The sequence below is a fragment of the Anastrepha obliqua genome, chromosome 1 (genome assembly GCF_027943255.1).
Source record: "Anastrepha obliqua isolate idAnaObli1 chromosome 1, idAnaObli1_1.0, whole genome shotgun sequence".
NCBI classification, from domain to species: Eukaryota; Metazoa; Arthropoda; class Insecta; order Diptera; family Tephritidae; genus Anastrepha; species Anastrepha obliqua.
The window spans coordinates 19194867-19339045 of NC_072892.1; the positions used below are offsets into that span (position 1 = coordinate 19194867).

Sequence of the window (144179 nt, forward strand, 5' to 3'; positions counted from 1 at the left end):
TCGATAGATTAAGAGTAATAAATAGAGCAGTTTGGGACCTCGCGCCATAGGCAGCCGACAAGAAATTATCCTGAGCCGCCATTTTGAAAAAAATAATGAAAAAAAAATTTTTTTGAACTCTCGAAAGGTTAAAAAAAAAATTATATATATATATTTTTTATATATAATATATTTTATCACCTTTAAAAATATGTTTAAAAAATTGCCGATTTTGAGGCTTCTACATGGACTTCCCCACCTTTCTACACTTTCTTTTCATTTTTCTATGCAATTCTTTTCTTTGATAATAAACGAATCAGTTCTTGATGGAATATGAATATTAATTTTTACGAAAGCCTTTGCTGCTAGCGCTGAATTTGCTTGAGTTTATTAATAATTTTATTATCAAGTAAAAATAAAATTAAATAAAATAAATTTAAATAAAATAAAATAAAATAAAATAAAATAAAATAAAATTAAATTAAATTAAATTAAATTAAATTAAATTAAATTAAATTAAATTAAATTAAATTAAATTAAATTAAATTAAATTAAATTAAATTAAATTAAATTAAATTAAATTAAATTAAATTAAATTAAATTAAATTAAATTAAATTAAATTAAATTAAATAAAATTAAATTAAATTAAATTAAATTAAATAAATTTAACTAAAATAAAAAAAAAAATAAAATAAAATAAAGTTAAATTAAATAAACTTAAATAAAATAAAATAATATAAAAAAAATAAAATAAAACAAAAGAATAAAATAAATAAATAATTTTACTTGTATTTGTTTATTGAAACCCTGTGTAAATACCCAGCAGCGGTAGAAAGTTATTCGCTAATACCCGGAATGTCAAAGTCGAAATTAGAGTACCAGATGCGCTAATCAAGATGCGATTCAGTCATTACATGAATATAATTGTGTGCACCAGGACTTCAAAGACACATACAGCATAGATTTATAGAGAGCGACAAGTATTCGAGTTATTGATAGTTTCTGGCAAATATTCGTCGTAAGTATGAGTGGGCAACGTTGTGCATTAAGGCTTATGATTATTTATTTTGTTTTTTCTGCTTGTGGCTTAAAGCTTCTGGTGAGAATAAATCATCAAATGCGTGGATTTAGTGTCAGGCTACAATTCTCTCATACAATTCCAGGGTAAGCTGGAAGTTTCTATGGCGAGTTGTGCCGATACACATTTTACATTGCCAAGGGTTTCCGCTTTCAATTTCGAATTCGTTTAACGAATTCTTTCACAGTTGCCTTCTGTCCTTTTTCAGTGACGTTTTCACTACAATAACGACCTCTACATACATTAAGATATCCCGGTGGTCTAGAACTTTCAAAAAATCGGTTTATTTTTGTTCTATTCTTCGGACGTATAGGCTTTTAAGAATATACTGTAAAGTTTTTAGAAGGATATTCCCAGTATTTTTGATTCTACAGCCGTTTTAGCAGGTAGAGTCAGATACGTCCCGCGGCGGCATCAATGGAAAATATCCACTCTCAAAACATTAAACCTACTTTTTTCAGCCTGGTGTTGTAAAAAAACAACTATTCAACCAAATCGTCTAAAATTTTAATATCTTGTTCACAACATCAATGGCTATCGCCCATACTATAATCATATAAATATTTCAATTATTTCGTATTTTTTAATTAAAAAACTGAAAACAACCCGATTCTTAGAATGTCAAATTCAAAACCGCGCCATTCTGTCGAAATTTTTTTTTTTTATTCTGAAGGATTTCCCAATAAGGTGTTATTCCCGGAAAAGATCAATAGTTTCGTTCCTTGTGTGGCACATAGCGCCGTCTTGTTGAAAATAAACGTTGTTCAGATCAATACCATCTAATTCCGGCCATAAAAAATCGTTAATCATCTCTCGATAGCGCAATCCATTGACCGTAACTGTTGCTCCAAATTCATTTTCGAAAAAGTAAGGTCCAATGACTCCGCTGGAGCATAAACCGCACCAAACAGTCACATGTTGAGGATAGAGAGGCTTTTCCACAATAACTCTTGGATTTTCTGAGCCCCAGATCCGACAATTTTGCTTGTTTACGAAGCCACGGGGTGAAAATGGGCCTCATCACTCAAGATGACTTTTCGATGGAACTCCGAATAATTTTCATGCATTTCAACGACCCAATCAGCAAAGACACGACGTTATTGATGATCGGCCAGCTTGAGTTCTTGTGTTCAAGTCTTTATGGAAAATACGGTGTAATGACGCCTAATTCCAAAGAACGACGAAGAATGGACAAATTTGTGTTTTCTTCAACACTTTCGGCTACAACAGCAATATTTTCGGCTGTTCTTGAGCGACGTGCACGGGTTTTATTCTTCACATCACTAACTTGTCCCAACAGCTCGAATTTTTTCACTAATTTCTGTATTGCGTCCGACAAGGTGCTTCACGATGACCCAAAAATGTTCGAGTTTTACGAACCGTCTCCGCCAAATTTTCACCATTTTTATAGGGAATTTTAATAATTTCAATGCGTTGTTTACGCGTGTATAATTCCATTTTTATTAATGGCGTAATTTCTACTTGTGAAATATCAAAAAATGCCAGTTTCAAAAGTGACATCCACCGAAATAGCGGGCTATTCAAAATAACACCTGTTATTGGAAAACCCTTTAGTAAGAGACATATGGTAGCTACAATCATACTGAGTAATAATTTTTCTGGTTTTTGTGTTTCAGATAAATAGAAGAGCCAAAATGGAGAAGAGCGTCCAGGTAAAATTTTCCGAGAGGGTCAACTTCAGCGCCATTTTTAAAATTATTAAAATTAAATTTTTTTTTCCATTTTGTATGTAAGGATGTTAAATAAAAAACCTAAAAAAACTAAATATCGTTTTTCATTTTTTAATGCAAAAAAAAATCCTGAAAATACCCTAAATTTTCGACCTCTACATCACCGGTATACCCCTTAATAATTTAATTTTCAATCTGAACAACGTTTACGATAACTCTGGGCTTTCTCAGAGCAGGTGATTCTTCAAATGTGGAAAGTACCAATTTATATGAAAGCTTTTTTAACTCACTGTACACGCACACATACTTAAGTGGGCATTTGACATTTAAATATTCAATGCAAATATGCAAATAATATAAATAATAATATAACAAATCTGCTAAGTCATTTGTGATGAAATTACGAATGTCACCTGCTTCTCTTTACAAACATTTATGTCTGTATATACGAGCATCTATTTTTGCACATATAAATGTATAAATATAAATTTTATCTGCATCTATGCATAAGAACGCTCGACCTCACAGCTTATGGTGAAATAGGATTTGGGCGATAAGGGGCTGGAGAATGTTGATTATGTATTCTTTATCTCAGCGTGACGACTTAATAATTTTTGTTTTTTTTGCAGAAGAAAAATTTTGAAAACTGCATTAAACACAAAAATTATGTTTTGACCAATTACAGAGAACTTTAACTAAGCTTGAGCTTCACCTCCAATTTTTGCTTGACGGATTGACTTTGTTTATAAAGCCAGGAACCTACTGCCCAGCCTCCGAACGGCTGATGCCTTTTCATGAGAAGGCAGAAATGTACCTACTCGGAGATTTGGCATTTAACCCGGCCAGATGTCATCTAACGGGTGATTTTTTAGCTATTATCTTTTTAAGCAGTTGGTTTAAACAGCTGACGCACATTTCGTGTTTTTTTTTCACTGTCAGACATCTTCAGTTTGGTCCATAATTTAACCATGAATCGTCTTACAAACGAACAACGCTTGCAAAGCATTGAGTTTTGTTATAAAAATGCGTGTTCTGTTAAGAAAGTTTATCGCGCGCTTCTTCCATTTTATGGTCAGTTTAATCGACCCACTGAAGCGGCTATTCGAGCTATTGTGACTAAATTTAGAACCAAATTTACATTATTGGACATCAAACCAACACGCTTATGTAGAGTGCGAACTGAAGAAAATATCGCAGCTGTATCGGCCAGTGTTAATGATGACCATCAATTATCGATTCGTCGCCGCTCCCAGTAATTGGAAAATTTTGTAAAAGGATTTAGATGTGAAGCCTTTCAAAATACAGCTGATGCAAAAATTGAAGCCGAACGACCTACCGCAACGCAGAATTTTTGGTGAATGGGCTCTTGGAAAGTTGGCCGGAGATCCACTTTTTTATCGAAAAATTGTGTTCAACGACGAAGCTCATTTTTGGATCAATGGGTACGTAAATAAGCAGAATTGTCGATTTTGGAGTGAAGATCAGCCAGAAGAATCGCAAGAGCTTCCAATGTATCCAGAAAAGGTCACCTTTTGGTGCGGTTTATGGGCTGCAGGTATAATTGGACCGTACTTCTTCAAAGATGCTGCGAATCGTAAGGTAACTGTGAATGGTGGGCGCTACCGTGAAATGACATCCAACTTTTTTTTGCCCAAAATGCAAGAGCTTGACTTGCATGACATGTGGTTTCAGCGAGGCGGTGCCACATGCCACACAGCATGCGTAACAATGGACTTGTTGAGAGGCGAGTTCGGTGAACATTTTATTTCACGTTCGGGACCTGTCAATTGGCCACCCAGATGGTGCGATATAACGTCTTTAGATTATTTTTTGTGGGGTTATGTTAAAGCTCATGTCTATTCAGACAAGCCTGCTTCAATTAACACATTGGAAGACAGCATTAAAGCATTTATATGTGAGATACCGGCCGAAACATTGGAAAGAGTATGCCAAAATTGGGCTAAGCGGATGGACCATTTGAAGCGCAGTCGCGGTCAACATTTGCATGAAATAATCTTCAAACATTAAATTATATGGACTGTACTATCGATTTAAATAAAAACTTCATGCATTTTTCTGAATTTTACGTGTGTTTTTTTGAAAAACTTTCCTATAGCTCTTAAAAAATCACGCTTTAGTTAGTTAAACATTGTTTTACAAACCAAGTCGCCTACGATTAATTCCCGTACAAATTAATTAATTGTGCAATTTCTAATTCAAAAACGGGAAATCGATTTTCAATATCCGGTCCACATTTTCACTTCAAATAATTACAGTTACTAAAATATCGTATTTTTAAAAACTGCTGTTATATGGAGCATGGATAGTTCTCGATTTTGCTCAGTTTTAATATTAAAAAATCTTACGCCAGGGACAACATATCCTCATACACATAGCCATAAAGACTGCGTTCACCTTACAAATATTCTCAAGTTTAGTAAAAACACAGCCTAAATTAGTAGTTGAAGACATATTTTATGGATTTATTTCTTCATTACATTCTTAAGTTACCAAGGCAAAAGAAAATCACGAGATTCCTCACTTCATTTTTTACATAACGGTAAGTAATTGCAGTATATAATTATATATATATTTTCCCATAGTTCTTAGATGAAACAAAGGGCCTGAAAAAGCAAGATATAATTTCGTTTGTTTAGAGCTTAATTTGACTCCAGGAACGGGCTGTTCTGTCCGCCTCTGATGCTACTTGTCGCATCCATGAGTTGGCTGGTCTCCCGCACCTACGACTTCCTTGGGGATTCCAGTCTAGCGCTGTCTTTCCGATGTCATCCCGTGGTTTGCGCAATGTGTGTCTGATCCATTCCCACTTGCGACACTAATGTGAACGCATCTATGTGAACTGGTGTTTGCCCGGTAGCCGCCCAAAAATCATCGTTGCTTATAATATCAGGGCAGAATATCCATTTAAGAAGGATTGCAATGATTGTGATATGCTAAGTTATGTTAAGTTCCATGTTTCACATTCATACAGAACTACCGACTTCACGTTGGCAGCAAATATTTTCAGTTTTGTGTGCCTGGAGATGTGGGTTGATCTTCATTCCTTGCCTAGCATGCCAAATGGAACGCGGCCCTAAGATATTCGGTTGCGTATGTCAGTTGTTGATCCGCCGTTTTTTGAAATTATGCTCCCAAGGTAGTAAAATTCATCTACGTCTTCAAGCGGCGTGTCGGCAATTTGAAAGACTTGCGTTTCGGTGGTGTTATTCCGCATTACTTTGGTCTTTGCTATGTTAAGTTTTAGTCCTGCTTTTGCTACTGCATGGCATACCGCTTGAAGTCTAGCTGATGCATCATACCGGTTTGAACTTCGATACTACCACTTAGAGCATTTTCGTATTTCGCGCGGCATGCAGCGCCCGAGTAAAATTCTTTTATGATGGTGACAATCTTCTCAGGCACTCCTTTGATTCAAAAACTTTCCAGATTGCTTGACGGTTGAGAGTGTCGAACGATTTCTCGAAGTCGATGAAGCAGGGGTAAAGAGGCGAGCGCCACTCAACCGACTGCTCCACGATCACTCTCAAGGAGTTTACATGATCGACGCATGATCTATTTGGCATTGAGTTTACCAACTTCTCTGTTTCCTCAGTTGTAATCTTCACCCATTCAGCCCGCATAACACTTCGCTAAGTACCTCTACTTGTTATTGCAAAGCTGTCGAATTCTGTTTTCTAGCAGAGCCCACAGATGTTCAATACGATTGAGATCCGACGACGGGTGTTTTGAGCTGTTTTGACGCGTTGTACAAGAGCCAAAGCTTAACGACCACGGCTGTGTGTTTTGGGTCGTTATCGTACGTTCCCACGACAGTCGGTTCTGCGTAACCGGAACGACCCGGATTTATATCCGGCCAAGGACTGTCACTTCAGCAGCATTCCACGTATATGTATGGGGAGTGTTTATGCTGCTACAACAACAACAACAGCAGCCGCTATGTGTGGTTTGGATCGTTATCTTGTTGGAACGAAAACGCTCTTAATGATCCAAGATTGTCTGCACTCTGTTTCAAATTCTTTTTCAAAATATTCAAATACTGGAATTTATTCATAGTCCAAACAATAAATTCTAATTGGCCCACACCACTTACCACCCTGCATCCCCAGTTCCCAGAAAAAATAAAGCGCAAAAGACTACTAGCCAAATTATAGTAAGCTGCTACAACAACAACTAGCCAGATTGATAGGATCATCGTTAGATTGTCAAAACAAGCCAATAACGCAAAGAGCAGCTGTGCTTCGATTGGCAGAAGCAGGTATTCACGGTCAACTGGCACGGAAGAAGCGATTCGTAACAGCATCGCAACGATAGCGCCGAATTGAGTTTGCTCGTGCTGAGTGCATATCCTGGACTGAAAATCAGTGGCATTATATTTTATTCATCGACGAAACGAATATAAATAGAGTTGGTCCAGATGGTCGGAAGTACGTGCGCCGGCCAAGATGAGCAGCATTCGACCCCTAAGTTCGTCTCACTAATCATAAAGCATGGGGGAGGGTCAATAATGGCGTGGGTCTGCTTTTCGTGGAACGGTATCGGGCCAATTCATCGTATCAAAGGTAATATGGATACGGTCAAATACGTTCAGATGCTTCGAAGAAGTTTGGACATCTACGGGCGTCGACTTAAATCTAAAAGAACATCTTTGGACAAAAAATAAATTGACTTAGAGGAAAATTATCGGTGTTTTTATGACAAAATGCTATGTTGTCATTCACCCTTTGGGGACGCGTGTTGGCATATAGCCGCCTAAATTAGTTCGTAGCTGTAAGGATCGCGACTTCTGTCGTTCTGAGCGATAGGATACACATTGGTATAGTAAAAGAGTCACGTTTTCATTCAAAGCCATTAGGGGCCATTAGCGATGAAGTCTTATCTTCCTTATAATGTAAACTTACGATGTGAGACGACGGTAGAGTCAGAACGAATTTGAGTTCTTTGATGCAGTTTCTCAGTGTCACTGCACGAGGAACCAGCAGGCTTTTTATATATTTTATATCTTATCCTAGGCACGAAGGCTAAGCGATCTAGAGATGATACGTTAGATAGTGACAGTTCTGACGAATATTACTTTGTATCTAATAAGACGGAAAATGACGGCATTACTTCGTCAAATGGAAGTGAAATCCGCGCAATAAGGAATCCACTCAGGCTCGTCCACATTAGCAGTGATAGCAGTTTGTTTATAATTATATTTTAATTTTATGAACAAATTTTCTTCTGTTAAATAAAGCCTTAGATTTTATAACGTTCAACGTATTTATTTTCGTTACTGCGCACTCCAATACCTCTCGTCCTTAGCGACGCTCGCCGGACGAGCGGCTCCGTCCCCAAAGGGTTAATTCTACTTCAATATCAGCTGTTTATGGTTACGGCATGACTAATCAACAAATGTTGTAATGTTGCGACTGTAGTTATGGTTACGGCTATGGCATTATGGCTACGGCACCGCTAATTGCAGCTTAAGTATTTTTCTCGAAGGATTTTGTAATTGTATTACCTTTTAAATGTATAAAATAAAACCTAATATGCAAAACATGTAAGTGATTTTATTGAAAGAAGTCCCAAATGGAGAGAGCTGGGTACCGTTCTTAAGTATTTTCCAACGGCTGTATGTAGACATCAAACAAAATGTGTTCAAAAGAGTAAACAAAGCTTTAGGTAGATTTATTTGTGTGTGGTGTTGTCACCTAACTCTTAAGAAGAAATGGTAAATATCTGTCCATATGAAATAAGTATTAGGGTGCGGGTATCACGCAAATTATGGTTGAAAACACTTTATTTAAAAATAATTTTTTCATGAATGTTGTCACTTAGTTTTTAATTAAAAAAATATTGGAGTCACCTTATAAAATATAGTAGATAAATTAATTAAACGAAATTAAGTAAAGTAATTAATAAAAATTATAAAATAATATTAAAAAATTTTCAACTACAAACACAAATTGTTTGCATTTCCCTTTTAAAAATTTTATGTTGTTATAAAATATTTAATTTTATACGCAAGCGAAGCCACGTGCACCACAATATTGGGTATGGGAATAAGTTTTCGCACCTTCTTAGCTAAAGTTACGAATTGCTTAAACAGTTAAATAATAGATATTATGTGAAGTAAGTGCCCTTGGAAGCTACAACTTTACTCCATCAGGCTGCATACGGATTCCTCTGCCGAAAAATTCGAGTTCTTTTGACTTGATCCATTTATAGAGCTAGTTTAAGATGCTCCCATAAGAAGCGAACCGCTCTCCAACAAGGGCTGACTGCATTGATCGGAACAGATGGTAATCCGAAGGTGCAATGTCTGGTGAATACGACGGGTGGGGCAAAATTTCCCAATTCAGTAATTCTAAATATTTCTGGACCGACTTTGCATCGTGTGTTATGGCGTTGTCATGCAGCAAAATCAGTTTGTCATGTCTACCCTCCCATTCCGGCCGCTTTCTTTTGAGAGCTCGATTCAAACGCATTAGCTGCAGTCGGTAACGGTCGCCAGTGATGGTTTCAGATGGTTTAAGGAGTTTATAATAGATGGCACACTTCTGATCCCACCAGATGCACAACATAACCTTTGAAGCATGAACTTTTTTTTTCGCTGTCGATGGAGCTGGTTCACCTGGTAGGCTCCAACATTTTCGACGCTTAGGGTTTTCATAATATATCCACTTTTTCATCACCAGTGATGATGCGATGCAGAAAACTTTTTCTTTTCTGTCGTTCAAGCAGCATCTCACACGTCACCAAATGTCTCTGGATATCCCTCTCGATGTCTCCTTCAATTGATGTGGCACCCAGTTACCTGCTTTCTGGACCATTCGCATCGCGTGCAAACGTTTACCGACGGTTGATCGACAACATACAACTCTTTAGACATATCATCAAGGGTTCGACATGCATCTTCATCCAATAATTGTTGTAGTTGAGTATCTTAGAATTTTTTCGGTGCCATTTCGTGATCTTTATAACTCACATCGAAATTGCCACTTTGGAAGCGTCGAGACCACTCTTTACAAGTTGTATCTGATTGAGCGTGATTACCGTAAATACTGATCAATATACGACACGTCTCAGCTGCACTTTTCTTTAAAAGCTAATAATGAAGCATGACTTCCCGCAAAAGCTATTTTTGCGGGACGAACGTGGACATTTTAGACGTCAGATAAAAAAGGATCTTTACGCTTCAAACAAATGTCAACTACTGCGATCGAGACCTCACAATAAACCTTCAAATAATCAGTATATTACTACAACACAAAAAAGGTATCAGCAGCAACACCTCTTTTACGAGGGCGGAAACTCACTCCCATACCCAATATAAAAATATGCTCTTAGACCAGCAATGACCCATTAAGGTGTTATATACAGTTAGAAGGCTGAAAAAAGCGAATTTTCCAGAATTTTTTCTAAGAAAACTTTTAAATTTTTTTATCTAATATTTTATGCACATATTATGTTATCTTTTAACTGTATTTTAAGACTTAGTATTAGTAAAAAATATATTTGGAAAGGAGCAACAACTGATCTCCGGGAGCTCCTCTGAAAAAAGAGGAGTAATGTTAAGTCTAGTAATTAATCGAAGGAATAAGCAAAATAAATTTTTTTGGCAAAATGACGGTTTCTCAAAAAAAAAATCGATTTAAAAAAAAAATGTCGGCCTGAAATTGTTTATCAAAAAAAGATATTTATCGCTCAGAAAAAATCTTTAAATAATTATTAAAAAATATATATTATTTAAGAAGCTCGTATTAAAATCTGAGACTAGCCGGTTTAGCCGGTCGAGTAATGTTGGTCACCGACTTTGAAAACACCATTTCGAGAAAAACGCGTTTAAGTTTGCCTTGTACTTTCATGTACACTGAAACGCCTTTTCAAATTTGCGTGTAACTTCGAAAATATTCACCGGAACGATATTAAATTTTCTGTGTGTATTCTTCAATATATGTACATTAGGAAAAAAAACTGTTTTTAAATCTTACTGTATATAACCCCTCTTATCAGTCGGCTTCAAAAAATCGATTTTTTTTACTGCAATCGATATTATAGGAGAATATGCCCTCAAAACTTTCTGAAAACTTTGAAACACGTTTTCTCAAAACCATGTTTTTGAAAATGGCGTGTAAGATTTAAAAAAACGACGAAAATTATCGTTTCAAACCGATAATCTATATAAAGATAATTAAAATGCGCAACTAATTAACTAACCAAATACAAAAAAAATCATTTTTTAATGCTTGAAAAAAACAATTAATAATTAATTGTGTGTTCATTTTTTCATATTTTTATACAAGAGTAGTCTTTTATATGTGGGAAAGCCTTCTGAATAAGACAATATTTTTCTTTTGTGTTTCAGGTGAAAACTACGACCGCAACGAGAAGCTGTGCGAGATCCCTCATATGTCCGCCATTTTGTTTTTCTATTTATGTTAAAAAATTGTTTATTACTCTTCAATCATGCCTTCAAATAAATGCAAAAGATTATTCCTGTGTGTCGCTTTTTTCGCCTCGGAAAAAAAATTGAGAAAAAACACCTTTTTTAAAGCCACTGATAAGAGGCCCCCCTGAATTCTTACTGTATATAACCCCTTGAATACAACTCATTACTCTTCTCCCGCTCAAACTTCCCATTCGCCGTCAAGACTACCTCAGGCTGTGTACACATGAAATTAGGACATAAATGAAGGCAAATCTCACTTAAGGAAAAAGTTTAAAAACTACCGAATCGACGTTAATCTTTATCTAATCTTTTTTATCTTCACTTAACCGTTTTTTATCTTTATCTAAAAGTTCGTAACGACATTTTGGATTACTGCAATATGCAAATGTCCTGAAGAGAGAAGTGCAAATTTATTCCATTTACTTCTATTATCATTTCATTATTATTTTCCATTTAGAATTAATAGCCAAATCTCGTAAGCTCTAAAAAATAAAATGCGACAAAGCAAGATAAGAATGTAAATGTCAGATTTTATGAACAGTCAATGCACGATAGGATTAGGATGCAACGTATATACATTGGAACAACGAATGATGATATACATACATACAAATTACATATACTCGTGCATGTATTACTTTTATTATATGATGATTATATGTATTTATTATATATTTGCGACAGATTTTATGCAAACAATATCTAAGGTGCTATCTAAATTCAGCGCAAACGCCCCTACAAAGATTTGTAACGTATTTAGAATGGACTCGCATTGAATCTTTTCAGTTACAGCTGGTCAATTAAGGTGTTAACATCAAATCTGTATAAAAAACAAAAAAAAAAAAATGAAGGTCGAACCTAGTAATCCTGTACCAGCCTGGTTAACCAGAGAGTATCTGGAAGCGGCATTTCGCCGATATAAAAACGATGACGCACTCCGAATTACCGAACTGGACATTAAGTGTGACACGAGTAAAGGCGAACATTACTTAAGCGTTTTGACGCGCATCAAAATCAAATTTCAGTTAAGCAACAACATCACTGAATGTGGCTCCTACGTTGTCAAGGCTTGTTACGATGATGATCCTCTTTCCACACAAATCATCAGAGGCTATGATGTCTACAACACCGAGATGGTTATGTACGACAAGGTCTTACCGAAATTGTTGAAAATACTGCAAGAAATTGACAATTGTGCCAAGCCATTCGCGGACACCATTCATGTGGACTACGAACATTCAGTCATCATACTGGAAGATTTGGCAGTACTGAATTACGGTACGGCTAATCGGATTGCGTATTTGAATGAGACAAAAGTGAAATTAGTTCTAAGCAGCTTAGCCAAAATGCATGCAGCCGCCGCCGTGCTAAACGAACGTACGCCTGGGGTGCTGAACAAACTAAATATGGGTTTGCACAATCGCTCAACAAAGGGTCTTGCACCGTACTTTGAAGGCTTTGTCGAGGTGTGCGCCAACTTTGCCGGCAAGTGCGAATCGTTGGGCCCTTACTATGAGAGGAAACTGCTGCAGCTGAAGCCAAATGTGATGGAATACTCTGCAAGGGTGTATGAGCCTCCACAAAGTTATTTTCAGACGCTCACGCACGGTGATCTATGGACTAATAACATTCTTTTACGTTATGTCGACGCAGAGGCTAATAAAGTGGAGGGCAACTTGAAGCAACTTAAGAATGCCGTTCTAATCGATTTTCAGTTCAGCAGTTGGTCATCACCAGCAGTGGATCTTCACTATTTCTTCAACACGTCGCTGCCAAATGAGTTGCGCATAGACCGACAGGATGAGTTGGTGCGGTACTACCACACCGTATTAGCGGACACATTGAGCCAGCTGAAATATAGTGCGCGTATACCCAGTTTGCATGATATCTGCGTGCAAATGGAAGCCGGACGATTCTATGGTAATTGGATAGAAATCTTTTGAATTGCGAAGAAAGACTAAAAGCAAATACTGACATTTCTTTCAGCGCTAACTTCTACAGTGGTTAACCAATGTGTGATGATAAACGATAAGGCCGATGATGCTGAGTTCAGAAACCTTATCGGTTCAGATGAACGCGCGTCTAATTTTAGGGCCAATGTGTACACCAATAAAGCAGTGCAGGAGAATATTAAGTGCCTCTTGCCGTACTTCGATCGCAAAGGACTGCTGGATACGCCTCAATAAAGGAGTATTTCATTATATAAATGGCAATTTTACAAATTATACCGTTAAAATTTTAGTAAAAATAAATGTTTACTGATATTTCAATTCATTAGTAACTTTTTTCATTTAAGGGAAATTCAATTTCCCTGGAAAGTTTTTTGGCCGAACACTATCCGAAATACGGACTTGTGGCAGATCAGCGAGCAAGATCCAATGCAAAAGGTGATAAGTGGTCGTAAATGGCGATGGATCGGGCACACTCTCGGAAAGGACAGGGAAAGCATTTGCAGAACAGCATTGGAATGGAACCCACAAGGACACGAAATACTTGGAGGCGTTCTAACCTTCGTGAACTAGAAACAATTTACCAAATGTGGGATGCCGTAAAGAGAACAGCGATTAACAGAATAAGATTTAAATGTTTTGTCGAAGCCCTATAATAAATAATAAAAGAATAAAAAAAATTCCATTCACGACTTACTGCAATTCACTGATTTTTAATGCTCCTAATTTAATTAATTTTTTACGGCGGCCACCGTAATTGCTGTTGTTGTTGTAGCGGTATACTTTGCCCTGTCGGTATAGTGCAAACCACCGGTCGTCCTCGTCTAGCTCGTCTAACGGTAGGCCCAGGAAACTTGCTGTTTCGACAGGTTGGCTCCAGAGGAAGAGGCGTATTAGATGAGTGGCTGTGATGGGGGAATGTGAAAAGGTGGTTAGTGTCGTGCGGGATGCCTTCACATGCCGGACATATGTTTGGTACGTCGGGGTCTATTCTGGATAAGTAGGAATTTAACCTGCTACAGTACCTAGAACGTATTTGTGCCAAGGTTACGCGGACTCCCGGGGTAGCAGGAGCTCTTCGCCTGCAATGAGTGGTGGTTGGACGCCGATAACGGCATTCGGGGGAAGGGAGCTTACGAAGGTAATAAGTGTCTCCCGATGAGTGTTGTTGATTGTCTGTCTGTACACTGTCTGGTCCAGTAATTGCCGTAGTCGTCAGGATTTGTTACGAACCAAATGAAAGAAAAAAAAGAGGTTTCTGTAAAGTCGGTTTACTGACGATAGTTTAACGTGATAACGTCATAAGAAAATACTGATTGAATGGTTGCATTTTTCAAAAGAAAATTTTAATTTTATTTGTTTGATAGATATTTTGTATGGATATAGAGAATGAGTTAACATTAACATAACATAATATACTTTAACATAACATATCATAACATAACATAACATGCTGTTCAAGCAAGGTAACGACGCATGAGCAAGATAAGGACGCATTTTTTGGTGCGTGCAGCCGGCTACATAGAATTATAAGACGTTATCACGTCAAAAAATAATAATAACATTAAAACAACAGGTATTATTAACAAACTTGGTTTTATTTTAAATTCTTCAAGTGAATCAAATTAATAATAATCAATAAGAAGGCATATGCAAATACAAATACGTGAATTTATACATGTACATATGCGCATATACATACACATATACGCTCACTTAAGTAGGAGAGAGCAAGATGTCGAACGTTGCCGTTTGCTTTGTTTGCTTTGTCGTTCGTTCCGCGCTTTCGCTTGCAGTTCATTCAAGGTAACGGCAATGAGCAAGGTAACGACAAATGAGCAAGGTAACACTAATGAGCAAGGTAACGACACATTTTTTCGTGCGTGCAGCCTGTTAAATCGTATTATAAGACGTTATCACGTCAAAAATTATAAATACTGCGTTCCAGCCCTCTTTAATATAAAATGAATTTTTTCATGTACTCATATCACATCTTTTGGAATTATTTTCATATATATTTCTCAACAGAATTAAATGATTTGTTTTATGTTCAAGAGACACAAATGCAGGCAAATAAATAGAATTGAGCAATTTACTTTACTTCTGCTTCTTCTTAATTGACGCGATACTGGCATACGCGATTTTGGCCGAGTTTAATAAAGTGCGCCAGTCGTTTCTTTCTCATGCTAACAGGCGCCAGTTGGACACACCAAATAAAGCCAAGTCCTTCTCCACCTGATCTTTCCAACGCAGAGGAGGCCTTCCTCTTCCTCTACTACCACCAGCTGGTACCGCATCGAATACTTTCAAAGCCGGAGCGTTTGTATCCATTCGGACGACAAGACCTAGCCAGCGTAGTTGCTGGATCTTTATTCGCTGCGCTATGTCTATATCGTCGTGAAACTCATACAGCTCATCCTTCCATCGCCTGCGATATACGCCGTTGCCAACGTGCAAAGGTCCAAAAATCTTACGCAGAATCTTTCTCTCAAGCACTCCAAGCGTCGCTTCATCGGATGTTGTTATCGTCCACGCTTCTGCGCCGTACGTCAGGACGGGCATGATGAGAGCCTTGTAGAGTGTTAGTTTTGTTCGTCGAGAGAGGACTTTACTACTCAATTGCCTACTTAGTCCAAAGTAGCACTTGTTGACAAGAGAGATTCTACGTTGGATTTCAAGGTTGACATTATTATCGGTGTTGATGCTGGTTCCTAAATATACGAAGTCTTTTACAACCTCGAAATTATAACTGTCAGTTACGTGGGTGCTGATACGCGAGTGCGCCGACTGTTTGTTTGATGACAGCAGGTACTTTGTTTTGTCCTCGTTCCCCGCCAAACCCATTCTCTTTACCTCCTCATCCGGTTACGAAAACACCGAACTAACAGCTCGGTGTTTAAGGCCGTTGATGTCAATATCGTCGCTATACGCCGACAATTGTACGCTCTTATAAAATATTGTGCCTGAGCGATTAAGTTCTGCGGCTTGCACGATCCTCTCCAACATCAGGTTAAAGAAGTCACACGAATCACTCTGTCTGAAACCTCGTTTGGTATCAAACGGCTCGGAGAGGTCCTTCCCAATTCTGACGGCGTTGCTGGTGTTGAGCAACGTCATCTTGCATAGTCGTATTAGTTTAGCGGGGATACCAAATTCAGACATCGCGACATACAGGAAATTCCTTTTCGTACTGTCGAATGCAGCTTTGAAGATGACGAAAAGATGATGTGTGTCGACTCTCCTTTCATGTGTCTTTTCCAAGATTTGACGTTTTGTGAATATTTGCCGCCAATCAGTTGGTTGACGGTGGGCGATTATAGGCGATAATTGGCACAGATTGCAGGATCACCCTTCTTATGGATTGGTCAGAGCACACTTAAATTCCAATCGGCAGGCATGCTTTAATCCGACCATATTTTGCATAGGAGCTGATGCATGCACCTTACCAGCTTCTCACCGCCATGTTTGAATACCTCAGCCGGCAGTCCATCCGTTGTTCTTTAGCCGCGTTATCGCCATTCTCACCTCATCATGGTCGGGTAGCGGAACGTCAATTCCGTCGTCGACGATTGGGGTATCGGAATCTTCACATTCTCTGTGACATGCGCAGCTGTCACTATCTAACAGGTTCGAGAAGTGTTCCCTCCATAATTTAAGTGTGCCTTGGATGTCAGTCACCAGATCACCGTCTTTGTTCTTACAGGAAAATGTCCCGGTCTTAAAACCTTCTGTAAGCCGCCAAACTTTCTGGTACTTTACTTTTACTTAAGGCGAAAAAATTAGCATTTCCGTTGAATTTTAACCGAGTAAAAAATAACCTTTTTATATTTGAGCGCTTGTTTCGCGGGTATATCGATTTTCACAGGTATAACAAAAATAGTGTAATTTTATGTATCCGGAACTCCTCCTTGGAGCATAGGGCGTAATTTTGTAGCACGGTGTGTTTAAAATTAGTCAAACTAATTTTTTATAGTGGAATTTATTTATTGATTAGAATGCATGAATAGCCGTATTTTTTTTTTTCAATTTCGCGCGGTAACCTTTAACACCAAAATGATGCAGTCTGTCATTTTGATGGGGGTTCAATTAAATTATTTAAAATACTAAACGTTAGAATATTCTTTTTTAAACTACACCACATAGGTGCATACGAGTATATGTGTGTAGCAAATAAATATTTGTACCCGTTTCACCTTCCAGGCACACTACTTTGAGATAAACTGTAGATATGAGCGACGAAACTCTCTTACCGCACAAATTATCATTTTTATCAGCTGCCTCTGGCTGGAACTGATTTCACAACCGACTTCAGTTATAAAAGCATCTTCTTTTATTTATTATAATACTTGCGGACACACGCTCCGAGTGTTCAGTTGTGCAAAGCGGCATTTATATTTTTTGTGCTAATCAGAATGACTAAAACTACTGAACCCGCTGCGGCATGGCTGACGAAGGAATACTTCGAGTCAATTTTACGTAAATACAAAAAAGATAGTAATCTCACAGTCACCAGTATTATTGACGGTTCCGGTACATCGAAGGGTGACAGTTACATTAGCAATATGACGCGTGTCAAAGTGGAATATCTTTTGTCGAACAACAAGGAGCCACAATACGGCTTTTACATTGCAAAAACCAGTTTCGAAGGTGACCCAGTGATTGAAAAAATTATGAAGGATTTTGATGCTTACGGCAGAGAGATGTTTATGTACGATAAAGTGTTACCACAGATGAACCAACTATTGTTGGAGATCGGAGACGACGATAAACTCTTTGCCGACACAATCCATGTGGACTTTGAGCGTTCGGCGATTATTTTGGAAGATTTGTCAGTGTCACACTTTGCAATTGCTGACCGTATAGCCGGCATGGACGAGCAACAGGCCAAGTTGACTTTGAGGAAATTAGCCAAATTCCATGCCACCGGTGCAGTGATGAACGAACGCATGCCGGGCGTTTTAACGAACTTGCATGGTGGGTTCCTTAGACGCTCGAATCACGCCTTTGAGCCTTTTTTCCAAGGTATGACTGAGGTTTGCGCTGATTTCGCCGGTGGCTGCAAAGAGTTGGGCGCTTACTACAAGGAAAAATTGCTCAAATTGAAGCCCGTCATATTCGAGTATGCAGTGCGAAGTTTCGATCACAAAGAAGGACACTTTCTGACGCTTGTACACAGTGACATGTGGGCAACTAACATAATGCTGTCGTTTGAAACGGAAGGCCAAAAGAATGGCACAAAAAGCGTTAAGGATGCGCGCCTAATTGATTTCCAGTTCAGTAATTGGTCGTCACCAGCAGTGGATTTGCATTATCTAATCAACACTTCGTTCGTGAGGGAGCTGCGTATACAGCGCCAGGATGAGCTTATACAGTATTACCATGGAGTATTGGCAGACACGCTGCGAAAGTTCAACTATGGCGGTCATGTGCCGACTTTGCATGAACTGTGGGTGCAGCTGGAAGATCGGCGATTTTACGGTATGTTGGTAGCTTTGTAGTGTTTTCTTAAAAAAAAAAAAACAAGACAAAAATTAAAAAATAATTAACACTTTTTTTATATTTAAGCTTTTACATCATCACTAGTAAATCATCCTTTAACGATAAGTGAAACTACTGAAGACGCGGACCTTAGAAGTTTGACCGAGATCAGCGAACGCTCCAGGAACTTTTACAAAAATTTATATAGTAACAAAAGAGTTCAAGATGTCATGAAAACACTGTTGCCATTTTTCGATCGGAAAGGACTACTAGATAGAGTAGATTAGATTAAAAACTCATAAAATAATTAAGTAAATAAGATAATGAAATAGCACTAAACCAAGTAAATGGATTAATTATTACATAAGATAGGCAAGCAGAAAAGACACAAATTTACTATCAGCATACCTTGTAATCAGGCACCTCACACCGATTAGAAGCCCATTACTCTTATCAATGCGTGCATACAGTGGTCACACAATTTATTCGTACACCCTGCGTAGAACGTGGAAATTTTTAGCTTTGCGCAAAATATTTGCTGAGAAAATATATACCTTTTGAGGTCACTGTAAGAATGTTACATTCCGAATGAATGGCCGCAAACAAAACTCCCGTTATTTCGACTCACACTGAAGGGTTCTAAGGAAAGCAAGCAGACGTAGCAAATTGCTGCAAAACATTTATTCGTACGCTATCAGCTCATGTTATTGTTGCCGCAAAAGTAACAGTAAACTCGTTTGTGTTTTTACTATCGTTTGTTGCTGAAAACGAAATAAAGTTGGTTAAACGGGACGAAGTGCGGATTTGCCTTTTTTTCCTTGTTCACTCCTCTCGAGAGCATAGGACCTCGACAACACTCAGTTTTACGTTGGTTTCGTTAATTTATTTTAATTTTTGACAGCGTAGGTGATTAGTCTGCCGCTACATTTAAGGGATTTATCATTAGAAATGCGTAAAATTGTTATTAAATTGTACGCGGAAAAGAAGTCTCTGCGCGAAATCGGCAAAAAATTGGCAAATCGCATTCTACGGTGCAAAGTTTTATTGCTAATTACGTTAATACTGGTACATTGGCAGCTAATCACCACCAAGCCGAAAGGCGAAAATATTGACTTCACGTGCGGAACGCAACATATTAGCATCAGTCGCACAAAATCCAAAAATAACCTGCACGATACTATGCCGAAATATTCAAGTATTTGCATAAAAAAGTAAGCTCACAAACGGTTCGTAATTGCCTGCTTATTTGAAAGAAAATGTATACGTCGATAAGTCAGCAACAATTCAAGAGCTAAAGGATGAGATAATTCGGCACATTAACGGCATAGAACTTCAATTATGCCTCAGCGTCATCGAAAATTTGGACCATCGGATGGAGGTGTGCCGCCATGGCCGCGGCGGTCATTTGGCCGATATTTTGTTCCATACGTAATTGAGCCATACTAATATTATCATAATAAAGAGAAATGGCAATAATTTTCTAAAAAAATTGTATTTTATTCAAAATCAACGCCGGCCCTTGAAACTTAACCACCCTTTAGATAAAAATTAATGTTTGTCTGTATGTCCTCGATGAACTCAAAAATTTAAATCAAGTCCTTTTTAAGAAAGTTGAACGAATAATAAATTTTTACTTATACCGCCCTGCAATGCCAATAACTTTGCTTTTGTCATTTTAATTAAAATTTATCGCTTTGTTTAAAATTTTCGCTTTGTTTATGTGTTTTACTAATTTAATTTATGATAATTGTGACTATTCCTTTTATATACTTATAAAGGGTATTTTTTTGCTGCATGAGAACTATCGATATCGATAACTATGGTTTGACAGCTGCCCTTCTCAGCTAAGTTCAAATTTCTGTTCAGCAAGGTTTGGCAAGTCGTCATGAATCGTTTAACGCCAGAGCAACGCTTCCAAATTGTGGAAAAAACTAATTTGTTCGCGAAGTTCAGAGAGAACTGACTTCATCATCGGCCCTTATTTCTTTCGAAATGAGGAAGGAGCTGCCGTTACGGTGAATGGCGAACGCTATCGAGCCATGATGACGGAATTTGTTCCAACAAGGCGATGTAACTTGCGATGTAGCGCGCTTAACAATCGATTTATTGCAATATTCAAGCCTCTATTGACGCCATACGACCAGATTTATTCATTCCAAGAATATTTTCCAAGTTCCCAAGCTCTTAAAACAACACCCTTTACTTAAAAAATTCTTCTATACGTCGTTTGGTTAGAATAAAACACTCAAATAATAGCTGTGTTTCGATGGTCAGTAATCGGGATCCGGATACAAATTTTGCATGCATATGCAACAACAACATAAAGACCCTGATAGAGATCTGATTAAATGTATATACGTTCGGTTCGTTCTGTTCTTCAGTATTTCCTTTGAACTTAAGTAATCGCCTAAGTCTGGTCGTAAATATCTTAAATGCATTTTTTTCGTAGTGCAAAAACATAAAAATTATCCGTATCGTTCCAGTGGGAATTGATTGTGATACTGAGCTGGATAACCCGAGGAAACATGATTATTCAGGCAGGAGAACTTCTCATATTGAGCCCCCGCTTTGTTTCCAGCAACAACTTGAAATGCAGAAATACATAATTTTTCAAGAAGTTGTGAGATACTTGGACGTCTTATTGCACCACCCGTGCACCTTTTGTTTGGCTGTATTTCAACATTATTGGTTCTGATATGGATGCCTCGAGAAACTCAAACTAAAGTATTCTAATAATTATTTCGTATATTGTAAGGTAGTGCCTTGTTTTGCATTTTACATCCAGGAGTTTTTACCACATGAAATACTTACCTGCCTTGAAACTTTCCAAAACTATGTATCTTAATTCCTTACTTCATTTTCCACTCAGGTTAGATTAGGTTGAGTGGTTGTCATTCGACACACTTGGATCTAAATAGGCCCATTGTGATACCACTGGAGCTCGTCCTTTACTCTCCTGAGTCTTCTCTGAACTAACCTGTGGATTTAGTGAATTTTGTTAATTTCGGTAACACTATTTGTGAGATCTCTTCAATGCTGTTAAGAAAGGCAAATCCAAGCGTAGAAATCATTTTTCTGTATAGATCATCACATGCACACTGGAGGTATTCCACGATTTCTTTTTCTTCAATCTTTTGACAGCTTCGACAAAAGTCATTATGTGGTATACCCAGTCTATTTGGGCCGGCGTGGTTCCATTCTGGCCAAGTTTGGCTACTTATTTGGCAAGATGATGATTGTCTCCAACTGTCATTAGCAGCATTGATGGAGTTAGAGTCTATTAATAATTTGCACGTATCTGAGAAAATCTGTGTTAGTCCATTATCTTCTTGAATATTTAGTGTTGTAACTTTCCTTGCAAGCTCATCTGCTGTGCAATTACCTTCTATATTTCTATGGCCGGGCACCCACATCAGGTGTATTTCAAAATATTGCGATACTTTGCATAAAAATTTGTGGCACTACCACTTTTGACGTGTTTTTTACTGACTTTAACGATATCAGAGCTGCCTGACTATCCGAGTAGACATATAAAGGGTAAACAGGTAGGAGGTACTTTTTCCAATAGGGCTTTTTTTGATAGATTACGCGTGACTACTGGCAAACTAAATACATAATTTCTTTCAGTATTCATAGACATTTTATCATGGAAGGACTTACGCCTCAACAACGACTACAAATCCTTCAATTGTATTACGAAAATGGACGCTCTGTGAAAAATGTTCATCGCGCGCTCAGGCCAACTTATGTTGTTCAGCGATGAGACCCATTTAATGGCTAAGTACCATAAATAAGCAAAATTGCTGTTTGGGGGCTGAAGAGCAACCCGAAGCCATTCAAGAACAGCCATTACATCCATTGAAAACAACCGTTTGGTTCGGCCTATGGGCTAGAGCAATCATCCGCCCACATTTCTTCCAAGAGGAGGCAGGCGTCAATGCAACAGTGAATGGCGAACGCCCTCGCCCCATTTTGATGTCGGAAATTGAAGCCCGTGATCTCAACAACATTTGATTCCAACAAGACGGCAGACGGCGCTACTTGCCATACAGCCCGTAACACAATAGTCTTACTGCGTCGTCGTTTCGGTGAACAATTTATCTCTCGTCTCGGACCAGTGAATTGGCCACCAAGATCGTGTGATATTACACCTTTGGACTTTTATTTGTGGGGGTATGTAAAGTCTAAATGCTTTGTGGATAAACCAGCTTCGATTGAGCCATTGGAAGCCAACATTACTAAAGACATTCACGAGATAACGACCGAAGGCCTCCAGCGAGTCATTCGAAATTTGTATTTACGGATGGCCGAAATACGCCACAGTAGAAGCCAACATTTGAAAGGAATTATATTTAAAAAATAAATACTACGAATTGTACACAAAAATAATAAACATTGCCCAAGCAAATGAATTTCCTTATTTCATTTTAATTTAAAATCCGATACCCCTTTACTTGCCTCGTGGGTAGGGATTTCTTCTTTAAGAGCAAAAAGCCCTCTTTAATGGCGATAACTTGTGCCTGAAAGGCACTACCGGGATTAGGCAAGCGAAGAAATTCGCTTATGCTCAGCTTTTCAGAGTAAAGGTCTTCACTTACCTGATCATTAAGATCAGATCCGTTAGTTAACATGACTCTATTTTCATCATCTAACGTACCACTGTCGCAGTCCTCTGTAGAAGCGAATATTGTGGTAAGAATTTTATTAAAATGTTACAGAAATCTGTAGTAGCTGGAACAGTGGAAGATTTTTCTAATACGGTCGAATGACCTTTATTGAATGTTTTTAGGAATGCGAGTTCCTTGAGCCTCAATGCTGACTTGGCAGCTAGTTGCTTGCCATATAAGTCAATTGATAAATTGCGTTTAGTGCTGCTGTGGGAGTTGTTCTAAGAGCTCCACTTAAACACATTGCGGTCCTTTGAATACGAGTAAGACCGTTCACAATGATTTTTATCAAGTTCCGGTAACCAATCTAATATTCCGTACAGTACAATCAGTCTTACCACTGCTGAGTAGAACCAGTGTACTATTTTCGGAGATAAACCCAAAGATAACCCTGTGGTTTTCTTGCATGAGTAAAATGCTGTTGAGGTTTTCCTCACTCTGTCTTCTGCGGTTAAATTCCAATTTATTATTATTATTATTATTGATTCGCTGTTTGTGCATTGCGACCTGGAGAGATCTATTGTGCAGCCATGCAGCCTACTCGAACAGTTTGATGCTATTAATAAATCTTAACACTGCTGTAGGCTTAATTTCTACCATGAGGTTTGGATCTATGGCTCCATTTCCCAGGTAATTTAGTCTGCGTCGTGCCACTGCTGGGCGGTCGCATAGAGTATGTTCTGCTGTTTCTTGTGCCTCTTTGCAGAGTCTAAAGGAATCGTTTTCTACCGCACCTATCCTTTTCATGTGATAATTAAGTTTACAGTGTCCTGTTAGTAGTTCAGTGTAAAGTTGTATGCCCTTTCCGCTTAAGTTAAGGATTGCTTCTGCCCTCATCCGTTCTGGATCTATGAGTCTTTTCGATTGCCGCTTGTCCGATTGGGCTCTCCAGTAATCGATTAGGCCTCGTTATTCGTGGTCACGTAGAAAGGCATTTTTGAAGCTGTTATTTACCCCGTAGAAAGGTTCGGGACCTATGAAGGGAGTTTTTGCCCCCTTTTTCGCTAAAGTGTCCGCAATTCCTTCATGCCCCTCATGTCCCGGAACCCACAGCAAGGTAACAAAGGTTCTTGATGCTAGGGTGTTGAGGATTTTAAAACATTTCCAGACCAACCTTGATTGGAGTGAGAAGCTATCCAGCGATTTTAGAGCTGCTTGACTGTCAGCGAGAACGTTAATATTGGCACCGCGCGGCGTGCCTCTCCGTAGACATTCTCTGGCGCACAGCTCTAAGGCGTGGACCTCCGCCTAGAAAATGGAAGTGGTTTTTCCCATTGCAACTGCTTTTTTGAAATGTGGTCCGGCAATTCCAGTCCCGGCAGTAACGTCTTCCATTTTGGACCCATCAGTAGACCACACCTGTGCGCCCTGTTTTAGGAATATTTCATTGTTTCGCCACGCTAAGTGGTCACTAATGACCACTTTGAATTTCTTGGAAAATTCTAGTTTCCTTTACATCTTGTCGTGAACTGTTAGACACAGAGAGTTCGGGATTGAACCAAGTACTCTTACATGTCCTGTAAGATTGCCTTCTTTGCGATGAAGTAGATTAGGAAGCCTGAGATCTGCACTGATTGCCATCACTTTGGCTAAGATATAATGGAATGAGTCCAGTGACCATTCCTAAAGCTGCTGTGGGGCATGTTCGCATTGCTCCCGTAACGCTCAGACAGGCTATTCTGTATATCTTGTTAAGTGTTATCTGAGTCTTAGTTTGGTCTACTTCTGGCCACCATATCAAATTCCAATTTAACTTTCTATCTAATACCAAGTCTAGGTAGCGCGCTCTCTCGCTGAACGACAAGCTGATTCCATTCAATCTCGGGGACCTTACGTCTGGTAAATGATGTTTCCTGGTAAATAATACCAGCCATACTCACCTTAATTAAACATAATTTTTCTTTTTTTGAAGCATTTTCATATAAATACTGGATTTACCTTATCCTAACTAAAATCGACTTTTATTACAGTTTGCTTTCTATTTTACACCAACAAGCATTTTGTACAATACATACAGACACGCTTAGGTGAATTGCGTAAATACTACAAGAAATCGTTTAGAAATTCATATCACATTATTTTAGTTGCATATGTATAAGTAAATGCAAATCATTTTCACGCATTTGTTACTATTGGATCTCATCTAGCAGTCTCCTGCGATCGAAGTAAGGTAAAAAGGCTACGGTGCTTTCTTGGGTCCTCTTGTTTGTGTACAACAGATTGCGAAAATTCCGCGAGCGTTCCCCGTCTCCCATAAAGGCGCTAAACTCGGCTTCATCGGTTTTGTCATTAATGAGTAAAGCCTGACATCCCAGTGACGAAACCACAGCTATGGGGTAATTTTATTTACATAAATGACTTATAGCTGACGCAAATATGCCATATTTAGTACGTACCATAGAATCGGCGCGACTCCATTTGCACACACAACTCGTGCAATGTGGGAATGTGCCCACCGTAGTTTAGTTGACGCAACGTATCCGCTAAAAAGCCATGATAATATTGGATGAATTCATCTTCACGATGCAATTTAAACTCCAATGGCAGCGATGTGTGGAAAAAGTAATGCAGATCGACAGCCGGTGAGGTCCACGCGCTGAATTGAAAGTCAATCAACAGAATGTCCTTGATTGTCTTGTCACTCTTCGACGGTTCGTCACCACTACCGCTATACCTTAACATCACGTTATTTGTCCACAAATCGCCATGCGCGAGTGTTAGAAAATGCCCAGTCTGCGGCTCAGTAGCGCGCGCTCCATATTCCATAGCATGCGGCTTCAGTTTCAGCAGTTTCTGCTTATAATACGAGCCCAAAGCTGTCGATTTTTCGGCAAAGTCGCCACAAGCATCCAAAATACCCTCGAAATATGGCGCAAACCCATTTGTTTTACGATTGAACATTCCGCGCTGCAATTTATTCAAAATGCCGGGCATGCGCTCGTTAAGCACGGCGGCTGTGGCGTGCATTTTGGCCAATTTCTTCAACGTCAACATAGTTTGTGCCTCATTCATGCCAACCAGGCGATCGGGTATGACGAATTCAAGCACCGCCAAGTCTTCGAAGATTATGGCTGAGTGCTCGTAGTCCACATGAATGGTGTTGGCGAAGAGTTTGTCCGTATCACCGATTTCCTTTAGCAGCTCAGTGAGTTTTGGCAAAATTCGCTCGTACATCAACATCTCCGTTCTATAAATATCGTATTTGCTCATAATTCCGGATGTGAAAGGATCACTATCGAGCATAGTTTTCACAATATATGAACCATATTCGGTTTCTTTGTTGCTTAGCTGAAAGCCGACACCAATGCGCGTCATCACACTGGCATAGTTTTCACCCTTTGCCGTTGCCGGTTTAATATCAAGATTTGTAATGGTGAGTCCTTCATCCTGTTTGTATTTGCGTAAAATAGGCTCGAGATACTCTGTGGTCAGCCACAGCGGCGCGGGATGGAATGTTGTGTCTTTCATTATATAAGAATAACTGAAAGCAGAAGCGCTCGTATGCAATTGAAATTAGTTTGTGCGGTCGTGTTGGTCTTCACTCAGTGAGAGTTTACTTTATTCTGAAATCTTTATCACGCCAGACGCCGGCATATATACCCGATGTTGGGCGGGCTCTTAACGCCCGTAGCTGCTTGGGGGGTGCTGCCAGTGCATGCACAGTTACAACAGACACGAATATTTGCGATGCTGATATGCAAGTGCAAAAACGTGAATGTGAACTATCATTTAGATATGTACATATGCATGTATGTATGTGTGTGTGCACGTAGCACTATCGCTTTGTAATAAAATATATTTTAAGCGATAAGTTTGTGTACTATTTACAAATATTATATAATTCTTATTATCATGCCTACGTGTGTGTGTGTGTGCATTTGAGTGCATTAATATGGTCCACTTTTTCAAGTTCAGGCATTTGTTTACTCACCGTGGGAATCATAGCTGTAACGGCAAATAAGTCTTTATGACAAAATAAATGCATGAAACCAAATTTCATTATTTTTTTAATTTTATTTGGTGTATAGATATTGAAGGTAGGTAGGTAGGTTAGAGGGCAAGAGTACCCCAGGCAGGAGTACCCCAGGTACACTACACGTAGCATTTACGTGCCGTTTTGATACTATAATGTGGACCACTAACTAAGAAAAAATTTAGGGAAGAGAAAACCGTCTACAGCCATCCAGTGCTGTTGATGTAGTGGAGGAGAGAAAAGGGATATAGACTGAAGAATTTCTTTAAGTCATCCCCAAAGGGCACGCTAAGGAAACTCAAAAGCCTAGCCGCCAGAGCCGAACATTTGCAGAGCAGAGAAAGTGCTCAACAGCCTCTTTCTCTGTAGGATCCCCACAGCTTCTGCAATAGGGGTTGTACGGAATTCCAAGCTTCTCCGCAAGAGTACAGATCACCCAATGACCAGTGAAAACCGCAATGACTTTGGAAATTTAATGGCGGGGGATTCCCATAACCTTAAGCGTTCTATTTCTATCGTATTGAGGCCATAGTGTTTTCGAAATAGCGCACGATAAGACAGACCTCCATCTGTTTTGCGATTTTCCTAGAAAGAAATTGTGTAGTTTCCCTTTAACAACGGACAACGGGACACCGATGTCTGCGAGGGGACAGCTGATATGGGTTTCACTAGACAGGGCTAGTATACTGGGGCGGCAGCCCTTGGTCGGGAAAAACCCGAGTCATTCCGGTACGTAGAACCGGCTGCCATGGGAATGCACTCACCGCCATAAACGCCCAGATAAATCGCGGGCTTAACCAAAACCGCCCCTGCGAGAGGACTGTCCTAGTAGCGTTGGACTTGAAAAAGGCTTTCGATACAGTCAGCCATTCCACGCTACTAGATGACATTTATCAGTCGACACTCCCGCCTGGGCTGAAGAGGTGGTCCGCGAACTACCTGAGCGGTCGGCACTCGTCAGTGATTTTTCGAGATCAAATGTCAAAGCAGAGGAAGATTAAGCAAGGCGTACCGCAGGGTGGTGTCCTTTCACCCTTGCTTTTTAACTTCTACATCTCGAAGCTCCCCCAACCACCAGCGGGAGTTTCCCTGATCTCATACGCTGACGATTGCACGATAATGGCGTCGGGCAATGACATCGATGGCCTGTGTTCCAAAGTGAACAACTACCTCACCGACCTTTCTCGCTTTTTACTGCGAGGAATCTCCAACTTTCCCCCACCAAGTCCACGGCGACCCTATTCACCACCTGGACAAAGGAGGTCAAGCTGTCCCTTAAGGTAAAAGTCGATGACACACCAATTCCGACTGTGAATAACCCCAAAATTTTGGGTGTAACCTTTGACAGCTTGCTCTCCTTCTCTGCGCATACAACCGCAATTGCCACTAAAGTCCAAAATCGCAACAAGGTCCTCAAATCGCTGGCCGGCAGCACTTGGGGCAGAGACAAAGAACTGTTGCTTTCGACATTTAAGGCAATTGGCCGGCCGGTTCTCAACTATGCTGCGCTTGTCTGGTCGCCTGGAACTAGTGATTCGCAGTGGACTAAGCTGCAGACCTGTCAAAATACCGCCATTCGGACAGCGACCGGGTACGTCCTGATGTCACCTATCCAACACCTTCATAACGAGGCACAAATGCTCCCAGTTGCGGAGCACAACAAATTGCTCAGCAAGCAGTTCCTGCTCGGATGTTACCGTAGGTCCCATCCCTGCAGGCACCTGCTTGAGCCCGAGCCGCCTCCCAGGCACGTCAGGAGACACCTCCTTGACTACGCTGGCGATATCCAGGACAAGACCGACCGTAACCTACTGGACCGGACAGTATTTAGACAGTCTATAAACGACATTCACCGGGAGACCGTTACCACCTTCTTGAACTCCCGTCCTGTGAATGCCGTAATCGGAGTCCAACCACCACCTATCGCAGATGAAGAGCTCCAGCTTCCCCGTGAGACCCGTGTAACACTGGCACAACTACGTTCTGGATACTGTAGCAGGTTAAACTCCTACATATCCAGAATCGACCCCGACATACCAAACACATGTCCGGCATGTGAAGGCACCCCGCACGACACTAACCACCTCTTCACATGCCCCCTCAAACCGACTCATCTAACCCCCCTCTCCCTTTGGACCCAACCTGTCGAAACAGCATGTTTCCTGGGCCTACCCTTAGATGAGCTAGACGAAGACGAACGATGATATGCCTACACTGACAGGGCTACCTATGCTGTTAACAACAACAACAACAACAACAACAACAACAACAACAACAACAGGGGACAGCTGAAACCGATTCTGTCGACCCCTTCCTTGCAAGCTCGTCGGCAATTTCATTTCCTTCTATATTTCTGTGCCCAGGAACCCAGATAAGGGAGATGTTTCCTGCTCGATCGAGATGTTCGAGTTCCTCCTTACAGGAGTTCACCAGAAGAGAGCTGCAATACGGCGACGACAGTGCCTTAATCGCATCTTGGCTATCGGAAAAAATTTTAATGTCTCCCTCCCAACAGCTAGTTTTTGCATAAAATTGTGCCATATTTCATCAGTACTTTAAATTCTCTAATTCCAAAAATGAATTTGGAAGTCCTGGTTCGTTAAATATTCAATAAAAATGTTATTTTTTAGGAATATATTACAATTTTGTTCTTTTTTGCATAAATCGTGCTAAGTATCTGTTTATAAACTGTGAGTGTACGAATAAATTGTGTGATCACTGTATGTACATATAAACGTAACGCTACACTTATCTACACTACGCTACATTAAAAGCATGCAATTAACACCAGCACAAACATACATACATCAAGCCACGGCATCCAACTTTGATTGTGAATTTATATTTGCAAAATACTTAGAATTGCGTCGAAAGGAAAATATTGATTGATTAGTAGTTGCAACTTGTCAATATGCAAGCCGGTACTTCTGAAACAATATAAAGCAGTCTATAACTTTTCCAATTTTATCGTTTTAATGTGAATTTGCTGGATCATAACAGTTACGTTACATTTTTTTTTTTTTTACTTATTATTACATATTTCTTTCTCGCACTAACAGCTTAAAAATCCCATCCAGCGTATTCCTTAACCACGTCCTTATTCTCTTTGCGATGTCTGTGCACTGCGCTGGCCTCGCCTTTGGCCACACAATGCTTGCGCATTTCTCGCCTTTCTTTGGCACCCAAATTCTTTCGAATGCGATCTGTCACTACGGACGGCGCTATTGTGCTGGCATTAGTTGAGTATGAACGTTGACTGCGTGTGTCGTTCAAGAGCTTCTCAACCATTTTTAAGCGATACATGCGTGAGTTGGGATCCATGTTATTCAGCTCCGGAACATTATCAGTTTCCAAATCGTTAGAACTCAACGATACAGCATCGATGTCGTGATTATCGTCGCTGACGACTTCAGATTCGTTATCTATTACTGCTTCAGTTGATATGTTATTTGGCTGGACACCTGTGGCTTCCAAACTGTTGGTGATATGTGTTTGCGGCAGTTCACCTGGCAGTTCAGCTTCTTGGTTTAGGTTTATGTTTGCCAAATATTGTGAACACGATTCAATGTAACGACGAATGGAATCGTCAGCGGTCTTCGTAGTTTTCATTTCGCTGAAACTAACCTCATTTTCAAGCTGTCGCCGATATGCTTTGAGGTCTTCGTCCGCGCATTTCCCACTGGGCGTTTCGTCAATATCTGCGCCCTCGCAATCATTAAATTCTTCATCCTCATCGTCTTCAATCATGCCATATTCCTGAAAAAATCAATCGCAATGAAAAAACTTAAAAAATAAAAAAAAGTTATAAAGGGTTTCCCAATAACAGGGGTTATGAATGAATGGATTGCGCTATCGAGAGATGATTAACGATTTTTTATGGCCGGAATTGGATGGTATTGATCTAGACAACGTTTATTTTCTACAAGACGGCGCAAGCAACGAAACTATTGATATTTTACGGGAAAAGTTTCCGGACCGTGTTATCCCTCGAAGAGGTGATCACAATTGGCCACCAAGATCTTGTGATTTAACACCTTGTGAATTTTTTCTTTGGGGCCTCGTAAAAGAGAAGGTCTACGCCAACAGCCCAGGGTTGATTCAAGACCTCAAAGATGGAATTCGTGCGGCTATCGCGGACATAGGGCAGCCATTTTGCAATTCGGTTATGGAAAATTTCATGAAAAGGATATTGTCCTGTAAGCGTGATCGTGGTGATCATTTGACTGATGTTATTTTCCAGTATTAACGGCATACCTCCCTCTTTTTAATGAAATAAACATATGCTCATTTATATTAAAAAATTGAATTTTTCTTTAAATATCAAAATAACACCTCTTATTGAAAAACCCTTTAGTACCACTATAAGCTCTTTCTGGGGAATGTGAGGGAAACTGTTTTATAGGTCCACAAAATTTTACTTATTAACGTGAACAGTTAGCGTTCAAAATGTATCAGATGCCTTTTAATTTCCATTACTCTACATTCTTTCTCAGATCTCTAATTATATCAATATTCGTTTATGTCTAAATCTCTTAATAAATACGGCGGCCGCCGTAGCTGTTGTTGTTGTTGTTGTAGCAGTATAAACATTCCCCATATTTACATACGGGGATTGCTGCTGGAGTGACAGTCCTTGGCCGGATATAAATCCGGGTCGTTTCGGTAACGTAGAACCGACTGTCGGCCGCCGTAGCCGAATGGGTTGGTGAGTGATTACCATTCGGAATTCACAGAGAGAACGTTGGCTTGAATCTCGGTGAAACACCAAAATTAAGGAAAACATTTTTCTAATAGCAGTCACTCCCTGGGGCAGGCAATGACAAACCTCCGAGTATATTTCTACCATGAAAAAGCTCCTCATAAAAATATCTGCCATTCGGAGTCGGCTTGAAACTGTAGGCCCCTCCATTTGTGGAACAACATCGAAACGCAAACCACAAATAGGAGGAGGAGCTCAGCCAAACACCCAAAAAGGGGGTAAGCGCCAATTATATATATATATATCGTGTAAAAAGTGAATTAGCTGTAATGCGTATGAGCGAATGCAAATAAACTTCAAAAATCTTTGCGTTATGCGAGTTTGTATGTACCGGACACAACTTATTTACAAAATAAAATATATATGAAACAAAGTTATACCTGCAAAAGGTCTCTCTCCATTTCTTTGGTGAACCCGTATCCAGTGCAATGCACTTCAGCGTCCAAGTCGTCCTCACGTTTCAAATCTGTGAATTTTGGATAATCTTCACTTTCGTAGCCAAATTTTCTGCGGAACATTTCGCGTACGCAATTTACATCACGCTCGAAGAAACTAAATACCAAATATATGTAATTATTAAATATGTAATAATTAACAATAGCGCAGAAAGTTTTTTCTCACAATTCAGCGTTTTCATGTGAGGTAGACATCATTTGCGGAAAATCAATTAGAATTGGCTTTCCATCATCAGTGACCATTAAATTGAACTCATTGAAGTCGCCATGAATGACTCCAGCATTACCCAGACGCACAATCAAGTTCATTAGGTCATCATACACCTGCTCAACGTCAGTCAACTCTTGTACTTGTGTCCTATTATAAGGAAGCGGTGATGTTTACTAACAATTTTATGTGCATATCATTTTTTGTATAGCTTACATTGGCCAGCCATTGACAAGCTCCATTAAGACGCAATGACGATTAAAGTCGATAGGTTTAGGTACTGGAAAGCCACGATCATATAATGCGCTCATGTAGGCAAATTCGCGAGTGGCCGATATACGCGATAAATACAGCCACGAAGCCTTGTGCCGTCGCCCATGGTAATCTCGCTTTGCCTTTATGTTACGAAAACAGGTACGCCCCAGTCTGTGCAACTTCAAACATATTGGTTGATCATCCTCGTCCGCAACGACATATATATTGGATTCTTTGCCTACGCCAATTTGGTTGCCGAACGAAGCTATAGAGCCGCGCAATGTCAGCGATTTCAAGGCCAAATAGTCATATCCTGTATTTGTGAGGCGATATCCATCAACTGTAGAAAATGAAGAATTGTGTTACATGCTTGCACTGCCAAATCAAACCGAAATCTTACATTTCTTTCCACGCTCATAGGAAACTAGTTTGTGTTTGCATAGCTCCCGCAGCAGTTTATGCACTCCACCAGACTTTAGATTGGCAATGGAAGCAGCCAACTGGCCGGGAACAAGCTCGTGGTTCTTCATGCCCATTTCGATCTGTAGGATATTTTCAATTACTCTAAATTACAATGCACAACTAAATAGCTATCCGATACAAACCGCAGTGAGCACCCGAAAATCCTCCTTTGTTAAGTAGCGAAGTATTGTAACATTAAGCTTTCCCATCTTGGTTTCAGCGCTTCACAAACAGAAATTTATTATTTAACTGGCCAATAGAAAATCACAAAAAATTTGAGTGTGAAATTAAGAAACACGTTGCGGGCAAAAGAAAACAAACTCGAAAGGTGTTCATCTTTTATACAGAGATGCATTATGGATTAAATCAGCTGTAGAAAATACAGCTTAACGTAGACAGCGCCACCTGCCCGTACTTTTTTCATTAGAAATGGAAGCATGACACCATGGTTGATAGGTTACTAGGCTTGGCCAATAACAATGCTGAAAAAAAGAGGTTGTCTGTAAAGTCGGTTTACTGACGATAGTTTAACGTGACAACGTCACAAGAAAATATTGATGGAATGGTTGCAATTTTCAAAACAAAATTTTAATTTTATTTGTTTGATAGATATTTTGTATGGATATAGAGAATGAGTTAACATTAACATAACATAACATAACATAACATAACATAACATAACATAACATAACATAACATAACATAACATAACATAACATAACATAACATAACATAACATAACATAACATGACATAACATAACTTAACATGCTGTTCAAGCAAGGTAACGACGCATGAGCAAGATAACGACGCATTTTTTGGTGCGTGCAGCTGGCTACATAGAATTATCACGTCAAAAAATAATAATAACATTAAAACAACAGGTTCTATTAACAAACTTGGTTTTATTTAAAATTCTTCAAGTAAATCAAATTAATAATAATCAATAAGAAGGCATATGCAAATACAAATACGTGAATTTATATATGTACACAAGCGCATATACATACATATATACGCTGACTTAAGTAGGAGAGAGCAAGATGTCGAACGTTGCCATTCGTTTGCTTTGTTTGCTTTGTCGTTCGTTCCGCGCTTTCGCTTGCAGTTCATGCAATGCAATGAACAAATGAGCAAGGTAACGGCAATGAGCAAGGTAACTACATATGAGCAAGGTAACGCTAATGAGCAAGGTAACGACACATTTTTTCGTGCGTGCAGCCTGTTAAATCGAATTATAAGACGTTATCACGTCAAAAACTTGTTTATTTTGCTTATTTCTTCTACTAATTACTAGATTTAACATTACTTTAACGAAATCTGCTTGGTTTTTTCATTTCAGAGTATCCAGTTCAGAGATATAGTGGTCACCGCAAAACGTCGTTTTCGAGAGGAGCTCCCAGAAGATCAGCTGTAGCTCCCTTCCAAATAAATATTTTTACTAATACTAAGTCTTAAAATACAATTAAAAGATAACATAATATGTGTACAAATTTTTAGATCAATAAATTTAAAAGTTTTCTCATAAAAAAATCTGGAAAATTCGCTTTTTTTCGGCCTTCTAACTGTATATAACCCCTGAAGGCAGTGTTGATTCTTTTTTTTTAAACACTAGTTCAAACACACATTCCCACACTCGTCCAGTCAGTACTTTTTCAGACGACACTAAGGTATTCTTAGTTTTCTCGCACACAAACCGATTCGCGGCTCCTGCTGCGTCAACCCAACCATAGATGACTAGATGTGAAACCCTTTTTCTCGTGAGAGCGCTGAAAAATGTTAATTTTTTATAACATTTTCCAATATTGCCACACCGGTAGAAACCTGAATTGGGTATTTTTGAACCAAAGGTCTGGAATTTTTAGTTTCCACACCACCATTGAGGTTAGTATTTAGTGTGAGGTTGCCCAATAGCTTTATATCACTCGTAAACACCTACATATACTAAAAATAAGCACAATCCGTATGAAATATGTACATAAATAAGCAAAAAATTTAAAAATTTATATGTAAATGAAATTATTTAAAACTGATATACATAAATAATTTAATAATAATAAAGTTATGAACCCGAAAAACATAAGTTATAATTAAAAACATATCTTATTGCGATTTTTTAATATAACACAGAAAGTGGGTCACAAAAAAAAATATTCTCCAACAACGAACAAAATAACTTAAAGCAGTTTACCTTTAATTTTTGTAAAAAAATCTCTCACTCAAATTCAATTCCCTTACCTACGCTTTTCAACCATAAAATATTTACGTTTATACAAATTTACATAAACCAACACACAGTTTTCAATAAAATTACATTATGTACATAAGACTAATTAAAAGTAGAAGTCGAAAAGGATATAACGAGCTTTGGATTCTACAAACTCACTTCAATTCAAATTATTACATTTCAATTTAATTAATTTTAAGACAAATAATTATAAACATTTCAACACGTCATTTCTCCATTAAGCAAAAACGAACTGTTTTCGTCAGTTATTCTTGGCGCGTTTCTCCTGGCAGCCTACCATTTCACCTATCAGCTGTTCAAAATCCCATGTGTGAGTGCTGCCAAGTTTTGAAACGTCCTCATGGGCGCGCTCTCTCTCAAAATGAATAAGTTTCACATCTAGTTATCTATGAACCCAACGGCCGATTCTGTCAAATTCGCTGAGAGCCGAATAACTCTCTGGTATCGACCACACCATTAAATCTTTTCACCATAGGGTGATACCAGATTTGGCTTTCAGTTATGGTGAAAAACGAAATTCAGCAAGTAACTTCGGCTGGAACGTCATTGGGGACTCATGGTGAAAAGATTTATACAGGTGCGGCCAATATCAAACCGTCAAGCGGCTCTCAACGAATTTCACAGGATCAGCTAATGGGCTGTCGTAGCAAGGGTTATGAGTCGGTTTGTTTACGAAAAAACTAAGACTGTGTGAGTGATATACGAAAAACATTAACACAGCCTTCGCTTAAGTTATTTCCTTGCCGTCTGAACCTCGACTGATTAGACGAGTGAGTAAAGAAGTGATTAGACGAGTGAGTAAAGAAGTGATTAGACGAGTGAGTGAAGAAGTGTGAAAAATGTGAGCAGCGCGAGTGGTACTATTTTAATTTTATTCGTATGTGACCAGCACAGTCTCAGTTTTTTTCGTAGACAAACCGCTGTCAGGACCGAGTTTATGTCATCCAAACAGCTGATTTTTTCAAATTCGTTGAGAGCCGGTTAATGGTCTGATATTTGCCACACCTTCTGAATTTTTTCACCATGACAGGTACGTGTAATAAAAGAGAACGTTGACCAATTGATGTTGAGTAAATCAAGGTTGTTGTTGTTATTGTAACAGCATTAACAATCCCATACAAATACCGGAACTGCTGCTGAAGTGTCAGACCATGGCCGGATATAAATGGCTTCGTAGAACCAACTGTCGTGGGAACGAATAAATCAAGGTTCTCTAGTTTCGGTTCCAACGAAGCTGGCATTCCTATAACAGCCCGTTCTACCGCAAGTACTTGGGGGGTTTTTCGACTCAGGTCTCTAGTGAAGTAACCCTGTTTTGTGTGCTGAACTCCATCCTTCGTCTATCGCCTTTGTAGCAGCAATATGCAGCACGGTTACTAAAAACACTTCTGTTCAGGGTTGGGATCGGGCTTAATCCTGGATCTGACGTCTATTTCTGCTCCGTTTGCCAAATAAGGTCAACCCGAACTCAACTTCGATTAGTTGCAACCAGTGCAGCGAGTAGCGCCTCCTTAATACCTGCTCAGACTTTAAGACACATAGCGAGCAGACCACACGGTGTATGACCTCGACTACGGTCCGCGGCCTCTCACCTTCGCGCAATGAGACTCAACCTACTTTAAGCACCCCAACTGAAACCTCCACAGCTGCCCGGAGCACGCAAAATAACATTACCAAAAAACATCCCTACCCCATATTTTATCTCCAATCCAAGCAATAAATATTTTTCACTTTACTTTTTTACTTTTTTTGTCCATTCCTATGTTATTGGGGATTTTAAGAAATACAGGGTGTATACGGTATTCGAGGTCATGTATATCTGTATTCAGACTTGTTATCTCTTTTTAGTATTTATAAAAAATATCAATTTTGCTTTTTGAAAAACGAGTAAAAAAAGTTAGCACAAATCACAATGTTCTTTATTTATAAAAATTTTGAATATTACACCAGGTTTACTAAGTTTTGCAATCTTCCTTCTTGTACGTATCTTCTTCTTCTTCCGCACATCTTACTATTACTTTTTTATTGCCAACGTTCGATTCGTGTAGTGCTTTCCGGAAAGCCTGATCGACCTCCTGCCATTCAAACACCCTTGAAACCAGTCGACCAATAGGCGCCTTGCCACCCTCGATCAATTTCAAAGCAGTCGGAAACCTGAATTTGACATTTAATTAAATAAATAAGCAGCGGTTTCTGTATGGAGCATCGCACCAAGAACTCACATATTAATGGATCGAAAACTGGGGAGCAACTTTAGGTTTTTCATAAGCACGTCCATCGCATTGAAACACGCGCACTCCGTATCACACTCCGCCAAAACGCACACGCCACATGGCTTTAGCGCCATCACTGCCAAATTCATGGTCTTCTCCGAGATGGCGCAATTTATAACGGCATCGGGCCAGGCGTGCAGCACGCTAAACAAGCATTCCAATATCATGCGGTACTGCATGTCCGGTTCGTAGTACATACAGTCGAAGTGAAACGTTTGCTCAATTACCTGAAGAGAGTCTTTCAATGTGGACGCCACACAGATGTTGCCAGCACCAATGGCACGCGCACATAGTGCCGCCGATATGGCTGTGGGACTCGCGCCGATAATGAGAACATTTGTAGTGGGTAGCACTTGCGCCTTGAAGCACGCCTGACATCCAAGCGCCAATGTTTGTGTCAAAGTCGCTTCGATTATGTCGACGTCGGTTGGTATTTTGTGGCAGAGGTCAGCAGGGTGTACTTGGTATTTGCGAAGAAACCCATTGAAAATTAATTGGTTGCAGATGTTGTAGCATCCCTTCTTGCAGTAGTCACATATGCCACAAGCTAATCCCGATTCCACGACAACGGGGTCACCCGGACGTATTTTCTTAATTGAACAACCAACCTGTTGAAAGCGTCAACCGCGGGACAGAGAAGTGTCAATAAATATAGCGTAGTGTACTTATATAATAACGATCGAATACGCACTTCTGCTACCACACCAGTTGCGTCGTGGCCTAGCGTCATGCCGGGGTAGAACCTGCCCCCGGTTTCGTAGTAATGCAGATCTGAGCCAGAGAGCGCCACAGCCTCAGTGCGCACAAGAACATCTGCAGTGGATTTCTTCTATAAAGATATGTGCAGATATTTACAATAATGAAAATTTCGTCTTACCATATTCACTGAAATTCGGTATGGCTTCCAAGCATCTTTCAACTGTGCATGGCTCCAGTATCCTGATCACTTCATTTATTGTTCCGTTTGTTAGATTTGAATCACCTTCTTCTTGAGCATCACAATCGTCATTCTTATTTTCATTTTCACATTCTTCATTTGTTGTTGTCTGAGTGTCCGTTCCGTAATATCTTCGTTTTAGGGAAGAAAATGGGCCAACAACATGTAAGCATGTTCGTAGGCTTAGAGACGAGAGGTTCTCATTTTCTGCCTTATTATAATAATCAAATGTTCAGTTGGATTGTTTTATAAAAAAAAAACACACACACATTTTTCCTAGATTTGGTCACTTACCCTTGTGGAATTTAGAGCAGTCGGATTTTTTAGGATCCTTGCACGAACGCTCTTGGCACTCCCCGTTAGAGTCAGCATAACAGTCTGTTTTTGCTTTTTTCCGTTCTGGTTTGTCAATACGTTTCGATTTTGGCTTCGATTGAAGCTTCTGGCAGAATGCGGCGTTTTGGTTGTTCTTCTTCTTTCCCTTCGAATTTTTCTTTGAGCTGAACTGTCTCCAGAGAATTAAGCTATGAGAAACATTGTACGACGGAAGGACACTGAAAAAGCGCTTGGCAGGTAAAACGTCAAAAACTGGCTTGGGGTTAGCCAACGTGCTGTATTTCTTACAGCCTTGATCCGAACTTGAACTCGAACTAGAACCAGGTTTGGTTTTGCAGTTGGGAGCTGTTGATTTTTTGTCCTTGTGGCACTGGGATTTCGAATCTTTCTTTGACTCAACTTCAGACTTCGAAGAAGACTTTTTAGATTCACAAGAAGCTTCAGACGATTTTTTGTCATCACACAGTTTTTTGATAGGCTTGCATTTGCTATCCTTTTTTTTATCTTTTGAACAAGAGAACTTGGATTTATCGCTCTTACAGAAACCTTCGTACCGTTTACACTCTCCTGATTTTCCATCATTACTTTTTCCTGATTTGCATTTGCTATCTCCCTTTGAGTCGGAAGCAGATTTTTTAGGTGGCCCACATTTTGTGTCGGAAGCAGATTTTTTAGGTGACCCACATTTTGATTCGGAAGCAGATTTTTTAGGTGGCCCACATTTTGACTCGGAAGCAGATTTTTTAGGTTGGCCACATTTTAAGTCAGAATCTGATTTTTTAGGTGACCCGCATTTCGAATCGGAAGCAGATTTTTTAGGTTGGCCACATTTTAAGTCGGAATCTGATTTTTTAGGTGACCCGCATTTCGAATCGGAAGCAGATTTTTTGGGTTGGCCACATTTTAAGTCAGAATCTGATTTTTTAGGTGGTCCACATTTTGATTTCGAAGCAGATTTTTTAGGTCCACACTTTGAGCCAGAGTCTGATTTTTTCGGTGACCCACACTTTGAATCAGAATCTGATTTTTTAGGTGTTCCACATTTTGAGTTGGAAGCAGATTTTTTAGGTTGTCCACACTTCAAGTCAGAATCTGATTTTTTAGATGACCCACACTTTGAATCAGAATCTGATTTTTTAGGTGACCCACATTTTGAATCGGAAGCAGATTTTTTAGGTGATCCACACTTCGAGTCAGAATCTGATTTTTTCGGTGACCCACACTTTGAGTCGGAATCTGATTTTTTAGGTGTTCCACATTTTGAGTTGGAAGCAGATTTTTTAGGTTGACCACATTTTAAGTCGGAATCTGATTTTTTAGGCGACCCACACTTTGAATCGGAAGCAGTCTTTTTAGGTGGTCCACATTTACTTTCTTTCATAGAAACACTTTTAAATGGCTTACATTTACTTTTAGGCGAACCAGATGATGCCGATTTATCTTTCTTTGCCTCGTTTGATTTGCTTTTATTGTCTGACTTCTTTAGATCACCACAACTCTTAGCTTTTTTTGCTGACATTTCACATAGCGAAATCAACGGTTTTGATTTTTTCATATCGCAAAGGCTTTTCACCGGCTTACACTTATTTTTGGCCCCAGATGTTCCAGCCTCCTGTTTCTTCATATCGCAAAGGCTCTTCACCGGTTTACACTTATTTTCTTTTCCAGAAGCTCCGGGCTCCTGTTTCTTCATATCGCAAAGGTTTTTCACCGGCTTACACTTATTTTCTTTTTCAGAAGCTCCGGGCTCCTGTTTCTTCATATCGCAAAGGCTCTTCACCGGCTTACACTTATTTTCTTTTCCAGAAGCTCCGGGCTCCTGTTTCTTCATATCGCAAAGGCTCTTCACCGGCTTACACTTATTTTCTTTTCCAGACGTTCCGGGCTCCTGTTTTTTGATATCGCAAAGGCTCTTCGCCTGTTTACACTTATTTTCTGTACCAGAAGCTCCGGGCTCCTGTTTTTTCGGAATCGGACATTTTGCGCTATATAAAAGGGGCGTAGCGGAAGAGCATTTCTTTTTGTTCTTGTCAGGAGTTTCCTTCTTTACCTTTTCCTTTTCACAAGGGTCTTTACACGGATCATCTAAAATGCATTTTTTCTTCTTCGGTTTCGAACATGGAACTTCTTCAACTCGGCATGCATCTGTCTCGCTGTCACATCGGTTTCCTTTTTCTAAATTCCCACATATATCTTTGCCCTTAGGCTTGTCTTTCTTCTTTTTACCACCACAAGTGTCTTTTGCAGCTGCTTTTTTACAAGGGTCATCCTTGCAAGGATCTTTTTTCTGCTTCTTATCGTCCGTTTTTCTAGTTGGGCAATCTTTTTTCAATTCCTTTCCACATTCATCTACCAAAGGTTTCGTACAAGGGTTGTTTTTGGGGTCGCCACATTTATCCCTTTTTCTTGTCGCTTCCTTCTTTGGATTTTGTATTTCATCGTTCTTCTTATCAATATCTGCACGGCGCTTCGTTGCTTCAGCTAAAGCTAGGGCATACGCCTTACAACTCATTAGACCACGTGAATTGTAACCAATTATTTCCGAAGAGAGTAGCGAAATTTCTGAAGATATATTAGCTCTACCCGCCTTCTCTGATTTAACAGCTTCCTTTGAGTTCGACACCGTTTCGGGGCTGGGATGAGGCACGAATTTCGGGTATTCTGCATTGCCAGGGGAAATGCAACCTTTTGAACCCTCACGAACACAAACAATGTGTGGATTAGTAGGTGGAGTTTCTTTATTCTTCGGAGAGTTCGTGGAATATGCCATTCGACGAATGTCTGCTGGAAAGCCCTTCTGCAAAGCTGTGCTGCATATATTCGCTGCTATAGCAGTGACACAGTCATTAAATTCAGGCACTCTGATTTCTCCCAGATCGCTTGGGGTGTATTTGGATGGATCGATTTCTACAGTACCCTGAATCAAAGCATTGAAGTCTAGTGGAATTGTGTCTTTATTATCAGATTTTTCCAGATCCAAATTGGCCTTCATCGTCAGTGTGGGATCTTTCAATGACTTTGGTGTGGGCGGCTTAAACATGTTGATCTTCTCAAAAGCAGCCGTTCTAAAAATTGCATCGCGAATATTACTCATGTCCATTTCGAAGGCCAACTGCATGGATGATATTGCCATTTGTTGTAGTTTCTCTTCCAGATTTTCGGGCACATACACAACCAAATCCTGCTTGGAGCTATTCCAAGCCGCCACATCGAAGCAGTCGTGTGTTTCGATGCGATTCATTTCTTGCTCGGCAACAGCGCGTTCAAGATTTTCATAAAGCGAAACCCTGCTGCTTTTAAGACTCTCCTCGGAAGGTTGCAAAGTTTGCGAATTTGGCGTATTTGGAGCTTTTTCGTTGTGGATGAATAATGTCACGTCATCCTGCAATGTGTTTCCGTTGCTAGATGGAAGTGGCACGCCATCATGTGTTGACTCTGTTGTGTTTATTAGATTTTCTGTGAATGCCTCAATTTGTCTCGCATGTTCTCGAATAACCGACAGCGTTTTCATAGTCTTATTGTTGGCGTCATCATCCTCGTCGAACAAATTGAGTGGAATCAGCATGATTTTGGTCGAAGTAGTGGGGCTTTTCGCATGTATCAAAGCCACTGGCAGTATGTTGGCCAAGTTAGATCCACCGACGCTGCTTCCCTTGTTAGATGAGCCTACAACGCCACAAAAAGTCACAATTGGTGTATTCATAGCTGCTTGTCACATAAATTCCATCCAATACTTACCTGTGTTAGAAGCCTTTGAACGGATGGAAGCATTTTTTGTGATGCTATTATTGAGAGTAGAACGACGAGCAGGGATATAGTAGCAAAGAAATGAGGAATAGCGACGCGGTTTAAAGTTCGATTGTCGTCTAGGCAGCTAAGAAGGATTGGATATTAAGTAGGGTAGGTAAGGGGGATTGAAGAAAAGTGTGAATGTGAGGAAGGCGCAAAAAATGACAACTTACTCGCAAAGTCTGTAGGACTTTCCCAAATATTCGCATAATTATTATTAAAAATTTTGCTTGCACAAGAAATTTTGATAAAAACCAGAAGAGAAGACACAATTTTTTCGTGTTTTTTTTTTAATTTTCATTGAAAATTTTCTGAATTAAAACTCTGAAGTCGGTAGGTTACTAAAAAACAAAAACTATGATAAGGTGTTTTTATTAGAGGGTACCGTTCTACAGTGCGCAGTGGTAATTGGCATCAGGAAAATGGATGTAATTCCATTCCATATCAAGGGCCATTAGATCTTTGTAGCTGTGCACCAGGTGACCTTTGTTGGTACGCAGCAGTGAGTAAGCCAGTGTTATTGGCATCACGACGAAGGTGTTCTAAATGTTGTCAGCAATGCGAGGCAAACGCAAAAAACCAAACACAACACAAACAACACTGATTCCATATACATAAGTACATACATACATACATACATACACCTTCACGCACACATAGTTCCACTGCGTAATGCAATGAAATAAAATAAATAGTAGACGAACGCACGCTGCATATTAATGGTTAGATTTGTTGGTTGATGGATTTATTGGATATTTTGTGCCTGTTCATACTTTCAGTTAATTGGCGTTGCCCGCAACGGTCAGTGCGAGCCCAACTGTTGTGCGGTTGTGGTGTGTAAGCGTACTATATTCCAGGCAATAGAGTCTCTTGCGCGATTAAGAACATTGCATTACGTTTGACTTTGGCGTTGTTTTGGTTGTAAAACGTAAATTTAGCAGAATGTTTGAAGCGCATCGGCTTCTGTGGCCGACTCTGTGGACTGTTGTGTTTTCGACTGTAAGTGAATATTTGCACTCAGCAATAAGGAAGTTCGTCCATATAAGCGGAAACAACAAAAAAAAGGATAATGTGATAAGTGATCAAGTGCCGGCCGTAGCGCCAAGTGAGCTGGGCATGGTTACCATTAATGGTAACCGACCTGGAAGCCCAATGTGGACATAGAAACAAAATAAATAATTGGCGCGTACACTACTGTTAGGTGTTTGGCCGAGCTCCTCCGCCTATTTGTAGTGTACGTCTTGCTGTTGTTCCACAAGTGGAGGGACCTACAGTTTTGAGGTGTTACGAGTAGTCAGAGGCTCGAAAATATGATGATTTTCAATAATTTTTTTTTGCTAGTCATTTGCTTTATTTTACAAAAATAAAATAAAAGCATAGCATTAATACATCATGTTTCGACTTGATTTTGGCAAAATTTCAAAAAAAAAAAAAATAATTGTAAAAGTTATCGCTGTTTGTGTGGAGCCCGTTTCTCCAGAAGCTCTTTGCGGTGATCATCGCAAGTCCTTGGAGATTCATCTAAAATCAATCGGACAAGAGAAATTAGTTTTATTAATAGATAATTTTGTGCCTGATCAAAGCTTTTTTTTTAATTAACAATATGGCGGCCTCAGGAAATAAAGGGTGGTTAAGTTTCAAGGGCCGGTGTTGATTTTGAATAAAATACCAAATTTTTTGAAAAATTATTGTAATTTCTTTTTATTATGATAATATTGGTATGGCTCAATTATGTATGGAACAAAATATCGGCCATCCGATGGTCCAAATTTTCGATGACGCTGAGGCATAATTGGGGTTCTATGCCGTTAATGAGCCGAATTATCTCATCCTTTAGCTCTTGAATTGTTGCTGGCTTATCGACGTATACATTTTCTTTCAAATAACCCCAAAGAAAGAAGTCCAACGGTGTCAAATCACATGATCTTGGCGGCTAATTGACTTCGCCGCGACGTGAGATTATTCGACCATCAAATTTTTCGCGCAGAAGAGCCATTGTTTCGTTAGCTGTGTGAAAAGTGGCACCGTCCTGTTGAAACCGCATATCGTCCACATCCATATCTTCCAATTCGGCCATAAAAAATTCGTTATCAACTCACGATAGCGAACACTATTCACAGTAACTGCCTGACCGGCCTCATTTTGGAAAAAATACGGCCCAATGATGCCGCCGGCCCATAAACCGCACCAAACAGTCGCTCTTTGTGGGTCCATTGGTTTTTCGCCCAAATGTGGCAATTCTGCTTATTGACGAATCCACTGAGGTGAAAATGTGCCTCATCACTGAATATTATTTTCTTCGAAACGCGTTTCGATTTGAACGCCCGTTTTCATAATAAGCCTGAATAACTTCAAAGCGTTGCTCGATTGTGTATTTTTCCATGGTTCAAATTGAGTTAGTCTTAAATTGAAAAATGTCAAATGAAATGCGGAAAAAAAACCTTAACGTTTAGGTGTGGTTCACATTCAACATCAGCCCTTAAAATTTAACCACCCTTTATTTTTCAGATTTTCAAGAAAAAAGCCGATAATTAACTGTTTAAAAAAAACGAAATTTTTGAATATCAAAAATCCTCCGATCAGGTACGAGTTTTTTATGTTTTTCAAAAGCAGTATAAATTGTATTGAAATCTACCGAGCGCCCTCTCTTAATTGTTGAATAAATCGAAAAGTGCGCAACTAAGTTCCCGCTGTCTGTCAATAGGTGCTACCAGCGGTGTCTGCTAGTCGATTCTAACATAACCTAAACATCATAAACCAAGCTTAGACATGCGGTAAACAAACTGCTTCGACACATTAGTGATTTTGTTTTGGTATCATCTACTTTTGGTTTTGTGAAAATGTCTGATTTTGTGAATCGTCAATTGCGGGAAGTGTTGATTTTCCTCTTTCATTCGAAAAAAACGGGGGCTGAAGCGCATCGAGAGCTACAAAAAGTTTATGGAGATGCTGCTTAAAGTGAAACAACGTGCCCACATCGGTTCCGTCGCTTCAAAGACGGTGATTTTAATGTTGACGACCGTCCGCGTGAAGGAAGGCCAAAACCTTCGAAGATGCTGAATTGGGGGCATTGCCCAATGAGGATCCGTGTCAAACGCAAGAAGAGCTTGCTTTAGTATTAGGAGTTACCCGCCAATCCATTTTCAAGCGATTGCATGCTTTGGGAATAATACAGAAACAAGGGACTTGGGGTCCTTATGAGGTGAACGTCGGTTTTTCGCTGTGTCGCCTGTAAACAACTGCTCCAGCGGCAAAAAAGAAGGGTTTTCTTCATCGCATCGTGACGGGTGATGAAAAATGTATTCATTACAGCAATCCAAAGTAAAGAAAGTCACGTCGTCACCTTGGCCGAATATTCACGCTGCGTAAGTTATGGTATGTATTTGGTGGGACCAAGCTGGTGTTATTTATTAGGAACTGTTAAAACCAAGCGAAACCATCAATGAGGATCGGTACCGACTTCAATGCGATTGAGCCGGGCACTGCGCGAGAAGTGGCCGCAATACGCGGAGAGGCATGAAAAATTGATTCTACAGCATGACAACGCTCGGCCTCACATTGCCAAACCCGTTAAAACCTACCTGAAAACACTGAAATGGGAAATTCTACCCGCCCCGCCATAGTTTCCAGATATTGCGCTGTCCGATTATCACCTGTTCCGATCGATGGCACATGGTCTAGCTGTCCAGCAGTTCCATTCATATGAAGACATCAAAAAATGGCTTGATCCTTGGATGGCCTCAAAAGATGAACTGTTTTACGGCGACGGTATACGAGATCTACCAGAAAAAGTAATAGCCAGCGATGGGCAATACTTTCAATGATTCACTTGTAACCATTTTTTTCAGAATAAAGTTGTATTTTCATAAAAAAAAAAACAGCGAGAACTTAGTTGTGCATCTAATATTTGTCGGATTCACTTCAAATTTTCACCCAATATTTTTACGATATTATACTTTAAGAAAATGCAAAAAAAAAATTCAATTTTTTGAAAATTCTGACTACCCCTAACCCCTTAAGCCGACTCCAAACGACAAATAGTTTCAATGAAAAGCCATTGCCTGCCACGGGGCGACCGCTATTGGAAAACAATTTTTCTTCATTTTGGTGGTTCATGGAGACTCGATTCTACGCACACCCGAAAGGTAGTCATGTATCAACTTATTCGGTTACGGCGATCGCCACTGTGAACATGAAACATTATAATATGGAAAAAGCTTCTTGTAATAGAGGTCGCCCTTTGGAGCCGCCAACCTCCGATTGGATTTCTGCCTTGAAAATGGTTGTCATGCAAACTATGTGGCATTGGGGGCGGACAGACAACTGTGGGCCGGTACATTTGTGGGACAAAAACAAGACTTACAGTCAAAAAAACAGGAACCACGATTATTCAAGAAGCATAAAAAATATATATTTAAATTTTTTGCAAACTTGACTCACGAGTTGCTTTAAATCATGGACTGGCCTTCCGGCAAGATGCGTTTTCATAGTTCCCCACACATTTTCAATGGGGTTGGCGTCTGGGAACTGGGAAGTCCAATGTGTTTTTCTGAGAGCAGTGGTTTTGATGATGTGGGACGGTAGGATATGTTGGCCTCCTTCAGTAGACGGTGTTGATACTCACATCTATTCCCTTTTTAGCAAGAATTGTGCGTGCTTGGCGTAGTCGCAAAGAAGGGTATCGCTTAAAGAGTTGGAAGATCACTTTATCTTGCTTTTTTGTCGTCACTCGTTTCAAGCCGTGCTCGGAAAAGTCATCAAGATTTTTGTATACCTTATACCGCTGATTCTACAACACAACACATTTTTTTGATTTTTTAATTACTTTTGCAAAGCGGCGTAAGATAATTTCGGCCCTTTCGAATGCGTGCATAAAAATATCGCCTCAAACTGCTCACTCATTTTTGTTTGGTTGCGTTTACGGGAAAGTTTCGAACAACACTAACCTGAGTTAGCAGAGGCGTCGTAGCCCTTGAGTGGAACTATTCCGCAGCAAAAAGAAGAACGAAATATATCTTGAAGTTACAAGAAAAAAACCAGTTCTTTTCTTCTGACACAGACTGTAGGTATATCACAAATTGGAGGAGATGCTTGGTCCAATACCTAATTAAGGATGCACGCATTAATCATAAATCTACATACATACATATACATACATTACATAGGGTTCATTTTCTGTGCGAACGTCTGTTAAAAAAATTTTGGCAACCAGCTTTACCGTTTTTGATTTACTAACAACCTTCACTAGGTTAGGTTAGGTTGGTATGGTTGCCCAAGGAATGAGCACACTTGGACGAGGAAAAAACGGATTCCTCCTTTGTGGTACCGATATGAAGGAGGTGAGGTGAGAGAGGAAGACCGGTGGGATGCTGGGAGAGGTGGTGCTGGGATGGTTAGGACGGTGGGTTAGAGTGTGTGGATTACGAACGATGACTGTGCTGCGTTTGCGTTTGTGCTACTGATGAAATTCATCAGATTTTTAATGTCAACGCCTGCTATACCAGCAGGCGCAGCAAAGAAGTAAGGGCCAAGATGCTTGGATCTTAGCCCCGCCAGAGCAGGGCAGCTAAGGAGTAGGTGCTGAGATGATTCCACCTCATCCTCCATATATCCATCGCAAAAGGGACTTGAGGTAATTCCAACGCTCACAGCATGCATTCCTCGCGCATAGTGACCTGTGAGAAAACCCATGAGATTCGAGAGTTGATATTTTGTCAATCTCAGAAGCTCGCCCGAGCGCCTCCGGTCCACACATGGTCAGAAGGATTTCGCGACCTTACAAGTTTGTGTACTTGTCCAACGCTCGCTGAGTTGGCGCGATGCCCATCTTTCCAGGAGCAGACCGCAGGTAGTCAGGGGGATCCCAATTCTCTCCTTTCGCGGGGAGATCACCTCACATGTCTCTTGTCTGGCCAGCTCATCCGCCTCGCAGTTTCCCGCAATATCGTTGTAACCAGGTACCCAGATGAGGCCAATGTCAAAGAATTCGGACGCAGTCGAAAGTGAGGCCCCGAGGACCCTTATTGCCGCTTGGCTGTCGGAGTAAATATTTATTTTCCTGACTGTTAGTACGCATGTGAGCAGCCAATCAGCTGCCTCCTTGATAGCGGCTACCTCTGCCTGGAACACACTACAGTGGTCCGGTAACCTGAACTTGAACCTTCACTAAGTAAAACGAAAGCAGACGTTTTCTTCTAATGAGATACTGTTAGTAGAGAGCTCCGTTATTTTTTTTTTAATTTTTTTTTTTTTTGACTATAAAACCTTCCCAAAAGCACAAAGTGTTCACAAAGTGAGAATATAATCCTCAATAAATCTTTTGAAATTGCGAGTGCTCCATAACGCAGTTAATACAGTGGGCTTAAAATGGCTCGCTACTAATGATAACTGCCTTGCGCTTACGTGTCTATACCGAATAGTACAAATTCACGCGTAAAATACTTTGAGGCCTTGAATACAAATGCGCTGTAGTGCCAACGGCTCAAGCAATCATATTTTGTATGCCCATATGTGTGTATGTAGTTGCGTTTGTGTGTATGCACATTAGCATGCAAATGTCAAATATTGCTATGAACGCCATTTAGTTATTTGTGTATAATAGACCAGCGAGCTAGGGACCATTTTTGTACGTCTATTCAATCAATTGCCACCCCGTGCCTAGCATTTCACGCATGCGTTGCATTTAAAAGTTTGCATTAACACGAGCCAATAATGAAGTTTTTCTTGCCATTTTTCACGACTACTAAATGCTGCACTTTTCGACTTTTAGGTGATACTTTCGGAGGTTGGTGCGTTGCCGGCGTCTACATCTGCGCCTCACACCACACACATCGTCAGCTATGTGAGCCAAGGAAGAGCCAATGCCCGGTGGGGCGAAATAAGCGAATTCGATTACGAGAGCGTGCAAAGTGGCGCTAGTGGACGCAGCGCAGCTCTACTCTCCACTGAGGCGCCCACTCCGCTGTCACAGTTATATGGTGCATTTGTAGAACAATTAGATATGAGTCTGGACAATAGTGTGCCTAGTCCAAACATCACTTCAATGGTTGGCACGTCGCCACCAGCATCGGTCAATCGAACTGATGACCTGTTAGTCAAACATCAAAATACTTTGGAGGACGCTGATGACGTCTTTGGTCGCAATGAACAGCACGAGTCTGCCACAACCGTGAAGAATAATAGCCACCTACAAGGACCGGGGGGCTTGATGTGGCATCGTATGAAGCAGAGCATACCGGTGCTGGAGCCTGTGCGCCACCTTCTAAATACGGTGCGCGATCAACACAATCAGACTGTGCATGCGGCAAGGCAGCATCATCAGTTGCTAGCCGCAATGAAAGGCGGCTTAGGCGAGCATATGTCCGGCAACGAGTCGTCGGCCATTGAGACAGAGGAGGATCGCGAGACGGCTAACGAGAGTACCGAGTTCAAGTTGCTTGACTTTGCAGGCAGCTTTGTTAGCATGCTGTGGAGTTTCATTGGAAATCTGCAGCGCATCTTTGCGGCTAGTAGTGGCAATGCTTTTGCATCTTCATCGGGCGGCCAGTAGGTCGGTAGGTTGGTATGTGTATATATATTATATATGCACATGTATGCAGCCATAAATATGGGTACTAGTGTTAGTATTGGAGTTGATTTAACTGTGATTAACCAGCAAATATGTATGTGTGTGTACTAGTATGTGAGCTTAATGAAATTGAAAATGTATTTTAATTTATTCAATATTGAAATAAATGCTTACACAATTAATAAATTTTTCGTTACAATGCAGATCAAGCGAATAAAACTCAAAATATTGAAAATGTTTGCTTACGTTTTTCAGTTCGTGTCATCAGTCTTTCGTTTGAATGTGTTTGCTTGTGGCAATGCCCAGTAAAATATGCAACGATTTGTTACATGCGCACGCGTGGTGTATAGGTATGCGAGCGGTGCGTCCCTTCAAGAAATTGACGAGCAATTCCAGAACTCGATTTCTCATTAATTACTCTCTTCTCAGAGGCCTTATAGTCCGGAACCGAGGGGTCGATTTTGGACTGCGTTTTTATACCGTTAAATTCTTGACTATACTTGTGATTTAGTTTTCATGAATAAGGAAAGTGAACGTCAGCTGGCGCACCCGCGGTGGGTGTGATTGTGGGAGGGTACGAAACGTGTCGAAACAAAATTTCTACAAACTCATTTTATACCGGCTGAAATTTTTTTCATGTTATGTTGACATTTAGTGGAATCAAAAAAAATTAGTCAGCTGCGCGGTAGAGGGGACCGCTACTGGACCAGCTGACGGTTGGTTTCGTCATCCATTGGATGGCATCTGCCTTCAGTATTAAAATCAGTCGGCATGAAATGATGAGGTCAAAATGACCCCTTGCTCCCGGACTATTAGGCCTCTGCCAAAAGGCGAGTTACGCTTAAATCATGAGTAAGACCCGAATAACAGCTTTCTTATACATCTCTGGCGCTTTAAGGACTACCCCAAACAAAGCGCTGGAAGTGCTAATCAATTTACTTGCACTAAATTTGGTAGGAAAACACGTGGCTGCCGCCTCGGCGCTCAGACTCAAAAGTGTGGCGCTATGTAAAGACCGGTGGTTTGGCCACGCTTCTATTTTGCACTCTCTGAATAGTCACAAACAAGAAATAGACTACTCTATTCCTAGACTCACCTTCGAAGGCTCTTCAAGACGAGTATACCGTCAAGAAGGGAGTGGCAGACACCAAGGCCATGAAGAAGGGGGGAATTAAATTTTTATACAGATGGTTCCAAGCTAGACGATAAGGTAGACTAAGGAGTATTTTTGAAGGAATTAGGACTGCAACTATTCGTTCGACTACCAGACTACTGCAGCGTCTATCAGGCAGAGATTCTAGTTATAAAAGAAGTGGCTACATACCTAAATACGCACGCCGTAACAAAAATGACTATAAATATATTCTCCGATAGCCAGACGGCCTTTAAATCAATGAATGCAGCTATACTCAGATCGAAGGTTGTACAGGAATGCTGCTCTAGGCAGGCAGCTCTAAATGATATTAGTGTCGTATTCAAGGTCAGCCTTATTTGGGTTCCGGAGTACAGAGATATTGAGAGAAATTGCAAAGCCGATGAGCTAGCCAGAAAAGGTACTCCACAGTGATAAAAGTACGTTTGGAATACCTTTGGCCACGAGTATGCTAATAATTAAAAATAATAAAATTATCCAAGACGCCAATAGGTCATGGAGAGATGAAGATATATGTGTAACAGCTAGGCCGCTATGGTCGCAAATAAACAAGAAAAGGACAAAGGAATTGCTTAGTCTCGCAAGAGATGATATCTCAAAGGTAGTGGCTTGTTTAACCGGTCATTGGCTATTTGGCAGGCATTCCTCGAGACTAGGAGTTTTCTCCCTTGAATATTGTATAAGTTGCAGAGATGAGGAAGAAGCAGTTGAGCACTTCCTTTGCAATTGTCCAACCCTATCTAAAATCAGAGCAGGTTGTCTAGGTAAATACTTTTTCAATTCTCTTACAGAGCTGTCTGGCGTGGGGTTGGGACCAATTATAGTTTCATAAGAGCCACAAAATGGTTCCACGAACAAAAGTAAGTGGGGTTTCCGTGCAGTACAGTGGTAGCACAACGGGCCTGTAAGTTCTAAGTGAGTTGGAAGTGCAGACCTACTATCACCATAACCTAACCTTACCTAGAGGCTTTAAGAGATTTCGAAAAACGAGTTATGTCTAACATGAATTACTTTAGAACAATAGAAGAGTCTGTACTTTTTTTCATGATTGCTCGAGATTTGGTTATTTCTTATTTCAGTTCAACACATATCTATCTATTTCGTTTCATCTGGCAATGACAACTGCCGATGCCATGCAACTATGTGCTTGCGTACCACTTTTTCTGAGCCGTTTAAAGTTTTTCGGCAATGGAAAGGTTTTTCAATCGATGTATTTAGTTGCAACGAATCCTTTTATTTTTTCTGTGTATTATTACAAAATTAAAATTCTTTGGAATCTTTGAAATATCTTATATCAAGATATCGATAAATCGCTTCCCAAAATATTAATTTGGGGGAAGGCAAATCTATTTTCCTCGGTTCCTGGTTACAGTGATCGATATCTCTTAAAGTATCGGTCAGACAATTTAAAGTTTAGGCTCATTGTCAAGGTGGCTTTTCGCACTAAAACAATTATTTTGCTGTTTTTGTTTATTCTCTTCTGTTGTGAGTTACAGGGTGTTAACAATGGAAGCAACAAAAAGAATATTTGGTACTTTTACAGGTTTTGTTTTTGATAAAGGCGCAAAAGCAAGCCAGGCCACTGAAATTGTGAATGGTGTTTATGGCGCCGATACTTTAACAGCTAATTACGTGCACAGGCACAGGCATTACAGGCAGGTGCGTCATCGAAAATGTTCATAAAATCACAGAAATAATCAAAGTTGATCGACATGTTAGTAGTCGTAGCATCGCCCAGGAGCTAAAGATCGACCATAAAACAGTTTTGAACCATTTGCGCAAAATGACAATAAAAATACTGAATGTTTTTGGATAAGTTTTGAATAAAAAGCATATATGTATGTATATAAGTATATATGTATGTATTAACTAATAATAATTAGGAAAGGTTTAGGCTTTATAAGAAGTAAATATTATAAGTTAAAATAATGTAAGTTCTATTAAACTCAAAATATAACCGGAATTCAAATTTAAAAAAAACCGAGAGCTACTGGTATGCGTGTCGATGTTGGTCTGCACAAATTGGATAGAATGGCAGATAATTTCTATGAGAAGTTATGGAAAATCATATCAGAACAGAGGTTTATAGACCGACAGGCAGGCTTCTGTTGTTAGCAAACTAATAGCAATTTGTAAAAACTCCAGCTACTAAAGGGTGGTTAAGTTTTCAGGGCCGGTGTTGATTTTGAACAAAATACAATTTTTTAGAAAATTATTGTCATTTCTCTTTATTATGATAATATTGGTATGGCTCAATTACGTATGGAACAAAATATCGGCCAAATGGCCGCCGCGGTCTCGACGGCACACCTCCAAAGACCACTAAATGCAAATAGTTCCTTATCTAAAGGGTGGTTAAGTTTCAAGGGTCGGGATTGATTTTGAATAAAATACACTTTTTGACGTGATAACGTCTTATAATTCGATTTAACAGGCTGCACGCACGAAAAAATATGTCGTTACCTTGCTCATTGCCGTTACCTTGCTCATTTGTCGTTACCTTGCTCATTGCCGTTACCCTGAATGAACTGCAAGCGAAAGCGCGGAACGAACGACAAAGCAAACAAAGCAAACGAACGCTACTTAAGTGAGCGTATATGTGTATGTATATGCGCATATGTACATATATAAATTCACGTATTTGTATTTGCACATGCCTTCTTATTGATTATTATTAATTTGATTTACTTGAAGAATTTAAAATAAAACCAAGTTTTTTAATAATACCTGTTGTTTTAATGTTATTATTATTTTTTGACGTGATAACGTCTTATAATTCTATGTAGCCGGCTGCACGCACCAAAAAATGCGTCGTTATCTTGCTCATGCGTCGTTACCTTGCTTGAACAGCATGTTATGTTATGTTATGTTATGTTATGTTATGTTATGTTATGTTATGTTATGTTATGTTATGTTATGTTATGTTATGTTATGTTATGTTATGTTATGTTATGTTATGTTATGTTATGTTATGTTATGTTATGTTATGTTATGTTATGTTATGTTATGTTATGTTATGTTATGTTATGTTATGTTATGTTATGTTATGTTATGTTATGTTATGTTATGTTATGTTATGTTATGTTATGTTATGTTATGTTATGTTATGTTATGTTATGTTATGTTATGTTATATTATGTTATGTTAAAGTATATTATGTTATGTTAATGTTAACTCATTCTCTATATACATACAAAATATCTATCAAACAAATAAAATTAAAATTTTCTTTTGAAAAATGCAACCATTCAATCAGTATTTTCTTATGACGTTATCACGTTAAACTATCGTCAGTAAACCGACTTTACAGACAACCTCTTTTTAAGAAATTATTGTCATTTCTTTTTATTATGATAATATTGGTATGACTCAATTACGTATAAAATAAAATATTGGTCCGATGGTCCAAATTTTCGATGAGGTTCTATGCCGTTAATGTGCCGAATTATCTCATCCTTTAGCTCTTGAATTGTTGCTGGCTTATCGACGTACACCTTTTTTTCAAACAACCCCAAAGAAAGAAGTCCAACGGTGTCGTTGACGTTTAGGTGTGGTTCACATTCAACATCGACCCTTGAAATTTAATCACGCTTTATAAGACCAAATATGTATATACTTGAAACGATCTCAATTCCAGGGCTGTAGCAAAGGCTGAAACCCATATTAACGATATGAAATGAAAGATCAAACTTAATGAAACTGCCAGTGCTGACTACAATCAACTTGCCAGAAAATAGTGGATTAGTGCCGTTGGTAATAGTATCTTCCCGAAAAGACTAATAGGCTAAGCCTCGCTACAGTAATAAACAAATTAATGTTTATAAGGATGCGTCCAAGCTGGTTAGAAAACTTAGTAGAGGACGCTTAATATGCTGTCAACTTTTACCCTCTTTGAGTATTCTGCTCATCATTGGTACCAGCAAAGTTTGTGACCAGCACTTTCGGCTGGAAATAAAAGGCATTTTGATAAAGACAATTCAAAACATGCACTTATTCAAGTTTATATACCATCATATCTATTTTGATAATAAATAAATAATATTTCCGTCTTCTGCTCTATCAAAATGTTACGAGTTGCCACAACAAAAGTCGCTGTGTCTGAACACAGTCTAATGAGACTGACTTAATATCAGAAAAGAGAGTTGGCAGCATTGAATTTAGTGAGTTATACAAGTTTTGTTGTTGCTTTCGTAAAGCGAGCAGAGCTCAAAACAAAGCGAACAGAGAAGTGGCGAATCGAATACACCCAACTCTTTTTTTAGCACTTAAAATATACAACCAACTTCAGAAATGTGAACCATCAACAAGGCTTAAGGCAACGAAGAAACTGGTATTTAAAGCAATGGCTGATAGATTCCCTAGAAAGACACACATCTCACAATGTAAAAATAAAAGGAGCAGTAGCATCAGCAGACGAAAATGCTGCAAAAAGTTTTCCCCCGGATAAACTAGAAAAAATTTAATATTTAATGCCGACGAAACGCGATTCTTCTGGCAGAAAATGCCTAAAAAACGTACATAGCAAAATGTACGAGCTTTAAGAGGTAAGAACATTAAACACCTTCCAGTTCATTTGATGTCGAATAAAAAGGGCATGAATGACGGCTGATCTGTTTACAAATTGGTTCAACAACTGCTTTGTTCCTGAAGTGGAGGAATATATGGAAATATTCACTTGTTGTTTTTACCGCCTAACACCATCTCGCTAATTCAGCCACTCGATCAGGGTATTCTGGCAGCATTCAAAATGTACTACATCAAGCAAACGTTTAAATATATTTTAGATTCAGTAGAAGGAAGTGGAAGCATGGAGAAAGTAATCGTATGGATTGTATTAGACATGCTTCTCTTGCCATCAAACCGTTGCGCCCGCGTCAAAAGTGGAATTTTCGTAGTACAAAAATCAGCCGTGTGCTCTGAAATTATAAATCTATCGAATGCAATTGGGGGAGAAGGTTTCAACAACATGCAAACGGCTGACATCGATGAATTAATGCGAGAAAGCCCTTTGGATGAGGACGATTTGATCGAATTTATGACAGTTTGTGATAATAAAGCAGCCGATAATGAAGAAAACGAAGGGGAAATTCAGCTATTAACGGCTGATTTAATTCGCGAGGGCTTAAAATTTGCTACAAGTATGGAACAACATTTTCTTACTTATGATCCTGACATGGAGTGTGCATTAAAATTTCAACGTAATCTTAAGTTTTGTGTAGCTGGATATCAAGAAATATATAAGCAACTTGAGAACCCAAAAAAATAGCCGCTAATAAAAGACTTTGTAACAACAAAAAAACCAGGAGAACTCGTTAATAACGAACGAAATTCTTTATTTGAATCAAACCCGTCAATTGGGCTAGCATACCATACCTATGAAATGAGACTTTCAGTTATTAGTCTATAGATGTCGATAGGAGTATTTTTAAACCTTCTTAAATGTCTTGCTTTTTTCGTCTGTCATCTGTCAACAGTATTCAGTTCATTGTTTGTTACGTTTCATACAAGAATGCATTTTTGTCGCTCTCAAAAATGTCGAATTTCGTGCCTTCCAACTACGATTTGCGGACATCGTTGATTTTCTGTTATCAATTGAAGAAAAACGCTTCTCGAGCTCATCAAAGGCTTATAGAAGCTTATGGTGGACATGCTCTAAGTAAAGCACAGTGCTTCGGGTGGTTTGAAAAATTCCGAAGTGGTGATTTTAGCGTGGAGAACGATGACCATGGCCGCCCAACGAAAAAGTTAGAGGACGCCGAATTGCAAGCATTGTTGGATGAAGATGATGGTCAAACGCAAGAAATGATGGCAGAGCAGTTGGGAGTGGCCCAACAAACCATTTCCAAACGTTTGAAAGACATAGGCATGATTTTAAAGGTCTGAAGATGGGTGCCGCATGAACTGACTTGATGACAATGCACCGTCACATCGAACAAGAGCGACCCGGGAATTGGTGAAGACGTATGATTGGGACCCGCTGGTGCATGCGGCTTACTCACTTCCGATTATTATTTGTTTGCATCTATGGACCACCACGCACTTTCCGAGCAGCGTTTCAATTCTCACGAAGAAGCCAGTGCACCAAAGACGGCCATTTTTTTTGGCGCGGCGTCCACAAATTGCCCAAGAGATGGGGAAAATGTGTCGCCAGCGATGGCTATTATTTTGAAGATTAAATTTGTAACCATTTTTTGTTAAAAACGTTTGAAATTGAAAAAAAGTCTCATTTCATAGGTATATATGTACCTATATACCATATAATATGGATTTCATTATTACTTCTTTGGCACGGTTTTTTAGGAAAATATTTAAAGTTTTTCCATCTTACGCGATTTTTTAAAGTTGTGGAACATATCTCCAAATTTTCCATATTTCGTATTTTTTTTCACGCTTTTCTAAGGAACGTATCTACCGTGTAAAAAAAGAGTTGGATGTTCACCTATTTCCATATTGATTTGTCTATAAAAATGGTTATTAACCTATTCACCACGCAGAACCAAATCGTTTATGGTGGGTTTTATGCTTTTAACAGTATTATCAGTGCACCAGAATTGTGGTTAAATGAAGTGGTAACTATTTTCTGTACCAAATTTGTTGGTAATATAATTTTCATTAACAGCCAGAATAAGCCTGTAAATACAATATCAATTTGCCTACCTACAAGCGTTATAAAGAAATTCCTATATCAGAGGGCTATGGATATGTAACAACTGTTCACGGCGACATCTACAGCAACTTAGTGGTGTTAGTTGATGTTAGTTTTGAATATTTTGCAACAAGTGGCACCACTCTCAGCTGTTACTATAAACTGAAAATGTCAAATTTTGTGCGCCGATTTTGGTCCGCCGCTCGTTTTTGGCGCAACGTACGAAAGGTAAACAAACATCTTCCGCATTGCAAACATATCAATTAAAGTCCCTCAGGGAAGAAGATAAAAGATTTTGTAAGTTTTAATTGACCTTGAGCTAATGCGTGTATTTAGTTGTGATGCAAGAGTTAACCTTGGTGCGATTGTATGTGTGTGTGCAGTGCTGTGGGATTCCAATAATTTTTAAACCAATAAAAACAAAGCTTGAAGCTATTAAAGTTCACAAAAAGTTCATTGTTTGTAATCAAAACAAATGAAAAAAGTCTCTTGTTAGCTAATTTTGTTTGTGTTTTGAAGGCAGCGCAGCCGGTGAGTGGGAGTGAGTGCAAAAATATGTCTTCAGCTGAGAAAAGTGGTTTGGCGTTAAAGAAGTTACGTGAATTCGGCTATGCCTTTAATGCAGGTAAAATATAACAAAAACAAGTAAATATGTAAAAAGACAATTAAGCGTAACGTTTCTGCGCTAGCTGGACAACTGCGAAAGATTGATGAAGCCACTGGCGAGCCTGGTGAGGAGCCATTCAAATTTACGATATCTGACGATCACGCCAAAAATCAGGCACATTACGAACAACTGGCTGATGTAAGTCAAGGAACAATTCACTTATGTATATTTGTCGCAAATGTAAAAATATTCTTTTATAGCTAATCCCTGAAATTGTGTACGATCTACTAGAGCAAAATGGATTGAGTCGGATTTATGTACCCGATGATGTACCACAGGAGCAGGCCACATTCATTTTCACAAAGCCCGAAAAGCTTTTAGAACCGAAGAAACTAATTGTTCTTATACATGGCAGTGGCTATGTGCGAGCGGGCCAATGGGCTAGAAGGTAATTCACTCAGCGCAATATGTCCAAAAACGTTTTTAAATTATTTCTGCATGTATATATTTGTGCTGTAGCCTCATCATCAACAATTCACTCGACCACGGCACACAGATACCATATATAAAACGCGCAGAATCACTTGGCTATGATATAGTGGTGACCAATACAAATGACAATTACCGCATAATCAACGGCGAGAGTCGCCCGATACCGCGTCTTGGGTTTGCTGCCGCACACGCCAGATACGTTTGGGAAAAGTATGTGATGGCATGCAATCCAGAGAGCGTGGCTATCGTAGCGCACAGCTACGGTGGCGCTATTGCGATGGATTTGGTAATTAATTAGTGATTTACAAAACTGCTTACCAATTAGTGCTAATTAATGGTTTATTTGCTTATTTCAGTCTAATCGTTTCACCAAATTTTTCGAGGAGAAAGTGTTTGCAATTGCACTCACCGACTCGGCTCATTATCAAATACCAACTGCATCTAAGAAAATTGTATTGGATATCGCATGCAACTGGGTATCGCATGCAACAAATCTCGACGCGGAAATTTATACCGGGGAGGGTGAAATGCATAGTGTATCTGCCGGACATTCGAAACATGAGTGGACATCGTATACCGCTTTTGAATCAGTTTTCAAATTCTTGGAAGACAAATATGAACGTTTCAATGCGTTGCGCACGGGAAGTAAAAAGGCAAAAACGGAAGTTTAATGGTTTATGCTATGTGCAGTAGATTATAAAATGCATCCAATGAGTTCATACATGTAGTGGATCTGCTATCGATAGTATAGATTTAAAAGTTATTTTCGATATCACAATGTGAAGACTTTTTAATGAGACATTCCATGCAAAAGCTTTTCGCCCAATTTTCCCGATATGTGTTGATTGTTTGTGACTAACTGCCACACAGAAACGGATATCGTCTTCAGGCTTTAACATTTTTTGTGCATTTACACATTTTTACTTGTCATTATCACTTATATCAATTTATTTAATTTGATTTCCACCACTTAGACGCACTTCGGGAAACTTCATTTCGTCATTTTGATGTATGGGACAATAAAACAAAACCCTTAAAACCCAAATACTCATTGACTATGTACGCACACAGATCGATTACTGTGAGTGATAGCGGTCAGTTTGCAAACACTTTCGGTGAAGGCGCGTATAAAAAATTCAAAAAACGGAAAATATGTGTAAAAAATTAGGTTTTGCTAAGGGTGGTTTTTTTGTACTCCGGTCAGTGTGCTGACAAGCCATCCCCGCATTTGACTTGCTGTCACTGTTAATATCATAGGCGGGTGTTACTTATCACATTACATAAGCATAAGTTTCATAAAAAAACAACACAAGATTTGGGAGTGCGATGCACAATGCGAGGCACAATTTAGTGAGGTGGGGGGTGTTGCGGAGCTGTGGTTTTTGCAACAGCACTGAATTCTACATATATTTTTGGGGAACGCTGACAGTCCTTGGAGCGGATATATTAAAAATCATATGGATAAGTTAAGGAAACGCAAATATGACACCTAAGTGGAGTGAAATAATTTTTTGTGCTTTTAAAAATATTTGTAATTTTTGTATTTAAATGTAATGCATTCCCAATAAGAAATGTGTACACATTCCTGTAAAGTGTGTAGTTTTGTATGAAATATTTGTATCTAACAATTAACAAAGTTGTTGTGTGAAAAAATAAGGCTGCATTGCATTTTTAATTATCAAAATACCGTTTGCTGAATTATTTTCATACCTGTAGTGAATACCCTAACTAAAGGGTGATTTTTTAGGTATTATCTTTTTAAACAGTTGGTTTAAACAGCTGACGCACGTTTCGTGTTTTTTTTTTCACTGTCAGACATCTTCAGTTTCGTCTATAATTTAACCATGAATCGTCTTACAAACAAACAACGCTTGCAAATCATTGAATTTTATTATAAAAATGCGTGTTCTATTAAGAAAGTTTAAAGTCGAAAAATTAGCAACCGTAGCCAAGTTCGCTGAAGAAAATTGAATTGCAACTGACGAATTATTCGATGTAAAAACTCGCAAGAGTACGCAAAAAACATTTATCTTTTTACAATTACTTTGATTTAAATAAACAAAATATAGAACATCGAGGTTCTATATACCCAAGTGCCCGTACTGCATTTGCTTGTACTTTTTAAAATTCGCTTCCTCAGCTTCAAGTCTCTTTAAGCTGCTGAGAATTCCACTCTCTATGAGTTTCTTCCCCTTTCTGTGTGTGAAATGTACAAGGAATCCGAAATGCCGTTAGGCTATTGCGTGCATTATAAGCAACTGATTTTTTGTTTTTTTTTTTTTTACTAAAGAAATGTGAAATCAACAGCTCCAAGCAGCAAGAAGCCAAAACTGCCATCACGTCATGGTTTGCGGTTGGACAGATTGCGGTTGGGGGTGTATTTCCCAAGAGTAAAATCAAAATAAGAAATGTCAACAGAATGACGTTCCTTTGGCACTTTGCACGATATGCCGCTTGTCTCGTCATTTTTTGCTAGTCGAAATGAGCTTTTTCGCTACTTCGCATGCTACATCGGCACGCAAAACAAGGATATGCAACGGTGTGATAAATGTTAAATCACGCGGAAGTGTCGTAGAATAATTCGTCTTTGTGTGTGTGTATGTGTGTAAATGTCATGTCTTTCATTTGGCTCAAACTGTGGCAAAGAAAAAGATGCATGTTTCAAAATCAAGGAACCTATGCCTACGTTAAATAGCAACAAATGAAGCGGAACAATTCAAAAAAGCAGAAGTCTCAAAGTGGCCATTTTTAGTACACGAAAAATATTTCTCAATTAAATGGTAAGTACTGAGGAACTGGCGCCATTTAGTGCAAGGCGAAGTCCAAAATAAACAAGACGTGCATCTTAAAAATGTTTTTGATGGCGCCAACATTTTAATGAGTTATTGCGCGTTGGAAGTTACATCCAAGGCGAATTTATTACACACATCCGCCTGACACATTCATTTCGGCTGATTACTTCGTTTTTGAGCGGGAACGCCACTGTGGGGGGTCAAAAAATAGTCGATTTTTGGGAATTTTTTTTGTATTATAATTAGGAATGATTATTCGAGGATTGGACAAAATGCAATTTATTATTGTATATATGTATTAAACTATGTTGATGTAAATTTTTATTAAAAAATATTGAAAGTTGACAAATTTATTTAAATAAACGTAACGAGTTACAAAAAAATGATGTCGTCTGGTGGCAGCGATACAGCAATGAATAATCATCTGAAATCAAAAAACCAAAAATTTTATTAATCTAGACAATAGTGGCTATCGTTGTACGTAGCCTCTTTTATTTCTTTTTGACATGGTGATTTGAATTTCGATGTGGGTTTTTCACCCTTTTTTTTGAATAAAAATAGTTATTTTCAAAATTTACAACAACGATAACCAATGCGATAACAAAAATTTTGAAAGAAAAAGAAAATTAAACTCGGTTCATTAGTCTTCGAGAAATCGTTGCCACCGTATCAAAAAAAGTCGTTTCGAGAAAAACGCGTTTGAAATAAAGCATCGTATCATAAGCGCTACGGGGCCGAAACGACGGGCGCTCACTTAAGTGCACATAGAATCGGGAATAAAGCGAATTTCGCTTTAAAATTTTTACCACATCTTCTTGAGTAGTTATACTAACAATTTATACAAAAAAAAATTGAATTTTTTGAATTTTCACAGTGGCGTTCCCCCTTAATGTTTCTCAATTTTCTTCAAGCAAAAAACGAAGCATTCTGTAAATGTCTAACCATAAATTTAGTTACTGATACGTCCTCGATATTATTTTAGCTGTCAAAGTGCAAAAAGTTAATGGACCATGGCTTTTCCATGTATATACAGGGCCCGCCATCTATCGTTACGGATTTGAACTAGGTATTATTTGAAGAATGGTAACACTTAGCTGTCATCTGATTTGACAGAAAATTTGTTTTATTCTTCCGCTGAACGAAAATGGTTGTGTATACGCTCAAAGAACGCTGGGAAATATTGCGACATTACTTTGAAAATCAGTTGCAGAATATGTACGAAAATTACGTACGGCAATGGGAAGAAGAAAAGCACCGAATGAAGCGTATGTGCGTTACTTTGCGAAAAAAGTAAGAGAAACTGGGTTGCTTATTGGTAAACCAACGCGTGACCGAAAATATTGCTGCTGTGGCCGAGAGTGTTCGTGAATCACCAGGAACATCAGTTCACCGTCGTTCACAACAATTGGACATTTCGGAGACATCATTGAGACGAATTTTGCGTAAAGACCTTGGTATGACGCCGTATAAAGTATCTTTGGGGTACCGTCAAAGACCAGTGTTATGCCAACAAACCAGCAACAATTGATGCACTGGAGACCAACATACGCGATGTCATAGCTGAAATACAGCCGCATACAATCGAAAATGTGTTGAAAAATTGGACCGATCGTATGGGATGGTGCATGGCTAGCCGAGGCAGCCTTATGAATGAAGTTGTGTTCCATCATTAACCGGAAGGATTGCACTTCAAAATAAAAACAGTTTGAAAAAATATTGAGTAGTTTCTTTTTTATAGCATTTTTAATTCCGTAAAGTTATATGGCAGACCCTGTATATGTATATTTAAATATAATTGGCGCGTACACCCTTTCTGGGTGTTTGGCCGAGCTCCTCCTCCTATTTGTGGTGTGCGTTTCGATGTTATTCCACAAAATAGTGGGACCTACAGTTTCAACCGACTCCGAACGGCAGATATTTTTATGAGGAGATTTTTTATGGCAGAAATACACTCGGAGGTTTGCCATTGCCTGCCGATGGGCGCGCGCTATTAGAAACACTTCTTTTTCTTAATTTTTGATCTTTCACCGAGATTCGAACCGACGTTCTCTCTTTGAATTCCGAATGGTAGTCATGCACCGACCCATTCGGCCACGGCGGCCGCCATGTACTCGGCTTATAAATGTACTCGGAAGTTTGTTGTTGTCTGCCAAGGCGCGAGCGCTAAGTTTATATTATGTTTATAACTTTATAAATAAGTTTCGAATCATGGAAAGCGAGCAGTCTAATATCGCATGTTTGTTTGCAATCCATCCCTTTCTCTCCCCTCTACCTCACACAAACCGGTACTGCAGTTTTAGGTGTCATCGCTTTAGGAGGTTGGTTTTATGAGTAGATTTTCTTTGTTTTCTCTATAAAGCCCGTCGATTGTCATAGAATATCATAAATGTCAGAAAAAAATCAAAAATTATTCGCCATTCTGAAAAATAAAACAACAGTTATACCCGAAAATAGAGACACTTCCTCACATCCGATTGGCATCGTTAGCAGATGAATGAAAAGGAGATTTGCACTTTGTCCTTAAGATATTGTATGCCCACAGCTTAGATCAAACTACATAGAAGAATTATTGCTCATTTTTTGTTACTTTCATTTATTTATATACATATTTCATTCCGAAGGATACCCAGGTCGAAGTTAAAGAAGGCGCACAAATAAAGAACTTGGTTGCGAAGCGCACTTCAAATTCAATTGCATTCGCTTATCGACCGTGTAGTTTTCTCTTCGACCACCTGTAAAATCTTATACAGGGCTGCCCATATTCGACGGACCCAGCTGACAACCCTGTATCTTTTGACAGAGACGTCAGATCGCTTAATGACATACCGCGTTGGAAGCGTCAGTCCAAGCAGATTTTTACACGCCACACGAGCGCTCCCAAATTGTTGAAATTTACATTCAACAAAAGAAGTCAAAAGAAGAAGAACAAAATCATCATGTCCGATGAGGCTCATTTCTTATTGAATGGGATGGTGAACCAGCAAAGTTGCCGCATTTACGCCACTGAAAATCCTCACGAAATTCAAGAGGTGCCTCTTTACGACGAAAAAGTCACTGTTTGGTGCGGCGTTAGTGCGAAACGATTATTGGGCCGTTTTTCTTCGAAAATGAAGACGGTCAAGCTGTTACCGTCAATCAGGAGCGTTATCGCGTTATGATAACCACTTTTGTGATGCCAATTATTCGTCGAAAGCGTATGAGCCTGTTCTGGTTTCAACGAGACGGCGCTCCACCACACACAGCTCGCACCACAATTGATTTTTTGAAGAAATTGTTTCCTCGTCGTTTGATGTCGAAAAATGGCGGTTTTGACTGGCCACCGCGTTCGCCCGATTTAACGCCACCTGACTTCTTCTTGTGGGGATATTTAAAATCAAAGGTTTATATTAATAAGCCAAAGACCATAGAAGAGCTCAAGAACAACATCCGTGAGGAAATAGCCGCTTTTCCAGCCGAAATGTTAGCTAAAACTATGGAAAATGCTGCAAAACGAGCACAATACGCCGTACAGGCTCAAGGCGGCCATTTAAGAGACATCATACTCAAAAAGTGATGTCAACAAATCTACTTGAACCAAATTAAATGATTATTATCGTCAACATCAAAAAAAATGTGTTTTTCTTTAATTAAAAAAAAAAACACATGGGTCCCTCGAATATGGGCATCCCAGTACTAAGCAGCTATTGGGTGATATTTGTCAGCAAACTTCGAGTCATGTTCGACGGTTCGGTATATTCAACGCTTGGGTAGTAATTTATTGATGAGCTGGTTCTACGATAACACACAAATTGTTCAACACATTGCAAAATGTATCGTGCTGTGCTAATTACAGAGCCTGACTTGCAGAGTATTTTGCGGCACAGCCCTTCACCGCAACAATTATTAATAAGCTTTTCTATGACACGAGACGAACAGTCCACCTTGTTAAATCCTCCTTATTACATCCCTAGTTGACTTCCAGGGAAAGCTTGGTGACATTCGGTTCAGTGGAAGCGAAGTTATTGCGTCTAAAGTGTCAGTATGTTTGTGTCATCGGTACAAAAATGAGTTTCGCACAAGGAGCTAATATCTAATTTTGTTTTAAAATCGTGATGAATCAAGTTTATGACAATGATTGTCTATCTTGTGCCAGAGTTTATGAGTGATTTACACGTTTCAGAGATGTTTGTGAGGACATAAATCTCAATGAACAAACGGGCCGCCCAAAATCAGTAATCACCGAAAACTCCATCGAAATTGTTCGTAAATTTATCAAAAGTAAAGCGAAATCATATAGTTGAAATTCATGGGATCGGAGTTGAGTATCTCCAAAACAGCGATTTATCGCATTTTTACTGATCATTTGGGCTTACGAAAGTTTTGTGCACGTTTCATTCCGCACGAGTTAACTGAGGACCAAAAATTGCTCAGAATTCAACATTCGAAAGACCTCATTAAAGAGGCGTGAAAAGACGAGAACTTCCTTTAAAACATTGTAACGGGTGATGAAACGTGGTGTTTCCAACATGAACTTGAAACTAAACGACAAAGTGCTAATGGAAGTCCTCAGAGGAGCCACTATACAGAAAATCGCCTTTGGTGAAGTCAAAAATCAAGTCGATGCTCATTTGTTTTTACGATTTCAAGGGGATCGTCCACAAAGAGTTCGTGCCAACGGGTCCAACCCTTAAAATAAATTTTATATCTTAGCATTTTGAAGCGTTTGTTGCATCGCATTCGTTGAATTCGCCCTGAAAACCGCGAAGTAGGAAGCTGGCGCTTATTGCATGATAATGCACCATAGAATCACCGACTGATTTTTTGACTAGAAATCGGATTTTAACCATCAATCACTCACCGCATTCGCCTGATATGGCTTCCTGTGACTTCTATCTATTCGGAAAATTGCATTTGGCCATGAAAGGAAAACGTTTTGCGTCCGTAGAGCCCATCTAAAAGACTTGTACCGACATCTTGAAGGACATTCCGGCCAATGACCTGAAACACTCGTTCGAAAGGCTTTTAGATCACTCAAAACAGTGCACCGAGGTCAGAGGGGACTATTTTGATTAAAACAACTCGAAGGTATCAGAATAAAGCTTCTGTCGTTTCTAATTTAGCTCAGTCTTGTTTATTTTGTACTTCACCTTGCACTTCTAAAAAACTGTAAATGTATGTAAATTTAGGTATAACGCGGAATTTCGGTTTTTCACATAGAATTTTATATCAGCTTGGAGTGCGACAATTATGGCAGTCGATTCTACGGAATGATTCGGGTTTTCCCCGACCAAGGGTTTTTGACGCTCTAGTACACTAGCCCTGTCAAGTGTACTGTACTTCACCTCACAATTATGACGTAAACCGAGGTGCTCACACCGTCGAAAGAGAAATGGTTTTGCTTCACCAGCCAACATAAAATACACATTTCTTTGCTACTACCAAAATTAAATACTTGCTAGTTGATTCACCGCTCCTTGTACCCAAATCAAAAGTATTAAATTTCTTCTGCTTTCCGGGCTTACTTTGCCTTTTAAACCTCAAACTATTTTTGACGTCTTAAAGACGCGTTAAGATGTTCTCCCGAAAATCTTTAATTGCTCAAGCATTCCTTCTCTGTTTGTTCAAGCACTAAGAGCGTCAAATATGCATCGAATGTATTTGCAATGTTTGCACCAGATCAACAATGGGCGGCAATTACTTGAAATAATCCTTTCTCTTGTTGAAATTCGATAAAATCTTGGTACCCTTACATACATACAGCTGAGATGGTATTCGTAAATGTCTTCATGTGTGCATTAATACTTTGCAGTAAAATTGGAAAGAGTTTCATAAAATGAGTAGTTCAATTTTTGCCACTTTGTAGCTGTTGCTGCCTGGTTCAAAACGGATGGATATCGGACAAAATGAAACGAAATGGTTTATTAAAATACGTTACTAGAGGGAAAATATACTATAAATAAAATACTTGTTTGCAAACAGGGGCCCGATTCTTTCTTCAGTTTACCAACAGGGCGAAGTAATTTCACCAATTTAAAAATTTGAATGTTTCTTCATAGACCACCCGAAAGTTAGAGTTTCCAACAAAGCCGCTCAATTGTTTCTGCTAGTTATTCTACAATGGATTTTTTCTACAACGGTCACCACTCGAAAAGCAACGGCATACCTCTGGACTTCATCAAGAGACATTTACCAAATTGGAAGGGGGTCACACAATGAGCGACTTTAGAGTGTGAGACAGAACGTTGCCGCTCAGGAAAAGAGTTTGTTTTAAATTTCAGTTGACCGCTTAGCGGCAAACAATAAACAAATAGCGATAGTTAATATAGAAGTAATCGTCTCGTCTAGGAAGAAATCCAAAATTTAATAAAAGGTGATCAATTTAGATTTAACAATTACTAAATTTAATATTACTTTAACGAAATCTGTTTGGTGTTTTAATTTCAGAGGATCCAGTTTAGAGATATAGTGGTCACCACAACGCACTAATTTTCACTGATCTTGCACACGAGTACTATACTTTCGTCCCCCTGGAAACTCACATTTTTTACATTTTAGATTCTATCACCTTTCTCGTAACAAATATAATAAATATAAAACTAGGTTGAAAAATTGAATTAAAGGATGAATAACATGTACATAATTGAAACGAAAACGGAGAACATTACACAATCGTTGTAATTCCTTAAATGAATGAGGAAAGCTTATTGTGCCTATACTTTTGTCCAGCACTGTATATGTGTACGTACGTATTATATATATCAAAATTTCCAACATTTTATTAAGAGTCTTAAGAACAATTCTGGTTATGCAGTTTTGTAGCCCATTTAATTTTAGTCAAACAAAGTGCAAGTTCCAAGTAGCCCAAAATACTCGTTGATTTTTGACAATTTTTTGACGTGATAACGTCTTATAATTCGATTTAACAGGCTGCACGCACGAAAAAATGTGTCGTTACCTTGCTCATTACTGTTCATATGTAGTTACCTTGCTCATTGCCGTTACCTTGCTCATATTAGTGTTACCTTGCTCATTACTGTTCATATGTAGTTACCTTGCTCATATTAGTGTTACCTTGCTCATATGTAGTTACCTTGCTCATATGTAGTTACCTTGCTCATATGTAGTTACCTTGCTCATATGTAGTTACCTTGCTCATATGTAGTTACCTTGCTCATATGTAGTTACCTTGCTCATATGTAGTTACCTTGCTCATATGTAGTTACCTTGCTCATATTAGTGTTACCTTGCTCATATGTAGTTACCTTGCTCATTGCATTGAATGAACTGCAAGCGAAAGCGCGGAAGGAACGACAAAGCAAACAAAGCAAACGAACGGCAACGTTCGACATCTTGCTCTCCCCTACTTAAGTGAGCGTATATATGAATGTATGTATATGCGCATATGTACATATATAAATTCACGTATTTGTATTGGCATATGCCTTCTTATTGATTATTATTATTTTGATTTACTTGAAGAATTTCAAATAAAACCAAGTTTGTTAATAATACCTGTTGTTTTAATGTTATTATTATTATTTTTTTATTATATCTGAAGGAAAAAATGTATGGTAATATTTACCATATCTATACTAATATTATAAAGAGGAAAACTTTGTTTGTTTGGTTGTAATGAATAGGCTCAAAAACTACTGGACCGATTTTAAAAATTCTTTCACCATTCGAAAGCTACATCACGAGTAACATGGATTATATTTTATTTTGGAAATAGGGCTCGAGATATAGGTCAAAACGTGGACCCGGGTAACCTTCGGATGTGTATGTACAATATGGGTATCAAATGAAAGCTGTTGATAAGTGCTTTAATACGGCGTAATTTTCATACCTATTGATGACTAGGGTCTGGAAATATATGCCAAAACGTGGACCCGCCGTGTCTTTGCACCGAATTAAACCAAACTTACACACATTGTTAAATAGGTATTGAAGATGATTTCCGTATAGTTTGAATACCTATTGGTAGATAGGGTCTCGAGATATAGGTCAAAACGTTGACCCGGGTAACCTTCGGATGTGTATGTACAATATGGGTATCAAATGGAAGCTGTTGGTGAATGCTTTAGTTCAGAGTATTTCCATCCGCTCTGTGACTAGGGTCTCGAGATAGAGACCAAAACGTGGACCCTAGAATGTGTTTGTACAATATGGATATCAAATGAAAGCTGTTGATAAGTGCTTTAATAGGAGGTAATTTTCATACCTATTGATGACTAGGGTCTGGAAATATATGCCAAAACGTGGACCCGCCGTGTCTTTGCACCGAATTAAACCAAACTTACACACATTGTTAAGGAGGTATTGAAGATGGTTTCCGTATTGTTTGGGTACATATTGGTAGATATGGTCTCGAGATATAGGTCAAAACGTGGACCCGGGTAACCTTCGGATGTGTATGTACAATATGGGTATCAAATGGAAGCTGTTGGTGAAAGCTTTAGTTCAGAGTATTTCCATCCGTTCCGTGACTAGGGTCTCGAGATAGAGACCAAAACGTGGACCCCAGAATGTGTTTGTACAATATGGATATCAAATGAAAGCTGTTGATAAGTGTTTTAATACGGGGTAATTTTCATACCTATTGATGACTAGGGTCTCGAAATATATGCCAAAACGTGGACCCGCCGTGTCTTTGAACCGAATTAAACCAAACTTACACACATTGTTAAGTAGGTATTGAAGATGATTTCCGTATAGTTTGAATACCTATTGGTAGATAGGGTCTCGAGATATAGGTCAAAACGTTGACCCGGGTAACCTTCGGATGTGTATGTACAATATGGGTATCAAATGGAAGCTGTTGGTGAATGCTTTAGTTCAGAGTATTTCCATCTGCTCCGTGACTGGGGTCTCGAGATATAGGTCAAAACGTGGACCCGGGTAACCTTTGGTTGTGTATGTACAATATGGGTATCAAATGAAAGCTGTTGATAAGTGCTTTAATACGGGGTAATTTGTTATGTTATGTTATGTTATGTTATGTTATGTTATGTTATGTTATGTTATGTTATGTTATGTTGTGTTATGTTATGTTATGTTATGTTATGTTATGTTATGTTATGTTATGTTATGTTATGTTATGTTATGTTATGTTATGTTATGTTATGTTATGTTATGTTATGTTATGTTATGTTATGTTATGTTATGTTATGTTATGTTATGTTATGTTATGTTATGTTATGTTATGTTATGTTATGTTATGTTATGTTATGTTATGTTATGTTATGTTATGTTATGTTATGTTATGTTATGTTATGTTATGTTATGTTATGTTATGTTATGTTATGTTATGTTATGTTATGTTATGTTATGTTATGTTATGTTATGTTATGTTATGTTATGTTATGTTATGTTATGTTATGTTATGTTATGTTATGTTATGTTATGTTATGTTATGTTATGTTATGTTATGTTATGTTATGTTATGTTATGTTATGTTATGTTATGTTATGTTATGTTATGTTATGTTATGTTATGTTATGTTATGTTATGTTATGTTATGTTATGTTATGTTATGTTATGTTATGTTATGTTATGTTATGTTATGTTATGTTGTGTTGTGTTGTGTTGTGTTGTGTTGTGTTATGTCATGTTATGTTATGTTATGTTATGTTATGTTATGTTATGTTATGTTATGTTATGTTATGTTATGTTATGTTATGTTATTTTATGTTAAAGTATATGTTATGTTAATGTTAACTCATTCTCTATATCCATACAAAATATGTATCAAACAAATAAAATTAAAATTTTCTTTTGAAAAATGCAACCATTCAATCAGTATTTTCTTATGACGTTATCACGTTAAACTATCGTCAGTAAACCGACTTTGCAGACAACCTCTTTTTTACCTATGATGCCGATAATTTTCTTCCATGCTTACAAATGTACATATGTATATTCCGTAAATGTGCTTTATATAGAACCCAACTCTTAATAGTATAACAGCTAATTATTATTAATTATTATTTACCGTTCTAATGCAGCAGGACTATTTCAGGACTGGATTGCATTCCTTATTTGTCTCTGTCAATATTCTTAGGATTAGGTATTAAACTCGCGCCAATATGAAAAAGACATTCTCTGATGAAGCTTCGAGTGTTTGACCTGTAATAGTTGCGGCGGTGTTACTTTTTATGAGATGTCATCATCATTATTGATGGCTGGGCAACCCTGGTAGGGTCTTCGCCTGCTGTAGCATATGCCTCCAATTGTCTCGGTTTCATGCCTGTGTCCTCCATGTCCGCAATCCCAATAAACCTGCGTCTTCTTCTACACCGTCAATCCATCCAAGCGGCTGTCTCTGTCTGTGGCATCCACCGAAAAATATTCCGGGTAATCCGTGTTAGCCCGCAATATGTGACCTGCCCATCTCAATCTGTTGATCATGATTGTGCTTATCACAGATGGGTGCGCATATAGTTTTTCGAGTTCCTGATTGTAGCGTTTCCGTCACTCGCCTTTTTGACATATCGCAGCAAAAAATTTTCACAGAACTCTCCTCTTGAAAATCAGCAGCTTCTGTTTATCCGCATCTCTGAGTGTCCACGTTTCACTATCGTATTGCAAGATGGAAATAATAATTGAGCGATGCAGTGAAATCTTTGTTTTTCTGTCTAGGAGGTGACTCTTTAGGTGTTGACACAGTGAAAAATAGCAGCGGTTGGCCATACGGATTCTGTAGCCTATTTCTTTTGTTGTCATGATTAATGATTACTTCAATGTATTTAAATTCCTTTACTACTTCGAAACCATAGTCACCGATTTTTAGTATTTGACCCACATTGAGTCTGATAAAGTCCGATGTAATTGAAAATAGCGCTTTAGTTTTGGCTTCATTTATTTCTAAACCCATACATTTTACTGATCTTTCAATACTTGCGAAGGCTTCTTTCGAGCCGATTATGTCGATGTCGTCCGCGTAAGCCAGCAATTGAACCGATTTAAACAAAATAGTTCCCTTTGTGTTTATGGCAGAGTCCCTCATAACCTTTTCAAGGCCTATATTAAAGAGAAGACATGAGAGCCTCTCGCGACGGATTGTTCTGAACTCTTACTACGTTTCTTACATTCTGCATGGTCGGGCGTGTTAAACGTATTCACTCATCGGGAATACCGAATTCTGCCATCGCTGGGAAGAGCTGGTTCCTAATTATGCTGTCGTAAGCTGCTTTGAAGTCTATGAAAAGATGATGCGTCGTCATGTCGTATTCGCGAGACTTTTATAAAATCTCTCATAGTACGAAAATTTGGTCAATCGTTGATCTTCCCTCTTGAAAACCAGCCTGGTAGCTACCAATAGTGCGTTTAGCATGCGGTTTAAGGCCAGCATTTAGAATATTTAAAAATATTTTGTAGATGCTAAAAAGAGTTAAGGGCCGGTAATTTTCACAGATCAAGATGCGTCCTTTTTTATGTAGAGGGCGAATTATTCCAATTTCCCACATCTTTGGCATGCGTTCTTCATTCCAGTTTTTGCAAACCAACTGATATATTGTAAGGAGGTTTTCATTACTCATGTGTTGAAGGAGTTCTGCTGGGATCTCGTCAAACCTAAAGGACTTGTTGGTTTTTTGGGCTTTAATAACCAACATGAACTCCTCGAAGGTAAGTTCTTCCACCATTCTTGAAGATTTTAACTGTGGATGTTCGGGTTAAATACCTGTAATATTTCTGTTAAGAAGTTTATCAAAATATGTTGCCCACCTTTGAGGATTTGGCTTTTTCCGTTGAGAGGGATCTATCTTCATTTTTACAGTACTATGTCCTTGGGTTAAACTCGCGTCTTTGTTCGTTCACGCCTTTAAAAAATCTTCGTGAATTATGGCAGTTGAAGTTTGTTTCCAATTTTTCAATCTTTTCCTTATTAAAAACTCTATTTTTTTCCTATGCAGTTTCTCCTTCTTGCGTCTTAAATTTTCATACATTTCTGTAGATTGCCGCGAAATAGCTTCTGCAATATTGCGGCAGCTAATCAGCTGAGCATCAGCAACAGGCTAAATTTCGCAGGGTCGCAATACTGCTGCAATTATAGGTTGTCAGAAAAGTCTTGCGGTATTTCTGCAAGTAGTTCTAGTTGTATTCGTCGCATCGGTTCACGCTAGAGCTTTTTGGAAAGCTCTTTCCACGTGCTAACACGTGTTTGATTAATTGTTGTTGGCTTTTAGTCGTTCGTGAGTTATAGCGTCGCAAACATGGAGCAAAATGAAGAGAAAATACGGCATATTTTACAGTACTACTACGATAAAGGCAAAAATGCATCTCATGCTGCCAATAAAATTTGTGCAGTTTATGGACCCGATACAGTTTCCATTTCCACCGCACAACGATGGTTTCAACGTTTTCGTTCTGGTGCAGAGGTGATCGAAGATGCGCCACGGTCCGGAAGGCCTGTCGTCGAAAATTGCGATAAAATCGCTGAATTGATCGAAAGAGGCCGGCATAGTAGCAGCCGTAGCATCGGCCAAGAGCTGGGCATGAGTCATCAAACCGTTATGAACCATTTGAAGAAGCTTGGATTCAAAAAGAAGCTCGATGTATGGGTGCCACACGACTTGACGCAAAAAAACATTTTTGCCCGTATAGATGCATGCGAATCGCTTCTGAATCGACCCGTTTTTGAAGCGGATGGTGACTGGCGATGAAAAGTGGGTCACTTACGACAACGTGAAGCGCAAACGGTCGTGGTCGAAAAGCGGTGAAGCTGCTCAGACGGTGGCCAAGCCTGGATTGACGGCCAGGAAGGTTCTTCTGTGTGTTTGGTGGGATTGGCAGGGAATCATCCACTATGAGCTGCTCCCGTATGGTCAAACGCTCAATTCGGACCTGTACTGCCAACAACTGGACCGCTTGAATGCAGCACTCATGCAGAAGGGGCCATCTTTGATCAACAGAGGCCGAATTGTCTTCCATCAGGACAACGCCAGGCCACACACATCTTTGGTGACGCGCCAGAAGATCCGGGAGCTCGGATGGGAGGTTCTTTTGCATCCACCGTATAGTCCGGATCTCGCACCAAGTGATTACCACCTATTTCTGTCCATGGCGAACGAGCTTGGTAGTCGGAAGTTGTCCACAAGAGAGTCCTGTGAAAATTGGCTCTCCGAGTTTTTTGACAATAGGGAAGCGAGCTTCTATAAGAGGGGCATTATGAAGTTGGCATCTCGTTGGGAACTCGTCATCGAACAAAACGGCGCTAATTTCACTTAAATCGCATTATTATAACCAATTTTATGAATAATTGAAAATTCAATAAAAATAACGCAATACTTTTCTGACAACCTTTATTAAGTATAATTGGCGCGTACACTTCTGTTAGGTGTTTGGCCGAGCTCCTCCTCCTATTTGTGGTGTGCGTCTTGGTGTTGTTCCACAAATGGAGGGACCTACAGTTTCAAGCCGACTCCGAACGGCAGATATTTTTATGAGGAGCTTTTTCATGGCGGAAATACACGCGGAGGTTTGCCATTGCCTGCCGAGGGGCGACCGCTATTAGAAAAATGTTTTTATTAATTTTGCTTTCACCGAGATTCGAACCAACGACCTCTCAGTGAATTCCGAATGGTGATCACGCACCAACCCATTCGGCTACGGCGGCCGGCCATAAGCAAAATAGCCACACTAAATTTCAATATTTTTAATATTTCGTGAGAGTAGTTCAAGGACTAATACCGTGCCAAACGAAACTAGTTTTGCACACTACTTGAGTGATAGTGCGGTTTACTCTAAGGTTTCCATACACCTTAAACACAAACTTGTGGTGCCGTATTTGTGATAAACTCAATTATATTAAATATAAATTTTGCTCATGTATAAGGAATCCTTTTATTGTTCGATGTAGCAAGTGCAGTAATTTGTTGGTATAAATTTCCTTGAGCACATGTACAGGGTGTTCGCTGGTAGAATTAGGTTTTCGATTTAAAGTTTCTCTCTAACCGCTGCGCGTATGAGCCCCTCGCCTCACCGCGTTCGCTTCGTTATTGAACTCGTCGCTGGAAGTTTGAACGATAGTCCGCGTCAGTCCGTGCGCAAGTTAGCGGCTGCCCTGGGACTTCACCTCTTCAAAACTCATCAGAAAAAATCGTGCAAGCGCTTCACAAGATGGAGCCACCCCGCACATGGCCAGAGATACCATGACGATACTGCGTGAGTTCTTCCCTAACAAACTGTAAAGAGGTTCGGGGATCTTACCAACCTGGTCACTCGATCTTAGGCCTATATAGTTTTTTCTGTGGGGTACCTCAAAAGTAAAGTCTATGAAACAAATCCAGCGGCCAACTCAGCTCCGATATCAGTTCTCCAGTGGCTAGGAGTACGAAAGCCAGATCCCAAGAGTATATCTGAAGTAACGGTCAACATTTAGAGGAAAAAAATTTAATTCAAAGAATACAAATCTTTGTAATCTTTGTAGTATTTATTGCAATAAGCTTTTATCATCAGTAATTCATTTTTAATTTAGCTTTTAATTCCTCTTTCTGCCAATGGATACCCTGTACATCCGCACAAATGTTATATATTCCATGCTTATCATTCTAAACAACGCAAGTTCTGTGTATTTTTGCGAGTTCGGTGAATTTTCAGCAACAAGCAAACTTTCACTTTGAAACTATGAAGGAATTTATTTAATTTTGCAAAATAGCATAAATCAAAATTCTCTCCGCAAATGCTACACCACATCCAATGCTTGAAATATGGCAATTTTAAAATGTCCTTTCACATTGTCGGCCTGTCGTAAGTTGTGTGTCGACTGCGTGTATTCTGCGCTCGAGTTCAAGTGGTGGCGCCGTGCAAAAGTCATAAATAATAATGTTTGCCAATAAACGTTCATGTATGGACGGACGCACAATCACCGAAATTCATAACCATCAAGCAGCGCACACCCATCCACCACTACACGCGCAACTGCGCTCTTTAGAAATAAGAAAAAAGAACCGTGTTGATACTGTTCCCACTCTGGTGGCCATTGGCCAGTCAGAAGTCTTTCGGGGGTGCACAACATTAACGAGGTCATCGCGAAAACCATTAAACATTTTTTGAGTATCCCAATAAAATAAGAGCGTGACGAATTTTTATATTTGAAAAACGATTGACCCTCTCGACGTTGACCACACAAAATTCTCGCACAATTATTATTTATAACATAATTTTCGACATTTTAAATTTGTAGATTTGTATGTAAAAATAATTTTCCGAATTGAATCAGCCAAAATCACTGTTCCGCCGCAATTTCCGTTGCATAAACAACATCAAATTAGCATCACATTTTGTCCACAAATTTCTATCCATTCGGTTTTTATTGGTTTCACCAAGTTGAAAACCAGCAACAATAAATAAGATGCCTCCCATTACTGACAATGCCGGAAAAAGTGCTGAAATGCAAGTTTAACGTAAAAATAATACCTAATGAGATTAGATAAGAACTCCGCCATTCCACGCCCTTCTACGTCAAGAAAAAAATGCACAAAAACATCGCGCGAAATGGAAAACTTCAGGCGCTACTGAGAAGTAGCACCACTTTCACCCTTTTAAATAGCATTAAACGATGGACAGTAGGACAAAAATGTTATACTAAAATGAGCTTAGCCGGTCGGAGTGATATTTGCACGTAGTTGTGTTCAGATTTTCTTAATAATTATGGAATATTGGCTGGAAATTGTATAAAAGTGGGCCTTGGAAAGTCTCTGTGAGTAAGAGAATTTCTTTAAGGCTCAAGCATTAAACAAAGTTTTAAAGAAGAAAGTTGTAATTAAAATTAGAGAACTGGCACCAAATATCTACATTACCTATGAAATTTCATTAGTATTCAAACTTATCTGAAACCTTCATACACGGGCTGTTCTTCCTGAAGGTAAGCGATGTATATATTATAGATCACATAAGTATAGCTTTTTTCATCGCAGAATGGTAGTCACGGACCAACCCTTTCGTCAACTACGGCCGCACAAAGGACGAATCCTTCTTCGTCCAAGTGTGCCCTTTCCCTGGGCAACCATATCAACCTAACCTAACGGCCGCACTATAAAAAAAGTATTAATGATAAAATATTGGGTATGGGAATACGTTTCCGCCCTCGCAAAAGAGGTGTCGCTGCTGGTAGTATTTTTGTGTTCGCTCTAGTAGTATACTTGTTATTTGAAGGTTTATTGTGAGGTCTTGATCGCAGTAGTTGACATTCGTTTGAAGCGTAAAGATCCTTTTTTTTCTGACGTCAAAAATGTCTACGTTCCTCTCGAAAAAACACAATTTGCGGGAAGTCATGCTTCATTATTACCTCTTAAAGAAAAGTGTAGGTGAAAAGTGTCGGTCGTTTATTGCTCAATACTTACGGTAATCACGCTTCATCAGATACAACTTGTAAAGAGTGGTTTCTGGTTTCGACGCTTCCAAAGTGGTGATTTCGACATGAGTGATAAAGATCGCGAAGGTGCACCGAAAAAATTCTAAGATACTAAACTACAACAATTATTGGATGAAGACGCATGTCGAAACCTTAATATATGTATGTCTAAAGAGTTGGATGGAATGCTCCAGAAAGCAGATAACTAGGTGCCACATCAATTGGAGGTAGAGGGATATCGAGAGACGTTTGGTGACGTGTGAGATGCTTCCTGAACGGCAGAAAAGAAAAATTTGTCTATATTTCATCGTCATTGGCGATGAAAAATGAATCTATTATGATAACCCTAAGCATCGAAAATGTTGGAGCCTGCCAGGTGAACCAAGTCCATCGACAGCGAAAAAAAAATATTCATGCTTCAAAGGTTACGTTTACTATTATGAACTCCTTAAACTATCTGAAACCATCACTGGCTATCGTTACCAACTGCAGCTAATTGAGCTCTCAAACAAAATCGGCCGGAATGGGACGGTTGACATGACAAACTGATTTTCCTGCATGACAATGCCGGACCAGACGTTGCTAAATCGGTCCCGAAATATTTAGTGGTACTGAATTGGGAAATCTTGCCTCACCCGCCATATTCCCCAGACTTTGCACCTTCGCATTACCATTTGTTCCGATCAATGCAGTCAGCCCTTATTGGAGAGCGGTTCACTTCTTGGGAGAGCATCGCAAACTATTTCAATGAATGGATGAAGTCAAAAGAACTCGATTTTTTCGTCAGAGGAGTCCGTATGCTGCCTGAATGATGGAGTAAAGTTGTAGCTTGCAATGGCACATAGTTCGCATAATATTAAGTATTATTTAATTGTTTAAATAATTCGTACGGAAACTTATATTATAAAATAATAATATATCTCTGGTCACAAACTACACCCAAAATCGCCAATGTCGGCAATTAAGCTTTCAAGAAAAATCACACTAAATGTCTCTAAACTATTAGAGTATATTTGTGGGGGGTTGGCAAAGTCCAAGCACTCAGTCGGGAGACCATTGTACTATCTCTAAACTATACAGAAGTCGATGCATTAATGTGATTTTATCAATAAATGTAACAAACATTGTTGGAAGTAGCTTCATAAAATACTATGGAATTCTTTCTTAAGCCAATTTATTATAGAAAGTTTTTACTTGTGACCAGATATCTATAAATGGTTCAAAATTGATTCTTATTGTTTCAAAAGGGGTTTTTTGTGTGATGCAACTATCGAGGCTTCAGCTTTAGGACTTTATATAGGGCAATTCAAGGATGATACAGACCTTTGTGAGCACTTATTTTTACTACTTTCGTTTTGTTAATTTTTGTAGACAATTGGTGCTACTGGCTTTGGCAAACTTAGTCATGGAGCGATACTCGGCTGAACCACATGTAAAAGTGATCTAAAAATTGTCCTTCTGCAAGAAGTGTCAACAACCATCAAAACTGCTGCTACTAGAAATTTACATTCAACAAAAAGCTTTGCACCCACGGCGAGTGGTATAGTTTTTGGGCTGGGGAAGCCATTGGACTATACTTATTCGAAAATGATGCTGGTAATGCTCTTACGGTGAAGGCTACCATGTCACGGTTACAAACTTTTAAGACCTGAGCTAGATAACATAGACTTTAAAATATATGGTTTCAATCGGATGGTGCAACTTGTTACACATCGTCTGAAATTATGGCGTTATTCTGAGCGAACTCTCTAGGGCGCATTTTGTTATGAAACCACGTACTTTCTCTGCAGCTAAGAGAAGACTAGCGTATAAACCAATAAGCTCGAAATGATTCCAGAGCAAAAGAACGAAATAAAACGCGTTATAAATTATATGGAGCCCGAACTATGCCAAAAAGTCAGGGAAAATTTTGATATGCGCATCCTGTGCCGCTTTTGGGTTGTGGTGGGCATTTTACAGATGGAAACAAGTTATTTGAACAAATTTCGTGCGTTCTTTGGTACAAACTTAGCACCTAAGCTAAGTAAAAACTATATATTCCCCAAGCAAACGCGGTTATGCAGATGGGCGAAAAGATTTCTTTGCGAATACTATTATTTGATCTGCCCTACAGTCCGGTCTGCATTGTTACAGATTTTTTGGATTTACGGCGAAATTAGAACCATGACTGCTTTACAATATACCTGGTCGGAAATACTGCTGATCCTTCTCTACTGATGACTCAAAGCTTGATGATAAAGTTGGCTTTGGCGTCTACTGTAAGAAGCCAAAAGTAAGATACGAAGATGGGTTGATAGTTTAACGTGTAATGCTACAAAAGGAATTTGTTCAAAGGCGCTACTTAATCGGTCAAGGAAATACGTCTCTATGTTAGTTGCTTTGTTCACAGGCCACTGTCTCCTAGGTCGACATGCTCAAAGAGAGCGAACCTCATTTCAATTACTGCAAAAACAGCAAGAATAGTAAGGAGGAAGAGTCTGTCAGACATCTTCTGTACCACTGTCCCGCGTGGCATGCCACTTCTCTTTTTGATTGACGCTATAACCGCTAAAGCGATTTTGCCGAGTTTAAAAAAGTTGGTCCGTCGCTTCTTTCTCGTGCTAACCGGCGCCAGTTGGAAATATCAAGTGAAGCCAAGTACTTCTCCACCGGATTTTTCCAACGCAGAGGAGGTCTTCCTTTTCCTCTGCTATCACCAGCTGTTACCGCATCAGAGTTTCCATGCGGACGGCACGATCCAGTCAACGAAGCTACATGCCACTAGGTTTTGATATTTTAGATCGTCGTTCTTGAATGATACCGATGACCTTAGGGATATAGGTGTCCGCCAGATCAATGGGTTTGCTCTTAAGATAAAATGGTTTAGCGAGGAGTAGCAGATAAACAGCTACTGTGGTACTACAATGGATCGGCAACGGTCTAGTGAGTTGGTTTAGAGACCGGCTTCACTTCTACCTATGTGCCTAGAACCATGACTAGTTCGCCTTCAATTTATTTTTCACATAGGATTGATGAACTCTTTTAAGTCTTAGAAAATTGCAATTCTTTCAGCGGACAGAGCATTGACATAATAATTGGCGGGTTTTAAGTTTGACTTCTTCATTAGGTAAATAAGGATTATGTTTCAGCTTTAATTTTATGGCATTTCTTATATTTTTTTTTGTCGGGACAGACTAGCAAGTACAGCACTCAGACATTAATTGAGTCCATTGTACTACACTTGGATTCCCTTTTAATTTTCTTTAAATCTACCCGACCTCCGAAGAAATCTGAGTAGATCTTGTGGTGCCAAGGAGCCAAGATGGTCGCTTCTTAACACATCAGTACCAAAGACCTCAAACCTGATTCGAGCGAAGGCGGGGCAAACGCATAGAAAGTGGTCCGCCGTTTCATCCTCCTCTTCACAAGCTGGGCTGAGTACATTATCTGAGATGCCTACCTTTTCCATGTGCTTTGCCCACAGAAAGTGGCCCGTCGTCAGTCCAACCAGCTCTCTGCAGTCGCTTCTGCTTAATGGCAGGAGGATTTGCGATGTCTAGTCGGACATGACAGGTAACTTCAGTTTTGTCCATCTGCAGCCTCTCTTAGCCTGCCAAGCTGGCTTGTGGGTTAGAGTAATCCGTTTGTTGACCGTGGCTTTGATGGCTGCAGAAGGGAGTGGCAGAACGGGCATCGGGACAAGAATGATTGTGAAAATTCTTACATTAAGCAGATCTTTATTTCGGTAAGTGTTTTGAGATCTAATCATTATATACATACACACATAGATACGTACATAATTTGCTGTTTTCAAATCACGAGTCCTTTTTGTCACACTGTGCAATCCCGCATACCTGTCCACTCTCCACCCCTAGTGGTTCTTTGCAAGAGGATTATTTAATGCGTGATTCTTTAAGGTCTTTCTCATTTTCCATTTGATTTCCATATCTATCAAAACTTGCGCATTTTGTGATGCTGCTTTTATATTCCTTCGAATGGCGAATGCGTGTGCGGGCCTTGAAGCCAATAAAACGTTTCCACCCACTGACACTGCCCACAGGCGTTTCGACAACTCGGTGTAAATTTTTGAAAGTTGGCAATTTTTTTGGGTTAGCCGAAGTCGTTGACAGCTTGTGCCTTGACTGCCGTCGCCGATGACTATTGTTGTGGAATACACGCAGTGGTAAAAAACAACAAACACTGCGTGATGATGGCACAAGATAATAGCGCATCATCAATGCCAATGGCGAGTGGTGTGGCCACCCTAAGGCTTTGCTGTTTACAGATTGTTGAATTGAGATTTGCTACAAAAGGACAATGTTTTGTTTTCGATTTCTTTGCACCCCCACCTGCGCAGCTTAAGACATTTTAAAGTTATGTACAACACTTGAAGGCGTTCCTAGGCTGGTGTCGTTGCGGTCGCAGCTGAGTCAAAACAATAACATTAAGTGTGATGGGTGGGGTGGGGGAAGGATCAGTCGAATAACAACATCAGCATCGTGATAACATAATTTTGTTTAATTTGCATGGATGTTAAGGCCAAACTTTTGTAGAATTTGCGGTAGTGAAGGGAGCGAGGTTTGGAGATTGTAGGAGGCTTTAAAAATAAAAGGTTTTACTAAAAAACGTATTATATTCGCTGGAATAATTTGAAATAAAGCGGTTTCACACACATAAAAGTGGGCAATACGCACTAGTTCGTAGCGTCAACGCTTAAGAAACGCTTTTAAAAATCGCTTAAATGCCCATTATGCGTTTTTCATTTGCATTTTCAGTGAGAAAAGTCCTTTTTTCCATTTTAACGCACATTCAACCTGTTATCCTGCCACCAAAACATTTACCCTTCACCGAGCCGTGAAGTTCGCGCTCTTCGCGTTCTTGTTTTTTGGATTTCAGTTTGTTCTTACTTTCGCTTTTTTAATGGACGTTTGCACGTTTCACTTTTCGTTTTTCACGAGCATCCTCATTTATTTTTTATTTTTTCATCGTTGTCGGTAGCTCTAATCTTTGCGCCATTTATTCACACTTGATTAACACGCGACTGACATTTGGTTGACTTTTTTGTTTGTTGCATCAACTCAAAACGCGAATTGTAAAAAAGTCCGCATGTAATAGCGAGTAAGCAGAGTTGTGCCCATCTGGTTGCCACCGGCTGCCGGCGGAGTGTGCGAAAGGGCGCAAAAGGCCAAAATTAAAAATTAAAAATAAGAAGTGGTGGAAAAAGTCGTCAAAGGACACCATTTCATGTGCACTTCCGCACGCCCAACTATCGACACACATACACTTGCAGCGCTGTGCAGAAAAATCGCTTGCTGAAAATCACAATTCGTTTTGAGGTTGGCCGTTTTAGACGGTGGGTGGGTGGCGATGCTCCCGCAGGCCAAACTGATTAATAAACCAAACGTCAAATGGCATAACAATGGCACGCGCACACATGCATAACACCACCCACACTCAGTACAAGTATACATAACAACAACAACAACAAGCGGTCGACAGAGTTAATGTCTGCGACGACCACAGCTGTCAACTAAATGTCATATTCAAATGCGAAAGTAAATATGGCCACCGCATTGTTGTTGCCACCGCTGCCGTTCGGCGTACGATTTCCGTACGATTTCATTTCCCCACGCCGTGCTCCTGTTTGGCTGCTTTTGTTGTCCTTGATGAGCATACTGTTGTCAACTTGACTTTTGTGCATTTTCATAATCACAAATGCGGTCGCAAAGGCGGAAGGAGCTGCTGGTAATTTCTTGCTTTTGGGTCGCAGCTTTGATTGAACTTGTCTTTGTTGCTGAAATAAAGAATGGCCATAGATGACGTAAGTCTTTTAGAATCTCTGGGGCGGGAATCTCAATATGAGTTAGAAAAAGCAACAAATCCCAAGACATGCAAGTTCTAGCTATTTTGCTGACCACCAACATCTTCTTGATTCGAATTATTATTTTTTTTTGTATGCGAGCGAAGTTGAGTTTCTAAAGAGAAATTAAGAGCGTCGGAAAAGTGCGAAGGAATTGTGATTAGGGTTAAGTCATGATGGAAAGAATAATGAGATGGCGCCTATCGTGGTCCCTTTACTTTGCTCTCAGCGAATTTGACAATGAGTTACGTGGTTTTAGCACCAGTATGTCCAGATTACCATTTTCGAAACTTGATTTAGCATTTGTTTGTTTGTCATTTAGTCTCGGAGTTTTAGTTCTTTCTTCATGATATTTTTCTAGCCTGTTCTAATTAAAATGTAATGTTTATAATTTTGTAAAATATACATTTTTTAAGAATTAGTTAAATAATTCACACAGTTTAGCAGTTTAGCTTTACTTTTTTTAACATCTGGTAGCATTGCCCGCGATTGCAGGTGTTGTTGGTGTTCTTCTGCTTTCGGCAGTCAAATCTCTCTCTCACTACTGCAATGTTGCCTAGCTTTGGATATAAAAACACACTAAAATGCCCATTCAAAGAAAATAAAACAACAAATTTTTATTGAATCACTTAAAGAACTTTGTATGCGTGAAAAATTGTCTTTAGAATGTGCGTTTTTTTTAATAAATGTGTTATGCTTATGTACAATTTAATTGATGAGTTTTTTTGTTAAGCGAGACTTTTTTTGTTAAGGGAACGACTTATTTGCTATATTTGAGGTTATGTAACTAGATAAGGTACTCTTTTTGTAAAAATGTCAGTATGGTTTCTTAGTATTTTCTGGTATTTTGTTGCTTATTTGTACAATGAATACACCTCTTGATGCCATATGTCCCACTAAGGATTGATGGCCGGAAGAAACGATTACACCTCTAAAGTTTTAATTCGCATTCAATAAATTCAAAGGCTTTTTAAAATGTGTAAAAAGGTTTTCAATCTTAAGAAGAGTTGAGAGAGGGTCATTTAATATTCTTGCATAACCTTAAAAGGAGCAAAAAATTTAATTCACACTTTCAAAATATTAAATTTTATAAGAACCAACTAATTTTCATTAGCACTAAAATCTTCTCAGAGTGGCATTTTTAAACCTTCTTTTGTATAATAATACAGTTTTTTTAACTTAAAGCTTCGGTAGCTTTAAATTAAAAAAAAAAGAAACAAACACGAAACTTCAAAATTTTCGCTTTTTCGGTATAAAAAAGCACTAAATTTATTGCGAAGAGCAAATGGTTGGCAATACTGCACAACTTGGAAAAACGTGACGTCACGTACTCTCTGATGGGCGCAATCTTCTTTCTATCAGTCTTGGGGTTAAGTTAGGTAGTGCTGCCTGATCTGTGAAAAGATCTCACACACAACTCTAGGGTCTATTCTGCTAGGGTCTATTCATTACGCACGTCTTCGCAAGTTTTAACAAGCCGCTCAACTTTTTGTCAGCCATATCCGTCAAGGATGAAAAATATGTTGATCGTAGACATAGTTGTCGAGTCCTACAAAGAGCAGGGCAGTGACAAGGTAGGTGCTTCAAAGTACCCCCTTTTTTGTTTTTTGTTTTTTTTTTGGTCAGGAGGTGTAAATCAATGTCTGAATGTCTGAAACAGCATCAAAGGTGCCGTCACAACAATGGTATGTGGGGCATGCTTCCACTAACGCTATAACATTTCGCCTCCTCGGCTGATTTCCATCCTGGAACCGCGTTAGCATTTCTTTAAGGTGGAGCCACGTTTATGTCTATTGACACATTAGGTTCCTGCGTCCAGGCTCCGCTCCTGTGGGCGTATGGAGATTTTACGCCATCGATAGTATTCACTTCTCCCACTCGCTTCGAAAACGGTTGTGGGGGGAGTTAAACATCTGAGAAAATGCAATAGTCCGATACTCACACACTATTGTCTTGTCTTCAGTTTGGTACTGTTGTGAGTTTTTAGCTGAAGCATCTGTGTCTGTCGTCGGTTTGTCTAAAACAGTTTATCTGCACTGTCCACCTGTTAGCAAAGGTACCAACAACTTTGTAATCAACGAATAGGTTTTATATTTATAAGGTTGTTTTGTATTTTTTTTGTCCTTCCTTTTCTCCTAAGAACTGTCGAATTATGACTTAGCTGGACTGGATTAAGTAGGTACATTGCGTTAGAAATAATCTAGATGCCCTTGCTACCTAATTAATTTAATATTTTAATAGTATTGAATACTTAATCTATCTTTCTGCTTCTACTGATGCTGCCGCTGTTGTTGCTGCAGGAGCAACTGCTGCTGTCGTTTCTGGGCTTTCCCAGTCAATGCGGTTGAGCCTCATCACGACTGTGGCTGCGAACGTTTTTGCGGCGTCCCATTTAGTGATGGCCGAGCACATATCCTAGACAAATCTTGCGTGGGATGGCGGGTGTTCGAATGCCTTCGCCAGCATTGCTCGTTCTTCACTGAAACGTCTGCAGTGAAAGGCCACATATTCTGCGCTCTCGACTGTATTCGAGCAACTTGGGCAAAAAGGGCTGTCGGCCAGCTGGAAACGGTGTAGATATTCAAGGAAGCAGCCGTGTCCGGTGAGTATCTGAGTTAGATAGTAGTCAATATCGCCATGTTTCTTATTCAAAGTACCCCTAGCACTGGCTTCGTTGCAGGTATTACACGCATCGCTCTGGACTAATCCCATTTTGGTTTCGCAATGTGGGGTGAGACAGTGTCTCATCAGTACTCCAACCAATATTTTGCAGTGTTTCTTAGAGAGTGACAAAGTAAAGTTTATAGTTTTCGTATTCGAAGTCCTTAACACAATTTTGACAGTTTTGTACGAGGTTGACTGATGCCATGAGGACTGCGTTTCCAGAGCTAACTCCTCAGGAGAGTGATGGTTATATGCCGTGACAAGTCTCTGACGAAGCCGTGGTGCAGATACAAACTAGTCAACGCCTGTAAGCAGGAGATCAAATCTCTCGGGTCTGCAGATCACATTTCACTGCTCTGGGTTCCAGGACATAGGAACATAGAGAGAAATGAAAGTGCTGATGAGCCTGCCAGGAAGGGGTTGGCTGAATCGGTCTCAGAGATCTTCACCCGGTCATCGGCATCGATCTGACTGTGTTAAAGGAACATTGCATAAATTATTTCTGAGCAAAGCGCAAAAGAGATGGAGCTCAATTTCTCTATGTGCTATTTCGAATATCCTTTGGTCCCAGTTCAAAAGACGCAGGACTCCAGGTGCGTTAACCTATTATTATTATTAGAAGGCCATTACGCACTGCGACCAGAGTTGATCTATTGTGAAGGCCTATTTTGTAACCCTAGAGTTTTAGGCTTTTTAGAAATTTTAGCACAGTTTTGGGTTTGTTGTTCCAAAGATTGCATGGAGATACTACGGTACCATCAAGGTGGTGAAGTCTTTGTCTGCCCAACGCAGGACATTCACAAAGCACATGTTCTGAGCTTTCTATGTCCATTTCGCAAAAGCGGCAGACATTGGTCTCGGATAGACCAATCTTATTTAGATGGTACCTCAGGCTGCAGTGACCTGTAAGGTATCCAGTTAAAAGACGCAGATCTACTCTGTTTAGTGAGAGAAGTTTGTCAGATATTCCTTTGTTGGGACTTATGAATAGTTTAGCTTGACGCTGACCGGCACAGTTTAGCCAGTGTGCGGCAAGTTTTCTTTCTTCCCATTTCCTAAGGAATTCATTTATGTGGCCTTTTGTTAGTCCACAGAAAGGCTCAGGACCAGTAAGTTGCATATTTGCTCCTTGTTTTGCAAGGTCGTCAGCCATTTCATTTCCCTCATGTCCTTCATGTCCCGGAATCCAACATAGTGTTACTGTGTTGAGGTTTCCTAACGTATTTAGAAGGTTTAGGCAATCATTTACCAATTTAGAGGTGATAGTTGTTGATAGAAGGGCTTTTAGAGCCGCCTGGCTATCTGAAAGTATGTAGATGTGAGTACCTCTCATTTTCCTTCTAAGGCATTCTCTCACACATATTTCGATGGCATGTATTTCTGCCTGGAATATAGTTGGGTAGGATCCCATCGGAATCGATTTTTTGAATTTGGGCCCATTGATTCCTGCCCCTGTTCTACCATTTTCCAATTTGGACCCATCAGTAAACCATAGCTGGGAGCCAGGTCTGAAAGTGATAGAGTTAGTTCTCCAGTCTGTTCGTTCATTGATTATAACTTGGAAGTTCCTGAAGAGTATTGGTTTGGATGATAGTATATCATCCCTATGAAGAATGGGACTGTGTAGGAAGTCTTCTAAGATCTTTAAATGTCCTTTCATATTCCCACTTTTAAGTTCAGATATACCTTTTAGTCTTAAGGCACTCGAGCGAGCTTCCCTTTCAATTAGAATTGGAAGCGGTGGTATGTTCAGGAGCACACCCAATGCATCCGTGGGACACGTTTTCATAGCCCCTGTAATGCCAACACATACCAGGCGATGCAGTTTGCTTAATTCGTTTGCCGCCTTTCTTTGCTTGACCTTGGGCCACCATGCTAAAGATGCATAGGTGACTATGGGTTTTACAACTGTGGTGAATGTCCAGAAGGTCATTCTAGGGCTTAGTCCCCATGTCTTGCCGAAAAGCCTTGTACAGGCAAAGAATGCCCTTGTGGCTTTTGAAGTAACTCTCTCAATATGGGAGTTCCACGTAAGCGTTTTGTCAAGACTAACGCCAAGATAGTTCGCTTCTGTCGAGAGTTCAAGTGTTGTTCTATTAAGGGTCGGACATTTGAGATTTATGTTCCTTCTCCTAGTAAACGGTACAAGAGTTGTTTTGGATGGGTTGATGGAGAGCCCTTTTTCCGTGCACCATTTGTTTATTATTGTAAGGGCGTTAACCTAAATCCCATCAGTCTTCTCCATTATATCAACAGCTCTGGCGGGCTGTATATATCTGTCCGTTGGATCTCTCTAAATGGTATCAAAACGGCGCTTTAGTGCTACTTGGGGAGTATCAGAGTGGTACTTCAACCATTTCATCTATCTACGGTTAAATAAAAACAAGTTCTAGCAATTTTGGCAGGCCTAGGCGGCGCTTCTCGTATAAACGCGTGCTGCGTTCGTATGACGGATGCTGTTTTAAGAAAAGTAGAAAGTAGCGACTCTTACTGCAAAAAGCTATTCTATTCCTATAAAGGGTGCGCCATCTTTTATGTCGGTATAAGTGAAGTATTTATATTTGGTTTGGTTATTTACAATTTATTAAAACAATTTTTTGAATACAATATCAATCAAATGGCCACCTTTATTAGCAATCGCAAACTGCGATCTTTTTTCTGCTTTTGTCATCAGCTACTCAAGCTTTTCTTGATTTATAGCGTCGATTTCGGCACGAATGTTTGCCGTAAGCTGGTCAATAGTCTGCGGCTTGTGGGCGTAAACCTTACTTTTCAGATAACCCCACAAAAATAAGTCCGGGGGGTTAAGTCAGGTGATCTGGTGGGCCAGTCGATGTCGCCTCTTTTAGACACTAGACCTCCCGGGAATTTTCGTTGCAGAAATTCAATTGTTGCAATCGCAGAGTGGCATGCCGCACCGTCTTGTTGAAATCAGTAACCTTCTAAACCTTTCTCACGCATTTGCGGGCAGACATAATGAGCCAACATCCATCGACCGTTTCGTTTTCTCGGTAAAATTATGGCCCAATGATGGTTTTGGTGCAAATACCGGCCCAAACAGTTACTTTCCGGTCATGCAACGGCGTTTCATGGATCTCTTGTGAATTATCAGTTCCCCAAATGCGGCAATTTTTTCTATTCATGCTGCCAGAGAAGTTAAAATGTGCCTCTTCAGTCATTAAAATTTGCTCAGAAAATTAGGTTCAGTGTCACCCATTCGAGCGACTGTTTGACCGTATTCCAAGCGACGTGAATATTCTTTGTGTCATTTGCACTTTATACGAAAACAAATTTAAATCATCCTTTAAAATGCGCCGCATTGTGGTATCACTGACGCCAAAATGCTGAGCGCGACGACGATACGACACTGTTGGCTCCTGAGCAACGCTCTCCCTCACTGCTTCAACAACTTCATTGGAACGTCTTGGTCGTTGATGAGCGGCATGTTGACGATCCCCTACTGTCCCGTGCTCGAAAAAATTTGACACCCAACGGCGAATAGTATTGTCAGACGGTGCCTGTTTGCGGCGATACTTTTTGCGATATGCGCGTTGAGTTAGAACAATAGAACTACTATTTTCGATGTATAGCGTCACTATTTCAGCGCGTTGTTTCGGTGTAAAGCGATCCATAGTTGAATTTGTACTGAATTGGCTTATCGAAAAGATGTATTTTGAAGTCGATCGGTTGGTAAATGACAAAGTAATTCAGCGTTTACATACCGACATAAAAGATCCCGCACCCTGCACAGCACCAAAAATGTGCTCACAAAAATTCTTTCTAAACCAAAATTTATTTATAAATGCAAAGGTGTGGATTTCCGTGAGTGAAAGTGCAAAGGAACTCTGAAAAGACATGGTTTCGTGGGCCTAGGAACCGCTTTGAAGTGTCACAAACACGCATGGCAAGTCAGGTATACCCTATGATCAAAAAGTACCGGGAAGGTGATGTTGACTATTTTCTTCGATTGCCAAGGCGTAGTGCACCATGAGTACCTTCCATCGGGCCAGACAGTCAATAAAGAATATTATTTATCCGTTTTGAAGCGTATGAGAGATGCTGTACTTCGCAAACGGCCGGAAATGTGGGTAAAACAATTCTTGGATTTTGCATGATCACAACGCACCATCCCACCGAGCTTTAACCCTTCGTTAGGCACGTGGATTTTTGGTACGTGGTTAGGTACGTGGTCTACAATCGTAGACCATTTTAATATTATGACTAAAAGTGTTATTCATTTGTGTTCCTTAATAATACTTCATAAGTATATTCTGTGATTTAATGTGAGGAATATAAACTAATTTTTTCACTAAAATATTTGTGTATCTTCTGTAAATTCAATAAAAAAAAATGAATGCATGTGTTTTTTTAACATTTATTGCAATTCATAAAAGTTTTTTCTTATAACTTTTGGACTATTTACAAAAGAGTTTTTATTATTCGTAAAACTTAAAATAAAAATATGTAAAATTCACTTCTTTTTCTGAAAACTGCTTATATTTCCTCACTGAGACATTCCGTGCAGCTTTCCCTCATATGATTTTTGCAAGCAAATCTGCCGCATTTAGTACACGACTTTCGGGATGATTTGTTCATATTGCGAGGACAAATATGACAACGTCCGACATAGTTACTTGGTGATTGAGTGGGTTGTGGTGCAATGCTTGGGATGCCAAGAAGGTTGCGGGCTCGCTGCCTCATTTCCCTGGGTAGTCGAGGATTCTTTGATCTAACTTCAATTTGTGGTCGAATGAGCTCCCAAGCGCATTTTTCAAGAAAAGCACTCCGTTTTATATTATTTTGGGGATTATTTGCTTTATATACACAAAGAGCGTTTATACCAGAAATATTTAGTAAATTGTAAAATATTACCATTGGCCAACGACACGTATTCCTTGCAACAATATATTTTTGACATAATTGGTCCACAAGATCTACACCAATTTCTGTCTGATTATAATCGGTTATCATAATTGGTTTTTTTTCATCATTTGTTTGCTCATCTATTGCGTTATCATGGTACATAGATGATATCAGGATCACTTACCGGTTTATTTTCGGGCAGTACGACACTAGTGTACAATTTTCTTGGAAACCAAAAATACTTGACTTTTCTATACGATTCTTCCTGGGAAGGAATTCTTTGGGAACTTCGCGTTTATTTTTTCTCACAGTTCCCAAATATGTAATATGTCTTTAGCAAATTATTAACCAACGATAAGCTGCTGAACCAATTGTCACCAATAATATTGCGATTAGTTCCTGCGACTGGCTCTACCAATCGAAGAGTTATCTCATCCGCACTATTGCTAAGTTTGTATGGTCCGTCCGGCTGAGTTCCCACATAAGTTTCCAAATTAAATGTATAAGACGTTTTTGCATCCCCCATCGCGAAAGTTTTAATGCCAAACTTGGCCGGCTTACTAGGAATGTATTGCTTAAACGCGCAACGTCCTCTAAATGCTAATAGTTGTTCATTCATAGTAAGAAACTCACTACCAATAAAATTACTTTGAAAGTTGACCAGGAATACTTCAAAAAGTTCTCTTATAGGCGCCAATTTATCAATTGCTCTTCTCTGCTGTCTTGTATTGATGTCATCAAATCGCAGGCATCTTATCAGAAATCGAAACCGTTCTCGCTCATCGCTAGGTAGCACGATTCAACCCCATTTCCTTGGGAATTGTCCCAAATTTTATGAAGATTTTTTCTCGAGCTTCTAAGAGCGCCAATCAAAAACAAAATGCCAATGAAAGCGCGAATTTCGGTGTCATCGGTTTCTCTTGCATCTTGATTCATTCTATCTTCTTCAAAGATAGTACTTTTTGAATATACAAATTTGTGGAAACGGTTATTATTCTTATAATCGAATCATTCACAAATAAATTTAGGCACTCAACTTCTGTTTCAACATTGCGCTCATTACCTTTTGTACCCGGCAAAAGTTTGATTATATTGTGCGAACGAATACGAACTTGCAAATTGGGTCTGGTTTCCTTCCACTTAGTGACATTGTCTTTTCCTAAATAGAAATTTTGGGGATGAGATGCACCAGAATCGTCTGAAAGAATTTCATCATCGCTTGATCCTTTTAGTTCCGATTCGGTCTCGTGGTCACTCTCTTCAGCAGCATTCACATTGATATCCGTATCTTCGTCAACCTACGTCTCGTTTTCTTCATCCATAGCACTTTTTTCACTACTTGATAGTTCGGAGAGCCATCTTTCCCATAATTCAGGAGTTTTGCTGCTATCCAATCGTCTTTTTTTGGAATCAGACATAATATTATCTGAAACTAATTAAATTAGCACACTTTTGTAAAAAAAATATAAGCAAAACTTACCTGAACTTAATTGAAATATTTAATATATCAAGTAATATTGCCGCAAGAAAAAGTAACGTCGTTAGTCACGTGGTCTACATATGTAGACCAGCACTGTTCAGACCTTGATAAAGTTTACAACTGCACGTCAAACCCGCACTGAATGCACTAATTGGATAAAGATATTAATTATAAACAGCTATTAAAAAGCTTAGGTAATTTAAGAGACAAATTTAAGGAGTTGCACGACTTTGAAAAGAAGTGGTCTACGATTGTAGACCACGTGCCTTAATTGTGCTGGATTATTTGACCAAACACCAAGTAAATACCTGCATGATTCAACTGGTATGGCCCCGTGCGACTTCTTTTTGTTTCCCAAGTTGAAATTACCACTTCATGGAAAGAGATTTCAGTCGGTAGAGGAGATCAAAGAGAATGCAACGAAGGAGCTGAAGGCCATCACTTCGCCGGCCTACCAGGGGTGCATGGAGGACTAGCTCATGTGTGTTTTGCTTCCGACGGATCATATTTTGAAGGAGATAAACTAAATTTGCCTGAAATTTAACTCTGTTTTGTTTTATTTAAACATTCCCGGTACTTTCTGATCATAGGGTACATATTTACATATTCATTACATTCATCCAATTGTACACGCGGACATATAAAAGCACAATTGTACCGAAGCATTTTGAAAATTTTAATCCCTTCCAACAAATTGGCTAATTTATTACTTTGCCACAGCACATGTGCTTGCCACAAAGTGTAGTTTTATAAATCTAAGGCAACGCTTGCTTTCTTCTGATGAATTTATGCGCCTTTCTGTGCCTTTAAAGCTTACAAAATTATTAAAGTAATTAAAACGAAGCTTTGCTCGCATGCAGTGCAAGAAGGAAATATTTCTGAAGTCTCCATCTTACCGCTAAGGATCAATAGCGTATATTTCATGCTTGTGCGTACTGAAAATGATTTATTACCGCAAATTATTTACTTGTGTCCTCGAGACAGGCGAGGAAGATATGCGATGTCCTGCGGGTGGAAGCAACACACCACCGAACACACACAACCACAAACACATCAACATCAACCCCTCTGCACCGGAAACACTAGTAGTAGTAGGAAATATTTATTTGGCTATTTTTTAAGCACGCATGCATGCACACATACACACACCCACACACATGTACATTACATTATTATAAGTAACTTGCACATTGTTTTATAGTGATTTTTACTTATTGAGGGCGATTTTTTTTACTTCCGTTGCGTTGTTCTCGATGTGGTAAGTCAGTGCATATTTGTGTGTGTGTGCGTTCATATTTTTTCTCGTGGTATTTGTATCGCTGGCATTAAACACTTAATAAAAAATGTATACATTAATAGCCAAATGCATGGATATCAGATTTATAACAGTACTTTTCGATAAGTTCATATTTTTTATGGGCCATCTCGTGGGTTTACGCTGAATTGGTGGGTTTACGCTGGTGAACGCCCGCCGGAGTGCATAAATCTCTATCGTTTAGCTTCGTTTTTACTAAGGCGTGCATACATCTTAAGCGTGATAATATTGCACTCAAATCTGTAGGGAATGCGAGAATGGCCACTCCTATCAAATTCCTAGATAAGCCATTACCGAGCCATAAACAATGATTAAATAAGCGTAGGAATGCAATTTAAAGCAGCAGCAATGAATGAGCCAAACGTACATACATACATACGTACCACCGCCAATCTGTACGTACGTACATACATACGTGTGCGTGTACGTGTATGTGTCTACTAGTAACTACTCATTTCATATGCCTTGCATGCATGTATTTGTGCTTGGAATAATGCAACAATTTTTTTTTAATTCCGAAAGTTCAAAAATATTAATTACCTGTTTTGAGGCGACTCCTTGCCATGCGTTACGCTCACCAGACCGATGATCAGCTGCTGCGCATCACCCAGCTTCAACCGCTGCTGTACAAAGTTAATTGCCAAAATGTTGCAACGCAAAGCCGCATACAATGTGTCAATTTTCGTTTGTTGCCTGGCACAGCTGGGCGTCGTCACTCGGTCCATTATCTTAAGTGCAGAAAGCAATTATTTCGTGTACTTACTTCGACGTGTTTTATGTTGTACGGAGTTGGAAAATTGGGCAATTGTACGAGCATTTCACTATAATAATGTGGATTTCTGCAGGCATCAAAATTATGGCTACTTGATAAACGAATTTTAATACAAACGCAGGATTATCAGGGCATTCACTTTGCAAAAACTGGAGTTAATTAAGGGCGGTACAATTTTTTGTAATAAATTAATTAATAATTTATCCCTCACAAACCTGTCGACAACCTCAAACGTAGCCATGAAATACCGCGTATCTCCTAACGAGATGGCTGAGTCATTTCACCTAATGATAACATGGGTTCCTGGCCATTGTGACATCGAGGGGAACTGCAGAGCCGATGAAGTAGCGAAAATCGGTATCAAATTGACTGATGAGTACATAGATAATGATATAGGTATACCCTTGCAAATATGTAAACTACTTATCCTTGAAGAAATTGTAAAAGTAGCGAATGAAAGATGGCGTAACGAGGCCACTTGCAAAATCGCCCGACAGCTGTGACCGGCTCTCAATGCTAAACGCACGGAACTTCTACTAAGAAGAGACAAGCACAGTCTTAACACACTGATTTCAGTTATAATCAGTAGGCACACGCAAAGAATGGGTGTGCAAACACATGACTTCGGCAGAAGTTGTTTAGACGAGGAAGAGGAAACGACGTCCCGCACGTTCTGTGCGACTGTACTGCTCTATCCAGTCGTAGACTTGCCATATTGGGTGGACAACCCTTTCAGGAATTGGAAGATATCGGCTCTGTCGAAGTTAAGGATCTTACAAAATTTTTGAAAAGTACATTGGTTTTAGGAGGGATAAGGGGTAGTTCCCCACGGGGCATTACAATGGGCCATGAGCCTGAGTGTGTCCCACAGTGGACAACCGCTTCAACCTAATCTAATTTAATTAATAATTTGCAAATACCCTGCCTCATTTGTTCTGCCCGATTTTGGATTGCATCTTATGCGAGTAGAAAGCAATAAAAAGATACATAGGCCCCTATTATGAGTTACATTCGATCTTCGATATTCGCTGGTTGTCGAAGATCGAAAATCGAATGTCAATTTGGTATTATGAGCGGTGCAACCCTATCGAAATTTTCGTTGTTTACCGAATTTAGAGTCGAATGCAATTTTGCTTTCGATCGTGTAGCGTATTGTGGGAAAACTTGTTAAAATGTAAGTTGTTTGCGATTATTTATGGTTTTATAGTAACCAAATAATAAATATATACTAATTTTGTTAATTTTATGCAGGTCGAAAGTCGTGAGTACCAAACAATAATTAGAAAGGCGAATCCACAATTCGCAAAAGGGATTTGCACCAAAGTTCAAGCAGCAAAAAAATGGGAGGAATTTACAACGGAGCTGAATTGCTTGGGAGCACCAGTGAGAACGGCAACAAAATGGATTAAGCTTAATAATGGTTTTGTTTTTGTGATGTTTATAGAAATACATTTTTTCCCTTGGTAGGTATGGGCTGAAATACGTAGAGGAAGTGAAATACATATTTTTTTCGAATGTCGAATAATTGAATAAAGAAAATGTATAACAAAAATAAAACAGAAACTGTGGCGTAAAGGTTTCTATTTAATACTTTTTAGATTTTTCTATAATATTCTCAAAATTTCATTTCTTATGTTTTCTACTTCTCCGTTATTTGACTCCACTTCAATATCTTCAGCATCATCGTACACATTGGGTTGAGCAAGTCCTAGCATACCTTCATTACCAATACTCAATTGGTACGATCCCTGAGCACAAAATCGCAGAACTGTGGCTAGCTTTAACATATTTGGAATGGATTTGGCTCGATTGCACTGCTGCAACTGGTTTTCTGTACTGGAGAGTAGGTTCATAAACGCCTCTTTAGATAATCTAAAGTTCTTTCAAAATCTGTAAGGAAATTTCTGTAATATTAAGTACGCATTAAGTTACACATTTTGAAAATTCTAAGCTTACTCAGTGGAAGCCATTTCTAGAGAGTTGGATGCGCCCCTCAACTGTTTTCTACTTCTAGCCAGTTCACTAATCTTTGATCGTCCGATGAATCATCGAACCACAACTCCGTTGTACTCATTTTCACAAAAAATACTTTTCTTAACTTTTAAAAATGTTGTTAGCAAAGAATTTCAACACAATCGGTTTTTCTTTTATTTTGATTTGCTGTATCAGCTGAGAAAAATTATCTATTGTAAATGCGTCGAGCGATCGAAATTTACAATAGTCCTATTCTTCAACGAATGAGCACCATAATACCAAATGAAAATTCGTTCGATCAACACTTTCGACTACAGTCGAAGATCGAATGTTGCTCATAATAAGGGCCATAAATTTGGTGTTGACAGACTCAACTGGGTATAAAAAATGGAGGAGTACATATTACCCCTAATGTACTTTAACGCTGTAACGCGATATAAAAAATTTAATTCCAACTGATTCATAATCCAGGTTATAAAATGAGTAAAATGTTCACTAGTCCTTTCATTGCCGATGAATTGGCCAACCGTGGATCAGCGTTTCCCCCACAAGGGTCAGAGGCAATAATCGGAATCAGTTATGCATTATTCATGAATTAGATCAGCGATTATGTATGCAATTTACATAAAGAGCGATGATCCGGTCTAGAACGCTGCAGAACCGCAAAGTGTTTTGTCACAAGCCCGAACAGAAAACTGTCAAACTTTCTACTAAAACTTGGATGGAAAGACGTTCGGTTGACGGTGGGTATTATTACAGGACACAACCCATGGGGTCAGCGTATGACCACCATTGGAATCATTGAGGACCTAATGTGCCTGCCTTGGTTGGAGTAGGCGGACAGCACTGAACATTTTCTCTGTGAGTGTCCTGCCTTTGCTAGAGCACGGCTAGGAATTTCGCTTTCTGATGTCGAGAGAATGAGTAATATTCGTTCTCGAAAACTGAAGGATATTTACAGATTTACCAAAGGAAAGTTCTCACAGGACTAACTATCTCTATCTCTGTTTCTCTTTTCTCTCCTATCTCTTTCTCTGATACTTTTCTCCCTCCCTCTTTGACTATCTACCCTATTGCCAGAGCTCTAAAGGCAATGGGCGTTTTAGTCTGAGTATTTTAGGAGCCACCAAATCTGTTGATGCTCCTTGGCTCGATTCCAATTTCAGTCCCTTCATAAATCTGATAACAGGAGTTCACAAAGTGATGCTATTTGCAGACTTTCTTCTACTTTGCCGACTTTCATCTAAACTGCGACTGCGAAGGGCACCGCAGTCGTCTCCAAACGATCATTAATCGCTGCTTGTGCCGTAGAATGGGAATTTTCTGGCTTCGAATCATATCTAACACCAAATTAACGAGGAGAGCAAATCAATCTGATGTGGGGACTGATATCCGTAGAAGGAAATGGCAATGGATCGACCACATCCTGGGAAAGAGTGACGACAACATCGCCAAACAGGTGCTGCGATGGAAGCCTTTCCCTTGCCGGTCTTATTGTAGGAGATTCGAGAGAAAAATTCTTCGCAAAATCTATGGTCCAATTCGCGTGTATGACGCATACCGAATAAGATGGAGCTACGAGCTGTACGCCGTACGCCATCGACGTAGTGAAGCGCATTAAAATTCAGCGGCTGTGCTCCAGAAAATGTGCTCTTTTTGCAATGTACTGGTGGAACTCGCAAAAAAGGACGTCCTCATCCACGTTGGAAAGGCTAAGTCAACGAATATCTGACCGCCCTTGGTGTTTCTAACTGGCGTTGGGTATTTTTTAACAATGGACAATGGCTTTTTCCAGTGTCTGGTGCATCTTTTAGTTCGGACTTTGCTCTACAAAATGGCCCAAAAGGAATAATCCATCGGATTCACATCTGGTGAATTTGAGAGCCATTGTGTGAACGTTATGAAGTTCAGAACGTTGTTTTTTAGCTATTTTTGATTCACTCGAGCTTTGTGAGTCGGTGCCGAGTTCTGTTGAAACGTCTATGGTCTACAATCGAAATGTTTGTCTGCCCACGGCTTCGAAGCAACGTCCAGAAAACTTTCCCGAAAATATTTCGCATTTATCTTGACGCCAGTTTCGATGAAAACGATAGGAGAGCGCTCATCTACGGTTACAGCGGCCCAAACCGTTGTCTGTGGCGCGTGCTGTCTCCTGGTGGCCAAACGATGGCTCAAATTCTCGTATGAACGGTCGGTCAAATAAACTCTATCGTTTTGGGAGCTTAAGAATTGCTCAGTTTAAAAAATTGTCTCGTCAGAAAACACAATGTTCAGAAATTTGCCGATTTCGGCCCAGCGAATTAACTCCTTCGCTCTCTCAAGACTGACTTCTTCTTCTTGGTGCCTTGGTGTGCGATCATGCGCCTTTTGGATCTTGTAAGGCTTGACTTTGAGATCATTTTCCAGTATGCGGCGGATGTTACGCTCAGATCTTTTCAGTTCTTTTGCCATTTGATTGGCACTTCGTCGAGGATTTCGCTTAAGTCGCTTCACTTCACTTTTAGAAGCATTTCATGTGACGTTGCAGTCTTCTGATGACCACCTCCATGACGTTTCGCGATGCTACCAGTATCATTGTCACGAGTAATGGTGCAATAAACAAAAACTTTATTTACTTTAAGGTGCTCAAACCCACGAACAATCGCTGGTTGTGATTTTCCAGCCAAATATAATGCAATCACACTATTACTCCATTACTGATTTCCTTTTTTCGCGATTGCTCTCGACAAAATGCTTCCGTGTGCTTATAAACAATACTCTGGACTGTCAGGTAGCCAATTAAACAGACAGCTGGAGCCTGTGCACCAGCTGCGCGAGCGGTCTTAAGTTGGTTACACTTCGAGTAGCGGACTCTGTGATCGGAAAATAATTCGAAAATCATTTATTAACGTCCTGATAGCAAAGCAAATATGGTTTGCCTTGAAGTTGGAAGCATTTTTGAATTCCCCCGCAAGTGGATTTAATATTTTGACAATTGAAGAATTCTATTACACTTAGTTGGCCCTGTTTGGACAAAAGTCTCCAAGAGCAGATTGACTGCATTCGCTTGATAGAATGAAAATTCTATGCCTAATAAAGCCAAAGTCAAGCGGCGGCCCTTTGCCATCCAATAAAGCGACCTGAATATCAATGAGCTGCCACTCACTCACTCGTAGCGAATGCCCCCATGTCGCCGAAACCCCAGAATAGAATAGAATTTGCACAAACGCCGCGTGTTGCTTTTACTGTTGAACTTTATAGAATTACCTTTTTTCCTAAGCAAATTGTAAATTTTCTCAAATTTCATATTTTCTAGAAACATTGCAAATTGGCGCAAATTTAACGCACTCGACAAATGCGCTTGACTTTCATTGCGTGTGTGTGTGTGTGTGTGTGTGTAGTCTAGTTGTGGGCCGGGCGACGCAACGGCTTAGCGGCTCAGCTACCGGCACAAAGAACATAAATAACAGAATTTTAGGACAAAATATCAATATCCACTTTTGTGGCACGCCAACTGAATTCCAAATCATTTCACTTTGATTACGCGCTGCCTTATGAAACTACACACACACATGCATTTACTTACATACATACAGACATACGTTTTTAGAGTTGTAAGTAGAGCTCTTTTGTAAAAAACAACACTCGTCCAGATGTACGTGCATATGCGTTTGTTAGGGGGTGTTGGCGCATAAAATTTATTTCTTATTTTAGTTTGCTCTTTTTTGCCACTTTTGTTACGAGTTGTTGGGTTATTGTTGTTTGTTATTTTGGTAACGCAAATTTTCGCATAAATTTGTTAGTGGTGCAAATTTGCGTTTTACACAAATTTATAGCGACATATTGTGAGTGAAAAGTTGCATGCAACACAATTTGGTTGCAAGTCTCACCGAATCGTTTGCTGCCGCAGCCGTCACCGTCAGCGCCACTGCCAATGCCGTAGTTGCACGCACTATGAAGTAGAAAGTTGCTCTGAGTTCCTTTTTCCTCTATAAAAATGTGAGTTTTGAATACAATCAAAGTGCGTTTTACAAGGAGGGTGCGGAGTTGCGACAAAGCATTCTCCGAAAATGTGATTGCCACACGTCACGTTGATTCAACTCTTCGAATAGGTAGAAAAAAACAAATTAATCATATCTAAAGTACTCACAAACAAGAAAATGCTCTAAAAATAAACTGGATTGAGCTGTAAAGTGTTGGCATTGCAGCAAACGAGAAAGTGTTGCTCTATGGAGGATATGCGATGGGAGTCTTACTGGACATGTCTCGAGCTTTTAAAAAAGGATCTACGGAAGCTTTGATGGCGGACCTGAATGCAACTGGTGTGGAGCCTACTATTCAACGCTGGAGCGGCTGTTGGATAGTGATGGGCGAATGAGGAGTCCAGTACGAAAAAGGCAAACAGAGGGACTCCACAGGGCGGAGTGCTCATACTTCTTCTATGGAACCTAGTGATAAATCAGATTCTCATCAAACTTGAGAATAACGGACTGAAACTGACGGCATATGCTGACGACTTGGCTGTCATCATCTCAGGTGGAAGTCCACAAACGATGAGTGGAATACTCACAAGGACGCTCGGAGAAATGTAAAAGTGGACGGAGTTTGTCGTACTGGAAGTAAATCTAGATAAAGTGGACTTAGTACTCTTTACAAGGAAGTACAAAACTCCAAACTAGTCAGCTCCGAGGCTTGAAGAAATTGAGTTCACACCAAAAAAATTTACTAAGTTATTGTTGTGGATAGCAAATTGTCATGCAGATTAGAGTAAAGAGCAAAGAAAGCCTCTAATGCCTTATACGCATGCAGAAGGCCAATCAGACTTGGGGCTTATCTTATCGACGCACACATTGCGTATACGTAGCGGTCATTATACCAATAATGCTCTAGGGTTCGCTAGTACGGTCGACGGCATGCGATAAAGTGACTTACCTATGAGCACAACAAAAGTCTTGATGTTTCCATCCAAGAAGAGGTCTTGAAGGCCATCTGCAAGCTGAAACACAATGGGAATCGGTACGGTCCCTGTACGGCATTGGACAACAGAGTGGGCACGGACTTCGATCCAACGATCCTTGACATATCCCTTGACTCCATGCCATCCAGAGTCGTGCTTGACCAGAGATACAGTGTGGTGCTGCCAGAGGCTCAACTGTGGTCAAACTCAGAAAATAAGCCTGGCAACGTGAAATCCAGAGGGAAAAAACTGCACTTTGTTTTTGGAATGCATGCATCTGCTGCGCTCATGATCTTAGACAGCTCCCCAACCACTTCAAGGGTAGTTTAGTCCTGTAAATCCAGGCTGAACTATGTCGGTAGATAGAATAGCCTGATGCTAACATGGGTCCCAGTACACGTAGGTATCGTGGATAACGAGATTTCTGACTCTTTTGCCCGAATGGGCTCTGAGGCCAACTTTCTTGGCCCGGCGCCCGTTCTAACACTCCCTTCTGCAGCCATCCAAGCCACGGTTAGCAAACGGGTTACTCTAACCCCCAAGCGACCTTGACAGGCTGAGAGAGAGTGCAGATGGACAAAATTGATGTTACCTGTCATGTCCGACCGACTGTGCAGTTCCTTAGCATAGGGGAGTTCCCCTAAGCATAGGGGACTGTAGGAGGCTGGTTGGACTGATGACGGGCCATGGGCAAAGCACATGGAAAAGGTGGGCTTCTCAGACAGTGCACTCTGCCCAGCTTGTGAAGAGGAGGATGAGATGAGGGACAACTTTCGGTGCGACTGTCCCGTCTTCGCTCGAATCAGGCTTGAGGTTTTTGGCACTGATGTGTTGGCTCCTTGGCACCACAAGATCTACTCAGATTTCTTCGGAGGTCTAGTAGATTTAAAGAAATTTAAAAAGGGAATGGCGGAAGGTGTAGAAGCGGCTGTCTTTTGTTCGGAATTTGATCTCCAAAAGTGTTTTAGACTCCATAATTACTGTAATATATTTCAAGCTGAAATCTATGCCGCAAAAAAAGTAGCTAAATTGACACTGGAACTAACTACTCCTAATACGCTGACAAACATTTTCATTGATAGCCAAGCGGTTATTAAAGCAATTATCTCTATTTAGACTAACTCGGAATGTGTTCAACAACACAGATCCCAACTGGATACCAGTACACAAAGGAATGGAAGGAAATGAGAGACTTGAAGAGTTCGGTAAGGCGGATATTCGCTTGCCGAGATGGAGCACGTCTACGTGCTCATCACTCTTCTTTGATGAAACACTCAACCTCGTATAAAACTGTCAGAGTTATGCTAAGGACTTGGAATATAAAAACTACTAACTTAATTTTATCACTCTCTAGAAAATACCGGAAAATATTGGTTGGGGTACTGACGGGACACTGTCTCATCTCACACCACTCGGCCAAAATGGGATTAGTCCAGAGCGATGCGTGTAACGCATGCAATGAAGTGAATCCTAGGGGTGCTTTGAGACGCCTACTTTGTCACTGCCCTGCTCTTTGTAGAACTCGACAAATGTGCCTAGGATCAACATATTTTTCATTCCTGAAGATTATTGCTGCCCCAGTGGACCTTAGGAGTCTATGTTACATCGTTTTACAGATCATCCAGCACCACCCTCCCTAACCTAACACACAATTTTCAATGGAACCCTGGGAAAATCATCATTTGCTCAATTTTGAACTCGTCGTTGAATGAGCGAACGCACACATACTCAGCAAAAAAGTTACAAAAAACATTTAATTCACTTCCACTGCAACCACAAAATGTTTCTCCTATTATTATGCTCTTCTGCGCCTGAAAGTATGCTAAAATCGCGAGGGTGCATACAAATTTAGCGACACTGTCAAAGCCATAATCCAGTGAACATGATACCACTTAACTGTTAATATGTCTTCAATGGGCTGACATTAACTTAACCACAAAAAAGCCACAGCAAAGCAAAAAAAAGAAAAAAAAAAAAACGTAAAAGGAAAAAGTCCAACCACCAGTGCAAAAAAAAGAAAGTGAAATGAAATAAAATAAAAAATGTGTAGGTGGTAATTCACGAAATTCGTTCTGCCCATTTTTTTTTATTCAAGCCATTCCTCCCTGAGGAAAAGCGAATCTCAGTCAAACGCCTTCGCGGCGGTAGAGAACATTAAGTGCCGAGAATCTGTGTTGTTGTTTGTAATAAAAAAGTGTAGGTGGTGCGTAAGCAGGCAGCTTAGCAGGGGTTGCTTCTCAAGAGGTGGGGTAGCCCATAACACAATTCTCAGGTGTATTTATTTGACAATTGAACGTTTTGTGGCACTTATTTGCATTTAAAATTGTCAAGATGGAGAAAAAGCAGGGAGGGTAGGGGCATACTACTTATTTTCACACCTTTACGCAGCTACATATGTGTAGGTAAACGCATACATATGTACAGCCTTGCACAAAAGTTTAAGACCACGGCATTTCGTATAACCTTCAAGTAGGTTTTATAACCTAAGGCACTGCTCACCGCCACTCTCTTGGACTGGTTTTGGCACGCAATTCGGGAAAGTCGTTCATCCGTCAAATGTCGCTTGCATTCTCTTGCAATGGGTATAAGTGGGATTGTGTCTTCGTCGACCAAGTCTTACAATTTACAACATACCCTGTTTTTTTTAATTTTTTTCTTTTAGCAAAATAACCGGGTTTTCAGCGACAGCAGCCCATCCCACAGGACAGCTAAATGAAGGTGACCATCGCAAAAATCTTCAACGAATCATTTTACAAATTCGTGGTTAATTTCACGGCTTGAAGCAAGCCTATATTGTTTTACAGCATACAAAATCCGACTCTATCTTATTCAACGATTTTCCTAAACGTTGATTTCACGATGCCTTTTCGTTATATTTTTTGGTATTGTCTTTTGTACGCCAGCCTTACATTTTTTTTGTCGGGACAGAATAGCAAGTGCAGCACTAAGGCACAATTAAATCTATTGTACTGCACTCGGATTCCCTTTTTAATTTTCTTTAAATTTACTCGATCTCCAAAGAAATTTGAGTAGATCTTGTGGTGCCACGGAGCCAAGGTGGTCACTTCTTAACACATCAGTGCCAAAGACCTCAAGCCTGATTCGAGCGAAGGTGGGGCAGATGCACATAAAGTGGTCCACCGTCTTATCCTCCTCTTCACATGCTGGGCAGAGTGCACTGTCTGAGATGCCCACCTTTTCCATGTGCTTTGTCCATAGAAAGTGGCCCGTCATCAGTCCAACCAGCCTCCTACAGACCCCTCTGCTGAGTGACAGAAGGAACTACGACATTCGGTCGGACATGACAGGTAACATCAATTTTGTCCATCTGCAGCCTCTGTCAGTCTGCCAAACTCATTTGTGGGTTAGAGTAACCCGTTTGCTAACCGTGGCTTTGATGGCTGCAGAAGGGAGTGGCAGAATGCCCATTCTGGCTAAAGAGTCCGAGAGCCATGTTAACATCAGGCTATTATGTCTATCGACATAGTCCCACGTGTCCCGGGATCCATGTTAGCATCAGGCTATTATGTCTAGCGACATAGTTCAGCCTAGATTTACAAGACTCCACTACCCTTGAAGTGGTTGGGGTCCAAGTGGTCTAATGCCATGAGCACGGCTTGGCTGTCTCTGCAGACACATATAGATCTGCCTCTCCATCTGTTTTCCACAACAAAGTTCATCGCTTCTTGAACAGCATACACCTCCGCTTGAAACACAAATGCATGCATTCCAAAAACAAATTACAGTTTTGTCCCTCTGGATTCCATGTAGACCCCAGAGTCGGAGCCGTGCTCGGTCCTCGAGTCATCCGTGAAAAAGCGAAAACAGTGTTTGCTGGGCTCATTTTCTGAGTTTGACCACAGTTGAGCCTCTGGCAGCCTGTCGAGCTTAACTCTTGATGACATGGAGTCAAGTGGCAAGTCAAAGGTCGTTGGATCGAAGTCCATGCCTAAATTTTTTTTTCGAGAAAACTTTTTTCATATGTGAGTGAGACGTAAATAAGTGATTCTAGTTGCTTACGCTAGGCTTCTCCAGAATGTATTAAAAAAATACAAAATTACAAAACTCTGATAGTCTTAACATTTTGCGCAAGATTGTATATTTACTCGTATAAGTGGGCAAATGTACGAGTATATTTGTAAGTGTAATTTAGTGTTCGCCTCACTCACTTCACTCACTCAGACCTTCGGCTAATAATATTTCAATACATTCGCATTTTCAATGATTTATTGGCACATATAAACAACTGCTAAACTTCCGTAAAAATCCGTACTAAATCTATACTAAAGTGTGCACAAAGAAGAGAAAACGAAGAAATATTACCAAATCGTCGGAATTACAACTAAAAGCCCTCAAATGTGCTTACCGCAAAAGAATGATGCCACAGTTCCATTTAACACACACACATACACACACATGCACACACGCTCATTCATACACACACCTCTTCGACTTTGGCACTCGCCACAATGGTTACTTTCATTTCATTTGTCCATCGCGCTGTCAATACACTTTCATTTCCGATTTTTTATTGCCTTCTAGTGCACGTAAGTAAGCATGCGTGTGCACGCCAGTGAATGAGAAAAAAACTCCCACCAACCAAGTTGTCTATTGTCTGGTCATTGGGTGTGCATTCGTCGGACTCGATTACCTTCGCACATCGTTTCACGTCCATTTGACTGGCCATATTGCAGTGAATAGCCTTGACTGCAGGTGCTAGCTTCACGATGACAGCCAGAACCCTATAGGAAAAGTGCCATTAGTGCCGAACTGGTGCACTTTTACTGGATTCAGAGCAACTACACTTGTACTGAATTTGGCCTGCGGAAAAAGATCCGTAGCTCCCAATAGCTGTTAAATTGTGCCTTTTGCTAGAAGTGAAAATATAGCTCGCGCTACTTTCGTTTCGCGTTAGAACAAATGATTTCCATTAATTTCGGTTCTCAGCTTTTGCTTTAACCTTGGCCCATGCCAGGTTTTCGTCTACAGGTAGGATCAAGGTCGTTTATGTTAGAATGGTTGCCCAAGGAATGAGATCACTTGAACGAAGATAATCGGATTCGTTCAGATTTGTAATACTATTTGAAGGAGGTGAGGTGATGGGATGGAAGGAGAGGGCGGGGGAGAGTTGGCAGGCGTAGCAAAGAAGTAAGAGCCAAGATGCCTGGATCTTAACCCCGCCAGAGCAGGGAAGCTAAGGAGAAGGTGCTGAGATGATTCCACCTCATCCTCCATATATCCATCACAAAAGGGACTTCAGGTAATTCCAAGTATGGACAGCATGCACTCCTCGCGCATAGTGACCTGTGAGACAACCCACGACATTCGAGAGCTGGTATTTTGTCCACCTCAAAAGTTCGCCCGAGCGTCCCCGGAGCACACGTGGCCAGAAGGATTTCGCAACCTTACAAGTTTGTGTACTTGCCCAACGCTCGCTGAGTTAGCGCGATGCCCATCTTTCCAGGAGCAGACCGCAGGTAGTCAGGGGGATCCCAATTCTCTTTTTTCGGGGGAAATCACCTCACATGTCCCTCGTCTGGCCAGCTCATTCGCCTCACAGTTTCCCTCAACGTCTCCGTGTCCAGGAATCCAGAAGAGGCTTATGTCAAAGAATTCGGACGCAGTCGAAAGTGAGGTCTAGCACACCCTGACCAATTTTGAATGCACCGTCACTGACCCGAGGGCCTTTATTGCCGCTTGGCTGTCGGAGTAAATATTTACTTTCTTGACTGTTAATACGCATGTGAGCAGCCAATCAGCTGCCTCCTTGATTGCGGCTATCTCTGCCTGAAACACACTGCAGTGGTCCGGTAACCTGAATTTGAGTCTGACGGGGAGCTCCTCGCAAAAAACTGCTCCACCAACCTTTCCTTCCAACTTCGATCCATCCGTGAACAAGTTCACCAGGCCCTGTCCCCAAGTGTATTCCTCCGTCTACTCTTCCCTTAATGGAATATGAGTGGAGAAAGTTCCGGTTGAACTGAGGTAGGGTATACATTGATCCGTTGACAGGGAGATGAACTCACAGTTTCTAAGGATGCTTGAGTGCCCATAATTGAGGTTGAGTCTATAGCCAGAGACCCTCAGTCTGATTGCGGTACGTGCAGCGACAATTCTGCCAACGATGTCTACGGGTACCACATTTAACATTGCCTTGAGCACCAGAGTAAGAGTCGTTCGAAGCGCCCCACAGATTCCAATGAGTGCCGACCTCGTCTATGTGACTACGTCGCCATGAGCCTCTTGGGTGCCCTCTATTTTGTGCACCCTGTGGATTCCAGTCAAAAGCAGCTCTGCTGACTTCGCTCGCTGGTTTGCCCAGAATATGCCCTATTCAGCGCCATTTTCTTTCCCGAATCTCAAAATATATCGGCCTTTCGTTGCATCTATTTAGTAGATCTGTATTTGAGATCCAATTTTCGGGTGCATATACGGAGAATTCGGCGAAGACAGCGGTTTTTAACAGCATATTTTTTTAATTAATGGTCTGCACTATAATTTTTTTTCATACTTAAATGCATTTAAAAAAAAACTACATCAGCTCTTGTCATGCTCGAACCGACATCAGAAGCCCTAGTCTTCATACACTGCCACAGACGTTTGGTGCGAAGCAGTTCGTAGTTGGCGCAATCGTACCAATCCTAAAGCATACATTTCTTTTACTAGTTCGGCTTGTCCTGCTGGGCAATACTTAAGTAATAGTGAATAATGGAATAGTGTGAAAAACTATACGGATATATATCGGAGTGGTGCTTACGTGTAAATGATGACAATTCCAAGTGTTCACACTCGATGGCCCTTTGTATTTGGGATTCTAATTTATATGAATTGGCTGTAAATGACATGAAAAGTGTGCATACGGCCTGTTCCTTTTGCTATAAAAAACTGTCGTCTTATCTACCATTTCTGAAAGCTACCAAATATGACACTTGTATGTGAGTATAATAGCTGTTCATTTATCTATGTGTATGCGTGTAAATGTGATATTTGCCGCAAGTGCATTATTTAGATTGAAATAAAAAATAAAAATTATTTATTTACTTCAAGTCTTTGAATACAATTATTCCTAAACGAGCAGACTAGAAGCGTGTTTTCCATCTATTACAACATGATCGATCTGGTTTCGCGTTTTTCGATCAGGAGACAGCCACGTTGCTTGGTGTATTTCTTATGCTGGAATCTGGTGCTGCAGACTACCATGTTTTCTGTCCGTTACCGGATATTTCATTGTGCAAGCTGAGTTTTCCGACTGTGGGACCAAAAATTCCCTCCTTGCCCACCCTAGCGTTGAAGTCTCCAATCACGATTTTTATGTCATGGCGCGAGCAGCGCTCATAGGAACGTTCTAGGCGCTCATAGATGGAGTATTTGGTCGCATCGTCCTTCTCTTTTATGGGGGCTTGGGCGCAAATGAGCGAGATGTAAAAAAAACGGGCTTTGATACGGATTATTGCGAGACGCTCGTCCACCGGAGTGAACGACAGTACTTGGTGACGAAGTCTCTCTCCCACAACAAATCCGACACCAAATTTGCGCTCCTTTGCATGGCAGCTATTGTAGACGTCGCAGGGTTCCATTGTTTTTCTGACCTTGCCCCGTCCATCGCATCTCTTTAATGGCAGTGATATCAGCCTTTACTCTCACGAGGACATCAATCAGCCCTGCAGAGGCACCTTCCTCATTAAAGGGCCGGACATTCCAGATGCATGCCCTCAAATCGTAGTCCTTAGTTCGTTTGCTGGGGTCGTCATTAGTATAGGAAATTCTCATCCGCGGCTTTGTACATCTTTTCATTGGAGGGGAATTTTAAGTGGCGGGTCCCAAAACCAGCTGTCCTGGGATGCTTCACTTTCTCACGTTCGCTCACTCCCGAACGGGTGCTCGGAAGCTACCCAGAGGATACTCGGGCTAATCGTGGAAGTTGTGAGCTGCTTGAACCATATGTAGAAGAATCGTCCTGGCCACTTCCAAGTGAATGGCGATCAGTAACTTTCCCCACTTGCATGGACTTCTACATATGGAACCATACTCCCTATATAAAAATTTATGTTAGAATAATAACTACTGATGCTAGGAAATGAATTGACGTAAGTAGTTAGTTGCTTCAAGTGGCTCTAGATTGCATGAAATCAACATCTAAAGCTTCAATGAGATTTACTAATTTATTTATTTCGTTAGTTAACTTAGGGATAAGCACCTTAGCAGAAGCCAACTTGTAAATAGTCACGTAATCTCCTTTAATAAAGGGTGGTTAAGTTTCAAGGGCCGGTGTTGACTTTGAATAAAATACAATTTTTTTAGGAAATTATTATCATTTCTTCTTATTGTGATAGCACTGATATAACTCAATTACGTATGGAATAAAATATCGGCCAAATAGCCGCCGCGGCCTCGGCTGCATACCTCCATCCGATGGTCCAAATTTTCGATGACGCTGTGGCATAATTGAGGTTCTATGCCGTTGATGTGCCGAATTATCTCATCCTTTAGCTCTTAAATTGTTGCTGGCTTATCGACGTACACCTTTTCTTTCAAATAACCCCAAAACAAAAGTCCAAAGGTGTCAAATCACATGATCTTGGCGGCCAATTGACATCGCCGCGACGTGAGATTATTCGGCTATCAAATTTTTCACGCAAAAGAGCCATTGTTTCGTTAGCTGTGTGACAAGTGGCACCGTCCTGTTGAAACCACATATCGTCCACATCCATATCTTCCAATTTGGGCCATAGGAAGTTCGTTATCATCTCACGATAGCGAACACTATTCACAGTAACTGCCTGACCGGCCTCATTTTGGAAAAAATACGGCCCAATGATGCCGCCGGCCCATAAACCGCACCCAGGAGTCACTCTTTGTGGGTGCAGCAATCACTCTTGGATTATCATTCGCCCAAATGCGGCAATTCTGCTTATTGACGAATCCACTGAGGTGAAAATGTGCCTCATCACTGAATCACGAAGTGCGCGATATGCATTTTGATTTGAACGCCCGTTTTCATAATAAGCATGAATAACTTTAACGCGTTGCTCGATTGTGTATCTTTCCAATATTCGAATTGAGTTAATCTGAAATTTAAAAATGTCAAATGAAATGCAGAAAAAAAACTTGACGTTTAGATGTGGTTTACATTCAGCATCGGCCCTTGAAATTTAACCACTCTTTATTTGATTTAATCGAATCTCCAATATGGAATTTCAAGTTTCGTTCCTGTCTCCTCGTAGTAACTCCCCGGTTTAATTCAAGATTATAATATACCACTTAAAAAATACAAAGAAACAAACCAAGGAATCCCATCCATATATTGACAATCAAAACTTTTTTGATTAAGAAAATAATTCGATGATCTGCATAATTTCTTATTCAAGCAACGTTTGTTGAGGGGTTAGGGGTAGTCAGAGGCTCGAAAAAATTATTATTTTCAATAATTTTTTGTTTGCTAGTCATTTGCTTTATTTTAGAAAAATAAAAACATAGCATTAATATATCATGTTTCAACTGGTCTTTGGCAAAATTACAAAAAAAAAAAAAAAAATTAGAATTGTAAAAGTTATCGGTGTTTGTGTGGAGCCCCGCAAAAACAGTTATCTAACTCGTTTTGTCTATGGAAATATAGCATCGGACAATCCCATTGACTATTGTAATCTATTTGCGAATTATTTTCAGAGGGATATGATAAGTATGACTCAAATAATAACCATTCAATTACCGTGTTGCCACGCCGACCGTCAAACTCGCAATCGCTAATCTGAAAGTAAAGTAATAGTTTGGATTAAGAGGGTCTTGCTCTTACTTTTTTTTAACTACAATCAACTTTCATATCTATCCCAATCTTACGTTGAAATGAAATTTGAAAAGGGCGAGCCAAGAAGCATCGAGAAATTGATAACTTCTAAAGCACTCTTCTAAAGCAACTTCAAGGAGGAAAGGAGAGAAGTGACAGAGGGAAAGAGATAGGTTAGACTAGAGACAAAAACAGAGATATCTAGTCCTGTGAGAATTTTTCAGATTCTTTAGAAAATCTGCAATATCTTGCAGTTTGAGAGAAGGAATTATACTCATTCTCATGACATCGGAACTCAAAATTCGCAGTCTAGCTGTAACGAAAGCAGAACATTCACAAAGAAGATCCTCAGTGCTATCCGCTTCCCCTAAGCAAGACAGGTAAATCGGGTTCTCTGATTCCAATGATGGCCACCTGCTGGGTTGCTGACTGGGTTGTGCCTGTAATAATACCGGCCATCAACCGAACATCTTTTCTTTCAAGTTTTAGAAGAAATTTTGACAGTTCTCTGTTCGGAATTGTCACACAACACTTTGCAGTTCTGTAACGTTCTAGAATGGACCATCGTTCTTTATGTAAACTGCATACATAATCGCTGAGCCAATTCATGATTCCTGTATAACATTCCGATTATTGGTTAGGGTAACAGCTGAGCCGCAGCCACTTCATCGGCAATTTTATTTCAAAATCTTACGTTAATGTCCAATGAAAACATCAATGGTTTTGAAGATGAAGCCCAACTTGATGTTATTTATAGAAATTTTTCCAAAGCCTTTGACAAGGTTGATCATACCATTTTAATGAATAAATCATGCGCCTTCAGAACTAAAGGAACGCGGAATTTTTCAGTAGTTTTTTAACTGGGAGAAAGCTGTGTAAAAATTGGTAACGTAAAATTGGCTGTAACAGTTAACTCGTAGTCTGGCATACCTCAGGGGACACATTGCGGTTCTACTGATTTACCAAATCACTTTCTTAAAGCGATATGTTCAATGTTCGCGGATGATGCGAAGTTGTTTTTGAGAATTCGTAACGTGACTGACTGCTGTAATCTTCAAATTGACCTTGTGTTTTGTCATATTCTGGGGGGACTGGTCCTTATACTCTCAATCACCGTCTGGCTGGCAAGATATTGGAAAAAATAAATAAATAAGATAAAGCACTTGGGTCTGATTTTTAATTCGAAACAAACTTTTGTGAAGCATGTGGACCATAATGTGTCTAAAGCATCTTCAATGGTTGGGTTTAACTCCGAAGATTTCTCTGATCAAATGACTTTAAAAGAATTTGGAACCCTTACTCGTAGTAACTCATTGAAATAAAATAGAAAGACTGCACAACATTTTTACTAAGTTTACATTATCCAAGCCTCATTGGCCAAATTATTGTCCCGATTACTTGGTTAGGCGTAAACTGTTAGGCTTGGCTCAAAGATGGACAATGGCACTGGATCGGGAGTTTACTTAGAAGAATAATCTTTAAATCTCTCCTTTAGACTCTCAGACTAGTGTAGCGTTTTCCATGCTCAGATCTACGCTATAGACAAAGCAGCAAAAACGATAAGACCGATGGACTTACCTCCAGCAAACCGTACCATTTTTGTTGATAGTCAAGCAGCGATAAAGGTTCTGGCCTTAGCGCCCATCAATTCAAGATGTGTTAAAGAATGTAGGACGTCCCTCTCGCTTATCCAACAACTTAACGCCATACTTTGTTGGGTCCCCTGCCATACTGGAGTGGAGTGGGCAGAGTGTGCAAGGAAAGGCTCTGAGCTTGACCTTCAGCCAGTGGTAGAGAGCATAAGCATTTCTCTGAACGAATTATACACTACGATTGACCTGAGCATAATCGCGGAAACCAATAGAAACGTCTCTGACTACTAATTGCAGGGTCTCCAAAGCGCTCTGGAGAAAACTGAGTCTTAAGAGGATAAACTGTCTACTTGGATTCAACAGATCAATTACCAGCGTCTTCATAGAAGTTATAACGGATTACTGCACAATCGGCACCCTAGCCAGTAGAATGGATGTCCTCACAATGGCTTTTGCAGGAGTTGTGGAGATGAAGAAGAAATTGAGTTGGTACAGCACCTCCTCTGTGAATGCGCTGAACTTCAAAGAAGTCGTTCCAAATATCTTGGCGATTATTTCTTTGAAGACCTGGGAAATTTGGAAAATGTCTCACTGGAGGGAGTAGTTACCTTCTTAAAAAGATCTAAGTGGTTTAAGCAACTTTGTTAGGGATATGGAAATTAAATGCTGGTATCACAATGGGCTTTAGGGCCAAAAGTTTTTTCTAATAGCGTTTGCCCCTCGGCAGGCAATGGCGAACCTCCGAGAGTATTTCTACCATGAAAAAGTTCCTCATACAAAATATCTGCCGTTCGGAGTTGGCTTGAAACTGTAGGTCCTTCCATTTGTGGAACAACATCAAGACGCACACTCTAAATAGGAGGAGAAGCTTGGCCAAACACCCAAATTAAGGCAGGTTAGAATTTTTACAGTTGCTTTACGCGAACCGAATTATGCATATAATGTGCCGATTTCTAAATGCATCCGACTATGCAACACTTTGGTTGGTTGGTTGGTTAAAGTGATGATTCTTCCAGTTCCAACTAGCGCTTCCGTACCATTTTGTTGCCACATCTTCGTTACCAACTTGTTTAAGGGTTATTTACAGCACGACTATGCCCAGTCTGTGCAGTTTAAGAACCTTATTAGATTGTTGAGGTCTAAGTTAGACAATTGTTCAAAGACTCTCGAACAGCGGTTTGCCCAGGGTTAACATTCTGTCCTTCCATAGGACAGGACATTCAGAGAGGAAGTGGAAGATTGTTTTCTTTTTCTCCGGTTGTTTACAAATATGAAAGAATGTGTTGTGAGGGATACCAATTTTGGCTGCTTGTTCTCCGATAGACCAAAAGCCAGCTATGACTGCCGTTAGTCTCCAGGCGTCTCGTCGTTTTATGTTTATATCAATGCCGACGATTGCTTGAGGTTGTAGGTGGGCCATAACGTTCTGTTAATTTTACATTTCATCTGGTCTTTCCATCTACAAACCGCGATTCGGAGGTATTTTAGGGTACTCTTGACTGCGCCTAATGGTGTGTATACCGTATCTAAAAGAGCGTTATTCATGGCAGATCCGCCTCTTGCCAGTTTTTCGTTACCTTCAATATTCCGATGCCCCGGGAGCCAGATTAAGTTAACTTTATGGCCTTCACTCAAGGTAGTAAGGCTATTCGTACTTTGTTCCATCACTTTAGAGGTTGTTGTAGCCGAACCCAGTGCCTGGATTGCAGCTTGGCTATCCGAAAGAATAGTGATATTGCTTTTAAAAGAGAAACCTGTGATTAGTAGCCTACAGGCTTCCCCAATTGCCAGCACTTCTGTCTGACAGACACTGCTGGTAGTAGGGAGACGCACAGATTTCTCAATTTTAAGTCTGTGAGAATATATACCAGCTCCAACACCACAATTCATTTTACTGCCATCTGTATAGGCTGTAGTGTCGAAGTTGTTCAGTGAGAATCCCTTATTCCATTCTTCCTTAGAAAGTGACAAAATTCTTACTGAATGTTACCGTCGGGACGATATAGTCAGTCCTCACCGAGGTTAACTGAGTTTGTCGCAATAATAGACTAGAGTGACCATAAGTTTTTTCTTTCCAGCGACCTGCTTCATTTAACCTAAATGCACTCATGGTTGCCGTCTTCTTTATATGTAGGTCTATTGGAATAACGTGTGCCAGTGTATTGAGAGCCTCTCTAGGACATGATCTGATTGCACCGACCGTTATTGCACATGCTGATCTTTGTATTCTGCCGAGTAGTTTGGTATTGTACTCTCTCCCTAGAGCCTTCCACCAAACTACCGAACCATACGATAGAATAGGTCGTATAACCGTCTTATACAGCCATAATGTATGCTTGGGTTGAAGACCCCATCTTCTTCCAAGCATATGTTTACAGGCATATAAAGCAATTTCAGCTTTTCTTACCCGTTCTTCGACGTTTAATTTCCAGCTAAGGTTGTAGACCAAAATTACCCCTAAGTATTTTGCACTGGGTGAAAGTGAGAGGGTTTGTCCGTTAATATTTGGTAGGGTAAAGATTGGTACCTTATATCTGGTAGAAAAGAACATGAGTTCTGTTTTACGCGGGTTTAAACTTAGGCCACAGCCTGTGGGCCAAGAATTAGGCTCAGATAATGCCCTTTGAATGATCTCACTGATCGTATTAGGGCACAGTCCTGACCACCATTAGCACCACATCATCAGCGTACTCCGCTTTTACACCACCTCTATTAAGTTTTATTCAGATTTTGCTAATCACACATAACCAAAGAAGTGGAGATAATACTCCCCTATGTGGAGTACCCCTATGGACTCTCTTAGTTATGTTGATATTACCCATGTTAGCTTTGATGGTCCTGGTTTCTAGCATAGAGATGATCCAATTGCTGATACAATTTTCCACCCCTAAGTCTATTAACGCCCTTTGATTAGCATCAATGCTAACGTTGTTAAATGCGCCTTCTATATCTAGGAAAGTTGCCATGGTATGTATACTATTTGTTTACTAGAGATCTCTCTATTGTTCGGATTACCTCGTGAAGCGCGGTCTCCGTCGATTTGCCTTTGAGGTAAGCATGTTGTGCAGTTCATATACTAGAACTCTCCAGCGAACTTCTAAAGTGCATATCTAAAAGCCGTCCAAAAGTTTTTACAAGGAAGGAGGACAGACTGATTCATACCCTCTTCTACCTGCCTTTGGTATGAAGACGACTCTAATAAGTTTCCAGCTGTTTGGAATATAAGGTTTAGTCACGCTTTGAAAATTTCCATTAGCCCTGATAGAATACTATCAAGAGTTTCCTGTAACATCTTAGGAACGATCCCATCAGGGCTTGGGGATTTGAAAGGTGAGAATAATTTGTTTACCCATGCAACCTTCTCTTTCGTAACTATTACATCGACAAGATAATGTGAGTCATATCGGCTTCGCCCTATACTCCCAACATCACTGTCATGGGTTCTACATCCCGGAAAATGAGTATTTAAAAGAAGTTCTAGAGACTCTTCTGCCCAAGAAGCCATTACCCTAAGAAGCCATTGAATGATCTTTGGAAAAAATATATAAATAGATTCGATAGAAGTGCAGAAATCTCTCCAGCTCTCTTTCTTGGCGGCCCTGATTGCCTTATTGTATTGTCTCTGACTTTCTCTATACAACTGCCAATTACCTGTTGAGTAGCTGAGATTGAAATTTGATCTGGCTTCTTCCCTTAATTTTGAGAGCTCATTACTCCACCAAGGAGGATAGGATTTTTTGCTATATTTAATTGGGCACGACATTTTGTAGGCCCCACTAAATGTCTCCCCCAATGTTGTGACCCTACTTTCAATGTTTTCTGTGAGAGTGATTTCATGGATTGGAATCCTTCCTATCCTGTTCCCTAGGGCATTTTCGAACCATTTCCAATTTGTTCTAAGTGGGTTACGATATGGTAAGTGTGGATCTACCTCAAGATCCAGGTGATAGAGGATCCAGCTATGGTCCGAAAAGAACTTTTTGCTTGAGACTCTCCAATTTTCTACCCTCACTGAAGTATTTTCAGACAGTAATGCTATATCTATTACTTCCCCCATCCTCAAAAGCATTCCGTGCTTGAAAAGGTGAAAGTCGGGGTATTACCCCAGTTACATACTGTTAGGTTAGTATTTATGATAAATTCATATAGGGACTCACCTCGATCATTCGTTTCGGTACTCCCCCATAGGGTATGCCTCGCATTGGCGTCACATTCTAGTAGCAGGATATTGTTTTTGCTGTCAAGCACAAGTCTACGAGCCTCGTCAGGCGCTGCTGGTTGATCATGCCCCATATAGATGGACGCTATTTTGATACTGACGCCGTCATCAGCCTCAATTTCGATGACCGGTACATCCGATGGGATTAAAAATATATTTAAATGTTTTTTGTTTCGGTACTATACATGCCCTGGGGTTACGCTGGGTGTGTGTACGTTGGTAAAAATACTTCAATAAACAAGTAAAATTTAGATTAACAAAGAAGCAGTAAAAACAAAGCTGCTTACTTGCATTAGAAGTGGGGACTTCCGAAGGGGCTGGAGGATAGGTCGAACTTTATGCCAAAAGCAGGAATACTCTCAGAGGAGGTTTGAAGCCGACGCCAATTATTTTTCACCGCAAGTTGTTTAGAGAGAATCCCTTATTCCATTCCTTCTTAGATGAAGAGTGTGGCAAAATTCCTATTGAATGTTATGCAACACTTACTTCCAAGTTATAAATTTTAATTTAAATATAATATATTTAACTTTAATTTGAATTTGTTCAAAGTATTTAAGTAATCTGGTAGTCTCTAAGAACCACTGCAGATGAATAGTTAAATAAAAACTGGCCATAGCTCTGGGGTGCTGTCGTTTTTCCGTAGGCTGAATAAAGGCAATTATTAAAATAATTAGCGCGAATTTCAGAAACGCGTCAAATTGGATTTATGCAAAGTAGCTGTAAAGTTAATTGCTCAACACATACTAAAAAAAACCAACTACGCCACAAAATCATTAAACTAATCGGAGCTAATTGTTGTAGTCCATCAGTCCCCTTAGACATGCCTAACTGGTTTCATCGTAAACAAATCCCACGTTTTAAATTCCGCTGATACAGGTGCTAGTAAAAATATAAGGGGTGGTTAAATTTTACGGGCCGATGTCGAATGTGAACCACACCTAAACGTCAAGTTGTTTTCTGCATATGATTTCATATTTTTCAATTCCAGATTAACTCAATTTGAACTATGGAAAGATACATAATCGAGCGACGCGTTAAAGTTATTCAGGTTTATTACGAAAACGGGCGTTCAAATCAAAATGCATATCGCGCACTTCGTGAAGAAAATCATCTTCAGTGATGAGGCACATTTTCACCTCAGTGGATTCGTCAATAAGCAGAATTGCCGCATTTGGGCGAATGATAATCCAAGAGTGATTGTCGAAAAATCAATGCACCCACAAAGAGTGACTGTTTGGTGCGGTTTATGGGCCGGCGACATCATTGGGCCGTATTTTTTCCAAAATGAGGGCGGTCAGGCAGTTACTGTGAATAGTGTTCGCTATCGTGAGATGATAACGAACTTTTTATGGCCCGAATTGGAAGATATGGATGTGGACGATATGTGGTTTCAACAGGACGGTGCCACTTGTCGCACAGCTAACGAAACAATGGCTCTTTTGCGCGAAAAACTTTATGACCGAATAATCTCATCTTCGATGTCAATTCGCCGCCAAGATCATGTGATTTGAGACCGTCGGAATTCTTTCTCTGGGGTTACTTGAAAGAAAAGCCGTACGTCGATAAGTGAGCAACAATTCAAGAGCTAAAGGATGAGATAATTCGGCATATTAACGGCATAGAACCTCAATTATGCCTCAAAATCATCGAAAATTTGGACCACCGAGGCTGTGGTGGCCATTTGGCTGATATTTTGATCTATGCGTAATTGAACCATACCAATGTATATAAAGAACGCAACATTCACGGAGATATTTGCATACCTCGTGTAGCCGATGAAATAGTACGGTTGAGCAAAAAATACCTACAAAAGCTAGAAGACCATCCGAATAAACTAGCGCGAAATCTACTTTTAGATGAAGGTCACACACGATTGGAAAAAATAGACATCTTCAAGTCTGCACTATCTTAATGATCTCATCTCACACGAGAGTCCGTCCACAACTTCCTCCAACCACATCTATCACATTCGAAAAAAAAAACAACATCATTTTCACAATCGACATGAGGGACAACGGAAGCTCTAAGGGAGACTGGAAACTAGGCCTTTCCGGCTCCCAGCTACGAAAAATCGGAGACTGGAAACCCGTCCTTTCCAGCTCCCAACTATGAAGAATTGGAGATTCACAACCGATTTAATCATATATGTAAATACATATTCATTTGAGCAAATAATTTGTTTCTTAGCACTGGCAAGGAAACATATTACTCTAGTATATAAGATTTGTAAACTTATTGTTAGTTTCTTATACAAGAAAGATTCAATAAATATAGAAAAAATGGAAAAAAATACCAATATTATCATAATAAAGAAAAATGACAATAATTTCCTAAAAAAATTGTATTTTATTCAAAATCAACACCGGCTCTTGAAACTTAACTACCCTTTATTTTAGCATCGATACATTATTGTGGAATTGCCAATGACGTCACTTTTTTTTTAGTTTTTCCTAAATATCCGTTTTTTTTTCAATGAAAACAGAACGTAAATTTTTTTCTTGCCAGTAGTTAAAAAATGTAAAACTGTGGCCGAAAGTAAATTCGCATATTGAATTTTAATACCCAGAATATTAATTTATTATTATAATATTTTGTCTTTACCAAACAAATCCAACCAAAAAAAAAAAAAAAAAAAGAAATTAAATCAGAGATCAGAACCTCTCCCCATCTTCTCATTAACTGTATGAGAAATTAACTGCCTACTGTTGTTGTCTAACCGGCTGTGCTCTACCAAGACATTGAGTAATAACTTATGTGGCCATCTACAAATTAAATGCCAATTAAGCGCTTAATCAGACATTGCCCTTAAATGAAATAACATTTCGCATGCCACCCAACTACCTGCTTATAGTTTACTCACTAATAAATAAATACAATCGACGTAAAAATGTGCCAGCGGCTGCGGCGTTCAACAAACAACTTAATTGATTACAACTGTAACCGGTCTTTTCTTTTTCTAAAATAATAAGAAACCACTGTGGAATTTTAGTACTCATCGGCACTTTATTAGTCATTCGGTTTTTTCTGATTTGCCTTTTCTCTGCTACGACACGTGAAAGACTTTTGGTTTTGAATCAAAATCGTAAACACTTCAGAATACAGGTTTTTGTTATTGTTTCTTGACAAGACTTAGAACGCAAAAATAATATAGGAGTTGTTTCTATTATTATTATTATTCTTTTCTCATTCTTGTCTAAATGTACGTTAGTAGAAATTTCCAATAATCGGGGATTTTTCTCGTTGCCATTGCCAAAAATGCTGTGGTGGTATAAAAGATGACACTGTTGCTGTTGAGCTTCAGTCGAATATTTTATTGACAGTGATTTAGAGCGCGAAAGTAAAGCAAAAATGCGCTTGTACGAAATTTTGGCATTGGTTATCGTTGTGCTATTAGCGGTCACATGGAGGAGCACAGCTGCGGATCAGGATGGTGAATTGGTGCGGACAAAACGGCAATTTGGTTTCGGGCCTGGATTTGGTGGACCTGGTTTTGGTGGACCTGGGTTTGGTGGACCTGGTTTTGGTGGACCTGGTTTTGGTGGTCCTGGATTTGGTTTTGGCGGGCCCGGTTTTGGAGGAGGATTCGGAGGACCAGGTTTTGGCGGCCGAGGATTTGGTAGGCGTGGATTCGGTAGGCGTGGATTCGGTGGACGAGGTTTTGGCGGTCCTTTCGGTTAATTTGGCTATGTAGAGGAGTATTTGTTAAATGTGTTCAAATGGCTTTAAAATGTTTTTTACTGTTGTACAATACAGTTTTAATAAAAAAACGTACCTGAAAATACTTTGATTAGTGCACGGAAAATCTCAGCAATCGGTTTTCATTTCTTCTACTCTACCTACTTTTCAGTCTGCTTTGTGCCCCATCCCATCCCATGTGACGCGTCATTCTCATCCAGAAATAACAAATTGTCAACGCACAGTACACAAATCGACACTTAAGCCTCACATACACCCACACCCACACGCCCGTCCATTAGTTGGGGCAAAACATTTGTAGATATTTGTGTAACAACTTGAGTCAACATTTGTCATTCCGTGTGGCAACATTCTTGAGCATCTGCTGGCTGCTTTCTGTGTCTTGTAGCTACGCGCTGGAGAGGCTGCCTGTGCCCGGGAGCTCACACCCCATTTACATGCAAGCGTCGAACTGGTGCGAGCGACTGACTACTAGCAGCAGCCTCATCTTGCGCAAATCTTTGCGAACGGGAAATTTGCATTTAAACTCAATAAATCCACTTTGCATACGCCAACAGCAGTAGAGCAGCGCAAACGAGGAGTTGGGCCGTAGTGGTGAATATCTTCCATTCGTATAAGAATTTGAAGAAAGTACTTGCATGCGGGTATTAACAATGCGTAGAGCCATTAAATTTAGCTTTGCCACTGATTTGAACCAAAGTCGTGGCACGCTTAGCGCGACGCGTACATACATACACATAAGTATGTAAGTGGTCTCGTGCGCAGCTGTAGGTGTGGGTGGAGGTGTGTGACATGTGACATCTCCAATCAGTGCGCTAAGGCAGTCGACAAACATTCACTCACGCATGCATACATAAAAATGCACCTCTTCTCTTCCCCAAATGTTTGCTTTATTGTTGTTGCCATTGTAAAACTATCAACTGACAATGCGTATTTGCTTGGTAACCGGCTCCAAATGTGTTTGCCATGAAGTCCGTGCACCATACGATTGCGTGTGTCAGAGTGTGCAGAAAGTGCTCAAAGCGTTAAGGAGCAGTCGCTTGATTTACGATTGCATTTACAGTGTGAGGCAACAATCTTTTGTAGCCCGGTGTTTGCTAGTTTGTGCATTATGCTCTCGTCCTTGTTATTACTTTCTCTATCAGTTTTCGATTAACGGTAGATTTGTTCGAGCAACGGGATTTCTAAACAACTCTGCCAATCCACTCACGAAGAGAAAAAAGAAACCGAAGAAAGTTTCCAAGATTTATCTAATTTGTGTACTATTTTTTTGTCTGAATATTTTATCACATCCCTCCCTTGCTTTCAGTTTTGTGTACGGGCAAAAAGTAATGATTTCTTCCAATTATTTTTTAAGCAAACCTAGATTATTTTAGTGATGGACCTCTCTTGGGAAGCATCCAATGTTTTTAACGTGAGTACCAACCGACGACGGTCCGACACTACGGTGCTCAAAAGCACAACGGATTAAATCAATGCATTTATCAGCGCCCCAAAAACGCAAAAAGCATTTAACGGTACCAATTGGCAGTGCGGAATGGACACACTAATCACCTTGGCGGGTTTCGAGGCCTATCTAAACCACTGGGTCCGGCACCCTGTTGCAATGAAACTCCACATCGAGCCAAAAAAGCTCTACCCGCATTTGGGTGTTAAACCACAACCACTACGATATTCCCCCAAGGGCCTAGCTCAAGAACAGGTCGGAGCAAGCTCCGAGGGTCTCTGTTCCCGGTGGCACCGGGAGTCTGCGGTCAGACTTCGTAGCCAAGACTACTACCAGTTGAGCTTCCATACAGCTCTGGACTGATGGCCTTACCTCAAATCTCACAGCAGCATACACAAACTAAAACTAATCAACTGAACGCCTAAAAATTGCTTCGCCGTCTAAAAACCCTCACGCGCATATTGACCTAACAGTTCGACATTCCGACGGCTGGCAATAACATCACTCATATCATGCCGTCCATCAGTCCAACTAATCCCCACACCCACAAGACTCCTAATGTCTGAGTACATCGCACATTCACAGAGAACATGCACCTAGTCCTCTCTTGTCGACCCACAAGCACATTCCTCACTTACAGACAGCCGCCTCTCATGCAAGAACGCATTAAGCGGCCCATGTCGTGTAAGGAGGATCTCTCTTGGGAAGGTAAGAGTTAATAATTTTAGGAGTTACTTAATTTTACAGCAACAACATCTCTGATGATGTTAACTGTCTAAACAAATGGCAGACCGCCAACACTCTTTGAGTTAGAGAATCACAGGTTTATTTTACGAAGTAGATAAACTTTACAACCTATACTACAACTTTTTTGTAATTTCTTATTTGGAATTCAATTGCAATTCATTTAATTTATCACTTAGAAGAAGAAGCTCAAGGGTTTGTTCACGAAACTCAGAAAGCGGGCTGGATGAGTACACCCAATTTCGAAAGGAAAACAACCAAAGAAATTAAGCAGCTCATTGCGGCTGCTGTATCCGGATGGGTTGGTGCGTGACTACCATTCGGAATTCACAGAGAGAATGTAGGTTCGAATCTCAGTGAAACACCAAAATTAAGAAAAACTTTTTCCTTATAGCGGTCGCCCTTCGGCAGGCATTGGCAATCCTTCGAGTGTATTTCTGCCATGAAAAATCTGCTCATAAAAATAACTACCGTTCGGAGTCGGCTAGAAACTGTAGGTCCCTCCATTTGTGGAACAACATCAAGACGCACACCACAAATAGGAGGAGGAGCTCGGCCAAACACCTAACAGAAGTGTACGCGCCAATTGTATATATATATATATATATATATATATTGCAAACAGAACAGAATTACGCCGAAAATGGCAACAAAGTAGTTACCTTTGTGACAAAATCAGACTTAATCATTCTCTGTACGAGAGATTAACCATAAACTCTCTCGTACCCCACTGAACAGTCTTCAAAATACCTACTTCATCAGTGGAAGTGGACACATAGGGAGGCATTAGACCCGAAGGATTCCTATTATTCTGCGAATCTCGCCTATGAGCCTCTTTTTGCATGACTACCATTAGAAAATGCCTAGGTTCGAAACTCCGTGCATAAAACACAAAAATTTTTTTTCTAATAGTGCTCGCGCTTCGGCAGGAAATTGCAAGCTTCCGAGTGTATTTCTACCATGAAAAACCCCTTCTTAAGAAACCATTTGCCATTCGGAGTCGGTTTAAAACTGCAGGCTCCTTCCTTTGGTCAAGACACACGCCACAAATATAAGTAGGAGCTTGGCCAAGCACCCAAAATAAAGGTGTAAGCGCCAGTTATATGTAGGGTGGGCCATGTAAAATTTGCTTTTTGAATCGGCTATAAAAAAAAAAAAAAACTAATCAATATTTGCTCAAACTTTTTTTTTTATTTTAAAGATTGAACATTGTTATTTATGAATGAAAAATAATATCGTTCAAATGACTGCCACGACAGGCTTTACAGTAGGCCATTCAATCAATCCAATTTTTAAGCACATTTTCGATTGTTTGCGCTCCAATTTTATGAATGGCAACTTCGATTTCGTGTTTTAAAGCATCAATCGTCTCTGGATGGTTCGCATAGCATTTGTCCTTAACGGCTCCCCACAAAAAATAGTCCAACGGGTTTAAATCACAGCTCCGAGGCGGCCAATTGATATCGGAATTTCGGCTGATTATTCGGTTTTCAAAAACGGTAGCCAAAAGTTCGAGTGTAACTTTGGCAGTGTGATAAGTTTCACCGTCCTGTTGAAACCAAACGTCGTCCATGTCAACCTCTTCAATTTTTGGAAACAACTCGTTGAGCATGTCACGGTAACGCTCGCCATTTACTGTAACCGCGGCTCCTCGCTCATTTTCGAAAAAAAAATGGTCCGATGATGCCACCAGACCAAAAACCGCACCAAACAGTGACTCGTTGTGGATGCATTTGCTTCCTTACAGTAACGTGTGGCTTTTCTGAGCCCCAAATCCGACAATTTTGCTTATTGACGTAGCCACCGATGTGAAAATGAGTTTCATAAGAAAAGAAGAAGAAGACTCACCACTTTGCAAATAGGTTTTCAATATTTCCCAATTTTGTTCAAACGTATATCGCCCCATTTCGTAAATGTCAAACCTTTAAGTAAATTATGAACACATTTGACATGTGTTTGTGTTACCATTCTCAAAAAAATAGGTGGTTCAAAAAGCAAACGCTATATGGCCCACCCTGTATTTGAATATCCCCTTTTTTATGTTTTAAATGCATTTGTTTTCTTCATATTCTATTCAGAGCTCATTTGCACACCACGAGCTTTATCATCCACCAAGTACACCTCCCTATGCTGCGGTGCGTCGATGTGAGTAGCTGAAAATAATTAATGCTTGACCTCAGGATGTAAAGCAGTATCATTTTACGACATCAGCACCAACTCATCCTCGCACCAAAATCACTGCATTCCTCAAATATGAAAACTTTGCCTTCGAAAGTTGCACGTAGCCTGTTCATCTTTGCATTCCATTCATATTCCGGCACAAAATTGTAAACGAATGAATGAATGAAAGAATGGGCGCATGAGTAGTGGCAGTCATATGCAAAAGTTGTGCTCGAACAAAAATTAATCAATGATTTACAAGAACAATACGTGCACAACGTGGCGGCCGAAGCCGGAATTGTCTTGGAAAGGCGCATTTGCCGCACAGAGAGATTGAACGAAGTTAAAGACACTACAAACGCCCCTCTATGTACATAAGTGAGCAGGCGGACCGTTCGGCGCATGCAAACTATGCCCAAAGGGTACGATAATTTCGTCCACAAGAAATCATAGCTGTGACCGGCCAGCATCTGCAGCCACTCGTGCTCAGAATTGTAACCGCTAACGAGGATGTTGGCATCGGCCGCTCGAACCAGACCGGGGTGTTTGCTGATCCTTGTCACAGCAAACGTCGACGACAGCGTGCCAGCCGCCTGGCTTCCTACCCAAAACGTACGTGTATTGTGCGAGAGCCAGTGTATCGCTGGCAAAACTTCTGCTGCAGTAGCCCTCAACTTCGGCGATCCGCGCTAGCTAACCAGCCAACAGCTACCATAAGCTCTACCATAGTGGTGGTAATGGTAACAACATAACGTACCTTCCAATGGCGGTTTTGTGGCAGGCAATAATAATTCAATTAGTTATTAAAAATTCCAAAGTGAAATTTCGTAGCAGAAGTTTGGTGCGATACTCATTGTGCACAATGCGCAGTGCAGTTAAATAAAAAAAATTGCCTCTGGCGGCCAATTCGCAGCTGGGTGAGCAAATATTTGAGCATTGCCAATTGGAGGTGGTGCCACGCGCGCACACGCCAATGACGGCTGGAAATAGGCGCTGCACTGCGGAACGCGTTGTGCAGTAGTAGTCCGAGGCATGCACTGATCGTTGTTGTATTTGCTTAGTAAATTCTCGCGCACTGAAAGGTAGATAATCCGTTTCAAGTGCCTTTCGACATAAATAAAATAAAGCAAAAATAAAAGGGGAAAAAATCTAAAGAAGTCTCGGTTCGGTGTGAACGAAGACTTCAATATCCTACAAATATTTATATATATACTTGTGAAGAAATAATCCGAGACATTTTCAAGTTTGGATTACAGATGTATTTATTTTATTTTATTGAAGCCACTGTCGCAAGATGATGTACCGTCTCCACGGAAGGCGATTAACGCAGCGCGGCGTTACTCTGGCGGCACGGACAGAGTTGGAGAGTTGGTTTTCAGAAAGGAACCACAAATATTGACTGTAGATCACGACTCTTGACATGTTGGCTGTAAGCATACAAATAAAGGGTGGTTAAGTTTCAAGGGCTGGTGTTGATTTTGAATAAAATACAATTTTTTTAAGAAATTATTGTCATTTCTCTTAATATATTGGTATGGCTCAATTACAAAGGGAACAAAAAGTTCGCCAAATGACCGCCGCGGCCTCGGCGGCACACCTCCATCCGATGGTTCACATTTTCGATGACGCTGAGGCATAATTGAGGTTCTATGCCGTTAATGTGCCGAATTATCTCATCCTTTAGCTCTTGAATTGTTGCTGGCTTATCGACGTACACCTTTTCTTTCAAATATCCCCGAAGAAAGAAGTCCAACGGTGTCGTTGACGTTTAGGTGTGGTTCACATTCAACGTCGGCCCGTGAAATTTAACCACCCTATATTACAAAGGGTAATATTAGTTTGGGAAAAAGAAATCTATTATTCTTGCGCAAACGGTTTAAAACTGTTTTATGGTCGATCTTTAGCTCTTGGGCGATGCTGCGACTACTAACATACCAGCCAGCTGTGATTATTTCTGTGATTTTATCGATGATTAACATCAAAAATGTCTTAACGGAATCGACGAGATCAAAACGCAGCTGTATTGCTGCCAATAAATTTGGTACCATCGCACAGTGCGGCCGATTCCCGAAAAGCTGGCCAAAACTCAAAAAATTAAGTAATTGATTCAAAATTTCTTACTCGGGGGTTGTCGGGGTCGCTGATTACGAATTTGATCTTAAAATTTTGAAAATCCACCCCCCTTCCACCCCTATTGGCCACGCCCTCACGTGAAATAGCGTATATTCTAGAACATAATCAAGATGCATGTAAATTTATATGTTTTCGGGGTCGCAAGGTCGCAAGTGGTAGCAGCTGAATCTTATTTTATTCAGTAACCATTACTTTTTTGAGTAACCTTTAATAGGTTTCAAAGCAGCATATGACGGCGTTGTATTACTATACAGTTTGAAAACTCAAATTTTATGAAAAAAATTGCAAAAAATGTATCTACGTATTGCTGCAGCTAAAAATTTTGTGTAGAGGTATTGATATGTACTAAAGATTTCTCGTATTTTACTAACCTTCCGAAGATGATTCCATTTGGTTTTGTTCAATTTACTCCATTACAAAATCTTTCAAATGTGTACAACTTTCACTATTCATCGACAGTAATACGATGCTCAAACGAAGGCCACGTTGCGACTGAAAATACAGAGGATACTTAGAGTACAGGGCGTTGCTATGAACGGTTTTCACTACTCAAGGCATTACTGTAGCCAACCCAAAGAAAAAAAAACTCTATCTAGAAACTTTTTTTTTCGACTTTTGGCCAGCTTTTTGGAAATCGGCCGCACTGTGCATCGAGATGAGTCCTTAAAGCATTTAGGAAGGCACGAAGCTGCAGTGTTAGGCTCAGAACTGCTGAGGAAGGTCATATTGTTTTCTGACTTATTTCACTGAATGCGTTATAAGAGCTAGAGCAACGATGAATCGAGAGCAAGACAGGAGTGCTGCAGTATTGGAGTCGCGTCGCTTCGGAAAAAAATTGTATATTAGGGTCCGCCATATAACTTTACGGAATTAAAAATGCGATAAAAAAAGCAACTACTCAATATTTTTCCAAACTGTTTTTTTTATTTTGAAGTACAATCTTTCCGATGATCAATGATGGAACACAACTTCATTCATATGGCTGCCTCGGCTAGCCATGCACAATCCCATACGATCGGTCCAATTTTTCAACACATTTTCTATTGTATGCGGCTGTATTTCAGCTATGACATCGCGTGCCACCAATATCCTCCTTTTCATAAAACTAATTTTCTGTTAAATCAGATGACAGCTAAGTGTTACCATTCTTCAAATAATACCTAGTTCAAATCCGTAACGACAGATGGCGGACCCTGTGAAGTCCAAAAAAAACAAGAATGAGCTCAAATGGAAACGACAGGAGCTTTGCTCTGATAACTCCGAGTTCATTTATTCGAAATAGTCCGCTCTGGTCTCGATGAACTGTTTTCCGCGATTTAAAAGCTTTTCGAAAGAGTGTTTCAGGTCATTGACCGGAATCCGGAATGTCCTTCAGGATGTCGGCATAAGCCTTTTGGATGGGCTCTACGGATGCAAAACGTTTTCCTTTCGTGGCCAAATGCAATTTTCCGAATAGGAAGAAGTCCCAGGGAGCCTTATCAGGTGAATACGGTGAGTGATTGATGGTTAAAACGCGATTTCTAGTCAAAAATTCAGTCACAAGAGTGGATCGATGAGATGGTGCATTCTCATGCAATAAGCGCCAGTTTCCTCCTTCGCGGTATTCAGGGCGAATTCGGCGAATGCGATGCAACAAACGCTTCAAAACGCCAAGTTAGAACATTGCATTGACGGTTTGGTCCGTTGGTACGAACTCCTTGGGGACAACTCCCTTGAATTCGTAAAAACAAATGAGCGTCGACTTGATTTTTGACTTCTCCAAACGCGATTTTTTGGGTGGTGGCTCTTCTGGCGTCTTCCACTCGGCACTTTGATGCTTAGTTTCAGGTTTACGTTGGAAACACCACGTTTCATCACTAGTTACAATGTTGCATAGGAAGTTCTCGTCTTTTCTCGCCTCTTTAATGAGGTCTTTCGAATATTGAATTCTGAGCAATTTTCGGTCCTCAGTTAACTTGTGCGGAATGAAACGTGCACAGCACTTTCGTAAGCCCAAATGATTAGCGATAAATCGCTGTTTTGGAGCTATTTAACTCCGATTCCATGAATTTCAACATTGATTTCGGTGATTACTGATTTTGTTCATCGTCGTTTATGTCCTCACAAACACCTCTGAAACGTGTAAATCACTCATGAACTCTGGCACAAGATAGACAATCATCGCCATAAACTTTCTTCATCAATTCAAATGTTTCGTTAAAGGTTTTAGCTATTTTAAAAAAAAAATTTGATTTTAATTCTTTGTTAGAAATTTATTTTTGTACCGATGACACAAACAAACTGACACTTTAGACGCACAAGTTCGCTTCCATTAAACCGAATATTACCAAACTTTCACTGGTAGTTAGCTAGGGATGTAACTTTCAAAGTACTCGTAAAAAAGATGGCGCCATCAAGAACTTTTTTATGACGGCAGTCTTGTTTATTTTGGACTTCACTTTGTCTTTGTACTTTTTTGTGTTTTTGGTGTTTAGCCGAGCTCCTCCGCCTATTTGTGGTGTACGTCTTGATGTTGTTCCGGAAATGGGGTCCTAAAGTTTTAAGTCGACTCCGAACGGCAAATGGTTTTTATGAGAAGCTTTTTCATGGCAGAAATACACTTGGAGGTTTGCCATGGCCTGCCGAGCGGCGATCCCTATTAGAAAAAACTGTTTCTATCAACTGCTGTTTCATCACAGAGATTCGAATCTACGCACTTCCGAATGATAGTCTCACACGAATCCATGAGGCTACGGCAGTCGCCAAGCATCGGAAAATACCTCTTTTAATTATCTATGATTTCGATACAAACAAAAACACACAAGTTTGAACCCGCTGGAAGAGTTACACGTCTCAGTAGGACTCCGCAGCATCTGCCTACAACGCGAGAATGACTCAGGCTTCCCTACCACTATTAGCCAGATTTGTGGCGACGTTCAAGCCCAGTCTGCAATTTCCTTGATTATTACGTGCGAGTAGTAGTTAAATAATATGGTTTCTGGAGCGAAGACGGAACTTCAGGATACAGAGAAATCTTTTAGATGATATCTGAGCAGTACCCACTGTTTTTGACACCTAAAGACGATCTGATACCCATAATTTCATTTAGAAGGAATTTAGATTTCCATTGCGTGGGCAATGGAGCAGTCCAGAATGCTTTCAGGGAGGTTTGACGATTATTTTCTTTACAGATGGGTCCTAGAACGAAATAGGGTCTGGAGCGGGATGGTACTTAAACGATAGTAGTTTTCCAAACGGAAATTTTTGCCATCTTGAAAATAGCCGAATGGATAATTGAGAGAAACTGAAGCGGGAAACAGTTTGGAGTTTTCACTACACTGAAGACCCTGGAGAACGTGAAGCAAATCTCAAAGATTGTGCAAGAATGTAAGAAAAAGCTCAATTCTGTCGCAAGACAAAACAGGCTTGTACTTATATGGGTTCCAGGACACTCCGGTGTTCAAGAAAACGAAATTGCGGATGAATTGGCCAACCGTGGATCAACGGTTCCCCCACAGGGACCAGGGCCAATAATCGGTTTCAGTTCCACAGGAATAATGAATTGCAGCAGCGATTATCTATGTAATTTGCTTAAAGAGCGATGGTCCGGTCTAGAACGCTGCAGAACCGCAAAGTGTTTTGTGATAAGTCCGAATAGAGAACTCTCAAATTTTCTACTAAAACTTGGAAGGAAAGACGTTCGGTTGATGGTCAGTATTATTACAGGACACAATCCATGCAGTCAGCATATGACCACCATTGGAATCATTGAATCATTGGCGGATAGCACTGAGCATTTTATCTGTGAGTGTCATGCCTTTGCTAGAGCAACACTACGAATTTTGGGTTCCGATGTCGTGAGAATGAGTAATATTCATTTTCTAAAACTGGAGGATATTTACGAATTTGCCAAAGAATCTGGGAAGTTCTCACAGGACTAACTGTCTTTGTCTCTGCCTCTATTCTTTCGTATCTCTTTCTCTGATACTTTTCTCCTTCCCTCCTTCACTATCTACCCTCTTTCCAGAGCTCTAAAGGCAATGGACTTTTAGCCTGAGTGTTTTAGAAGCCACCAAATCTCTTGGTGGTCTTTGGCTCGACCTATTCAAATTTTAGTAGTTAAATGAAAGGTTAACGCAGAGCCTCATACCACCACTAATACCCCAGTGGAAGTGATGACTAAGAAATTGAATAATTTTTAGCTATAACTGGTGCACTCTCGTTGTCCCAAGATGCGTACTAATATATTTATAATCGAGTACTCTCTCGTTAGTTTTTATTTCTAAGATAAATTTTCCGGATTTACCTTGACACATCTCTCACTGTTTCTTTTTATCAGTTTTCATTCACAAAAATGTAGTTTTCTACTGATATAATAAATTTTTAATTATTTGTTGTCCGCATCTCAAAGAAGGTATCAAATTGATCAGTGCAGTTTTATAACCCATTAAATTTTAATGGTGCAAGTTTGAAGTTTCTCGAAATTCTTGTTAATTTTTATAATTTTTTTTTTGTACGGCGATCTTTATAAATCGACTGTTTCACATTTTTTTAGTTAAAGCTCTTGCATTCAAGTAGCCAAAACCACTTTTTTGTTGCAATTTAATTTTGTGGAAAATTTTCCATTTTTAATTTCGCGCACATGCAATAACAACTCTAATAGTGCTATTTTGAGAAATCTCACCACAGGCGGATATAAAGAAATGCGGAAGTCGAAGCCCCTCCTTGCCTTGTTTATCTCAAGTGTACTTTTTAAGTAATTTAAACCTGCATTTATTAAAAATATTTCAAAAATTACTTCCGCATAATTAGTTTGTTAAAAAGCTACATAAATTCAAATGCATTTGGCTTAAACACAATTAAGAAATAGCAACAAAACAGTCGACACTAGAACAATATAAGAAAGCGCATAAAAAGCCAAAAGCCGTTACCTAAATGGTGAAAACACTTTTTTGTTTAAGAAGCTTAAATGAGAAAAGTGAATATCACTTAGCCTTAATGGCTTATGCAATGACGAAAAAGAAGAACAAGATAACACTGCTTGCAGCAGCAACAAAGTAAGTGTGCTGCAAGTACTGCTCGTCGCAGTGGATAGCACGGAGCCCAAAGTGGCGCAGCGCTGCATAGCAGAGAACGCAGGATAAAGTGGAGCACCGCACCAAGCCGAAGAGGCTATTGTCACTTAGAGTAACGACAAGCTGTCAAGCGATTGTCTTCTTGAGTGGGCCGACGAAATCGGTACGAACAATTTGCAAGGGAAGGTGTGAAGGGACAGGATTGCTATTGATGCATTTAATGGTTAGATGTGGGATGCGGTTGGTGGAACCGTTGGTTAACACATTACTGGGTTGAGCTGTCATTTAGCTGCACCACTGCTGGGCTGGCATAATGGGCGACCCAATTAGTTAAAGTGTCTGTAAGCTGAAATGCATATGAACCATAAAACAAATGAGGAGCTATGTTGTATGCCACGTTGATTGTGGTTGTAGGACAAAACCGGTGCAAGTCCTTTTAGCCACTTATTCGTTATTGCAGGTGTGTTGAAAATGGGGGAGGGTTGTTCTAGAGGCGACACAGTTAAATTTCTTTCAAGTGCTCCTTTTGAGGTGGTAAGTGTTGAGTTTTTCATAAAAGTAAATACTTCTTAGGACAAATAAATTTTGTACTTTTCACTATTTGGTTATTTAGTAGGTGTTGCAAGTGGTTTTCTCTAGGAAATATAGAAATAATGGCGTAACATTTCGAATTTCAGAAAAACGACTCCAAAGTTCTCAAATTATTATACCAACTGTGGCTAATTATATTCGCATATCCGCTACAAGCTACTGAACTTCACCAGACGTGTGATATTTAACCGTGAAATATCCGCAGACGTAGCAAAAAAGTGAGAGCTGAGCTGACGCGAGACCTATCTTTTCCGGGGTAGACCACAGGTTATCAAGGGAACCTCAATTCTTGTTGTTATAGCAGCAATACTAAACCCTGTCAGTGTAGTATAAAACACCGGTTGTCTTCGTCTAATTCATCTAAAGGTAGGCCCAGGAAACTTGCTGTTTCGACAGGTTGGGTCCAGAGGGAGAGGGGTGTTAGATGAGTGGGCTTGATGGGGTATGTGCAAAGGTGGTTAGAGCCTCGCGGGGTGCTTTCATATGTCGGACATATGTTTGGTATGTCGGGGTCGATTCTGGAAAAGTAGGAGTTTAACCTGCTACAGTATGCAGAACGTATTTGTGCCAGTGGGTGGGGGTCTGCTGTGTGTGGGGGTTGGTCTCCGATAATAGCATTCAGGGGAGGGGATCTTAAGAAGGTGGTGATGGTCTCCCGATGCATGTCGTTTATTGTCTGCCTAAACACTGTCTGATCCAGTATTTGTCTGTTCGTTTTGTCATGGATCTCGTCGGCGTAATTGAGGTGGTGTCTCCTGACGTACCTGGTAGGCGGATCTGGCTCAAGCAGGTGTCTGCATGGGTGAAACCGGCGGTAACACAAAGCAGAAACTGTTTGCTGAGTAATTCGTTGTGCTCCTTTACCGGGAGCATCTGCGCCACGTTGCGAAGGTGTTGAAGATGGGACATCAAGATGCAACCCGTCGCTGTCTGAATAGCAGTGTTTTGGCTAGTCTGGGGCTTTATCCACTGCATGTAACTAGTTCCAGGCGACCAGACAGGCGCAGCGTAGTTTAGAACCAGCCGGTCATTTGTCTTAAATGTCGATAGCAACATTTCTTTGTCTTTGCCTCAAGTGCTGTGGGCTAGTTGTTGTCATTTTGGATCTTAGTAACAATTGCGGTTGTGTGCGCTGAAAAGGTGAGCAAACTGTCAAAGGTTACACCCAAAATTTTAGGATTGTTAACAGTCGGAATTGGTGTCTTGTCGACTTTTACCTTGAGTTGCAGTTTGACCTCTTTTGTCCAGGTGGTAAAGAGGGTAGCCGTGGACTTTGTGGGGGAAAGTTTGAGATTTCTCGCAGTGAAAAAGCGAGAAAGATCGGCGAGGTAGACGTTCACTTTGGCGCACAGGCCAACCCCAATTCTCTCGTTTTGCGTCTCCAGAGTCCTCTGTCTAGCCAGCTCTTCAGCCCAGCACTTTCGCTCTATGCCGCTAAGACCGGGGACCCAAATAATTTTAATATCGAAGTATTCGAATGCAATCGAGAGAGAAGTTTAGCATTTTGCAACTAATTTTGAACGCACAAACAACGAGCCCGAGGCCCTTATTCCCGCTTGGCTGTCGGAATAAATATTGACGCCCTTTACAGTAATTACAGAAGTAAGCAACCGATCCATTGCTTCCTTAATTGCGACTACCTTCGCTTGGAAAACACTATGGGGAGAAGCTCGCAGAATACTCGCATTCAACTTTGAACCATCCGTGAGCATGTTTGCCTTGCACTGTCTCCAAATGTATCACCCCACTCACTCCGCCCTTGAGGGAATATGAAATATGAATGGAAAAAGTAAAACTTAGACCCAACGAGGGTTTACAATGATTCAGCACCTTGGGGATGAACTCAAAGTTTTTAAGAATACTAGAATGCACGTAGCTTAAGTCTAGCTTATGGCCCGTACAACTCAATCTGGTGCTGGCGTGTGTAGCGGCAGTTTTCCCTGCGATATCCACGGGTACCACATTAAGAATATCGTGAGCGCTAGAGTAGTAGTGGTCCGAAGCGTCCCACTGATTCCAATGAGGGCAAGCCTATGCTACGTACTGTGCTATAGAGTAAAGTTTTTCGGCGAATAGATATATGAATGACGTTTGCACTTCGACCTCATGGTCTTTTGTACCCCGGCAAATATTTTTATGAAAAGTTAAATCCGTCATTTACTGAAGAAAAGTGTACGACAGATAGTTGATATAGTCCTTAGGACTTAAATATAAGTTCGGCCAGGTTAACTGATTGGGTTAGTGCGTGACTACCATTCGGGAGTACGTAGGCTCGAAACTCCGTGCATGAACATCAAATAATAGAAAATGTTTTTTTTTAATACCGGTCGCCTCTTCGGCAGGCAATGGCAAACCTCCGAGAGTGTTTTGGTCATGGAAAAACTCCTGATAAGAACCATTTGCCGCTCGGAGTCGCTCTATTTGTGGAACAACAGCAAGACGCACGCCACAAATAGGAGGAGGGGTTCGGCCAAACAACTAACAGAAGTGTACGCACCAATTATTTATTTATTTTATTAGGTGCGCAACTAAGTTCTCGCTGTTTGTCAATAGATGCCGCCAGCAGTGTGTGGTAGTCGATTTTAACATAACCTAAACGTCATAAACCAAGCTGAGACATATGGTAAACAAACTGCTTCGACACATTAGTGATTTTGTTTAGGTATCATCTACTTTTGGTTTTGTGATTTGCGGGAAGTGTTGATTTTCCTCTTTCATTGGAAAAAAACGGCGGCTGAAGCGCATCGAGAGCTCCAAAAAGTTAATGGAGATGTTACTTTAAGTGAAACAACGTACCGATATTGGTTCCGTCGCTTCAAATACGGTGATTTTAATGTTGACGACCGTCCGCATGAAAAAAGGCCGAAAACCTTCGAAGACGCTGAATTGGAGGCATTGCTCAATGAGGATCCGTGTCAAACGCAAGAAGAGCTTGCTTCAGTATAAGGAGTTTAGGAGTTACCAAGCCAATCCATTTCAAAGCGATTGCATGATTTTGGAATGATTCAGAAACAGTGGACTTGGGTTCCTTATGAGTTAAAACCAAAGGATGTCGAACGTCGTTTTTTCGCTGTGTTGCCTGTGAACTGCTCCAGCGGCAAAAAAGGAAGGGTTTTCTTCATCGCATCGTGACGGGTGATGCAAAATAGATTCATTATAGCAATCCAAAGGAAAGAAAGTCATGGGGATGTCGGCGCCTCGGCCGAATATTCACGCTGCGAAGGTTATGCTATGTATTTGGTGGAACCAAGTTAGTGTTATTTATTATACACCGTTAAAACCAAGCGAAACCACCACTGTGGATCGATATCGACTTCAATTGATGCGTATGAGCCGAGCACTGCGCGAGAAGCGGCCGCAATACACGGAGAGGCATGAAAAAGTGATTCTACAGCATGACAACGCTCGGTCTCACGTTGCCAAACCCGTTAAAACCTACCTGGAAACACTGAAATGGGAAATTCCACCCACCTGACATATTCTCTAGATATTGCGCCGTCCGATTATCATCTGTTCCGATCGATGGCACAAGGTCTAGCTGACCAGCAGTTCCATTCATATGAAGGCATTAAAAAATGTCTTGATCCGTGGGTAGCCTCAAAAGATGAACAGTTTTACCGCGACGGTATACGAGATCTACCAGAAAGATGGGAAAAATTAGAAGCCAGCGATGAGCAATACTCTCAATGATTCACTTGTAACCATTTTTTCTGAATAAAGTTGTATTTTCATAAAAGAAAACAGCGAGAACTTGGTTGCGCACCAAATACTTTTAATCTTCTTCGTGAAGTCGCACTGTTAGTAACTGACACATCAGGCAGTAATCTGAATTTAGTTTCGAATTTAGCAGTGCACGCTTGGATATTTTCCCATGGAGAGCCTTATAGCTTTAGGTAGCCTTCCAACGACAAACCTAGAAAAAACATTTTCTATCAACCGCACACTTTGAGTAAATTGTTTATTTCTATATCTACGAATATCTGTCGACTCGCGGCAAGTAGTGGAAAACTTTTCTACAAAATAGCGAATATCCTGTTCGAAAGCACATCATAGCTTGTTCCAAGCGTTCCAAGCATTTATTTATACATTACTTATTATTATTATTTTCAACGTTAGCTCATTCCAAGTTAAAGGTCAGTGCAGGCCTCCCGCAATTAAGCGGTTAAATTCTCGCACTACATACGCAAATTAATTAACGTTTGGCATTATTTTTATCTCAGGCGACCCGGGTACAAATTTGCATTTGAACCACACACACGCACACACACACACGCCGTACTTGCTAGACATTTTCATTTTCAATGATTCTCACTAATCCTGAAATATTGCGCGTATTTACAGAAATTCATTCTCGCACACATACATGCACATATTTACCTAGAGATAAAATAAAATGGTTTATTTTCAATTTGTAGTGTTACAAGTGTTTTCTTTGGACAGAAAGCCACACTCATACACACATAAATATGGAACCGTTTGGAGAAGGGTTGCCTGCGTACACTCACACACTTCTATTATTAGCTGGTGCGTGCGTGGATGCAGGGCTGTGAAAGCCACAAATTTACGAATGATTTGCATATGAATTTTAATTTTCAACTTTCAACCAACTCCTCAGCAATTAAACAAACACTTGCGTGCACAATTACATACTCATCATACACATCTACATATGCGTACAAATGTTACATGCATGGAAACGATTTACATTTGAATTTATGAACAGTTGTGACCACCACAGCACGACCTTTCGCCGCAAATTATCCGCCCGCCTATCCATTAACCCGCCAGCTAGTACTTCTATGCGCCTGCAGGGAGGCCAAACAACCACGAAAAGGTCGTCCCAGCCGCCGCCATCGCAGCCACTCGACGAGTATTTGTCGCATTTCGGTTTTAATTCCCTTGGTTGCCGGCGCTGCTTCACGCTTATCACTTACAAAACATTTGCCTGCATTTGCATTCTCCGCCTCCAAGCCATCTGCCTGCTAGTAAACAGTTTTGTGCATCGTAGTCTTGAGCGGTACCCAGAGTACTCGCACGTCGCCTCCATCGGAAAGGTTAAATCATAGCGCGTGTGTTTCGGCGCACTTTATTACCATCCGCAAGGATGCTTTGTATTACGGACAAATTTATTTCAGTGATCTTTTGTTTGCATTATAAGTTTTGGAATTAAGTGGCAACTCGCGCTCAATTTCCACTACACTTTGTGGGATTATCAAAACATTTGCTTAACAATGAAGGTGCTTTGTAGATGCTCGAAACAAAGACCCATTTTAATGGCTATTCGCGTAGGTGGTGCGATTATCTGCGGAATTTCGGCAGTGCTCTTTGACATTATCCTGACAACAACTAAATAAATAAAGAATTCATTGTGAGGCTTTGTTTACCAAGCATAAAATATGCCAAGCTTCGGTACAAAAAGTAACAGGAATGTCTTATTGAAAATAAACGCACTTGAGATGTCTCCAAAACCTTTTTTCGTATTTTTTAAGCGACATTATTTGACCTATTCTGCGAATTTCGCTATGTTGAAATGAGTGGAGCAAAGCGTATGTCTGAAATTTTTTGAATGGTAGCTTACGAGAGGCGTCATTTGGAGTGTTTGAGAGAAAGATTCTGCGGAAGATTTTCGGAGCTTTGCACGTTGGCGACGGCGAGTATCGTAGGCGATGCAAGAATGAGCTGTATGAACTTTACGACGACATAGACATGGCGCAACGAATAAGGATCCAGCGGCTTCGTTGGCTGGGTCATGACGTCCGAATGGCTACAAACGCTCCGGCTCTGAAAGTATTCGATTCGGTATTCGGTGGTAGCAGAGGAAAATTAAGACTTCCTCTGTTCTAGAAAGATCAGGTGAAGAAGGACTTGGCTTCACTTGGTGTGTCCAACTGGCGCAGGTTAGCACGAGAAAGAAACAACTGGTGCGCTTTGTTAAACTCGTGCAAAATCGCCCACGAAGTTAGCGCACAAAACAAAAAGAAGAATAGGCCGAATAATGTCGAGAAGAGAAACATGCGAGTGGCAAAAGCAACTTAAATTGAGCCGTACAGTGGTTGATGTTTTATCTGTGCTGATGATTTGCCTCATTCTTCCATCACAGACGAAAACATCAAAAAAATAATAACCGAAAAATTTGTAACAAAAAGTCGGCATGTGCTCTACCCACATTGGTGCCTCAATCGGTTCGTGTAAAGCGTTTTGGGGATGAGAGGAGTTGAGGTGCGACATGCATCGAAAATGCTGAATGCTTCACAAAATGGACATGGCGTTAAGCCAAAATGTTAACGAAGGCATCACTAACGGCGAAGAGGCATGTGCACATAAATATGGCATAGAAGCCAACTTCATCCGAATGGTGTTTCTTATACCAACCAAAATCCAAAAAACAATGACAAATTCGATCTAAAATCCGGGTCAAAGTCCACAATTAAACTCCTCTCCAAGATTTGCAAATCTCCTCAATTTTATTTGGCTTTGCCAGCTTGGCCGAAATCCGAATTCGAGCTCGAGGCCTGTTTTGAATTTCGTCCTTACTGACCGCTTCGAGTTTGGCTCCCGGCTAAACCTCTCATACTATACTCACGGCCAACCTGTAAAGCGTGGCTGGCTTAATGTCTTCGCAGGCGATGAGTTTAGATGTACCCTGATACCAGTCTGTGTCATGACAAAGGGGAGGAGGTCCGGGATGTTCCTCTAGGACCTGGAGGTACACTTTGGCGATAGCCTCCTCTATCCACCTCTATTTTTCCTTAGGAATGGCTTCTTCCTCTTCTCCGTTGTCGATGATGGCCAGTATCTCACCGCCACTCTTTACAACCTCACTAAAGGTTGGATGTTTATGGGCACCTACCTTTTGTCTTTTGGCGACCCTTTCTATTGTCTGCTCTGCAGACCGTCGTCTTTTAAGAGTAGCACTAGCCGGTTTTCCTAAGTCGGATATGACTCCCTTTGCCCACTCTAGCGATTTAGCCTGGTCTTCGGTTAGCTGGTCTATTGCTACCTCTCTTAGTCTAAATATCACCCCATTGGCCGCCCTCTTCTCGTAGTAATTTTTCTTGGAGGGACGGACATGTTTAGCCGGCTCCCGCGCCGAACGCTTGTAAACTGTCTAAAGGAACTAGGCCCTTCTATGGCAGCCTGCCGGTTATACCTAGAAACAGGTACCAACCCCCGCCCTCTATAAGAGGTTGAGCTGAGATGGGGATTGTTTGTCCTAAGCAGAGTTGATCCTGCAGCTCCTGCAGTACTCGTACTGGGACCAGCACTTTCGCTTAAGCCCCCTCTAGCTCCTAATAGGGGCAGTCTGACCACTACCTTGCTCGCAGCTGTGGCAGTAGTGGGAGTCATATTTGTTGCTTTTTTGGGAGGACCGACCTCCTTTTAAGAAAAGTTTTTCTTTAGATCCAAATTCATTTTTAGTCCCACGAGTGTCGGACAAGAGAGGTCCGTGTGCACAGGTAAGGCTAGATAGAACCGGAGGTCGCCAGGTATCCGGAGCACTCCGTTCGCGACTGGGCTATTTTTGGTCTGGGTCCCCAGTCAGGCTGAACCTCGGCACGGGTCGTATAACACCTTTTTCCGACCCAGAGCAGAGCTTGGTCATCGTTCAAAAAGCCGCCCGAACCAAAAGAGTGCAGTGCATTCGCTCAATATTGGAATGTATTCAAGCGACCACACTACCATCCATGTTAAGGTCTGATTAGTGATTCGACTAAGCCTCCACACCACGACAAGGTGCCTGCCTTCGCGGAGGCTGCTGAGATTATTTTGAAAGAAATTGAAATAGATAGCATAGCAAAATTTAACCGTTTTCTTTTCATTAACAAATTCCGGGTACTTTTTGAGCAGAAGATATGTGCATATATATGTGTGAGTGTGTGTGTCGTTTCCAGAGATATAACAATGAGGCGAGAGTATTGGAATGCTGGTAAAAATAGGCAGATTGCGTATTAGTTTTTGAATTCAGATTCATGCTTTATTATTTCCCCCACCTTTTTACTTGGCGTTTGCTCTATCTTTTCCTGGAGTTAAAATGTTGCACTCTCTGACCGCTTTCTTCACATGCTTATCAAACTTTCTGTAAGGACTGACACTTTGCTCAGATGGCCGGCAAAACTTCGTTCGGGTTCGACACGTCAAAGTTTACACTTCACACTCACATCCGCACGCGTGCGGCAAAGTTTGGTGAAGTCCTTGCGAGCGCCAACAATGGAAATATTATTTCTAAGTAAACTTTGAGATATGCAAGTTTGATTTGGGAACATACCAACTTAGGAAGGGTGAACAACTTTCAAAGCACCAACAATGGCTGGCAATTTTCTTTTTGCTTATATAATATTTTGTGTATGGAAATGTGGGTGTGAGTGTGAGGGTGCACAGCAGTGTAAAGTCCGAAAAAGTGCAATTGTTATGCGAGTGATATGTTTGACATTGGAGCGCTTGTGTCATGATGTCAGAGATAAATGCCGGAAGCGGATGCAAGGGCGAATAGATAAAAAATAGCAAGCAGTGTTGGATATGAATCGATTTTAGGATAACTGAAAGAGTCTACAAGTATTTAATGGAACTATACTAAGCAGTCCATCTGTTAGGATCTGCTGTATATACCCATACCAATCACATATCCTTCCTCTGTTTTGCTTATTAGCTGAAAAACGAAATGCATTTTTTTAGCGTGAAATTCAGAACTTCATTTAAAATGTTTCGCTTTGTCCGATTAATTGTCCGTTTTGTTGTTTAATTTCCTGCCTTTTTAAAGGTAGCTTCATAATGCCTCTCTCGTGGAAGTCTTGGCCCTTATTGGCAAAAAACTCTAGTAATCAATCTTAACAATTTTCTCTTGATACAAATTTCCTATCACTCAGGAAGTTTTGCAATGAGAGAAAAGGTTGGTAATCGCTTGGTGCCAGTTCCAAACTATATGGTGGTTGCATTAAAAATTCACACTAAGCCCCCGGAGTTTTTGGCGAGCCAATACAGACATGTGTGGCCTTCCGTTGACCTGATGGAACACAACAGCTCTTCTGTTGGCCAGTTCTGGCTATTTCTGGCCAATCGCTCGCTTCAAGTAAAACATTCCTTGTCATTAGGTTAGGTTAGGTTGGTATGGTTGCCCAAGGAGTGAGCACACTTGGACGAGGAAAAACGGTTTCGTCCTTTGTGGTACCATTATGAAGGAGGCGAGGTGAGAGAGGAAGACCGATGGGATGCGGGGAGAGGGCGGGGAGAGGTGGTTCTGGGATGGTTAGGAGGGTGGGTTTAGATTGTGTGAACTACGAACGATGACTGTGCTGCGTTTGCGTTTGTGTTGCTGATGAAATTCATCAGATTTTTAATGTCAACGCCAGCTATATCAGCAGGCGCAGCAAAGGAGTAAAAGCCAAGATGCCTGGATCTTAGCCCCGCCAGAGCAGGGCAGCTAAGGAGAAGGTGCTGAGATGATTCCACCTCATCCTCCATACATCCATCGCAAAAGGGACTTAAGGTAATCCTAAGTCTCACAGAATGCATTCCCCGCGCGTAGTGACCTGTGAGAAAACCCTCGAGTCCCTACCATTAGTTCTGGTTTGGCCACGGCTTGAGCTGCTTCATCGAGTTTTAACCAGGATCGTTTTCACACAATATTGTCGTATGTTACCCATTTCTCATCCTCAATCACCATCCGTTTAAAAAACGTTTCATTCCGATTGGCAAAGACTTCACAGATTTTTTTCGTGTTAATTGGTGTGACACCCAAACATCGAGCTTCTTTTTGAATCCAGCTTTGCGAAAATCGTATAAAACTGTTTTATGGTCGATCTTTAGCTCCTGGGCGATGCGACGACTATTAACAAGCCGGTCAACTTCGATTATTTCTGTGATTTCAACGACATTTTCGAGGCAAGCTACCTAGAACTAGTATTAGATAGGAATCTTTCGTGGTCTTACGACGACATAGACTTAGCGCAGCGAATAAAGATCCAGCGGCTACGTGGGCTGGGTCATGTCGACCGAATGGATACAAACGCTCCGGCTTTGAAAATATTCGATGCGGTACCAGCTGGTGGTAGCAGAGGAAGAGGAAGGCCTCCTCTGCGTTGGAAAGATCAAATGGAGAAGGAGTTGATTTCACTTCACGTTTGGTGCGCTTTGTTAAACTCGGCCAAAATCGCGTAAACGGTTATCGCGCCAATTAAGAAGAAGAAGAAAAAAGCAGACACAGCACTCTATACATGCAAAAGAATTGTGGGAGCGAAATGGGGCCTAACCGCAAAAATAGTACACTGGCTCTGCATAAGCGGAGCACTAAAGACTACGCCTACAGCAAACAGCTGGATCGACAGCGAAATCGGCATTTA

General features: G+C 40.2%; 7 protein-coding genes across 11 annotated transcripts; 4 read left to right on the forward strand and 3 right to left on the reverse strand.

The window, feature by feature from the left end:
• The first annotated feature begins 11974 nt into the window (after positions 1 to 11974).
• LOC129241472 (uncharacterized) lies at positions 11975 to 19424 on the forward strand. Its single transcript, XM_054877848.1, has 4 exons — positions 11975 to 13121; positions 13188 to 13384; positions 17506 to 18628; positions 18716 to 19424. Exons 1-4 carry the CDS (start codon positions 12047 to 12049, stop codon positions 18913 to 18915), a joined length of 2595 nt encoding a protein of 864 aa, XP_054733823.1. The 5' UTR covers positions 11975 to 12046; the 3' UTR covers positions 18916 to 19424.
• Positions 19425 to 25228: 5804 nt separating this feature from the next.
• Positions 25229 to 26869, reverse strand: LOC129247555 (uncharacterized). The gene is made up of 2 exons (XM_054886723.1): positions 25692 to 26869; positions 25229 to 25624 (listed from the first exon to the last, which is right to left on the reverse strand). The coding sequence occupies exons 1-2, from the start codon at positions 26761 to 26763 to the stop codon at positions 25425 to 25427; spliced, it is 1272 nt and encodes a 423-aa protein (XP_054742698.1). The 5' UTR covers positions 26764 to 26869; the 3' UTR covers positions 25229 to 25424.
• Positions 26870 to 29915: 3046 nt separating this feature from the next.
• LOC129247544 (uncharacterized) lies at positions 29916 to 33742 on the reverse strand. Of its 2 annotated transcripts, XM_054886710.1 has the most exons (7): positions 33551 to 33742; positions 33346 to 33487; positions 32907 to 33285; positions 32649 to 32840; positions 32408 to 32579; positions 30326 to 31024; positions 29916 to 30195 (listed from the first exon to the last, which is right to left on the reverse strand). In XM_054886710.1, exons 1-6 carry the CDS (start codon positions 33614 to 33616, stop codon positions 30329 to 30331), a joined length of 1647 nt encoding a protein of 548 aa, XP_054742685.1. In that variant the 5' UTR covers positions 33617 to 33742; the 3' UTR covers positions 29916 to 30195; positions 30326 to 30328. The 2 variants fall into 2 exon arrangements, with proteins under 2 accessions (XP_054742685.1, XP_054742678.1); XM_054886703.1 differs by lacking the exon at positions 29916 to 30195 and having other exon boundaries at positions 30219 to 31024.
• A 3804-nt stretch (positions 33743 to 37546) lies between these two features.
• LOC129246293 (ankyrin-2) lies at positions 37547 to 43304 on the reverse strand. 3 transcript variants are annotated; one of them, XM_054884992.1, is made up of 7 exons: positions 43163 to 43303; positions 42939 to 43074; positions 39159 to 42866; positions 38805 to 39071; positions 38619 to 38740; positions 37877 to 38535; positions 37547 to 37808 (listed from the first exon to the last, which is right to left on the reverse strand). In XM_054884992.1, exons 1-7 carry the CDS (start codon positions 43196 to 43198, stop codon positions 37610 to 37612), a joined length of 5127 nt encoding a protein of 1708 aa, XP_054740967.1. In that variant the 5' UTR covers positions 43199 to 43303; the 3' UTR covers positions 37547 to 37609. The 3 variants fall into 3 exon arrangements, with proteins under 3 accessions (XP_054740967.1, XP_054740984.1, XP_054740976.1); XM_054885009.1 differs by lacking the exons at positions 37547 to 37808; positions 37877 to 38535 and having other exon boundaries at positions 38626 to 38753; positions 43163 to 43304; XM_054885001.1 differs by lacking the exons at positions 37547 to 37808; positions 37877 to 38535 and having other exon boundaries at positions 38626 to 38756; positions 43163 to 43304.
• Positions 43305 to 43789: 485 nt separating this feature from the next.
• LOC129248305 (uncharacterized) lies at positions 43790 to 50795 on the forward strand. Its single transcript, XM_054887804.1, has 2 exons — positions 43790 to 43988; positions 49759 to 50795. Exons 1-2 carry the CDS (start codon positions 43932 to 43934, stop codon positions 50536 to 50538), a joined length of 837 nt encoding a protein of 278 aa, XP_054743779.1. The 5' UTR covers positions 43790 to 43931; the 3' UTR covers positions 50539 to 50795.
• A 7684-nt stretch (positions 50796 to 58479) lies between these two features.
• Positions 58480 to 61110, forward strand: LOC129253526 (FAM172 family protein homolog CG10038). 2 transcript variants are annotated; one of them, XM_054891944.1, is made up of 6 exons: positions 58480 to 58583; positions 58875 to 58980; positions 59045 to 59160; positions 59223 to 59410; positions 59482 to 59740; positions 59811 to 61110. In XM_054891944.1, exons 1-6 carry the CDS (start codon positions 58524 to 58526, stop codon positions 60123 to 60125), a joined length of 1044 nt encoding a protein of 347 aa, XP_054747919.1. In that variant the 5' UTR covers positions 58480 to 58523; the 3' UTR covers positions 60126 to 61110. The 2 variants fall into 2 exon arrangements, with proteins under 2 accessions (XP_054747919.1, XP_054747920.1); XM_054891945.1 differs by having other exon boundaries at positions 58548 to 58652.
• Positions 61111 to 121365: 60255 nt separating this feature from the next.
• LOC129241542 (keratin, type II cytoskeletal 1-like) lies at positions 121366 to 121695 on the forward strand. The gene has a single exon (XM_054877974.1). The coding sequence runs from the start codon at positions 121366 to 121368 to the stop codon at positions 121693 to 121695; it is 330 nt and encodes a 109-aa protein (XP_054733949.1).
• The last annotated feature ends 22484 nt before the right edge of the window (positions 121696 to 144179 follow it).

What these genes read in the sequence shown, in the direction of transcription:
- LOC129247544 (XM_054886710.1), bottom strand. Translation starts at nt 33,616, where the DNA reads ATGGGAAAGCTTAATGTTACAATACTTCGCTACTTAACAAAGGAGGAT. An exon ending in CTTGTCAATGGCTGGCCAAT is followed by an intron (nt 32,841 to 32,906) that starts GTAAGCTATACA and finishes TCCTTATAATAG; the next exon opens with GACACAAGTACAAGAGTTGA. An exon ending in TCACATGAAAACGCTGAATT is followed by an intron (nt 32,580 to 32,648) that starts GTGAGAAAAAAC and finishes TTTGGTATTTAG; the next exon opens with TTTCTTCGAGCGTGATGTAA.
- LOC129246293 (XM_054884992.1), bottom strand. Translation starts at nt 43,198, where the DNA reads ATGCGAATATTTGGGAAAGTCCTACAGACTTTGCGA. An exon ending in AAGTCCTACAGACTTTGCGA is followed by an intron (nt 43,075 to 43,162) that starts GTAAGTTGTCAT and finishes AATCCTTCTTAG; the next exon opens with CTGCCTAGACGACAATCGAA. An exon ending in CTGCTCTAAATTCCACAAGG is followed by an intron (nt 39,072 to 39,158) that starts GTAAGTGACCAA and finishes ATAATAAGGCAG; the next exon opens with AAAATGAGAACCTCTCGTCT.
- LOC129241472 (XM_054877848.1), top strand. Translation starts at nt 12,047, where the DNA reads ATGAAGGTCGAACCTAGTAATCCTGTACCAGCCTGGTTAACCAGAGAG. An exon ending in GACTGCTGGATACGCCTCAA is followed by an intron (nt 13,385 to 17,505) that starts TAAAGGAGTATT and finishes TACTTGCGGACA; the next exon opens with CACGCTCCGAGTGTTCAGTT. An exon ending in GGAAGATCGGCGATTTTACG is followed by an intron (nt 18,629 to 18,715) that starts GTATGTTGGTAG and finishes TTTATATTTAAG; the next exon opens with CTTTTACATCATCACTAGTA.
- LOC129248305 (XM_054887804.1), top strand. Translation starts at nt 43,932, where the DNA reads ATGTTTGAAGCGCATCGGCTTCTGTGGCCGACTCTGTGGACTGTTGTG. An exon ending in GGACTGTTGTGTTTTCGACT is followed by an intron (nt 43,989 to 49,758) that starts GTAAGTGAATAT and finishes TTCGACTTTTAG; the next exon opens with GTGATACTTTCGGAGGTTGG.
- LOC129247555 (XM_054886723.1), bottom strand. Translation starts at nt 26,763, where the DNA reads ATGAAAGACACAACATTCCATCCCGCGCCGCTGTGGCTGACCACAGAG. An exon ending in GGAGTCGCGCCGATTCTATG is followed by an intron (nt 25,625 to 25,691) that starts GTACGTACTAAA and finishes ATTACCCCATAG; the next exon opens with CTGTGGTTTCGTCACTGGGA.
- LOC129253526 (XM_054891944.1), top strand. Translation starts at nt 58,524, where the DNA reads ATGTCAAATTTTGTGCGCCGATTTTGGTCCGCCGCTCGTTTTTGGCGC. An exon ending in TTTGGCGCAACGTACGAAAG is followed by an intron (nt 58,584 to 58,874) that starts GTAAACAAACAT and finishes TGTGTTTTGAAG; the next exon opens with GCAGCGCAGCCGGTGAGTGG. An exon ending in GCGGGCCAATGGGCTAGAAG is followed by an intron (nt 59,411 to 59,481) that starts GTAATTCACTCA and finishes TTTGTGCTGTAG; the next exon opens with CCTCATCATCAACAATTCAC.
- LOC129241542 (XM_054877974.1), top strand. Translation starts at nt 121,366, where the DNA reads ATGCGCTTGTACGAAATTTTGGCATTGGTTATCGTTGTGCTATTAGCG.